The 144,179-nt window shown below is 40.1% G+C and overlaps 1 long non-coding RNA gene across 2 annotated transcripts; it reads right to left on the bottom strand.

Moving 5' to 3' along the window:
• Positions 1 to 133,273: 133,273 nt before the first annotated feature.
• LOC138849201 (uncharacterized) lies at positions 133,274 to 135,988 on the bottom strand. 2 transcript variants are annotated; one of them, XR_011387639.1, is made up of 3 exons: positions 135,815 to 135,988; positions 133,648 to 133,944; positions 133,274 to 133,503 (listed from the first exon to the last, which is right to left on the bottom strand). It is a non-coding gene; the product is annotated as an uncharacterized lncRNA (long non-coding RNA). The 2 variants fall into 2 exon arrangements; XR_011387638.1 differs by having other exon boundaries at positions 133,274 to 133,551.
• Positions 135,989 to 144,179: the final 8,191 nt, after the last annotated feature.

Below are 144,179 nucleotides of genomic sequence, written 5' to 3' on the forward strand. Positions count from 1 at the left end.
TGCCAAGGTTAAGATTAACCTCTGTGTTGCCAGACCCAGAGATTGCTTCTCTGCATAGTTCTTAATCACGTAACAGTGTGCGTATATATCTTTTTTTAAATGCATGGTGTTTTCCTTGCTTCTGCAATACTACATAGTCTATTTTTACTTCCCACGTCATTGGCTGCTCTTTCCTAGTTGCCGGTGTTAGCTCCTTTATTAATGCAGCCTTTAAATTTCTTAGCGTCACATAGTTGACCCTTGTCTATTTGCTCTTTATCTCCTACTAATCTCACTTAGACCTTTATTTTCGATGACATTTATATGCACTAATTCTAAAATCTCTATTTTTTTGAAATTCATAGCATATGTGAAACTACCTTTTGGACTTTTGCATTTAGATGTACAACAGCCTTCTCAGGTTTACTATTTAGCAAGTGGGAATAAGCTTGCCTTTCCTCGGTTTCACTCTGTTTATGGCTGTCTCCCAGCTGGCTAAGTAAAAGTCCTCTCATTCCTTATTTCTCTTCCTCACAAGCTCTATAAGACAGATCGCAAACCAAACAGCGTCCCTTCATCTCAGCTGATCAAAATCACCCCTCTGTTGGCGACTCTAACAATCCATTGACTTGTCTAAATTCTCTTCTCTGATTGCAACCTGTTCTCTCAGGCACAGTCAAGGGCTATGTTTAAAAGGTAATGAGATCATGTCTCTCCTCTGCAGAGAAACTTTAGCCACTTCTGGGCACACTCAAACAAAACCCGAAGTTCTTACATTTGTTGCGTGCCCACCCCGCCAACTCTCCGATCTCATCTCAATCCTTTCGTTCCCTTGCTGCCTTTTTTCCAGCCACGTGGCTTGTGCTTATTGTAGGGCTTATTACACCAGCTGTTTCTTCTGTCTCAAGTGTCCTTCCGTGCAAAATCTTTCCAAGATCACTTCCATTTCTGAGGCTCAGGGCTCCCCTTATCAACTATTTATTGTTTCACCCACCGGGAATTACATGGTACTATGTGTCACATCTCATCATTTTCCTTATAGCTGTTTCCACAAGTGTAAGTGTGTGTTTAAGTGTTGTGTGTTTCCCACAAGAAGAAAAGATCCGATAGGAGAGGATTTGTGTGCCAGGCCACCTTTCATATCACTTAGCAGAGCATTGGCTCAGTAAATATGAGGAGTCTTCAAAAACTTCATGGAAATGTGTACCATAAGAAAACTGCATAGAATTCTGACTTTCTTGGGACCCAAATAAGCCTGGTTTTAAATTCTGTTTTCTACAACTTTTTTAAGTCCCCTGGTACTTGTTGAAAATGAATGGGTCCTCTACCACTGGAGGCCTTCTTTACTTGCCTAAATATCTGTACCAAAAACGTTGCTCACCATCTACCCAGCCTTGTTTCCTTCACAGCCAGTTGCATCTCTCACAGGCAGCCACAGACCCGGCTTTCCAAGGCGGAGGGTCGCCTTTCTGGACCTTGGGGTAATGCAGGTCTATCTTGGCACAGAGTGTAGGCTACCTCTTCTACCCCAGAGGGTACCTCTTGACTGTCTCTTGTTTTAGTTAAAATTGGCAAGCATGTGGAGAAAGGGATGCTGGTCTGAATACAAATTAGTACAGCCACTGTTGGAAAGAGTATGGAGGTTTCTTAAAATGCTAGAAATAGACTTTCCATATGATCCAGCGATCTCACGACTGGGTATATACCCAGAAGACATGAAGACATTGTATCAGAGCACCATGTTTATAGCAGCACTGTTCACGGTAGCCAAGATACAGAATCAACCAAGGTATCCATCATCAGATGAATGGATAAAGAAAATGTCCTTGGTGTGTGTGTGTGTGTGTGTGTGTGTGTGTGTGTGTTTAGTACCAGAATGGATGCAATTGGAGGACATCATGTTGAGTGAAATAAGCTGGACCCAGAAAGACAAATAGTGCATGCTCTCCCTTACATGTGGGAGCTAAAATGTAAAAAATAAATCAAAAAACAAAACAAAAGAAATGCCTGTGTGTATCGGTATTGCTGCAAATATATTTTTGTTAAACCAGTGGTTAAGAATGTTACACTACTATACTTTTAATCATCTGTGATTGTATTAATATTTACTATTTATTAGAGAATTGATCATCTTTCTACCTGCTTATAGAGCCTTTGCCTATATTACCACTGAACTAGGATCTGTTTACCTTTTCATCTCTTGAGTTAGTAGAACACTTAAGCCCTCAACTGTAAAAACTCAAAAACTAAAAAAAAAAAAAAGAAAGAAAATAAAAGGAAAGATGAAAGGAAGGGAAAATTGAATGGAAGAGTGGAATATTATTAATGAACAACATTTTTTACACACTTATACATCTTTTTCCTCTTACATATTTTTTCTGACAGTATAGTTGGAAATGAAAAATTGATGTTTATTAGAGAAATTATTTTAAAAAACCCCAGTGTCATCATTTTTAACAGTTCAAAGTCTGCATGGATATGCTCAGAGTCTAGTATTCAGTGTTTTATTCTATTCTAAGTGAAGTCAGTTTGCAGAATATATTTAATATATTGGATTTTTTGTACATATGTATGGAATCTCAGCTTTATTCCTAATTTTCAACTCTGATGAGTAGAAGATTAAATGTGTTGACATATAAATATAAATTACTGTTCCTATAGGCAGATCACTATGGAAATAAAACCCAGAAGTACATACAAATAAATAATTTTTTTCTTATTTATTTGAGAGGCAGAGGGAGAGAGAGATCTTCCATTGATGGTTCACTGTTCAAATGCCAGCAACAGCCGGGACTGGATTAGGGAGAAACCAGGAGTCTGGAACTGCATCTGGGTCTCCTACGGGGTGGCAGGGACCCAGTGCTTGAATCATGGCCTGCTGCCTCCCAGGCTGCACACGAGCAGGAAGAGCAGGAAGCTGGGATTAGAGAGGAGCAGGAAGCTGGGATTAGAGACAGAGCAGTGGCTGGAACCCAGGACTCCGACACAGGATGTGGGCATCCCAAGCAATCTTAACTGCCTGCCCCTGGATTTTTTTTTTTTTTTGATGTCTTTCTAAATCACAGTTTTCTACCAGTTTCCTCCCAACCCCCTTGTACTTTCCTCAGAGATTTTGCTTTGGGATTCTCTTTGATTTTAATGTGGATTTATTATGGTAAAGGGTGGACTCTTGACTCCCGTTCTGGGGCGGTTCAGTTGACCCCCGTGGTCTCAGCATAATCAGTACTGGACAATGTATTTTAAGGTCGCCCTCTCTGATAAGCCTGTGTGCAGTCACTCCTGCTCTGCTCTCACCGAGCCTCTGTTCCCTCACCTTTCCTGTCTCATGGTGAGCAGTCTCAGGTGGCGTTGTACCCTCCTGCTCCCCCAGGGAGCCTCCCTGTGAACTGTCACATCTGGCCATTGAACTCTGATTTGAATTCTCTCACCAGAGCAGACAGACCCATTTATCTAGGTGAGATGAATGAGCAATTAACAGTTCGCCTCCCCCTAGAGCTGCTGAGTTGGCTTTGTGCAGGGAATTGCCTGCTTCATAAAGCTGAGTCATCGGCAAGGAAAACACAGCCTTCAGTATTTGAAAGCCTCTCATCTCTCGCTGCCTCTTCCTCGTTTGCCAAATGAATTGCTCTCTGTTAAGAGGATCTACAAGTCAAGACAGAAGTTTTCTTTTATTCTTCCTGGTTTTTTCTTTTAAATTAAAAAAATTATTTATTTGAAATGCAGAGAGAGGAAGGGAGGGAGGGAGGCAGGGAGTAAGAAGGAAGGAAGATCTTCCATCTACTGGTGAAATTCGCAGGTATCTACAAACAGCGGACACAGGCCAGGTCAGCGCCAGGACTGGGAGTCAGTAGTTCAAAGCCAGCCTCCTACGTGGCTGGTAAGGACTCTGCTATTTGAGTCATCAGCCTCTGCTTCCATGGTGTGCATTAGCAGGAAGCTAGAGTCAGGCATGGCGCCAGGACTCCAGTCCAGGCACTCTGGTATTGGATGCGGGCATCCCAAATGGGATCTTTACTGCTACACCAAGTGCCATGTCTCGGTTTCTGATTTCTTTAGCACACTTGTGTTTCAGTAGCAATCCCTTCGTGAATCAATGGCAAATCCTTTTACTTATTGATTATATCTGGTTTAGCACAATTCTTCCATGGCCATATATGTTAGCCATTGATTTCTGTTAAAATACTATTGCACATTCATTTAAAGATCTATAATTCATATTTCTCCCACTGAAATATATTAGTCTTCATCCAAATTATTGTTATTTAAATATTTACTTATTTATTTATTTTGAAAGTCAGAGTTCCAGAGAGAGAGGGAGAGAACTTCTATCTGCTGGTTCACTCCCCAGATGGCCACAATGGCTATTGCTGGGCCAGGCTGAAGCCAGGAGACAGGCGCTTCCTTTGGGTCTCCCATGTGGGTGCAGGTGCCCAAGCACTTGGGCCATCTTTTGTTGCTTTTCCCAGGCCATTAACAGGGAGCTGGATCAGGAGTGGAGCAGCTGGGATGTAGCATTGCAGACAGCAGCTTTACCTCCTATGCCACAATGCTGGCCATATTCATCCAAATTGTTTTTAACTTATCTTACAAGGTGGTACAATGTTCCACTGTAACAAGTGAAATCTTTTGTAATGCTCTTTTTTTTTTCTGACATCATTTGGTCAACATCAACGACAGCACACATATTTTTACCATCTGGTAGCCTATTTAATATGGTGTCAATTGACTTTTGGAAACTTTTTCTTCCCTCTGAATATTTTTATGAACTGTATTGTTGGTACTTTAAACTGTAAATATTCTATTTATTTGTGTTTCAGTAAGTCAGCCCTAAGTTTCTTAAATCTGAAATTTCATTGAGTTGTTCAGCCTTTTTTTGTAACAAACTGTCTCCAGTCTTAGTTACCTAAAACTACAACCATTGATTTAGCACACGATTCACTGAGTTGGCAGTTTGGGCTGAGTCTGGCTGGGTGGTCTTGTGCTGATCTTGGCTGGGCTCAGCGTATGTGGAGTCACATTGGACGGCTCTGCTTCTGAGGCTCGGCTGGCACTCGGCCGGGATGAGGGAGCAGCTGGCCCCGTGGTTTCCATCATCCAGCATCCTGGGATTATTCATATGGCTGAAGTGGTTCCAAGGACATCAGAAGGACATGTTCCACTGCCCACGTGATTTTTCAAGCCTACGCTTATGTCACACTCATTAATGTCTAACTGGCCAAAGTCAGTCACATGACTAACACCAGAGTCAGTCTGTGAGGGCTCTCCAGAATGCATGGATTCTTGGGCAGAATCATTGGGTCTTTTTGGCTAATTTATCACAGGATCCTACACTGAAGTAGATAAAGTAGGAGCGGATAAAAAGCTTTTTATGCTTTTTTTTTTGTAGAATTCAGTGAAATCCAACACAGAAAACTGAAGGAGACTTAGCTATGAGAGCATGAGAAGAACCCCATTCAGAGTTTCGCCTAGTTACAGCCAATGGCACAGTTCTAGAGAACGATTTTCAGTGTGTCTCTCACACACTCCAGTCAGTGTTATGGGCCACATGGTCCCCTGCCCCTACAAAATTCACATGTTGAAGTCTTACTCTCCTGTCCCTCAAATTATGACAGATCTGCAGATGAGATCTTCAAATAGGTAATTAAGGTAAATCAAGGTCATGTATCTCATAGCGCGAGGTTAGGACACAAGCAGCTGCACACATCGGGGAACGGTCATGAGAAGACTCAGCGAGAAAGTGGCCACCTACAACCCAGCAAGGTAGATCCCTGGGGAAACCAACCTGCCCACACCTTGATCTTGGACTTTGAGACTTCAGGACAACAAGAAAGCACACTTTCATTGTTGAATCTATTTGGCCCGTGATATTTTGTTACGGTAGCCCTAGCAAACTAATACAGAAGATTCATTTAAATTATGATCCAGTTAAGTTATGGTATGCATAATACCTCTCTCCCTGGTATTGTATTAAGAATGATGTAGAAGAAAAAATGCATTTTATACATTCCTTCAAATATTATTATGGAATTCTGACTTTATTCAGAAAAACTTCTAGTATTTTTGTGATTCCTGAGAGAAAATAGATTATAACATAGTTAGAAGGTAGGATCAAAGTGTTAGGGGGAAAATATATGCTAATACAACAGTGTATATGAACACCTTATAATATAGTAGTTCCGTTGATGCACAGGGAATACCTCCTACGATACCATTGCAGATAGTATCAAAATCTACACACACACACACACAAAAAAATACATACTGTGCTTTCTTCTATACATATATGAAAGTAGTTAAAAATTTTTTTGGAAAAGTGCAACTAAAAATAAATTTATTGGTGACAGCATTGTGGCACAGCAGGTAAAACCGCTGCCTGAGTAGCTGGCATCCCATACAGGTGCCAGTTTTAGTTCCTACTGGTCCATTTCCAATCCAGCTCCCTGCTAATGTCCTGGGAAGAACAGCAGAAGATGGCCCAAGTTCTTGGGTCCCTGCACCCACATGGGAGACCTTAATGAATTTCTTGGTTCCTCACTTTGGCCTGGCCCAGCCCCAGCAGTTGTGGCCACGTGTGGCGTGAACCAGTGGATGGGAGATCACAAGATCTCTTTCTCCCTCTGTGTCTCCCCCTTTCTCTGTAACTGTAACTCTACCTTTCAAATACAGAAATCTTTTTCAAAAAATAAATTTGGTGCAAAAATTGGAAATCCATGTGCAGTTTTTTTCCGCACAATATGCATTTTCCATGAACTTTGTGAAGAGCCCTTGTGTATGTAAAAGGAAGTTTAATTTATACATCAGTCACAATAAGAGATCAACAATAACTAAGAATAAATGAAGCAGAATAATTATAACAATTTACTGTAGTAATAGTTATTTAAAACTAGTGAATTTTTATTCCTGAAATTTTTCATTTAATATTCCAGAAATGCAATTGACCATGAGTAGCTAAAACTGAAGAACATAAAATCATAGATAAGGGGCTGGGACTGAAACTATTTCTTTAAATTGCAATTACTTATTTATTAGTTTTACTGTTTCAACCAATTTTTATTTACAGAATATAAATCTCTTCAGAAAGATGCATTTCTTCATTTAGTCAGTGTAAAAAGCCTATTAAACAAAAACAGTCTAAGCATTATCATTATATTTGAACAGAGGTACAGATCATTAAAAGTGTATGAACATGGAACACGTAGTGTAGTTTTTACTTAAGCAGTTATGTGAGTGCGGCTGTTTTTAAGTTTCTTCACTGACAACCCCATTTTAACCATTGCACAAGTTGTATTTAAGTTAACAGTAGTAAAATTGTAAAAATTCATATTTAAACATGAAAATATGGAACAACACAACAAAAAGAACAGGAAATACCTTCATTATCAAAGAGATTAGCAAATTCTTAGGCGCTCAGCTACCTTCTGGGGCATATCAAAACACCTACATCAAAGGCTGCATTCATTTGAGAGATAGCAAAAGACTTTCAGTGCTGACATTATGTGCAGCACTTACGGTACATACAGAGCAGCTTTAGGCGACAGTGGTTCACATTTGAGAAACACAGATTTAAGCTTTATGCTGCAACTTGCCAATTTAACACTATAGCTAACTCAGTGACAGTTACTCATTTCATATTTTTGCTTTTGAGACTCAATAAGCAGTCTATCACTTAAGCACATGGAGTAATGCCACGTCTTCTTATTTATTAGTTTTAATTCTCAAAAGTTTGTGTAGTCTTTCAGGATAAGCCCCATTTCCTTTATCTCTACGTTGTCATATATACCAATAAATATTTTCTTTTAAAAAACTACTTATTCATTTACTTATTTGAATGGCAGAGCAACAGAGAAAGAAGTGGGGAGAGAGAGGAAGTGATCTTCCATCCCCTGGTTCACTTCCCAAATGGCTGCATCAGTTAGGTCTGGGCCAGGCTGAGGCCAGGAGCCAGGGTCTCCATCTGGGTCTCCGATATGGGTGGCAGGAGTCCCAGCGCTTCAGCCATCATCTGATGCCTTCCCAGGCGCATTAGCAGGAGGTTGGATCTGAAGTGGGGAAGCTGGGACTTGAACCAGCACAGCAGGGCACCCACCCTAGGCTCCAACGCAGTTCCTGGAGCCCAGCGGCACTGCAGCTTTCCGTTCTGACTGGGAAATGTCCCTGCGTAGGGGATTGCTGCGGGCTTCTGTGTGGGTTCAGCAGATCACAAACTGCGATCTGAACCCAAGACGTATCTTCATCAACTAACTGAAGCAAACCCAGTTCTTCCTCTGGTGGTGTTTGCAAAGAAACAAAACCTTGAGGCAGCCTGTTATATTACTGTCATGGTTCTGTGTCTAGTTAAGCCATTCTATTTTTTTTTTAAGATTTATTTACTTGAAAGTCAGAGTTACACAGAGAGGCAGAGAGGGAGAGAGAGGGGGAGGGGGAGGGGGAGGGAGGGTTTTCCATCTGCTGGTTCACTCCCCAGTTGGCAGCAACAGCTGGAGTTGCACTGATCTGAAGCCCCTAGCCAGGAGCAACCTTTGGGTCCCCCACTCAGGTGCAGGGGCCCAGAGACTTGGGCCATCTTAAACTGCTTTCTCAGGCCACATCAGAGAGCTGGATCGGAAGTGGAGCAGCCGGGACTTGGGACTTGAACCGGTACCCATATGGGATGTCGGCACTGCAGGTGGAGGCTTAACCGGCTACACCAGAACGCTGGCCCCAAGTAATTCTATTTGTAGAAGTAAGGGAGGGCTGACTGGCGCCACAGCTCACTAGGCTAATCCTCCACCTGTGGCGCCAGCACTCTGGGTTCTAGTCCTGGTTGGGGCACCGGTTCTGTCCCAGTTGCTCCTCTTCCAGTCCAGCTCTCTGCTGTGGCCTGGGAAGGCAGTGAAGGATGGCCCAGGTCCTTGGGTGCCTGCACCCGTGTGGGAGACCAGGAGGAAGCTCCTGGATCCTGCCTTTGGATCGGTGCAGTGCTGGCCATAGCGGCCATTTGGGGAGTGAACCAACGGAAGGAAGACCTTTCTCTCTGTCTCTCTCTCACTGTCTAACTCTGCCTGTCAATTTATTTATTTATTTTTTTTGCAAAGCAGAGGTCATAGAATTACTGAAGAGTAAGAAGCTTTAGGTATGGAGAAATATTACATTTCAGTAGGAGTGAGAAGGAATAGAAAACATTGTGTTGTCTAGAAGGGTTGGATTCATCTAAGAACTCTTAAAGTCTGAAAATCTTTCAATTTTTTATAATTTTTTGTTTAATAATTCATTGTTGAGCCCCTCTCTAATCAGTTTGTGTTATTTATAACCATTGATTCATTTTAGTGGTATGGATGTAATAACAAAGTCAGTCTGTGACATTTTAAAAAAAAATATAATTGAAAAACATAGGATTTTTTGCCAGATTCCAAAATATTTGAGTTTATATTTTTCTTATTTTTATGCTAGGTGGTGAGAATAATATCAGGATGCTTTGTATTATAGTGAATGCTCAATAAATAGGTATAAAATTGAATTGAAAGCCTTAACAATTATTTTGAACGCTAGAAAAATCCTTCATCAGAATTAGATCCAGATTGATGATTTATTTATGCTTTGTCTATCATTTGAGAGATATTATACCCAAGAAAAGTGAAGAATTTATCATAGGAGTTCTCTCAATGAAGAGGTACTTTTAACAAAGGCTTGGCGGATAATCACAGCCTCTCAGTTCTACCGCAGAAAGAACTAGTATTTTGGTGAATTGTACAAAGCCATTCACAGTCTTTTTCTTCTATCTCTACTGGCATCCCAGAATATTACTTTTCATTCTTTCTCTTTTTATTTCCTCCTACCCCTGCCACAGCTGCCATATCTAATGTGAGGTTTCTCACTGAGGAGGAGTGCACTGTGGGGCAGGAAGAATGGGAAGTGTTTTGTTTAGTTTTTTTTTTTTTTTTCCTGGGGGGTGGTATGGCCTTACATGTCCCCTGAAATCTTATCAGCTGTGTGTGTGGTTACCTAAACTGATTACAGAGAAGAATAGCCTTGGACCTTCGGTTGAATACAAACATATTGTAGGGTTTAAGTTCTTCCTGGGCTCAGGAGAAAACTCACTGAAAACCCTATCACTAACATTTCACGGCAACACCAACACTACCCTTGATTCTGCCTGTGAATTAACTGCACCAAGATAATTCATGAGATAAATTACTCATAAATTTTATTGGATGATTTAAATGTAATTTGTCTCCGCAGTAATATATTTCTTGTGGGTAGCTATCTATTTTTAATTTTGGAGGGAGGGACAGAGTGAAAGAAGAAGAGAGTAATACATAATACAGTAGTATAATGAGACTGGTTGAAGTAGAGCTTGTCCTGTTAGCTTAACAGAATCACCACATAGTTGTGAAGACTATAGGCCTCTCAATAATGCAGGAAATGCACCATCTACTGCAGTTTCCTTAGGCTTTCTGACTATAACTTGAAATTGAAAGAAGTCATATGGTTCCATGAAAACTCTCCTGATTTCAAATCACTGAAGAGGGAGACAAGAGATTGGGCTCTATTCCAATGTCAGGATTAAGGACTTCAATATTTTTTTTGTTTTTGTTATATAAAGTGAACAAATTTTATGTATTACATATATACAGATTTAGGAGCATAGTGATACTTCCCACCTGGCCCTCCTTCTTGCCCCCACTCCCAACCCCCTTCCATCTTCCTTTCTTACTCATTTTTAAAAATTCGTACCATGACATACTTTGTTTATTTTGTAATCATAAGATTAACCCTCTACTAAGTAAATAATTCAACAAAAAGTAAGAAAAAAAAAACACGATTCCTCAAAAGAAGAGACAAGAATTATACACAATCATCAAATCTCAATGTCCATTTTACTCATATACATGACTTTTTTGGTGCTCTATTGCTTACCACAGATCAGGAAAAACATATGGTATATTTCCTTTTGGGACTGACTTGTTTCACTAAGTATAATGGTTTCCAGTTGCATCCATTTTGTTCCAAAAGACAGGATTTCATTCCTTTTTTTTAATGGCTAAGTATATTCCATACCATATATGTCTGTCTGTATGTCTGCCTGTCTGTCACAATTCATTTATCCAGTCATCAGTTGATGGCATCTGGATTGATTCCACATCTTAGCTGTTGTGAATTCAATTTCAATAAACACTGGGTACAGGTAACTGTTTCATATGCTGATTTCCTTGCCATTGACTCAATTACTGGAGTGGGATGGCTGTGTCATATGGTAGCTCAACTTTAAGTTTTCTGAGGAATCTCCATACTGTCTTCCAAAATGGCTATAGTAGCTTGAATTCCCACCAATGGTGGATTAAGGAAACTTTTTTATCACATCCTCTCCATAATCTATTTCTCTCAGGATTTATTTTATTTATTTGAAAGGCCGAGTGACAGAGAGAGAGAGAGAGAGAGAGAGAGAGAGAGGTCTTTTATCCCCTAGTTCACTCCCAATGGTCACAAAGCTGAAGCTGGGCTAGGTCAAAGCCAGGAGTTAGGAGCTTTTTCTGGGTCTCCCACATGGGAGAAGGGGCCCAAGTACTTATGCCATTTTCTGCTGCTTTCCCAGACACATTAGCAGGGAGATGGATCAGAAGAGGAACAGCTGGGACTTGAACCAGCACTAATATGGTATGCTGACACTGAAAAAATCTGGTAGGCCACAGCACCAGACCACATTTATTGTTTTTTGATTTCTGTACGAGAGCTGTTGTGACTGGGGAAAGGTGAAACCTCATAGTGGTCTTTGTCTGTATTTCCCTGATGGCTAGTGATCCTGATCACTGTTTTATGTGTCTATTGGCCGTTTGACTTTGCTCTTTTGAAAAATGTCTGTTCAAGTCCTTTGCCCATGGCTTAATTGGATTATCTGCTTCATTGTTGTTGAGTTTCTTTCTTTCTTTTTTTTTTTTTTTTTTTTTGACAGGCAGAGTTAGACAGTGAGAGAGAGAGAGAGAGAGAGACAGAGAGAAAGGTCTTCCTTCCTTTGGTTCACCCTCCATTGGCAGCTATGGTCGGCGTGCTGCGCCAATTCGAAGCCAGGAGCCAGCTGCTTCTCCTGGTCTCCCATGTGGGTGCAGGGCCCAGTGACCTGGGCCATCCTCCACTGCCTTCCTGGGCCACAGCAGAGAGCTGGACTGGAAGAGGAGCAACCAGGACAGAACCCGGAGTGCCGGTGCCGCAGGCAGAGGATTAGCCTAGTGAGCTGCGGTGCCGGCCTGTTGTTGAGTTTCTTGAGCTCTTTGTAGTTTACACTTGATCTTAGCCAAAAGGCCGAGAAGGGATTGAGCTCTTTGTAGTTTCTGGATGTTAACCCTTTATCAGTTGCATATTTTGTGAATATTTTCTCCCATTCTGTTAGGTGCTACTTCACTTTGTTAAATGTTTCCTTTATAGTTCAGATTCTTCTTAGCTTGATGTAATTCCATTTGTCTATTTTTGCTTTGATTGTCTGCATTTTTGGTGTTTTTTCCAAAAAGTCTTTGCCTATGCCAGTGTCTTGCAGAGATTCCCCAGTGTTCTCTAATAATTTGATCATATCAGGTCACAGATTTAGATCTTTGATCCACTTTGAGTTGATTTTTGTGTAAGATGTAAGGTAGGGGTTTTGCTTCATACTTCTGCATATGGAGATCCAGTTTTCCAAGCACCATTTGTTGAAGAGACTATCCCTTCTCCAGGGATTGATTTTAGCTTCTTCTCAAAGATAAGTTGGTTGTAAATGCATGAATTGAATTATGGGATTCTATTCTGTTCCAATTGTGTACATGTCTATTTTTGTGCTAGTACCAGGCTGTTTTGTATATAGCTGCCCTGTAGTGTGTGTTGAAATTTGTTATTGTAAATCCTGAGTATTTTTGTTGTATAAAATTGCATTAGCTATTTGGGGTCTCTTGTGATTCCATATGAATTTTAGCATCATTTTTTCCAGATCTGAGAAGAATGTCATTGGTAATTTGATTGAGACTGCATTAGATCTGTAAATTGCTTTGGGTAGTATGAACATTTTGATGACATTATTCTTCTAATCCACAAACGTGAAATATTTTCCCTTTTTTGTGTTTTCAACTATACCTTTCTTTAATGTTTTGTAATTTTCATTATAGAAGTCTTTCAACTCCTTTGTTAAATTTATTCAAATGTATTTAAATTTTTTGTGGGTGTTGTGAAGTTCTATCTCAGCTGTTGCATTGCCTGTGTTTACAAAGGCTATTGAGTTTTTTGTGTTAGTTTTATATCCTGCTACTTTACCAAACTGTCTTAAGAATTCCAGTAGTTTCTTAGTGGAGTCTTTTGGTTCCCCTATATTTAGAATCATGCATCTTCTAACAGGGATAATTTGACTTATTCCTTTCCAAATTGTATCCATCTAATTACTTTTTCTTGCCTAATGGCTCGGGCTCAAACTTTTAGGACTATACTGAATAACAGTGGTCAAAGTGGGCATCCTATTCTGGTTCCGGATTTGAGTGGAAAGTCTTCCAAGTTTTCCCCATTCAATATGATGCTGGTTGTTGGTTTGTCATAAATTGCCTTGATTATGTTGAGGAATCATCCTTCTATACCCAGTTTGCTTAAAGTTTTCATCATGAAGGGGTGTCGTATTATATCAGATGCTTTCTCTGCATCTGTTGAGATAACCATATGATTTTTGTTTTTCAGTTTTGTTAATGTGATGTATCACATTTAAAGTTTTGCATATACTGAACCATCACTGCATACCAGGGATAAATCCCACTTGGTCCCATTGAATGATCTTCCTGATGTGTTGTTGGATACAATTAGCTAGTATTTTGTTGAGGATTTTCACATATGTGTTCATCACAGATATTGCTATATAGTTCCCTTTCTCTGTTGTATATTTTTCTCGTTTTGGAATTAAGGTAATGCTGCCTCATAGAAGGAGTTTGTTAGGATTCCCTCCCATTCATTTTTGTTTCATTAGTTTGAGAAGAATTGGAATTAGTTCTTAATTAAAAGTTGGGTAGAATTCAGCAGCGAAGCCATCTCGTCTTGGACTTTTCTATGTTAGGAGGGTTTTTATTACTGGTTCAATCTCTGCTTTGGTTATTGGTTTATTTATATTTTCAATGTCTTTATGACTCAATTTTTGTCAATTTTATGTGTTCAGGAAGCAATTTCTTCTAGATTTTCCAATTTGTCGATACATTGCTCTTTGTATTAATTCCTGATGATTCTTTTTAGTTTTTAATTTCTGTGGTATCTCTTGTTATGTTCCCTTTTTCATCTCTGATTTTATTGATTTGGATCTTTTGCCTCTTTTTTAGTATCAATTTTTTTTTCAGTAAACCAGCTCTTCATTTCACTGATCTTTTGTATTTTTTGGGGGGGCAGGGGAGAGTTTCGATTTTGTTTATTTCTACTCTAATTTTAATTATTTTCTCCTACTAATTTTGAGTTTAGTTTGTTGTTGTTTTTCTGGGTCCTTGAGATGCATTGACAACTCATTTATTTGACGCCTTTCCAACTTCTTGATGTAGGCACTAATTGCTATAAACTTTCCTTTTAGCACTGCTTTTGCTGTATCTCATTTATTTTGATATGTTGCATTGTCAACTTAATTCATTTCCAGGAATTGTTTTGTTTCCCTCTTGATTTATTCTATGACACAGTTTATTCAGGAGCTATTGTTTATCTCCATGTGTTTGATTTCTTCTAGAGATTCCTAAGTTGTTAATTTCTAGCTTCATTCCATTGTGATCAGAAGAGATATGAGGTATGATTTCAATTTTTTTGAATTTGCTGAAACTTGCTTTATGGCTTAGCATATGGTCTGTCCAAAGGACAGGTCCATGCACTGATGAAAAAATACGTATTCTTCAACTGTGGAATGAAATGTCTTGTATATGTCAGTTATGTTCATTTGTTCCATAGTGTTGATTAACTCTGTCATTTCTTTGTTGATCTGTTTACTGATGAAATTAAAGTGTTGAATTCCTCCATTACTATTGTATTGGTGTGTATGTCTCCCATTAGATCCACTAACATTTATTTTATATAGTGAAGCACACTGGCATTTGGTGTATAATCATTTATTATAGTCACATCTTCTTGCTGAATTGTTCACTTAATCATTACACAATACCCTTAGTTGTCTCTTTTAATGGTTTTTATGTTAAAGTCTATTTTTCTATAATAGGATGGCTGCTCTACCTGCTTGTTTTTGCTTTCTGTTAGTTAGCATGGGGTATCCTTTTTCATCTTTTTAGTTTCAATTTATGTGATCTTTGTTGGTGAAGTGTGCTTCTTTTAAGTAGCAAATAAATGGGTCTTATTTTTTAATCTACTCAGCCATTCTGTATCTTTAGGCCATTGTCATTCAAGGTTACTCTTGATAAATAAAGACCCTGCCATTTTTCCATAAATGTTCTTATTGTTTGCTTTGGATTTCCTTTGTACTTTTACTATGAGATTTTTTGTCTTCAGATTATTTCATGATGATGACTATCTTTCTGTGTTTCCAGGTGTAGCACATCCTTAAGCATCATTTGTAAAGGTGGATGAGTGGTGACAAATTCTTTCAATTTCTGTTTGTTATGGAAGGTCTTTATTTCACCTTCACTCATAAGAGTACAGTGTCCTGGGTTGCAAAGAGAAAATTTTTTTTTTTTTCTTTAACACTTGGACTATGTTTTCTCCTACCTGTCGAGTTTCTGATGAGAAGTCAGCTGTGAGTCTAATTGGAGATCCTCTGAAGGTAATCTGGCTTTTCTTGTGTGCATGTGTTAGAATCTGTTCTTTATGTTCTCAGTAGAGAGTTTGACTACAGTGTGTAGCAGTGAAGGTCTTTTCTGGTCATGTCTATCAGCAGTTCTGTGTGCTCCCTGTGCTTGTACATCCCTTTCTTCCTCCAAAATAGGATATTTTCTGTTACTGTTTCACTGAATAGTACTTCCAATCTAATCTCTTTTTCCACACCTTTAGGAACTCCTAATCCTGTAGTTGAGTCGTTTGATAGTATCCTGTAAACCGCCAACACTGTTTAATTTTTCTAATTTCTTCTTTTATTTTGATCTGAGACATTTCCAATTTTTTTCTTTTTTCTCATTTTATTTACTTATTTATTTATTTGAGAGGTAGAGTTCTAGACAGATAGAGAAAGAGAGACAGAGAGAAAAGTCTTCCATCCCCTGCATCACTCCCAGAATGGCTACAATGGCTGGAGCTGAGCTGATTTGAAGCCATGAGACAGGAGCTGATTTGAAGCCATGCAGGTACAGGGGCCCAAACTCTTGGGCCATCCTCTGCTGCTTCCCCAGGCTATAGCAGAGAGCTGGATTGGAAGAGGAGTAGCTGGGACATGAACTGGCACCCATATAGCATGCCGACACCTTAGGGGAGGTGTTGCCTACTATGTCACAATGCTGTCCCCCAAAGGTTTGTTTTCTAGCTCAGATATTCTCCCTTCCCCAAGTCTGTTGTCAAGGCATTGTATTGTATTTTTTATTAGACATATTAAATTCTGCATTTCTAATATTTCAGTTTGTTTTCTCTTCAAAATCTCAATCTCGTGGGAAATTTTTCATCCATGTCATGTATAAATTTCTTTAACTCATGAATTTGCCTTTCATTGGTTTTCAGTAATCCTATGATTAGTCCTTTGAATTCGGGAATTTCAGGCATTTCATCAATCTCATCTTCACATTTTAAAATTGAACTGTTGTGTTCCTTTGGGAAAGTCATGTTGTCTTCCCTGTTCTTGTTTCTTGTATTTCTGCTTTTATTTTTAAGTATGTATGGAAGCACTTGTTGGTTTTCTCCACTGATGGGAATTATCTTTGAACTGTACCTCTGTGGCTTAGTGGAGTGCCCGCTCCTTCAGTAAGTATCTAAGGTGTGTGCTAGGAGAGGCCAGGGAGCTCTGGTCAGTGCTCTTAAGGGTGAGATGAGAATCCAGGTTGATACCCAAGTTGTTCTTTGTAGATCTCTGCTGTCAGCAGGAAGGAGGCTATGATCATTCCTCATGATGCAATAACACCCTCACTTCCTCTCTTCCGAGGTGATCAATGCCAAGGGTGAGCCCACATTGGATACAATCTTCACCCACGCTAGTGCAAGAACTGTGCAAAGAATCTCTGTGTTCCTGGGTGTGAGCAAAGAACCCTCTGCAATGACTCATCCCAGGCAGACAGGGAGCTCTGAGCCTCTGTTACCAGACACGGGATTGCTCAGAGACGCAGCTTCACCCCATGGCCTATCATGTGGTCACAGAATTCCCACAATCCCAGCACACAAGGCTCCCATAGTCTTGGTGTGCAATGGATCCCTTCTCTGCCCTGTGAGTCTGTCCCATCCATGGGGAGAGCAGAGTTGTTTCAAGAGCTAGCTGCCTGTGGGTGCACCGCCTTGGCAGTTTAAGCCCCAGAGCCTGTTATAGGTTGAGAGGAAATCCCAAGTTGGTGCCCAGCTCCCTGTCAACCCTCTCAGCTAGACTCAAAGTCAGTGGGAACCATGCATTCTTCCCTCTGGTGAAAATCCCCTGTTCATGTGCACACGAGCTGCCACAGCCTCTACTGGGGTCAAGATGGCACCTTCTACCCACTGTTTGCCAGCCACCCTTGTTGGGAGATCAAGAAAGAAATGTGCTTTTCTTTCACTGGATTAGGTAGACACCCTGCCCCCCATTAGTCAGCGTGGTCTGCAGGATTCGCCCTCGTGCTGCCTCTCCAGGGGCGTGGGCTGTTGCTGTCTGCTCTCCGACGCTGGTGTCTCTCAGGCTGCAGCAGTCCAATGTGGGTCCCCATTCACTGCTGTGTGTCTGCTGCTTCCACACTGTGCCAGGTGTCCTTCTTTTTCTGTAGAATTTCCACAGCAAACATCTCTCCAACTCTCCCCTGGGAAAATACTTCGCTGCTTTTTTTCTGTTATTTTTCCCTGGTCAAAATCAGCGTGTCTTTTCCCTATTCAGCCATCTTAGAATCTCCCTGTGCTTTCCACTGGGCAGAAGCCCATCTCTCAATCCATTCTTGAATGGGCCTCAGGTTTCCTTTCTGATTCATAGCATTCCAATTTTCTAGACTTAAAGAAACTCTGAGTTAGAATCACAGGACTCATTCTCCTTCCCCTCATTAGAATCATTTCTTTTTTGAAAAAAAAAAGATTTATTTATATATTTGAAAGAGTTATGCAGAGAGAAAGAGAGAAAGACGGAGAGAGGCAGAGAGAGAGGTCTTCCATCCGCTGGTTCACTCCCCAGTTGGCCACACAGGCTGGAGCTCTGCCGATCCAAAGCCAGGAGCTAGGCACTTCTTCTGGGTCTCCCATGTGGGTGCAGGGGCCCAAGGACTTGGGCCATCTTCTACTGCTTTCCCAGGCCACAGCAGATAGCTGGATTGGAAGTGGAGCAGCCGGGACTAGAACTGGTACCCATATGGGATACAGGCACTTCAGGTTGGGGCTTTAACCCACTGCACCACCTTCATTACTTCATTCACTATGCCACAGCGCTAGCCCCTAGAATCATTTCTATACAATGTACTTGACATTGTCCAAATCTACATATAATAATGCAAGTACAAGTGACTCCCAGAAGTGTACATTGCCCTGGTCACCAAGAGAGTATCCTATAAAAAGGAAGTTATAGCAAAAATGGAGACTAATTTCATCCTATTATTATTGTTTTTCTGGTTCAAGCAATGCAGGAATTAAGTGAATTAGAAGCACATGAAATAAGCTTCCATAGGATCCTCAGTGATTACAGAGCTCTGCCAAGAGGCAACCAGACACCGCTCTGCTAAGTTCTATCTCAGTTCTGCTTCTTTGTTTCAGAATTGGAATTTGTGAGGGAGGCAGGAAAATTGAGGCTAAAATTTGCTGAGGGTTTATTTTGTAAGTACTTCTTTACTGTTTTATAAATTTGGTGGTCACAAGTCATAAAACTATTCTGGTTACCATATAAAAATCTGAACCTAAGTATGAGACTTTTAGCCTGCATGTTACAAAAAGTAATGCATTATTTGAATGTATGGGTCGAATCTTCCATTTTTTTGTTTATTATTAAATTTGATTGACTATTATTATTTCATGAACATGTTTTAAAAAAACGATGTGAAGACTTTAAAATGAAGGCTTTCCTGCAGTGTTATTTCCTTTCTTGTTTGTTTTTGATTTTTCCATTTACATTTTTTCGTAACTACTTTCTCTTTAAAAATATTTATTTTTATTTAATTCAAAGATACAATTATGGAGAGAGGTGGAGACAGAGATAGAGGTCTTCCATCTGCTGGTTCACTCCCCAGATGGCCGCAACTGCTGGAGCTGCGCCGATCCAAAGTCAGGAGCCAGGAGCTTCTTCCAGGTCTCTCATGCAGGTGCAGGGGCCCAAGGACTTGGGACATCTGCTGCTGCTTTCCCAGGCCATTTCAGAGCTGGATTGGAAGTGGAGCAGGTGGGACTAGAACCAGCTCCCATAGGGGATACTGGCACTTCAGGTTGGGGCTTTAACCCACTGCACCACCTTCATTACTTTCATAAATCTTAAAATATCTTATATACATAATTGCTCAAACTCAGAGATAAAAAGCGGACTTCTATAAAATAGCACCTGGAAATCATCCAGCATACCGTCTCAAAACTGGAAGGGATTAGCCATTTTTAAAGGTAGGTAATTCCATATTTAGGGATTTCTGTGAATGAAATTGTGCAAAGCCAAAACTCATAAGTTGGGAGAGAGAGAGAAATTTCTGTTTGCAAAGAAACAAAAAAATAAAATTCCTTTGGCAAAAGCATTGTATATAAAATTAGAAGAAAAAAGATAAATGGGAGAAATTATATACACACATATTCTTGATGATAAAGAGCCACACAAAACAAATAAGTACATTTTTAATTTATCAAATTGACAACAAGAAAAATAAGGATAATATTAATATCTGTTATTTGTAATGGTGTGAGAAATCAGCACATTCATGGTGGAAGCGTAGGAGGTCTCGTATTTCTGTTTGGCAATTTAGCAGTGTGACAAACTTTAATAATATGCATGCTGCATGATCAAGCAGAAATGACACTTAGAAATTCATCCTAATGACAGAAACTGTTAGAAACACAAAAATGCAAGTATATTTTAAAAATTGTATACTTGTTTTTAATAACATAACAATGGAAAAATAAACTGATGTCCAAAAATTGATAGATACACACAGAGAAGCAATTGTATTAGATACACACAGAGAAGCAATTGAGGAAGGTGTAATATGCAAATACATTTATTTACAAATACAAATACTGTGGTTTTCAGGAAACCTCCTGATTTCAAAGTATGTTCAAGGTGACCCCTGAAAGGAGATGGGTGCTTGTTAATAATGCTTATCTTTGAGTAGGAGGAAGGACTATTGGTGATTTGAAGAGTTTAGGTTAATTCAATGCTTCTTTAAATAAAAAGGCATACTTTTAAATATTTGTCTTCTTTGTAGCTATCAATAATCATTCTCATTTGTTCCTAGTTTTTTTTGGGGGGGATTAGTTTAATCCCTTTTTATTCCCCAGACAATTACAATCTTTCATTCAGGTGTCAGTCCTTTATTACTTTTTTTGTATGTGCTATTAGCTTCATTTTTCTTATTTTTAAATTTATTTTTAAGGAGTACAAATTTCATAAGTATAACTTTAGTTATATATAGTTATTCTTCCCACCATGCCAGCTCTCCCACCCACACTCTCACCACTCCTCCACACCTCTCCCCTCTTCCCAGTCTCATTCTCCATTAAGATTCCTTTTCAATTAATTTTGTATACTGAAGACCAACTCTGTATTAAGCAAAGATTTCAACAATTTGCACACACACATACAAGAACGTTGAAATATTCATGTACTTAGAAACACTATGTTTCTCTCTTATCATGCTAACAGTATCTAGTTTTGTTTAGGTGTCTCGTTTTTATTATTTTTTTTCATTTTATTTGAAAGGCAAGCTGTTGGAGGGGAGAGAAGAGAAAGAGAGATTGTCTGCTGGTTGACTCCCCAAAGTGCCACAACAGCTGGGTTGGGCCAGGTTGAAGCAAGGAGCCAGGAGTTTCTTCTGGGTCTTCCATGTGGGTGCAAAGGCCAAAGCACTGGGCCATTCTCCATTAACAGAGAGCTGGATTGGAAGTGAGGATGAGGGACTTGCACTGGTGCTTATTTGGGATGCTGGTACCTCAGGTGGCGGTTTAACCTGCTATGCCACAACACCAGCTCCATAGGTATCTACTTTTTAGGGGAGCTTTTTAGATTTTCCTTGTTGCTGATGAAGCTGTTTTCCTCATTTTTTTTCTATCTGAAATAACATTTTCTTCATTTTTCAGTTTGTTTATGTACTTTTTAGGGAACTGGTAGGGAGGATTCAGAATCCAAATATAATTTACTTCAATGAAAAGATCGTTTTCCTACTGGCATATTTTCACTTTAATGATTAGATAGATTTAGACCATTTAAGATTTAAGCCACAGGGTTATTTGTCTTTTTTGTTATTTGTCTTTTTTTGTCCCAGGAATGTCTTGAGATTGAGTTGAGATTGAAGGTACAATTGATTTAAAAAGTCAGATAGATATGGGAGTATCAGAGGCTTTCCATTTTCATTCTTAAATTCCAGACTGATTGAAACTTATAAGAAAGGATCTATATACTATAAAGAAGTATGTTTTTAATATATTCTTTTAGGCTTTCTTCATTTTTTCTATTCTGTTTTTCACCTTAGAAGTACAAACGGTTTTTCCATCATCTCTTTGATATACACACCATTCAAATGATGCAGAATGCTTCAGTCTTACATTTAATGTTCTCCCAAAGAGAAACCTTTCATTAAGTAACAGAGAATGAGCACTGGTCAAATAATCAAAATCACAGACTTGTCAGAAATAAAAATAATTTACTGAATTGAGGTTTTCTTAATTGTTTGTACTGTTTCTTTCTTTCAGTTAGTAATAGATATTACTCTTGACTTTCATAGCTGAGCACTGAAGGCATCAGGCACGATGCATTTCAAAGAATGAGTATTCTTTCAAATGAACCTTGGGGAGTTAGTTATCTTCATGTAGTGCTGGCTTTGACAACGAAGAAGGTTCTTTGATTTGGTGATTGATATTCATTGCTTCTAACCATGTCATAAGTCTAGTATTTTTATGTCTCCAATCAGACCTATTTTTAGAATAAGCCAATGTTGGCTGTGTATGTCAGTTTGCTACACACCCAGCATATAGGAAGGAGACAGCAGTATTCAAAAGCTAAATTGTTCACATTTATATATATATATACTATATATAACATATATATTATATAATAATATATATACTATATACTATATAATATATATATAAAATATTTCCAGGCAAAACTCATTCTCCATGTATATGAAAGGGGATCTGTGTGTTTCACATTGGAAAAAAATGATGCATTCTGTCTCTTTTTTATCTTAAAATATAAATTATACTAGAGAACTTAAAAAAGAATTTGTAACAAGAAAAAGGGCAGTTCAAAGTATGATCAAATAAAGGAATCTATCTCCATGTCTATAATTAGTGCACAAGATAAAATATGGATCACCTTCTAGGATACACATCTGTATTCTTAGGTACAGAAATACATGATGGTTATGCACTTACATGGACCAGAGGCTTGATCACTTGAGAGTGGACAGGTAGCTGTTTTGGAAGGTGTTTGAGACTCAGTGAATGATGAGAGAAGATGGGAGAGAAGAATGAGGGAGGGAGAAAAGCGTAGGCACCATGGTTTTGTAGCCCTGTTGGGTGTGTTCTAGAGTTGGAAGGTGAGGACAACAAATTGCAAGTGATTTGCAAGGGTCTATACCCAGCCCATGGGAAGTGCAATGGAAGCATTTGTATTACTGGGAAAAGGGGCACTCCTTTTAGCACTCTGAACATTCTCTTCAGGGGACAAAAGCAGCAGAACACCAAAATAAAGTAGACGCCATTTCTCCCTTCCTCTTGGTGTCTGTAAGTGCAACTCTGCTGTTTACTTGAAGTAGCTAGTGTCTTCATCTCAATGAATAATTCACAGTCCAGTTTAAAGCAGAGGCAGTTCTTAAAATGGGGAGAAAATCAAAGGGAAAAAAGGTATAGTAAATAACTAGATCTGTATGCTTGCTCATAATTTAGCAAAGCATTTAAATGCACCACCAATTATTTATGAGATTCACTGTTTGCAGTGATGGTAACTGTAGAGGTTTCTAACAGTATTCTCTATTGATTCTAGACTTAGCTCAAAATCCCAAGTAAAGACTTAACCTGCAACACTGGGCCACAATGCTCACCCTGGGAGCAGGTGTCAAAATCAAGTGTCAGATGCTTTTGTTCTTTCTAATAATCAGAACTATTCATGACCTCAGTTTATTACTTTGAAAATTATAAAAGTCTTCATTTTTTGGTCTTTTAATTAAATTTGGGAATAAGGAAGTATGTAATCCACCTCTTCACTCCATCTCAATTATATTTCCATGTCTCCATTTTCACTGACCATCTTCGTATCTCTAGTCTCTCCGGTGGTTTTCACTGGTTTCTTAATTGTTTTCCCTTCTTTTGGTTTATCCATTTTCCAGGAGACAAATGAAAACTATTAAAGTGTTTTTTATTTTCATCTCAATTTCTTTTTATGAAATTTATCAGAGAGAGAGAGAGAGAATGAGAGAATGAGAAAAGAGAAGAGAATGAGAAGAGAGAGATTTCCATCTGCTGCTTCAGTCTTCAAATACTGGCCAGGACTGGGCCAGGCTGAAGCCAGGAGTCCGGAATTCAGTCTAGGTCTCCCCAGAGGGTGACAGGGACTCAAGTGCTTGAGCCATAATCTGCTGCTTCCCAATATGTGCGTTTGTAGGGATCTGGATGGGAAGAAGAGTAGGTGCGACAAGAACTAGGGACTCCTGAATGAGGCCCTGTCTCTCAAGTGGCCGTCACTCCATTTCCTTTACAGCATAACTTTCTCACTCAATACTGATGCAAATCTGACACACCAGGGAGTTTTGGAAAGTTCACTGAAGATGCACATTATCTTTGAATTCCATTTTCCACAAACTGCTTAAAGCCCTCTCTTAATACCATGTACTTTTTCCCAAGAAACACTGTTCAAGTATTTATCCATGGATAGCTATTAACTGCCTCTTATTTTCCACCCACTGCATGGGTTGGCACATAATTAAGGAATGGAATAAAAATTAAATTAAGCCCCAGTTTCAAAGAACTCAGAATGGAAGGGAGAGAATAAAAAAAACAGCAATAATTAGGATGAAATGTTTCCCACGCTCTGTAAGAATACACAGGTTTTAGCAGTCCCTGGGGTAAGGGTATCAGTACTGATAGGAGTCACTGGTAGAAGTCAGAATGGCACCCTATGGGATGAGGGATGCCATCTAAGATACTATGATGGGGCCTGGTGGTGCGGGACAGCAGGTGAGGCTGCCACTTGCTCTGCTTCTAATCCAGCTCCATGCTAACTCTCCTGGGGTAGCAATGAAAGATGCTCCAAAAACTAGGGTGCCTGCCGCCATGTAAGAAACCTGGGTGGAGTTTCTGTGTCCTGGCTTTGGCCTGGCCCAGCCCTGGTCCTTGCGGCCGTTTGGGCAGTGAGTCAGTGGGTGGAGGATCTCTTTCTCACTGCTTCTCAATCAAATAAATAAAAATTTTTAAAAAAGAAGAGGTATGTTCTCCCTGATCAGTGACAACTGACTCAACACCAAAAAGGAAACCTCCTGAAGTGAAATGGACACTATGAGAAATGGTGACTTGATCAGCATAGCTCTGACTGCTAATGGACAACTTAATACATTATCCCTCATAGTATTTTTTTTTGTCTGTTCTACTTAATATGACTGGTTTAATTCTGTAATTATCACACAGTTATTCTTAAGTGTTGAAAATTAACTGAAATGTGATCCCTGTTAAACATAAGAGTGGGAATAAGAGAGGGAAGAGATGTATAATTTGGGGCATGCTCGGGCTGACTTGCCCCAATTGGTAGAGTTGGAAACATACCAGGGGATTCCAATTCAATCCCATCAAGGTGGCATGTGCCAATGCCATCTCACTACTCCAAGTGATCAATTTCAGTTCACAATTGATCATAATGAAAGGACTAAGAGTCAAAGGGAGCACATAAACAAGTCTAGTATCTGCTAACACCAACCGATAGAATAAATAAAGGGGAGAGTGATCCAACATGGGAAGTGAGATACTCAGCAGACTCATAGAATGGCGGATGTCCTAAATAGCACTCTGGCCTCAGAATCAGCCCTAAAGGCACTCGGATCTGGCTGAAAAGCCCATGAGAGTATTTCAGGCATGGAAAGCCAAGACACTCTGGCAAAAAGATCTCTGTGAGTGAGATCCCAGTGGAAAGAACAGGTCTTCAAAGAGGGAGGTGCCTTTCTCTGAAGGGAGGAGAGAACCTCCACTTTGACTATGACCGTGTCTAAACAAGATAAGAGTCGGAGAACTCAAGGGGCTTCCATAGCCTTGGAAACTCATAACTGGTGCATAGGGAGATTACTGATGCCATAAACAGGAGTGTCAATTGGTAAAGTCAACAACAGGAGTCACTGTGCACTTACTCCTCATGTAGGATCTCGGTCCTTAACGTGCTGTACATTGAGATTTAATGCTATAATGAGTACTCAAACAATATATTTCACTTTGTGTTTCTATGGGGGTGCAAACGACTGAAATCTTTACTTAATGTACACTAAACTGATCTTCTGTAAAAAAAAAAAAAAAAAAAAAAGAAAGAAATTTTCAATTCCCAACTTGACTCTCACTGGGATTAAACATGACAATAGGTCTGATCTGATTTCATCATCATTTAAAAAAAATCATCTATTATTTTTCACTTTATGTTTCTGTGTGGGAGCAAACTTTTGAAATACTTACTTAAGGTATACTAAGCTGATCTTCTGTATATTAAGATAATCGAAAATGAATCTTGATGTGAATGGAAGGGGAGAGGGAGTGGGAAAGGGGAGGGTTGTTGGTGGGAGGGACGGTATGGGGGGGGAAGCCATTGTAACCCATGAGTCGTACTTTGGAAATTTATATTCATTAAATAAAAGATAAAAAAAAAAAGGCTAAAAAAAAAAAAAAAAAAAAAAAAAAAAAACAAAGAAGAGGTGATGAAGTGACCTGAATAGGAGCAGAGGTATAGTTAAACCAACGAATGCATTGATCCAAGGGTTATAGGTTGGAAGTTATATGGAAATATGATTGAGTGAGAGGCCTTAATAGAAACTGTTTTAGGAAGAAGAGTGTCAGTCTTCCAGACTCGTGTATATGTCCAGAAAGAGGTAGAGGAAAGGAGTAAATTCTCATATTCCCTCCTCCCATGAAGGTACAGTGATGAGAAGCCATGGTCTAGTGGAGCTGGAGTTAGGGTTGGTGCCCCTCTGTATCTGTGATCAGAGTATTGGAGGTTATTCCCTTGAGTTGGGGCTTCTAGTTCTACTCTATCCTAACCCCGTCTCCCCCAGACCTTAGAGCTCCAAAACTCATGGAAGCCTCCCTCCACTTCTTTATTTTTACTTATTTCCATTTAAAAACTTAGTTCTTATCTTGCTAAGCCAAGAATAAAGAGGTGTTTTTATTTTTGGCAGGATTAGCAGAGTCTCATTAGGTCTTCTATTGGAAATCATTGGCTGCTTTTTTTTGTACCTAAGGTTACTGAATTGTACAGAGTTAAAAGGGTGACGATTTCTTGTTAAGAACAAGGTTATTAAAGTTTCAAAAGTCAAATTCAAAGAGTGCATGATTCTTTGCCTGTGGGGGAAGCTGAAATTCAAAGGGTGACTATGAGAGGGAAGACAGGATGGGAAGTTACTTAATTCCCTGCCCCCATGCTGGATATGTGTATATTGGAAATGTGTCCTCTTAGGTTTGAGTTGTCCTTGAAAATGAAGCTGAATTGCTGCTGTTCATTTTGCATAAAACTTCTGTGATATAAAGGGGTTTTGACAAATAGTGTGGGTGGGCATTTGGTGTAGCAGTTGGAGTATCACTTGGGATGTCCACATCCCATATAGGAGTGCCTGGATTTCGGTCCTGGCTCTGATTCCACTTCCAGCTTCCTGCTAATGTATACCCTGGGGGATAACAGGTGGTGGTCCAAATTCTTGAGATCTTGCTACTGATGTGGGAGATCTGTATTGAGTTCCAGGCTTCTGATTTCTGTCTGGCCCTATCCTGGCTGTTGCAGGCATTTGGGAGAGCTAACTAGAAATGGAAACTCTCTTTCTATGTTTCTGTCTTTATTTTCTCTGCCTCTCTGTCTCTGTCTAGCTGTCTCTCTGTCTCTCTGCTTGACACTCTGACATTCAATTAAAAAAATTAAAAAATAATTAAGAAACACCTAGCGTGTCAGGCCAGCTGTTATGATGTAGCAAGCAGACTCAGCCACAGTTTGGAACACCAACATCTGATATTGGAGCCTATAATGGACTCCCAGCCCTTCTGTTTCCAATGCAGCTTCCTACTATTTTGCCTAGGGGGCAGCAGATATTAGGATCCTAGTACACATGTGGGAGACCCAGATGGAGTTCCTCCTGACTTTGGCAGGCTCAGCCCCTGCTATTGTGGGCACTTGCAGAGTGAGCCAGCGGATTTTCTCTCCTATCTGTCTTTCAAATCAACCAACCAATCAATAAATCTTAAAATAAATAAGTAAAGTATAAAAAACAGTATCTGGAGATGATTCTTTGTTGCCATGCCAGTTGCTCATGACTTATAGGGACCCCAAGAAAACTTTTGTCACATTTGCAGAGCTTACACAATTCATGAGTTATTATTTTTCAAATGGACATTTCTTTTAGAAAAGGCTTCATGACTGAAATATATCCTTACAATGCAAAGTACAGTAATGAATTTTAATGAAATAGTATAAACATTTTATTGATGTAGTTTGTACATTCCAATTATGCTTTAAAAAAATAACACCTGAAGGTTTTATATTCAAGAATAATATCCACAATTATCTGAAAAATCCATTGACATACTTTGTCATTTTCTAACTACAGATTTGTGTAAAGCTGGGTTTTCTTCATATACTCCTAACAAAATCACATACATGTTGATTGCAGGTGTGAGATTCCAAATACCTTTTATTAAGGTGAAACTAAAAAAAAAAAACTTGTCAAAAATGTAGAACAATGACATTTCTCTCAATATTTTTTGGTTTGGAAAATGGTTTCATACAATACATTATTTATATCCATGTGTAATATAGAATTAGTTAATACATGCTTTCTGATATTCCCCCCAGCTTTAGTTTCAAATGCAGTAAATATCAAGTTATATTGTAACCTCATAATGCAAGCTCTGTGGGGCCCTCCTTGAATTTTCAGAGTGTCAGTGGCTCTGAGAACAGGAAGTTTGAGAACTGCTGAGCTAGCAAGATGGTTGGAGGCCAAAGCAGGAATGGCTGGATGTAGAAAGTCAAAGAGTTTTGCTTTCATCTTTGAAATTATGAGAAGATGTTAGTGACTTTAAAGAGAGAAGTGACAAGTCACATTTGCTTACCTTTTTGTTTTGAATAATCAATGTACCTGCACAGCTCAGGTTGGTGGACGCCTTAGAGGAGGCCTTGAGATGAGCTGGAAGCTATTCCAGGAGAGCAAGCTAGAAGTCTTGTGACTTTGATTTAGGGCAAGGCAATGATCAGTGTCCATTGGATGTCTCTAGAGCATGCAATGAATAGCCCCGTTGGAGTCATCGATCCACACCGTGCACCAGATGCAGAAGGGTGGTAGCCCACAGGTATCTTATGGATTCCTGGGTCCAGTATTTCAGGTGATGCTGACATTGCTAACTGAAATCTGATCCTCTCAGATCTCTGCAGAGGGTCTCAGACTCAGAACTCCATCGGGGTCTCCCACATGTGTACTAGGATCCAAAGAAGCTTGCTTCTTTGGAAGACTACTTGGTTACTATAGCCACTCCTGCATTTGCTCAGAAAGCTGGAAGAGCCTGGGAGTTTACCTTTCTCTTGCCCAGCCCTGAGTTGCCTTCAGCCTGTGAGTAATCAGCCAGGGATGTGAAAGTGCTTAATCCTTGCTGTGGCAGGGCATACACTGTGAGATGCATGTACTGTCCAGAGCTTCCCCATGGGACCAAGCAGAGGCTCAAACTCTTGCCTGAAAATAGCACCGTTGCCTTGTTTCTTCCTGTTCTCATTCCTCTCTCCATCCTCCCTTCATGCTTCCTCATTGCACGTGACTGTCTACCTCAGGGTGTGCTTCTCAGGTCTCATGTCAAATGGACCTTGTGTTTCACTCATGTAGATTACAGTAGGTGTGGAACAGATTTGAGAGGGAGGATAGTAAGTTTAGTTTTGGACATGTTGATTTTAGGTATAGTGTGATTATCATGTGGAAATATCTAATAAGAAGTTAGAACTTTATCCATTCTACTATTGATGGGCATTTAGGTTGATTCCAGGTCTTAGCTATTTTGAATTGAACTGCAATAAACATTGAGGTGCAGACAGCTATTTATTTATCAATTTAATTTCCTTTGGGTAAATTCCAAGGAGAGGGATGGCTGGATTGTATGGTAGGGTTATATTCAGGTTTCTGTGCAATCTCCAAACTGATTTCCATAGTAGACTAGATAAAGAAATTATGGGATATGTACTCTACAAAATACTATACAGCAGTAAAAAACAATGAAATCTGGTCATTTGCAACAAAATGGAGGAATCTGGAAAACATTATGCTGAGTGAATTAAGCCAGTCCCAAAGGGACAAATATCATCTCTTCTCCCTGATTGGTGACAACTAACCGAGCACCTAAAAGGAAACCTGTTGAAGTGAAATGGACACTATGAGAAACAGTGACTAGATCAGCCCTTGTCCTGACTGTCGAGGAACAACTAACAACTTTATTCCTTTTAGTTTTTTGTTCTACTTAATACCATTGATTGAACTCTGTAATTAACACACAATTATTCTTAGGTGTTTAAATTTTAACTGAAAAGTGATCCCTGTTAAAAATAAGAGTGGGAATAAGAGAGGGAGGAGATGTACAATTTGGGACATGCTCAATCGGACTTGCCCCAAATGGTGGAGTTAGAAATGTGCCAGGGGATTCCAATATAATCAGATCAAGGTGGCATGTACCAATGCCATCTCACTAGTCCAAGTGATCAATTTCAGTTCACAATTGATCATACTGATAGGTCTAAGAGTCAAAGGGATCACACAAACAAGACTAGTGTATGCTAATACTAACTGATAGAATGAAAAAGGGAGAGAACGATCCATCATGGGAAGCGGGATACACAGCAGACTCATAGAATGGCAGATGTCCTAGATAGCACTCTGGCCTCAGAATCAGCCCTTAAGGCATTTGGATCTGGCTAAAATGCCCATGAGAGTATTTCAGGCATGGAAAGCCAAGACACTCTGGCAAACAAACAAACAAACAAAAAACCTAAATGAAAGATCTCTGTGATTGAGATCCCAGTGGGAAGAACGGGCCATCAAAGAAGAAGGTACCTTTCTCTGAAGGGAGGAGAGAACTTCCACTTTGACTATGACTTTGTCTAAATAAGATCAGAGTTGGTGAACTCAAGAGGCTTCCATAGCCTTGGCAGCTCATGACAAGAGCCTAGAGTGATTACTGACGCCATAAATAATAATGTCAATTGTTAAATCAACAACAGGAGTCACTGTGCACTTACTCTGCATGTAGGATCTCTGTCCTTAATGTGTTGTACTATGTGAATTAACGGTATAACTAGTACTCAAACAGTACTTTACACTTTGTGTTCCTGTGTGGGTGCAAACTGTTGAAATCTTTACTTAGTATATACTAAATTGATCTTCTGTATATAAAGATAATTGAAAATGAATCTTGATGTGAATGGGATGGGAAAGGGAGTGGGAGATGGGATGGTTGCAGGTGGGAGGGAGGTTATGTGGGGAAAAAAAAAAACTGCTATAATCCAAATGTTGTACTTTGGAAATTTATATTTATTAAATAAAAGAAAAAGAAAGAAGTTAGAGCTGAGTTAGAAATACCAGTTTGAGAGCCAACAGGACATAGATGGTGGTGGAGGTCATGGGTATGAATGCAGTTCAGGCAGGATAATTGTATGCAGAGCCTGAATCTGAGGTCTAGGCTGTGGTGCATTTTGACAGCTGCATAAAATCATAAACCCTTTACACACAAACAACACTTCATGCTTTTATATTTGGAAAGATTATATGAATTGACCTTTATAATAGAAAGGGAAGGTGGGTTGGGCTGGTGCTGTGGCACAACAGGTTAACACCCTGGCCTGAAGTGCCAGCATCCCATATGGACGCTGGTTCTAGTCCCAGCTCCTCCTCTTCTGATCCAGCTCTCTGCTATAGCCTGGGAAAGCAGTAGAAGATGGCCGAAGTCCTTGGCCCCTGCACCCAGTGGGAGACCTGGAAGCAGCTCCTGGTTTCTGGCTTCGGATTGGTGCAGCTCTGGCCATTGCAGCCAGTTGGGGAGTCAACCAGCAGATGGAAGACATCTCTCTCTCTCTCTCTCTCTCTGCCTCTCCTCTCTCTGTATAACTCAAATAAATAAATAAATAAATAAATCTTAAAAAAAAGAATGGGAAGGTGGGAGGCTATGTATAATTACTGCTGCCATTTTTTCAGATGAGGAAATCAAGACCGAATTTATATGAAATGCTCTCATAAAAATGACAACTCCAGGGCAAAATCCAGTTTATTTCATTTCTAGTACAAAATTTTCCTGCCACTCCACAACTCCTTTTTTTTTTTTTAAAAAAAAGGTCATTTTTTCTTACATACTCTTGAAAGATGTAGGAAATTAACCCCCTTTTTTGCAGACTCAGCCTTTTTATGAATTCATATCACATCTGCTTCAGCTTTTCTAGTATTCTCATCAATTTATCATGATCTGTTGCAGAATACCTTTGCTTTCAATAGCCCAGAAATCTACTTCCTTCAGGAAGCTACTCTGAACCAATTTTAGCCTTTTGGTTGTTTCTTAATACTTTTGATCCTATTTTATAGCATATTATTTTTCACATTTTGATAGGATACTTTTGAATTTTTATACTCACATAGTAAATTTTTGTTTTTTTTCCCCCAACTGCATTGTAAGATAATCTTTAACATACTCTCTTTTATGTAAAATTAATAAATTCACATTATAGAATTTTAATAAAGATTTATTTATTTGAAAGGCAGAATGACAAAGGAAAGGAAGAAGAGGGGGGAGAATATGCTGGAGAACTAGCTCTTCCATCTCCTGGTTCACTCCCCAAATGTCAGCAACAGCCAGATCTAGCCAGGTTGAAGCCAGGAGCTAGGAACTCGAGTCTCCTGTATGGTGGCAGGAACCCAAATACATGGGCCATCATTTACTACTTTCCCAAGTACATTAGCAGGAAACTGGATCAGAAGCGGAAATGGCATCCTGTATAATTGGTGGCTTAACCTGCTACACCACACTAGCCTCCCACCTCCAGCTTTTTTAAAGATTTATTTTTTTCCTAAACAAAGAAAAAGAGATCAATAGCTCTATACTATAGCAACATTCTTGTGAAATGTATACAAAAAATTAAGACAGTAAATTTGTTGAATTAAATGATAGGTACTTGCAGCCTACTACTTTTTCTTCATCCATACCCATATCATTTTACATGTGGTTTGTCTGGTGCTTTATTCATCCAGGGTGTTATTTGATGTATAAATGTATCTTGTTACCAATTTAGATTCCTCCTTAGGGTACACTGCATTGCGTTGCATGTAATAGGACTCAGTAGCTGCTTGGAGATAGACTTGCAAAAGATGACTCAAATATTTCACCAGGCAGTGGAAGCGAAGATCACTGGGGAAGGGCTGTGTGAGAGGGGCTGACTTTGTGCTTACAGGGAGAGTTTGAGTTAGTAGGATAAAATGCTTAACAGATTTAATTGGGTCAATTGCTATCATTTTATTAGGGTGGCCCTGTTTGGTGAACTTGCATTTTTACTTTCCTGTCCCTGTTGAGACTGTTTAGAGAGCCGGGGGTGTATTTAAATTAGTAAACAATGTGATTTTATCCAGTTCTTCTTCAGATGTCAAAACACGATTGTGACCTCCTTTCAGAGTATTATACAAAATACTTTTCTGGACTTTGATTAATTTTTTAAAGTTAAGAGAGTCCTAATATGTTATATGTTCTGTTGCCAGCCAAGCAACTTCCACTCAAGTTTTCCATGTGGTTCTGTAAGTTCATCTGGCTAGCATCCTTTCCTGGCAGAGCAGAATTGTATATACTGCAGCCCACCATTAATCTGAGTGTATTAGACTTTCAAACATTCATTCTGCCAAACTATACACTGGATTTGCACTTTGCTGGATGACATTTAAGCAGTTTGCTTGGACATAACATATTCTCAGCACAGCATGAAAATGTATTTACTGAGGGCTTTGTATCTGTGGTTTAGATGAAAACAGAGTAAATCTTCCTCTCTCTTGAGATGCTTAGTTTACATTTAATTGGTTTTTGAAATACATTAGCAAGATCACAACATTTTAAAACAAATGAACTTTGTTTTTTAATTAATTATGCAGGTTCTGCTGGGGGTTGACTGTAAAAGGTTTGAGATAGAGAATTACCAAGGGGCTTTTTTTTTTTTTAACTTAGAGAAAGAACAGCACCCTTGGAAAATATTTATAATTTATGCTCATGCTTTCAAAGTTTGAGTAGACATAAACCTGCTTCTGAAAAGAGGGCTTTTTATTTTGAGAGACCCGAAGTCCTAAGCCTTTTCACAGGATGGTGTTGGAAACATCTGTCCTTGTTGTCAGACTAATGCGACTTTATTGACTTAAAGCTTGGAAGGAACTCAGAGCAGAGGTGACGGGGGATCTTACATTTCTGAATATGTTGGATGCTCCCTGTCCAGGCTCTGTCTTTCAAGACCTTGTGCCACCTGCGTAAGCTTTACCTGTCACCAATGTAGAGTTGAATATATATGGCCACTTCAAAAAGTTCATAGAAAACAGAAATATAAGAAAAGCTTATTTTGATAAAAATTTTTTTAAATCCATGCATAGTTTTTTTCATAATATACATTTTTCATGATCTTTTAAAGGATCCCTCATGTGGCTTTTCTGTATCCAATAATGTAGTTCCTTTAGGTTTTATTGGAGGCTTTGGCCTCAAAGCATATCTACCCACCAACTGCTTCTTGGAACCATGCCAGAGCAGTGCCTTGCAAGTGAGATAGTCTAAGAAGCAAGATGCTGCTGACTTCTCCGGGCAGTCCTCTCCTCTGTCCTGCCCTCAGGCAGATCACTAGACTGTAACGTTTCCCCTGAACCTTCACTGAATTAAATTTAAATCATTTATCTTTGGTTTTGTTTGTGCCATATTTGGTATTTTGGTCAAAGAGACATTATCATTCTGTGTATAGTCTCATTTGAAAAATTCATTCAGAATTTATAACTAGGGAATAAATTTGTGTACCCATTTTCTCTGTATCTCTTACTGTCTCTGTCTTAAAATTGGATTGCTTTCTGCAAACAAATGACTTGCAGTACTCGATATACTGGTTTTCTTGCTTCTGAAGAAATGCAGAGCAAAGTTGAATAGGCAATCACAATAATTATATCAAACCTCATGCTTAGCACTTTTGCTTTCTCCTGCTCCTCTGTGTATCTTTGGTGTGTTATTTTTTCCAGAACTTTTTTTGTAGACATGACTGTTATTTTAAGGTGCCTTAAATCCCCTTGAGAAAACAGAAAATGTAAGCAAACTCTTAAGGGAAGAAGAGGGAAGGTCTGTTCAGAAGGCCAGAGGATAATAACTCTATAAACTGTAGAATCATAAAAGGAAAATGGTATTTTTTGACTGTTATTTTGCTACCCATTTGACTTGTGTTTCTGACCTTGGTCCCACATTATAATGTACCTGCAGGCACTATTAATTGAAAAAATAGTGGGTGTGGATAATTTTATATGAATTTAAGAGACTTCATATGGAATTACTTATAAAAGTTTAAGAAAGAAATAAATAGTGCTAAATATTTGTACCAAAATAGAAGCACATTAAGGATCTATCATGTTAGCTTCTGTGCTTGATCTTCAGTGTTGATTTCTATATTAACCAAAATGTGTTGAAAGCATAGAAAAATTGGACTCTTTAGTCATCTGAAAAATATCTGAAGTGAAGCTACCCTGAGTTTAATGGAACCTGAAGAAGAAATTGTGAGCCAGTTAAGATACATTTAGGAGCAGACATTTGACCTGGCATTTGGGATGCCCATGTTCCATATTAGGGTATCTGGGTAGACTCACCATTTGGGCTCGTGACTCTGACTTACTGCCAGTGTACATCTTGGGAGGTAGCAGTGATGAGTGAGGTGATTGGATTCCTGCCATCTATGTGGGAGAGTTGGATTCAGTTCCCAGCTCCTGGTTCTGGGTTCCGGCCCCAGCCATTGCAGGCATTTGGGAGACTTAACCAGCAGATGGGAACTATGTGTGTTTCTGCCACTCAAATAAATAAAGTGACTACATACAGCCTTTCAAAATTACAGTTGCTTCATATATACACCGTACTTACAATATTGTTGTTACAAATATCACAGATTTAAACATGAGAAACCCAGAACTGTGGGGCTGAAATTAGCCCACAATTACTGCTGTAAATAAGCGTTTGGTGCAGTGGTCAAGATTTCACCTGAGATGCTCAAAGCCCATCTCAGAGTGTCAGGTCTGAGTCCTGGCTCCACTTCTGATTCAGCTTCTTGCTAATGCACACCCTGGGAGGCAGCAGATGATGACTCTAGTACTTGGGTACTTGTCATCCACATGGGAGATCTGGATTAGGTTCCCAGGTCCAGGCTTTGGCTTGGTCTAGCCTTGGCTGTTGTGGACACTGAGCGAGTAAACCAGTAGATGGAATGGAAGTCCTCTCTCTCTCTCTCTCTCTCTGTCTCTACATCTCCCTCTCCCTCTCCCTCTCTCTCTCTCTCTCTCCCGTTTTCTGTAGTGTGTACTCATGTCCCAACAAACTGAATGCTGACCGGTTGCATTACAATCAACTCTCATTTGTTCCTCCAGCAAACCACTCAGACAATCACATCCCTTCCTCATTATAATTTCTAGATTGGAGCCCCCCTACCAAACCACTAGATGTCTGTACGTCTTGGGGACACACGAGCTCCTATTAAGCTCCTATTGGGGCCACTTTTCTTGGTGATAAAGGACTATGTTATTGAATGAAAACTTTAGATAAAATATTCCACTTTTATTTTTATTTGAGGAAGAAGAAAAACTATTGAAATTCACATGGCTGCTCAGTCTTCTAGAATTACACTGTAAGTTAGTGAAAGCTTACAAAGCTGTAGTTGCAGAGCAAGAGTGTGAATGTTATCAGACTAGGCAATATAACACAAATGCATGGATGAAGGAAAGTAAGACATAGAGGGAAGGGAGGTACGTAAAGAAACAAAAACATTAAACCCTTTTCTGTGTAAAGCAGGAAATCCAGAGAAAATCTCTAGTTGTTTGAACAAGAAATACAAATTAAAATACGTGATTAAAAGTTACAAAGTAACAGGGAAATGAATTGTTAATATAAGTAACTATAAAAGGAACAGGGGATGAATTTGCAGTGCTGTGTACTTGAGTTCTGTCTTGTTTAGTTGGAGTATATAACACTGCACACGGGTAAATTACAACAGCAGCCTAAGCATGTTATTTAGAGCTTGACAGTGATTATCAGGTGAATTACAACAATAAGCTGTAAGAAGAGTTGAACTTTGTTTTTTGTGAGGATTGAGAATAGAGGGTGGAAACACAAACAGGAGGATGATTGCATTGCATAAGGGGCATGCTATATTCCTTGTTCTCAGCATATTTTAAAAAATACGTGCATGCATATCTCTCATTAAATTTAAAACATTTATTAACATGATTTTTAAGTCATGTGGGAAATTATATAGTTATGAAATATTATTTAATATGAAGAAGATAATTAGTGAAGTATATTGGTGTTTTAAGACATTAAAATAGTATAAAGCTATGTAGTATTTGATGTAATCTTAAGCACCTTCAGGAAAAATCAGAAAAAAGAAAACAATTCCAAAAATGCATTTTAGTACATACAGAGTACTTTCAAAATTGATGTGCAAATATTTTGATGTTCATATCTAGTTTTTTGCAGTATGTATTTTTCATGAACTTTTTAAAGACATTGATATGAATTACATATGTGAAAACATTCTATAAAAATTTGTTGGGTGGGGAGAGATTATTTATTTAAATGTTATCATTAATCCATATACCATATTAAAATAAATTTCAGATCATTATTAAATAGTAACTATTAAGCCAGGAAATGCCTAGAAGGAAACTGAGTCTTTGCCTGTCTGAGCTCTATGATAGGTAGGATCTTCTGGATTTCAATGAAATGGAAGAAAATGCAAACGGGAAGAAAGAGATTCAGTTACTTCCAAGAGCTTAAATTGAACATTAGAAAAAAGAAAAGCACAGAGAAATCATTATGACAAATATGGAAATGTTGAACAGTATTGATTTATAAAAAAGTAATTCAATTAATTTTATTTTGTCCCATGCAGTGCTGGGCTTCTAGTACTAAGCATGATAGACATGGTCTTAAAAATCAATGAGAGAAAAATAAACAGGACAACTGCTGTCATAAATCAATGAGAAAATCTTTGAAATGCCAAAAAAAATGACAAAGATCATAAATGCTTACTTCCCCGAGGAGAACATGCAAGTAAATAGTCACCAATGAAAAAGCATTTGGCTTATTGCATGACCAAAATTTGCCAGTAGAAATGAGACATAAATTATGTTAATTAAACATAGGAAACCATTTTTAAAGAGAATACCCATTGTTGGCAAGTGTCATGAGGTGGGCACTCCCAACTGCTAAAAATATAGTGTTAAGCTTTCAAGAAGGTAAGACAGAAATAGTAGTAAAGAGTTTTAAAGATGCTTATATTTTTGGGGTCAGAAATTCAACTTTTGAGGGTTGATTAAGGTAATTTATATGAGTAAAAATATTAAGACTTTCTAAATTCTCAGCCATAAAGAACTGCCTTAGGTAAATATAACATTTGCAGACATTAAATATGATTTGCATATATAATTTTTAAGGATATGGTAAATTCTTATGATAAAATTTCCAAGCAAAGCAGAAAATAGTATCACGTGTGCAAAGCAATATGTAGAAAAATCAGAATCTTATTATAACAATTTCTTTAGGAGCTGGGATTGTGGTTTTAAGGTAGTTTGTATTTTTCTTGCCTTATACTTTCTCCAAAAATTAATATGCATTATTTTCTTATCAAGAACAAAACAGACAATTAGATATCCAGCACCTAGTCCAAATTCTACATCTTGCTATTTGTGGGAACTTGGGCAAGGGGCCCCTTTCATAGGGGTGGTGCTGCAGTACACACTGTTTTGCTGGCACTTCCAACCATGGTAATGAGCCTGGCAAATATAGATAGATATTAAAATGCTGATTCTGGTTTGGTTAATATCTGGTTACTCCATCTACCACATCCCCTTTCTCTTGTCTTCATCTCAGCCTTTCTCAATCTTCATCTCTTCCACTATATTTTCTTTTTAATTTATCTCCCATTGTGAAAATCATGCCCAAGACAAGTGAAAAGTTGATTATGTCTGTCTCAATTTGTGCTACCATCTCTAGACCTGAAGTTATGATATGTGTTCATCATTTGAGAACTTTTTTCTTATGGCTTTTAACCTTGGGTTTGTCCACAATCTTCATTCTTTTTCAAATGTGGCCTTTTGACTTCCGCCATGCTCCAGTATACCTAAGTTGTACAGAACAGGGCACAACACCCTTTCAGCAAGGCCCCTGATCTTCCTGTATAAGGACGTGGACAAACTGAGTCTTCCCTCCACCTGATTGCCTCTTTGGGTGATTTTTGGCCTGCCTGTCTTAAAGGAATGAGTGTTATACAAGGCAAGCTTTGTACCAGTTGTCATTCTTAGACACAGCACTTCTCGGCAAACGCAGGGCCGAAGTGAGAAAATAGAGGGATAAGGCTGAGGATTAGGATTGCAGAACGTGTCAGCAAAAATGACATTGATTTCTGAGTTTGTAGAGATTTGTTCTTGAGAAAGATGTTTGTCTGTCTCCTGGACTTTGGATGCCCAGTTCTTGCCTCTCTCCAGTTAGGAACATAATGCAGTAATGTGCTGGTCCATCAAGCTGTGCTCCATCGAATGTGCTACCCATACTTCACACGTCAGAGAGGCTCACAACTGAGCTCTCACAAATAGTAGCTGTTTACTTTCTTCCCACTAAAATAATCATCGCAAATACCCCTCTGAGAATGTATATTTTCAGATGCCAGGTAATCAAAGCTTAGTTGTACTCAAAGGTTTTTTTCAGAACCAAATGGAAAATAATTACTTTAAAGTACCCACTTGTGAGGATTTCTGCTCATCAGTGCAATTGCCAGCAGCCACTGTCATTCTACCACAATGAATTCACAATGATTCATTAGCTTCTATTGGGGGGGATAAAATAGATCATTTGTTAACATTAACTTTGATTTTTAAATGCTTTTACGTGATTTCATATTGGAATTACGGTTTGTACGTAAACTACAATAATAAAGGTCCCCTGCCTCACTTTAAAGAGTAGTGTAAGTAAGAGAAGAGGATAAAATTAGAACTCAGCAGCCTTGCAGGATTTAGATATGAATTCTCCATGTGAATATTTACTCTAAAAGCATTTTTATATCTTCTCTTTTGTCAAAGGAATTTAATTTCTTGACTATAAGACTTTGCACACAGAACCCAGCAGTTGGCAAATAATCCTTGGGCTGTGGTACCAGGTACCTTCGTCATGCCCTCTCTGCGGTGTTAAATGAACAGGATGATTGCTGCAAGAAACTGCTCGGTAGGAGGCCTTGTCAGGGACTTCCTAGTCTTATCTACGTATTCCCTAGGCTGGTGGGATCATAACTAAGGCACCTCAAGACTGCATTGTTAGCATACCTTTGCTAATTTAGTAGTTTCTAAAGTAGCTTAGGAGATATATCTTGTCCTTGTCTTTGTCCTAATAATGGCTTGCGATTACTATTTGCATCAATTATCGGTTGAGATACCATATAAAGCTACTGAGGAGTCAACCTTAGTTTTCCAGGGTTGAAAAATGTTGGCATCTAAGTCTGCTCCTCAGGCAGGTGCATGGTCTGGTTCACCAAGGGTATAGCTGTGACTGTCTGTCTGTGGTTCCATTTACATTCCTACTGCAGTCTCACCTTTCTCAGTCACTCAGAGCTCATCCTCAGGTTTCCATGTCTAGGATAGTTGAATATAAAAACCAAAAAGTCTGCTCCCAGGGTACTTTAAAATTCCCAATGGAAAGTTCTGAGCTTTTAAAAATTGCCTGAAAAACAAGTAAGCAAATTGAGAGCCCAATTAACTGTTTTAAGTTGCTTCAGTACAACAAAACAAAACCGAGGGGACTTCAAGGAAAATATAATTTTGTGAGAAAGCTACATGGAGATGACTTCAAAGAGACAACAAGGGGGCTGAGAAGGGCCTATATGTCAACCATCAGTGAGCCTAGCAGGCAGCAGACAGGAAAGCCTGGCCAGGACCAGAAACAATGAAATGACATGAACACAGGCCTTAACAAGTAACATCAAGTGCCAGAGTACAGGAAAACAGAGCAGACAAATCGCAGGTTCTTAACTGGCACAGTGAGCGGGGTTCACTTCACAGCAAACCCAGCACACCCTATGCTGAGTCTAATCATTTGTTCAGCAGGCTATAGACATGGCCTATATCCAGCACAGCACCAGTGATTTGTAAAACTACTCTGAAGGGAAGAAGCATTTCTTTAGAACAAACCAAAAAAAATATCTCTGGGTATTTCTGACTTGGAGTCTGGGAAACAGTAACCTAGTTTCCGAGCTGGCTGAGGAAAACTAACACAGTGCCTACTTCTTCAGTGCTGGGTCATTTCTAGAAGAAACAACTAAATAAAAGCACAGCCATCACCAAAGTCTTTCAGACTTAAACCAGGGCAATTTTCAGTGTTTGGATGAGTAACCTTAATTACCATTAATATAAGCTACATTTGTCTTGTAGTGTAGGATCTGAAATGCGTTGTGATGCAAATTTAATTTGGTGGAAAGCTTGGGATGCCTCTAAAATTCTGAAAACTTTAAAGAATTTCCAAGCCAGAATTGAATAAACAAAGGCATACTATGCGTTGTTGTGGCATAATGATTTTCCCCAAGATATGTTTGTTTATGTAGGTAAGGAATGAGGGGAAATATCTGAGCACATACTATTTAGATTTTACACTCTTAAATTACCGAAGAGCAAGTTGTGGAAGAAAGAATAGATGCAGAGTTACCGGGCAGCCATTGTGTGTGTGATGCAGGATGAGTGCGGGTGAACATTGGAAGAAGCAAGGATGCTTGCATGTTCCATTTATTAGACTCCATAGCGTTTGCTCTCTGGTTCGTTGAACCAAGGAAGCACACTGGGTTGCGTGCCATCCAGCTTCCCCCAGGTCTCCTTCTTCTGTGTCTACGGTTGCATTTCTTGTCCAGCTCACCTCTGAACTCTCACAGATGGGTCACTGAGAAGTCATCATGCAAACTCACCCAGGCCATCCACTTGCACTATCAACTTATCCCCCCTGTCACATCTTACAAAGCTATGGGTAGCTGTCTATTAAATGGTTTCCTTTGAAGCTATAGACTAGTCACAAGTTGCTTAAGATATACCAAAAAGAGTGAATAGTCTAATTTCAGATGACAAATTTGGAGGTGGAAGCTTCCTGAGAAAAGCCCAGAAATAACTCAGGATGGCTGCCAAGAAGCCAGTGTAGACAGGTCTTGAGTTTCAATTCTCAGTTAAGGTGAGAACTGAAAACAGAGTCTTTTTGATCCAGGAAACAACTTTTCTAGCTCAGATGGTTCAGGAACCACGTAGTACATTTGGTTGGTTCTAAGGTGCAAATGTTACTATCTCAGTGTTGAGTTGTACTTTATCATCCATAGCAAGGAACGAGTGCTAATGGATGAGCCAGCAGGACACACTTGTTGCCTGAGCTGTGAACAGAACAAAGGCACCAGGAGGAAAGCTGGGCAGAGTAACTGACAGCTGCTTGGGGACAAATCCCGGAGAAATCAGTGGTGAGCCCTCTTAACCACTAGGAACCCGGTGGTTGCAGGGAAGAGGGTGTTCCAGCTCTTTGTGATTGCTTGAAGCTCAGCACCAAAGGATTTTAGTTCTTTCTGTAGTTTTTTTTTTTTTTATTATTTTTAGGAAGTATTGCCTGCACCAAGGTTTTGATGTGTTTCCTCCATGTTTGCGTCAACAGTTTCATAGTTTCAGGTCTAATATTTAAGCCTTTCATCAACCTCGAGTTGATTTTTTTTTGTATGGCAAGAGGTAGGACCTAATAGAAGAAAGAAGCTCCAAGTTTCTAATCATAAAGCAATGTCAAAGGAGATGAAATTGTGATTATTCTATTTGGATCAAAATCCATCATATGGCCTGTGCCGCGGCTCACTAGGCTAATCCTCCGCCTGTGGAGCCAGCACTCCGGGTTCTAGTCCCAGTTGGGGCACCAGTTCTGTCCCGGATGCTCCTCTTCTAGTCCAGCTGTCTGCTGTGGCCTGGGAAGGCAGTGGAGGATGGCCCAGGTACTTGGGCCCTGCACCCGCATGGGAGACCAGGAGAAGCACCTGGCTCTTGGCTTCGGATCAGTGCAGCACGCTGGCCATAGTGGCCATTTCGGGGGTGAACCAATGGAAGGAAGACCTTTCTCTCTGTCTCTCTCTCACTGTCTAACTCTGCCTGTAAAAAAAAAAAATCCATTGTATACATGTATTGAAGTATCAAGTTGCAGAACACACACACATATATATATGTATATATATATGTATATATATGTATAAGTATGTGTAATTGTTGATAAAACAATTTTGTAAAACTGAAATTTTGCATTAGCAACACTGTATCCTGGAGCAGCATGGATATAGCAACTGACTTCAAAAGCAATCAGAGGGGGTTGGCATTGTGACATACTGGGTAATGCCACTGCCTGCATGAGCTCTGGTTCGAGACCCAGCTGTTCCACTTATGATCCAGCTCTATGCTAATATGCCTGGGAAAGCAGAAGAAGATGGCAGGCACTTGGGCCCTTGTACCAACAAGGGAGATCTGGAAGAAGCTCCTGGCTCCTGACTTTGGCCTGGCCCGGTCCCACCCATTGCAGCCATTTGGGGAGAACTTTGGCAGATGGAAGAGCTCTGTCTCTTCTTTCTGTGTAACTCTTGACTTTTAAATAAATAAATAAATCTTTAAAAAGGAAAGCAGTCAGAAAAGAAATATTAACATAATTGAATCAGTATTCATTAAATACACATTAAAATATCATACTGCATACCATAAATATGTACACTTCTTGGGTATTGATAAAGAATCTTAAGGATGCGGTGGTAATTGTGGTACAGCGGGTTAAGCTACCAATTGCGATGCCCGCATCTCTTATCGGACTGCTGGTTAGCGTCCCAGCCTCTCTGCTACCATTCCAACTCCCTGCTAGTGCATCTGGAGGACAGCAGATAACGGCTCAAGTACCTGGGTCCCTGCCATCCATGTTGGGGATCCAGTTGCGGTCCTGCGCTCCTGGCTCTGCTCTGCCCAACCCCAGCCATTTCCAGCATTTAGGGAGTGAACCAGTTGATGGAAGAATTGTGTGTGGGGTGTGTGTGTGTGTGTGTGTGTATGTGTATGTCTATGTGTCTGTAGGTCTGCCTTTAAAATAAATAAATACTTTAAAAATTAAGGACATAGTAACCTGATTTGACCATCATGCCTTGAATACATATATCAGATTATCATACTGTATCGTCTAAATGTGTGTAGTTAGAATAGTAATTAGAAAGATGTAATCATAAAAAATTGGACTCTTAAAGAAGTTTTAACCAATGTATCTCATGTATATTTTTATTTAACATGTATACAACAGTAATAAATGTTTAAAGTATGTGTCTAGGTATATCTAAAAGAACTTTCTCAATTTGCATTTAATACAATTCCAAGTGATAAGAACACATGGTGTAATAGCTTAATCATCAATATTTTTCTTTTTGGCTGGTGCATGAAATAATGGGGCCTCTTAAAACATATAGGATCGATCAGATTCAAGGGCATCTGATATATTCTTTAGAAAGTTTTGTGAGAAATAATCTTTATCTTAGGTTTTGCAAATTATTCAAAGTAAAAAAATCAATGACATCAACACAGCAAACCTAAAATCTAACCCAGTGATAAAGAAAAAAAATCTCATTAAAGCAAAGTATAATGCAAAGTTAGTAGCTATGCAAGGAAGATGTGACAAATATGTGGGTATCTGACTGGATGAGAATTCTAACTAATAGGCCCTCACTGCATTCAAACTCCATGAAGCCACTACCCTGGGTTCTTTTGTTTTTCCTGAAACTGATTTGAGATCTCCTCAGTTTTCACAACTTGATGAGACAAATGCATTGTTTCTCTATTCACTAACCTTAAGTATCTTTTTTTTTTTTGAAAGACAAAGTTATTTATAGGCCATATTAATTGAGCTTAAATGATTCTAGCCACTGGCTTTGTGTAATCAGCTTTTCCCTCTTTTCCTCTTCAAGTTGGTTGGGGACACTTTGGATGAAAATTTAAGAAAAAGTGTCTTCTGAGAGAATCTGTAACTCCTTCCACTGTCACAATGCAAGTTTGTTTACCGGGCCACATAGAAAATAGGCATACTCAGCTCTCTGGGGTTGGAGGTCTCCTTGTTAGCCAGTGCTTCCAGGTGACTGGCCAGAGAGGCTCTTCACTGGACAAGTGCCCCTAACTTCACACTGAATGGAAGGTCAGTTCCCTCTTCTGCATATTCAGTCACACACAGCTAATTCCCAATAGGACACTTTTTTCTTTTTAAAGAGATTTGAGGAAGATTCCTACTGGGAGGTTAGGGTAGAGATTATCTGTTGGGGCCCACTATGGGATTGTGTTTTTTCCTGGGTCAGTGGCCTTCTGGGTAATGGAATGCTCACTACTGAGTTTAATGGCCAGCCTGGGTTTTAGTAGCAGTGGGAATTTGTTGCTGATGTGGTCCTAGGGAGAGAGCAAGCAAGAAGAGGTTCTGGGCACTGTGTGGAGTAGCCAATTTCCAATCTGCTGGTGGGAGCAGCTCTGGGCCCTGTGCCAGCAAGCAGGTCAGCCTGCTGTGGTGAAATGCTAGGGCATGCACACCCTGGCTGAACCTTGTGGAAAACAATACCTTGCCCACCTGCACGGGGGCACTCTATGCCATGGAGAGGAGGTGAGAGAGAATCTTTATGTTTTTTTAAAAAATAATTTTATATTTTGAAAAAAAGCTGCCAAAATACTACAAATATTTCTGTTACATTAGGGTCAATGTTGTCATTTTCCCACATTTAATTTTTTCCCTTTAAGGCTCTGTGATTATATTGTCTTTCTATAATAATCTATGTTGTCTATCTATAATGTAATTACTTTTTTTTCTGAACCATTTGAAGCTTCCGATTTGGGGTCCAAGACTAACCTCAGCTCTTTCAGTTCGAAGTTGAGATCAGCCTGGTCATGGCCCCAGACTCTGGCTTCTCTTCTTCCCTGCCTTACAAGAGGCCCTGTGAATTCAGTCCTACTCTTGGTTCCCGTTGCCTGGCATCCCCTGAATTCAGTTGACCCCAGCGCCATTCCTTCCAGTTAGTGTCCCTCACTGGGGACATTGGTACCCAGCTTCAACCCCTGCCCATTCCACTTGTCACACCTTCCTTGGCTGCCCCACTCAGTGAGCTGTCTGCCTGCCTTCTGCCAGTTCAGGATCCTGCATTATTGGGCAAGCCTCTCCTGATTCCAAGTCACAGACTAGAGAAGATCTCCCAGTTCTAGATACTCTACAGTCCTCTACTTCAGACTGACACTACCCACACATTGCTTGTCAGGTTTCCATTCTGTGCTACGACACTTAGCCACAAGCATGTGCTTATTCATCCTGGAATTCCATCTACTTACTGAATGACTATGTACTTTTCTTCGATCTGTTCCATCTGATTTACCTGCTTGGAGCATCTGTTGTCAGCCCCAGTATTTAGCTGATACCCTGATCCCTGCTCACCTTTGTGCATGGATTTTTCACTTTCTCTGATGCAGAAGTGCAAAACCTGGTTACTCCCCACTAAACACTTATTACCTCTGTACGTGTTGGGGGGGTACTTACCCCGGCTGGTTTGACCTTTATCTTGGATCCTTGTTCTGCTGCTTTCTATACGTGTGATCTTGTGTCTACTCTTCACCTCCTCTAAACTTTATTTTCCTCCTTTGTGAGATGGAGATATTATTAGCTACCTCCTAGTATCTTATACCAGGACTAAGTTAGATTGTCTAAAGCCTTTACCAAAATGGTTTGCAAATAGTACATGCTTAATTCATGGTAGCTATTTTTTTTAACTTTTATTTAATGAATATAAATTTCCAAAGTACGATTTATGGATTGCAATGGCTTCCCCCCATACCGTCCCTCCCACCCACTACCCTCCCCTTTCCCACTCCCTCTCCCCTTCCATTCACATCAAGATTCATTTTCGATTATCTTAATATACAGAAGATCAGCTTAGTATACATTAAATAAGGATTTCAACAGTTTGCTCCCACACAGAAACATAAAGTGAAAAATGATAGATGATTTTTTTTTAAATGATGATGAAATCAGATCAGACCTATTGTCATGTTTAAACCCAGTGAGAGTCAAGTTGGGAGTTGATAATTTCTTTTCTTTTTTTTTTTTTTTTTTTTTTACAGAGGATCAGTTTAGTATACATTAAGTAAAGATTTCAACAGTTTGCACCCCCATAGAAACACAAAGTGAAATATATTGTTTGGGTACTCGTTATAGCATTAAATCTCAATACACAGCACATTAAGGACAGAGATCCTACATGAGGAATAAGTGCACAGTGACTCCTGTTGTTGACTTTACCAATTGACACTCCTGTCTATGGCATCAGTAATCTCCCTATGCTCCAGTCATGAGTTTCCAAGGCTATGGAAGCCCTCTGAGTTCTCCAATTCTTATCTTGTTTAGACAAGGTCATAGTCAAAGTGGAGGTTCTCTCCTCCCTTCAGAGAAAGGTACCTCCTTCTTTGAAGACCTGTTCTTTCCACTGGGATCTCACTCGCAGAGATCTTTTGCCAGAGTGTCTTGGCTTTCCATGCCTGAAATACTCTCATGGGCTTTTCAGCCAGATCCGAATGCCTTTAGGGCTGATTCTGAGGCCAGAGTGCTATTTAGGACATCTGCCATTCTATGAGTCTGCTGAGTATCCCACTTCCCATGTTGGATCACTCTCCCCTTTATTTATTCCATCGGTTAGTGTTAGCAGGTACTAGACTTGTTTATGTGCTCCCTTTGACTCTTAGTCCTTTCATTATGATCAATTGTGAACTGAAATTGATCACTTGGAATAGTGAGATGGCATTGGTACATGCCACCTTGATGGGATTGAATTGGAATCCCCTGGTATGTTTTTAACTCTACCATTTGGGGCAAGTCAGCTTGAGCATGTCCCAAATTGTACATCTCTTCCCTCTCTTATTCCCACTCTTATGTTTAACAGGGATCACATATCAGTTAATTTTTAACACTTAAGAATAACTGTGTATTAATTACATAATTAAACCAGTCATATTAAGTAGAACAGACAAAAAAACTACTAAGAGGGATAATGTATTAAGTTGTTCATTAACAGTCAGGGCTATGCTGATCAAGTCACCGTTTCCCATAGTGTCCATTTCACTTCAGGAGGTTTCCTTTTTGGTGTTCAGTCAGTTGTCACCGATCATGGAGAACATATGGTAATTGTCCCTTTGGGATTGGCTTATTTCGCTCAGCATGATGTGTTCCAGATTCCTCCATTTTGTTGCAAATGACTGGATTTCGTTGTTTCTTACTGCGGTATAGTATTCTAAAGAGTACATGTCCCATAATTTCTTTATCCAGTCTACCGTTGATGGGCATTTAGGTTGGTTCCAGGTCTTAGCTATTGTGAATTGAGCTGCAATAAACATTAGGCTGCAGACCGCTTTTTTGTTTGCCAATTTAAATTCCTTTGGGTAAATTCCAAGGAGTGGGATGGCTGGGTCTAACGGTAGGGTTATCTTCAGGTTTCTGAGGAATCTCCAGACTGACTTCCATAGTGGCTTGACCAGTTTGCATTCCCACCAACAGTGGGTTAGTGTCCCTTTTTCGCCACATCCTCTCCAGCATCTGTTGTTGGTAGATTTCTGTATGTGAGCCATTCTAACCGGGGTGAGGTGAAACCTCATTGTGGTTTTGATTTGCATTTCCCTGATTGCTAGTGACCTTGAACATTTTTTCATGTGCATGTTGGCCATTTGGATTTCCTCTTTTGAAAAATGTCTATTGAGGTCCTTGGCCCATCTCTTAAGTGGGTTGTTTGTTTTGATGTTGTGGAGTTTCTTGATCTCTTTGTAGATTCTGGTTATTAACCCTTTATCTGTTGCATAGTTTGCAAATATTTTTTCCCATTCTGTCGGTTGTCTCTTCACTCTCCTGACTGTTTCTTTTGCAGTACAGAAACTTCTCAATTTGAGGCAATCCCAATAGTTGATTTTGGCTTTCACTGCCTGTGCCTCCCGGGTCTTTTCCAGAAACTCTTTGCCTGTGCCAATATCTTGAAGGGTTTCTCCAATGTTCTCTAGTAACTTGATGGTGTCAGGTCGTAGATGTAGGTCTTTAATCCATGTTGAGTGGATTTTTGTGTAAGGTGAAAGGTAGGGGTCTTGCTTCATGCTTCTGCACATGGAAATCCAATTTTCCCAGCACCATTTATTGAATAGACGGTCCTTACTCCAGGGATTGGTTTTGGATCCTTGATCAAATATAAGTTGGCTGTAGATGTTTGGGCTGATATCTGGTGTTTCAATTTTGTTCCATTGGTCTATCCATCTGTTTCTGTACCAGTACCATGCTGTTTTGATAACAACTGCCCTGTAGTATGTCCTGAAATCTGGTATTGTGATGCCTCCGGCTTTGTTTTTGTTGTACAAGATTGCTTTAGTTATTCGAGGTCTCTTGGGCCTCTATATAAATTTCAGCACCAATTTTTCCAGATCTGAGAAGAAGGTCTTCGGTATCTTGATTGGTATCGCATTGAATCTATAAATTGCTTTTGGGAGAATGGACATTTTGATGATATTGATTCTTCCAATCCATGAGCATGGAAGATTTTTCCATTTTTTGGTATCCTCTTCAATTTCTTTCTTTAAGGTTTTGTAGTTTTCATCGTAGAGATCTTTAACGTCCTTGGTTAAGTTTATTCCAAGGTATTTGATTGTTTTTGTAGCTATTGTGAATGGGATTGATCTTAGAAGTTCTTCCTCAGCCATGGCATTGCTGTGTATATGAAGGCTGTTGATTTTTGTGTTTTGACATTATATCCTGCTACTTAACTAAACTCTTTCATGAGTTCCAGTAGTCTTTTGGTGGAGTATTTTGGATCCCTATATATAGAATCATGTCATCTGCAAATAGGGATAGTTTGACTTCCTCCTTCCCAATTTGTATCCCTTTAATTTCTTTTTCTTGCCTAATAGCTCTGGCTAGAACCTCCAGAACTATATTGAATAGCAGTGGTAAGAGTGGGCATCCCTGTCTGGTACCAGATCTCAGTGGAACTGCTTCCAACTTTTCCCCATTCAATAGGATGTTGGCTGTGGGTTTTTCATAGATTGCTTTGATTATATTGAGGAATATTCCTTCTATACCCAATTTGCTTAGAGTTTTCATCATGAACGGGTGTTGTATTTTATCAAATGCTTTCTCGGCATCTATTGAGATATCATGTGGTTTTTCTTCTGCAGTCTGTTAATGCGGTGTATCACATTGATTGTCTTGCGCACATTAAACCATCCCTGCATACCAGGGATAAATCCCACTTGGTCTGGGTGGATGATCTTTCTGATGTGTTGTTGCATTCTATTGGCGAGAATTTTATTGAGGATTTTTGCATCTATGTTCATCAGGGATATTGGGCTGTAATTCTCTTTCAGTGCTGCATCTTTTTCTGGCTTAGGAATTAAGGTGATGCTGGCTTCATAGAAAGAATTTGGGAGGATTCCCTCTCTTTCGATTGTTCTGAATAGTTTGAGAAGAATTGGAGTTAGTTCTTCTTTAAATGTCTGGTAGAATTCAGCAGTGAATCCATCTGGTCCTGGGCTTTTCTTTGTTGGGAGGGCCTTTATTACTGTTTCAATTTCTGTCTCAGTTATGGGTCTGTTTAGGTTTTCGATGTCTTCCTGGTTCAATTTAGGTAGGTTGCATGTGTCCAGGAATGTATCCATTTCTGATAGGTTTCCCTGTTTGCTGGCATACAAGTCCTTGTAGTAATTTCTGATGATTCTTTTTATTTCTGTGGTGTCTGTTGTTACGTTTCCTTTTTCATCTCTGATTTTATTGATTTGGGTCTTTTCTCTTCTTTTTTTAGTTAGTTGGGCCAATGGGGTGTCAATTTTGTTTATTTTTTCAAAAAACCAGCTCCTCGTTTGGCTGATTTTTTGGAATGTTTTTCTTGATTCAATCCTGTTGATTTCTTCTCTGATTTTAATTATTTCTCTTCTCCTACTAGATTTGGGTCTGGTTTGCTGTAGGTTTTCTAGATCCTTGAGGTGAATTGAAAGCTCATCTATTTGGTGCCTTTCCAATTTCTTGATGTAGGCACCTATTGATATAAACTTTACTCTTAACACTGCTTTTGCTGCGTCCCATAAGTTTTGGTATGTTGTGCTGTTATCCTCATTTACTTCCAGAAAGTTTTTGATTTCTCTTTTGATTTCTTCTATGACCCATTGTTCATTCAGGAGCATGTTGTTCAATCTCCATGTGTTTGCGTATGTTCTAGGGATTCCTGAGTTGCTAATTTCCAACTTCATTCCTTTATGGTCTGAGAAGCTGCATGGTATGATTCTAATTCTTTTGAATTTGCTGAGACTTGCTTTATGGCCTAGTATGTGGTCAATCCTAGAGAAGGTTCCATGTACTGCTGAGAAGAATGTAAAATCTTTAGCTGTAGGATTGAAAGTTCTGTATATATCTGTTAGATCCATTTGGGCTACAGTGTCGTTTAAATCCACTGTATCCTTGTTGATCTTCTGTCCTATTGATCTGTCTGTTTCTGAGAGTGGAGTATTGAAGTCCCCCAGTACTACTGTATTGGGGTCTAAGTCTCCCTTTAAGTCCGTTAACAAATCTTTTAGATAAACCGGTGCCCTGTAGTTAGGTGCATATACATTGATAATTGTTATATCTTCCTGTTGAATTGATCCCTTAATCATTATGTAGTGTCCCTCTTTGTCTCCCTTAACGATTTTTGTGGTAAAGTTTATGTTGTCTGAAATTAAGATGGCTACGCCCACTCTTTTTTCATTTCTGTTGGCATGGTATATCTTTTTCCAGCCTTTCACTTTCAGTCTGTATGGATCTTTGTTGGAAAGATGTGTTTCTTGTAAGCAGCAAATAGATGGGTTTTGTTCCTTAACCCAATCAACCAATCGGTGTCTTTTAACTGGACAGTTCAGGCCATTCACGTTCAATGTGACTAATGATAAGTGGTAACTTTGCCCTGCCATTTGCCAAAGATAAGTTCTAATATATGCTTTGAATTCCCTGTGATCTTTTGCTGTTAGCTTTCCTTCCTTGGTTTCCTTCCTTTACCTTCTTTCATATTGATGACCGTGTTTCTTTGTTTCTGTGTGTAACACATCTTTAAGCATCTTTTGCAGGGCTGGATGAGTGGCGACAAATTCTTTCAATTTCTGTTTGCTATGAAAAGTCTTTATTTCACCTTCATTCACAAATGATAGCTTTGCAGGATATAATATTCTGGGCTGGCAGTTTTTCTCTCTTAGTACCTGGGCTATATCTCGCCATTCCCTCCTAGCTTGTAGAGTTTCTGATGAGAAGTCAGCTGTGAGTCTGATTGGAGATCCTCTGAGAGTAATCTGACGTTTCTCTCTTGCACATTTTAGGATCTTTTCTTTATGTTTCATTGTGGAGAGTTTAATTACAACGTGTCGTGGTGAGGATCTCTTTTGGTCGTGTTTATTAGGGGTTCTGTGGGCTTCCTGTACTAGGATTTCTCTGTCCTTCTCCAAACCTGAGAAATTTTCTGCTAATATGTCACTAAAAAGGCCTTCTAATCCTTTCTCCCTCTCCATGCCTTCAGGAACTCTTAGAACCCGAATGTTGGGTTTTTTAATAGTATCCTGAAGATTCCCAACAATATGTTTTAGATTCCTAATTTCCTCTTCTTTTCTTTGGTCTGATTGTATCCTTTCCTGTTCTCTGTCTTCTAAGTCCGATATTCTCTCTTCTGCTTCACCCATTCTGTTTGTAAGGCTCTCTATTGTGTTTTTCATTTGATCTATTGAATTCTTCACTTCAGTCACTATCACAGTTTCCTGTTGTACTAGTTGTTTCATTTCATTTTGATTCCTCCTTAATATTTCATTTTCACGAGAGAGATTTTCTATCTTGTCCATTAAGGATTTCTGTAGTTCAAGAATTTGTTTTTGAGAACTTCTTAATGTTCTTATCAATTTTTTGAGATCTGCTTCTTGCATTTCTTCTATGTCATCATCCTCATAATCTTGAATTGGGGTGTCTTTTTCATTTGAGGGCTTCATGGTGACTTCCTTGTTTTTATTACCTTGGTTTTTGCATTTGTTATTTGGCATATTGGAGATATTTGGTTTCTTCACTGTGGTGCTTTTTCTTGTTATACTATGACTCTAGATTAAGTGGACTATCAGTTTTTGATGGAGCCTTAGGGCTTGAGATGGGTGTGGCCTGAGAGCTCTGTTTGGTGTGCCAAAGGTGACACTCCCAGGTTAGGCGTGGTAAACCTCTCTCTCTCTCTCTCTCTCTTTCTTTTTTTTTTTTTTTTGATTCAAAAGGGAAGTTATTCTGCACAGCTGAACGAAGTTGGAGGTAGTTAGCAGGCAAATGATATACCCACAGGAGCCAGAGATCAGAAGCTCTTTCCCAAGGACCACACAGGGAGTCTGTTTGGCCCTCAGAGTGGGCTCAAATTCTCCTTCAGCCTCCCACTGGGTTGCCAAAGTTACGGAATTGTAGCGTCTCTGGAGAGTGCTCACGTGAATTCCGTGAGTTCTCTCCCCCACCGTCTCTTTTTTCACAGTCTCAGTTCAGTAGCACCACAAATTTACAAGGTCCTAATCTCCTGTTAATTCGCCCCGCCCAGAGTCGGGTTTTTCTGCTAGGCTCAGGGCCGGTGCAGACCTGAGGTCGCTCTGTTTATGACGTATGTCCAAGATGGTGCCTGCTCTTTGTCTTGCTCGCCCTTGAGAGGTGAGCGGAGAGAGAGAAACCTGTGTCCGTACCAGTCACCTTTTTTTTTTTATTTTTTTTTCCTCTCTCACTCCCAGTTAGCCTGGTGAAGTTTCCCCCGCCCGGGGGTCATTCCCTCTAGTCTCCTCTCTCCGCTTGCCTGCCTGTGTCTTGGGCTATTGAGGTTCGGCTCACCTCGCATTCCAGCGCTGGTGTGTTGAGTCTGCCGCTGGTGTCCCAAACTGTGGGCTCCCACGCTCTCCACGCAGGTCCGCTCCCCTTCCAGCGCTGATGTGTGGACTCAGAGCCCTGGACATCCCAAGTCTCCCCACTGTTGTCTGTGTGGCACGCACTCCCCTTCGAGCACTGGCGAGCAGACCCTGTGGCTTGGGCGGCTCGGTCCCGCGGTTCGGTCCCGCGGCTCGGTCCCGCGGCTCGGCTTCCGCGCGGTGGGCAACCTTGTTCTCCCAGTAGGTCCTCTGATTCACAGCTACTTGATCCAGAAGAGTTTCCTCTGCAATATTTTCCTGGTTCTTTTTTCTGAGGCTACCGTAACTCCCCTTTTATTAAACTAAATTTTCCCGGACTATCGGTGCGCGCCCTCACTATTCCGCCATCTTGGCTCCGCCCCCAATAGTAGAGCAGTAGCTATTTTTATTATTCAGTTCAGCTGAAGTGGCAACTAGCAACAATTACAGATAGCAATGATGTGATAAGTACCATGCTATAAATAAGTAAGATGTGTTTTGGAAACACAAGCCTTATGTAAAGAGTCACTTAATTTTCTTAGGAGAAGCACAGGAGGGTTAAGCTCTGGAGAGGAGGTGGCAATTGAGCTGGACTTTGAATGATGGGTAAGAGTTTTCCAGAAAGTCAGAGTATAGAAAAACATCACATGAGCAGAGAGGTCCATTCAGTCATGCGAAGATTCCCAGCTCTGGCACTCTTGGCGTTTTGAGCTTGGTAATTATTTCCTATAAAGACCTGTCCTGTGCACTGTCCAGTTTTCAGCAGTATCTCTGGCCTGTACTTGCCAGAGCAAGGGAGGATCCTGGGTGCCAGTAGCATTGAGCCATGGTGCCACCAGGGGTAAAACTGCCAAACGTCCCCCAAAACCTTATGCCCAGGTGAGAATTCTGAGTTGGGCCAAAAGGAGGTATAAGAACCCTATGATTGCTCTCAAAATTGTTTCCATTTTCACTGCTGGTCTTGTCAGCTTCCACATTAAAAAAAATGTCAACTTGGTCTCATTTCTATTAAGTGATAATTTCTCATCAGTCATACAAATGGTCATGTGTTGGTTTTGCTAGTATATATTTCAACTAAGGATTGTTGGGTATTTGGTGTGCATCAGATGCTATGTAAAGCACTGAAGATGCAAATTCCTTCCTTAATCATGGTTTATGTTTTAAGCACAGAGTTTGAAATGTATTCACTCTTTTCATTCATATATATATATACACACACAGACACGTGTGTATGTGTGTGTTTTCTTTAAGAATTTGTTAAATTTTTGTGTTTTATTAATTTTCATAAATCATAGTTAAAAATATTTTTAAAAAGATCTTCCATCTGCTGGTTCACTCCCCAGATGACTGCTCCCAAGCCTGGTAGGGTACATCACTGGCAGTTGCAGGATTATGCACATCTTGATTAAAATCAGATAATTTCTGTTGTATAAAATAATAGCTTCCACATTTATTAGCATTATCTTGCTTTAAATATCATTCTACCCAGACCAAGTGGGATTTATCCCTGGTATGCAGGGATGGCTCAATGTTCACAAAACAATCAACATGATACACCACATTGACAGACTGCAGAAGAAAAACCATATGATTATCTCAATAGGCGCCGAGAAAGCATTTGATAAAATACAACACCTTTTCATGATGAAAACTCTAAGCAAACTGGGTATGGAAGGAAAATTCCTCAATACATCAAAGCAATTTAAAAAACCCACTGCCAACCTCCTATTGAATGGGGAAAAGTTGGAAGCATTTCTACTGAGATCTGGTACCAGACAGGGTTGCCCACTCTCACCACTGCTATTTAATATAGCTCTGGAAGTTCTAGCCAGAGCTATTAGGCAAGAAAAATAAATTAAAGTGATACAAATTGGGAAGGAAGAACTCAAACTATCCCTCTTTGCAGACGATATGATTCTTTATTTAGGAGATCCAAAGAACTCTACTAAGAGACTATTAGAACTCATAGAAGAGTTTGGCAAAGTAGCAAGATATAAAATCAATGCACAAAAATCAACAGCCTTTGTATACACAGGCAATGCCATGGCTGAGGAAGAACTTCTAAGATCAATCCCATTCACAATAGCTACAAAAACAATCAAATACCTTGGAATAAACTTAACCAAGGACGTTAAAGATCTCTACGATGAAAACTACAAAACCTTAAAGAAAGAAATAGAAGAGGATACCAAAAAATGGAAAAATCTTCCATGCTCATGGATTGGAAGAATCAATATCATCAAAATGTCCATTCTCCCAAAAGCAATTTATAAATTCAATGCAATACCAATCAAGATACCGAAGACCTTCTTCTCAGATCTGGAAAAATTGGTGCTGAAATTCATATGGAGACACAGGAGACCTCGAATAGCTAAAGCAATCTTGTACAACAAAAACAAAGCCGGAGACATCACAATACCAGATTTCAGGACATACTACAGGGCAGTTGTTATCAAAACAGCATGGTACTGGTACAGAAACAGATGGATAGACCAATGGAACAGAATAGAAACACCAGAAACCAACCCAAACATCTACAGCCAACTTATATTTGATCAAGGATCCAAAACCAATCCCTGGAGTAAGGACCGTCTGTTCAATAAATGGTGCTGGGAAAATTGGATTTCCATGTGCAGAAGCATGAAGCAAGACCCCTACCTTTCACCTTACACAAAAATCCACTCAACATGGATTAAAGACTTAAATCTACGACCCGATACCATCAAATTATTGGAGAGCATTGGAGAAACCCAACAAGATATGGGTACTGGCAAAGACTTCTTGGAAAAGACCACAGAAGCACAGGCAGTGAAAGCCAAAATTAACATTTGGGATTACATCAAATTGAGAAGTTTCTGTACTTCAAAAGATACAGTCAGGAAAGTCAAGAGGCAACTGACAGAATGGGAAAAAATATTTGCAAACTATGCAACAGATAAAGGGTTGACAACCAGAATCTACAAAGAAATCAAGAAACTCCACAACATCAAAACAAACAACCCACTTAAGAGATGGGCCAAGGACCTCAATAGACATTTTTCAAAAGAGGAAATCCAAATGGCCAACAGACACATGAAAAAATGTTCAAGATCACTGGCAATCAGGGAAATGCAAATCAAAACCACAATGAGGTTTCACCTCACCCCAGTTAAAATGGCTCACATTCAGAAATCTACCAACAACAGATGCTGGCGAGGATGTGGGGAAAAAGGGACACTAACCCACTGTTGGTGGGAATGCAAACTGGTTAAGCCACTATGGAAGTCAGTCTGGAGATTCCTCAGAAACCTGAATATAACCCTACCATACAACCCAACCATCCCACTCCTTGGAATTTACCCAAAGAAAATTAAATTGGCAAACAAGCAAGCTGTCTGCACCTTAATGTTTATTGCAGCTCAATTCACAATAGCTAAGACCCTGGAACCAACCCAAATGCCCATCAATAGTAGACTGGATAAAGAAATTATGGGACATGTACTCTATAGAATACTATACAGCAGTCAAAAACAATGAAACCTGGTCATTTGCAACAAGATAGAGGAATCTGGAAAACATCATGCTGAGTGAAGTAAGCCAGTCCCAAAGGGACAAATATCATATGTTCTCCCTGATCGGCGACAACTAACTGAGCACTAAAGGGGAAACCTGTTGAAGTAAAATGGACACTGTGAGAAACAGTGACTTGATCAGCTCTTGTGCTGACTGTTGATGTACAATGTAATACTTTATCCCTTTTAGTATTTTTTTTGTTCTAGTACTGTTGGTTGAACTCTGTAATTAACACACAATTATTCTTAGGTGTTTAAATTTTAACTGAAAAGTGATCCCTGTTAAAAATAAGAGTGGGAATAAGAGAGGGAGGAGATGTACAATTTGGGACATGCTCAATCGGACTTGCCCCAAATGGTGGAGTTAGAAACGTGCCAGGGGATTCCAATACAATCCCATCAAGGTGGCATGTACCAATGACATGTCATTAGTCCAAGCGATCAACTTCAGTTCACAATTGATCATACTGATAGGTCTAAGAGTCAAAGGGATCACACAAACAAGACTAGTGTCTGCTAATACTAACTGATAGAATCAAAAAGGGAGAGAACAATCCAACATGGGAAGCGGGATACACAGCAGACTCATAGAATGGCAGATGTCCTAAACAGCACTCTGGCCTCAGAATCAGCCCTAAAGGCATTCGGATCTGGCTGAAGAGCCCATGAGAGTATTTTAGGCATGGAATGCCACGACACTCTGGGAAAAAAAGAAGACCTAAATGATAGATCTCTGCAAGTGAAATCCCAGTGGAAAGAACAGGTCTTCAAAGAAGGAGGTACTTTTCTCTGAATGGAGGAGAGAACTTCCAATTGACTATGACCCTGTAGGAATAAGATTGAAGTCAGTGAACTCAAAAGGCTTCCATAGCCTTGCAACTCATGACTAGAGCCTAGGGAGATTATTGACGCCATAAACAAGAGTGTCAAATTGTTAAGTCAACAATAGGAGTCACTGTGTACTTACTTCTCATGTGGGATCTGTCCTTAATGTGTTGTCCAATGTGAAGTAATGCTATAACTAGTACTGAAACAGTATTTTTACACTTTGTGTTTCTGTGTGGGTGCAAACTGATGAAATCTTTACTTAATATATAGTGAATCGATCTTCTGTATATAAAGATAATTGAAAATGAATCTTGATGTGAATGGAATGGGAGAGGGAGCGGGAGATGGGAGGGGTGCGTGTGGGAGGGAAATTATGGGGGGGGGAGAGCCAATGTAATCCATAAAGTGTACTTTGGAAATTTATATTTACTAAAGAAAAAGAAAAAGAAAAAAATAAATTCCATTCTGTCATTTAGTAATTTGTTACTTATCTAGATGGCAAAGTTTAATTGCATTACAGTAGTTCTGTTTACTTTGAGCCACGTTGAAGCCAGGAGCCCAGAACTCAATCCAGGTCTCCCATGAGTGTAAAATGAACTCAGAACTTAAGCCATCATCTGCTGCCACCCAGGGAGTGCATGTGCAGGAAACTGAATCAGAAGGAGAAGAGCTGGAACTTGAGCCAGGTACTCTGTGATACGGGATGCAGGCCTCCTAAGTAGTGTCTTAACCACTGCACCAAATGCCCATTGCTATAAATCATTGATTAAGTTGTTCCTGCTAATAATTAACTCATAAAGATGTTTGCTGGTATAATTAATAACCATACAATATTAATCATGCATACCTCCATGGATTTAATAATAATCATTAACTTTATGCCAGTCCACATTGACTGCTGTAGGCTGTCTGCCTTCCTCTTCAGATTCTAGGTCAGAGTGTATAAATGGTGGTCCCAGGACCATGCATCTAACCTGATGAACTGAATCATTTCTCATTTCTTTTGCTCAAAGCTCACATTTACTTGCACCCTCTTGATTGATCTGTTTTTCTCTAGTTAATACTTTGCTCTTTACAGCATTATTATTCAAAATTCCTCATTCAGTAAGCATGTGTGAAATTATTATTTGGAGGAACAACAGTAAAATGCAAAGGTGCACACATACTCAGACATTGAAGCCATGCCAGTGGTGGCAGACAAGGTGATGTCTGCTATGTGGGCTCAGGTACAGTTCGTACGTAAATATTCAACCGTAATGATTGTAGATGGCTAAAGAGCAATTGCATTCTCTAAGTATCAGTTGAGGACTATTGAATGCCACCCACTCTGAACATTTAGATACTTTATAAAACAGAACACTCAGTCTTCTACAATTGCAAGTTAGTGAAGCCTGGCAAAGGGTATGTGTGTGTGCACAGGGGTGAGCATATTTTGATCAAGTTGTGATTCATCAGATGTCTGTAGAGAGCTATGTATGTAAATCTCACTGGCACTTAGTAAAGAGACCCGTGGTGCTGATAATAATGACATTATGTGAAAGGACATCTCTGATAAGGTATTTTTAGGGAAGATCTACTGCAGCTAAACCAGCTCTCCAATTTGGAAACCATCCAGTACTGGTGTAAAACAATACTTGCTACATTTATTAGTATACATTTTGCTTTCAATCTTTTTCTATAATTTAATCGTTTGCTGCATGTCTAGATGGCAAAATTTAATTTATTTACAATTGTTCCTTTTACCTTCAGTGTACTCTTGCCATGTTTTCATGCTGGAAATTGATACAGAACATAAAAATGTTTAGAGTTGTCTGACAACTCCCCAGGAAACTTTTAAAAGCTATTAATTTAGAAACAATTTTGCTTCTGTATTTCATTTCTCAATTGGTTGTGATGGAAGTAATTGTCATATCCAAAGGGAGAATCATGACTTCAGGCAATACATAAGCATCTAAACTCTTTGGAAACAGTCTTGTTTTCCTCTAAATGCCCTCAGTAATAAAGAAAAATGGAATTGAATCAGAGAAGCATAATAGCATGACAGAACTCTTTATCAATAACAATCAAAATTATGAGGCTGTGCATCGAGTACTTTAATTAGAGAAAGGTACTGATTTTATCCTTGAAGTCTTTACTGCCCCAAATGTTTTTTGGGTGAGGCTATACCTATGTAATATCTATATGTACATTAAACATTCAACAAAAATATTATTTCAGGGGTGGATATTATGCACAGTGAGTTATGCTGATACGTGGGATGTCCACATTCCATTTCAGGGTACCTTAGTTCAAGTCCTGATTCTCTGCATTTCCTACCCAGCTTATGGCTAATGTGCCTGGGAAGCAGAGGTTAAGGGCGCATCGATTTGGCTTCTTCCCATCCAAATGACCTGGATATAGTTCCTGGCCCCTGGCTTTGGCCTGGCCTAACCCTGGCTGCTGTGGGGATTACGAGTGAGTCAAACAGTGGAAAACTTTCTTTCTGTCTCCTTTTTCCCTCTACCTTTCAAATAAATAAATAAATCTTAAATATTATCTTGGTGTGAAAAATTAAGTTTATTTATTTCTCTGAATTTTAATGTATTAGTTTTAAAATAAGGACAACGTTAACTTTCCCCTCTCCCCCCATAGAATTGTTGGGAGATGTAGAAAAAAACACATATTAATCAAATTGAATTTACTTAATGGATGATTAACCAATGAAAGCGTTCTGCATATTTGTAGGTACTATTTGTATATGTTTCTGGCTCTTCTATTTTTGAATACTTTCTAACGTTATTGAATTACAAAGACAGCTATGTAATTATATCCCAGGATCTTTATTTTATTTTGTAGTAGATCATAAAAGACTGTTCACAAATAATGCTCACTAACAACCTGATCATGTTCCATAAATTTAAATAACTCACAAGTTTGTTTTTTTTATGTAACGCTCAAGAAATATTATGATGATTTGGTGTATTAAGGCAATTGGAGATTCAGAGAATTTAGAGAAATTTCAGGAGTGAGTCTGCTCTGGTCTATTCTGTTGTTTGTGTGACAGTTACCTTTCTATTTAGCAAACAGTTCAGCAAACATAATTTGAATATCTACAATAAATGAAGTGCTGTGGGAGCTATAAAGATGAATGTTACATATTTCTATTTGTAGTGTAGAAGTTAATTACAATTATATTTCCTTTACGAATGTAAGTCTTTGGTAAGTTACTTTTTTTTTTTTGACAGGCAGAGTGGACAGTGAGAGAGAGAGACAGAGAGAAAGGTCTTCCTTTGCCGTTGGTTCACCCTCCAATGGCCGCCGCAGCCAGCGCGCTGCGGCTGGCACACTGCACTGATCCGATGGCAGGAGCCAGGAGCCAGGTGCTTTTCCTGGTCTCCCATGGGGTGCAGGGCCCAAGCACTTGGGCCATCCTCCACTGCACTCCCGGGCCACAGCAGAGAGCTGGCCTGGAAGAGGGGTAACCGGGACAGAATCCAGCGCCCCGACCGGGACTAGAACCCGGTGTGCCGGTGCCGCAAGGCGGAGGATTAGCCTAGTGAGCTGCGGCGCTGGCGGTAAGCTACTTAGCATATCGCCCCACTACCTAGATTGTGTATCCTCCAGGATTCTTTGTTTAACTGAATTTGGAACAATGATATGAGAAAAACAACACACACAACTTGTTAAATATCCTTTTCACTCTTTATACGCGAGTCACGGATCCTAGCCTTTGAGCTCAAGGCTCCACAGAAGGAATCTTTGTGGTTCAAATTTTTGGGGGGAAACTGAGAATGTTCTGTATGTGTAGGGACATCTCTAGATAATTGGGTGGCCAAAACGTATCTTCTCTGGTGGTTATTTACATTTGTACCTTATCATATATTTGTATTTATTTATTTATTGTTGATCTTGCTTTCTTTGTCATATCCAAAGCATGACGGCCCAACACAATGCCATGAAACCTTTTCTTCCAGGGTGTTTTACAGTCACAGGTGTTTTTTTTTAAATATATACTTTACTTTTTCTGTTAATATGATATCAATACAAAAAACATATTCAATGTAGTTCATAGATACAACATGAAGAATCAATAATAGATCCTTGAATTTTAGCCTAAGACGTGGTTGCCCAAACCGAGCCTGTGTTTCCAAGCTCCACATGCAGCCTACTGTGGTTATGTATCAGAGTATGTCCCAACAGATACTGGGGGATGTATTTAACTTCTGGATATCCCTTTCATGCTTAATTTCCATTTCCTCTTCTGGTGGGCCTAGAAATAATGGCTTTTATGGATCATGGCCATTTTCTAATTCCATTTTGTGTTGCTGTGACAGAATACCAGAGGCTGAGTAATTTATTGAAAAACAGAGCCTTAATTAGTTCACAGTTCTGGAGGTCTAAGAGTCTGGTACTGGTGGGGGCTTCTGGTCACATAAAGCATCCCATTGTGGGGAGATGTGTAAGACAGAGAAGTCCTGTGGCTGGAGAGGAAGCAAGTAGAGGGCAGGGCAGACTGGGTCTTTCACAACAGCTCCACTCCTGGGAACTGATCCATTTGTATGACACCCACCGCATCCCACGAGAGCAGCAGGAATCCTTTCACAAAAGCAGTCATGCCCCTAACATCTCCCACTGGGCTGCACCTCTGGAAGTTACCACCACCTTGCAGTAGCATTGGATTGGGAGCCAAGCTTTCAGCACATGGACCTTTGGTAGAGAGACCGTATCCACCATAGCAGTCACGAGCTCGTTTCAATCACATAGGTGAGTGCCACATTTCAGAAGATGGTGCAGCAACAGCTGGGAAGAGCCATGTATTCTTGAATGAGCTCAGGGAGCAGTTATTCTGCAAACCTTAGATGACTCATTCTATTTTGGGATATCTTTGTTACATAACTTAATCTACTTCATGACTAATATAAGTCCCTCGTGTGCCTATACCATTTCACTGACACAAAACACTTTTAATATTCACTTCATTTCACCGGTGGTCTTTTCCTTAATTGAGTGCCTAACGTGGAGTCAGCACTTATGTTGGGTCTTGCTGTTACAGTGCTGAGCCCCACATTTATCAAAGATAGGGCTAACTTGGGGCCAGCGCCATGGCTCACTTGGTTAATCCTCTGCCTGTGGCATCGGCATCCTTTTTGAGTGCCAGGTTCTAGTCCCAGTTGCTCCTCTTCCAGTCCAGCTCCCTGCTGTGGCCCGGGAAGTCAGCGGAGGATGGCCCAGGTGCTTGGGCCCCTGCATCCACATGGGAGACCAGGAGGAAGCACCTGGCTCCTGGCTTCGGATAGGCATAGCTCCAGCCGTAGCGGCCATTTTGGGGGGTGAACCAACGGAAGGAAGACCTTTCTCTGTCTCTCTGTCTCTCTCTCTCACTGTCTAACTCTGTCAAATAAAAAAAAAAGAGATAGGGGTAATTGAGACGGAGACTAGAAGCTGTTCAGGATAATAGAAGTTAGGGAAGACACAGCAAGAGGAGTTTGAAGCAAAGATGCAAGGATTCACCTTAAACAGAGGGCAGTCCTTCTCTTTTCCCCCAAGGCTGGGAGTCCCAGGCTGTTGTGTTCAGACTAAGCAGCATCAGCATCTTCTGAGAACCCAGTAGAAATGCAAGCTCTCTGCCTCCCCAGCTCAGCCCTCCTGAGAACCCCTGAGGCCCGGGAATCTGTGTCTTAACAAGCCCTCCAGGGGACGCGGATGCACTCCTTAGTACTCAGGGCAGCTCTGGAAGCTGATGGATCAAGTCCACAATGTACCCATTTTGTGTCTGAAAGAACTGAAGCATAGAGTGGGCAGGCAGTTTGCCTGTGGTAACACAGGTGGTCATAGACTCCAGGTTAGAATCCACTTTCTGGTTTATATCCTAATTCCCCTCCCCAACTCCCTGTGCCGAGAGTTTGGATTGGCTTCAACTATGGCATCTATGCAGGGGAAGCAGGGAAGTGGATCTTAGCCTCCAGATGGAAGAAATAGTGGTGGTTGGCTTCTGAATATAAGGAAAAATGACAGAATTTTTCTGCTGTTATTTTGGAATCCACTGCTCTTTTCTCAATTGATTAGGTGTGATCATGTTGATCCACACTGGGTGAAAGTGGGTGTGGGGGCCCTTCTATCCAATTCTGTTTTACCATGGTGAGAGAGCCTCCACCTTGTAAAACGCCCAGGAGGGCCTTGCTGCACAGGTTTTGTTTGGCCACAGTGATTTGTCTATGTCCCTTTGTATTCTCGTTGGTAGCTGTCCACTTGGCATCAGCTCATACCTGTCCACTGAGACTGGTGGAGGTACCCTGAGCCAAGATTGAAAACATAATTCCTTGTTGTCTTCTTGCTGACACAGGTGTGACACAGGTACACTTGATGACAAGCAACTAGTTTTCATATTTTTAAGCTGGATGACAATTTCAAGGTTGTCCAATTATCCATTGTAAAACTTATAGCGGATTAACATTAAATTCACCATTTCTGAATTTCAAATATTCTTTTTTTCTCTTTAAAAAGCAGATAGGCTAAGATATGTTTTGTGTTTCCTTATGATGCCATTTGTTTGTTTGTGGAGATGAAACAGTGGTGCTCAGTTGGCAGAGGTGGAGCGGATCTAAGCTGTTGTAGGGAAAGTAGCGTGGAAATACACTTTTCTATATAAAGTGAGAGATGACAGGACCCTAGGGGTGTTTACAAACCTTATTTTGCAGTTACCACTGCTGTGGTGAGATTTCTGAGGGAAAAAAAAATGCATGCAGGGAAAGGCCAGGACAAGGAACACCAGGTTAGTAGCCGGGGCTTTGGACCAAACTGCAGTCTGAATACGTATCTTTGCTCAGTTGCACAGTGGGTGCTTTCACCCAGGCTAGAGACAGACCTATGTTCCTTTTTAAAAACTTATTAACATAAAGAGAACAGATTTCATGCATTTCAGAGGTGCAGTTCTAAGAAGATCATCAGGCTTCCCTCCTTCTTCCCCTCCTCCCTCTTTCAATCCCCCTCCTTCCTTCCTTTTTTGTATCTCTCATTTTTGCAAAAACATAATTTTAGTTCACTTTATAATCACAGGCTTAATGCTCCACTAGCCATAATATTCAGTAAAAAGTATAAAGACCACAGTTCCGCGGGAGTGTAGACAAGGCATGAAAACAACAATCGACATACAAGGTGTTCATTTTGTTCCTATACAATTTTTTTGTATTCTGTATTAACTACCACATATCAGGGAAAACATGATTTTTTTGGAGGGACTTCTTATTTCACTAAACATAATGTTTCCGATTGCATCCATTTTGTTGCACAAGACGGGATTTCATTCTTTTTAAATGTCTGAATAGTATTCCACAGTGTAGTGTATTCAGTCATCAGTTGATCTGGATTTATTACCTATCTTAGCTATTGTGCCTTGAGCTGCTATAAACATGGGGCATACAAATGACTCGTATAGTGATTTAATTTCATTTCAGTAAATTGCCAGGAGTGGGATGGCTGGCCACATGGTAGATCTGTGAACATGGCCCCTGATCCTAAGTGTGCCAGGGAATCCCATTGCTCCATGGGAGACTAACCCAACAATAAAGGGTAAGAACAGGAAGCATTGAGTTCCAAGTATAGGGTTCCATAGATTTGAGAAGGCTGCCCTTAAGGGGAACCATCTAAGAAGTATGACTTCCAAGAAAGATTGACCAACCATAAAGAGCATATTCATCTAGGCTCATTACAGTGTGCTACTTTCTGACACAATAAAATATTCTTTCCCTTGATCCTGAACCATTCTTGGTAGTGAGTTGAGAATAGAGAGTGGAGGGAAAGCTCTATCCATGCCTTCTCAGTAACAAAATAGCTGCAAAACGAAATAGTCTGCAAAACTTAGTGGGGAAAGTAGTAAACCAGTGATTGGTGTCTTGCCTACAAGTGACCCATCAGATGGACTTTTTTTCCATTTATACTTGTGTTAGGACCCAGAAATATTCATTTGTTTATTCAACAAATCTTTGTGTTCAAGTCCTACATATCAAATAGGATTTGTGGTTGCAACGATCACTAGGTAGTCCCTTTCCTTTTGAGAGAGACTATCAAGGCAAAAATCAAGCCATGTGACTGTTGGTTAGAATCAAATGAGAAAGAGAGGATGCCATATTTGCCTCAAGTGAAGAATATGTGTTCTAATTTCCTTAGGAAACCTACACTTCAGAATTTCAAACCTCATGCCCTGAAAAGTTGCACTGAATGGCTCAGTTGACTATAGGATTTTCAAGATGCCTTATGCATTTTGCCTTTGTACTTTGTTTTCTAGGGCTGACCTTTTCTAATGATGTTTTATTGTAACCCAGGTTCATGTCACATCAAATAGTGTGTTTAAAAAAATGACCCAGGACTTTACTGGTAAATTTTTGGTTGTGTATTAGCATTTTAAATACTTCAGAAAATGGAATTTAAAACCCACTTGAAAGAATTTGATAAAGAAAATAATATTGACCTTTATAATAAATTGATACAGTTATAAAAATATACCATAGAGAATACTGGAAATGATCCATTTAAAGTTGGACACCAGAAAATAAGCTCTTTATTGTAGCTCATAAATATATTTTAGATGTCTTTCAAGTGGTGAAAGTATTAGCAAGACATTTTTTCATCCACAATTATTTTCTTTTTATTATCACAGTTATCCTTCCAGTATAACTTGTACTTGACATTCAAGGAGAAGTGGGGACATTTCCACTTCCTATTTCTAAACACTGGAACATTAATAATATCACCCAGATTCTATTTATTGTAGTAATATTGATTATAGTAGAGCTTACATATTGATAAGAATTGTACTATGCTCTCTCTGAGGTTTTATCTCTGGAAAAGTGGTCAAATAATGGTTGAAAAATACTTGGTCACTGTAGTTGAAGTTTTAACACAGAAATGATGTGTCTTTTTGAATCTAAAATAAAGGTCATGATTTGGGATTAGAAGGAGTTCATTATGGGTATGTTTAGGCCTGGCCAAGTTCCCTGAAGGTGTCTTCTGCTACTGCGTACATTATCTAGAACTTCTTGTCCACCTCTTTTTTTTTTTTTAAAGATGTATTTATTTGTTTGAAAGAGTTACAGAGAGGCAGAAACAGAGGCAGGGAGAGAGTTGGGGTGAAGAGGGAGAGGGAGATTTCTTCTATCTGCTGGTTCACTCCCAAAATGGCCACAAAGGCTGGAACTGGGCTGATCTGAAGCCAGGAGCCAGGAGCTACTTTCTGGTCTTCCATGTGGGTACAAGCACTTGGGCCATCTTCTACTGCTTTCCCAGGTGCATTAGCAGGGAGCTGGATCAGAAGTGGAGCAGTCAGGACTTTAACCGGTACCCTATGGGATGCTGGAACTGTAAGTGGCAGCTTAACCGGCTATGCCACAGCAATGGCCCCTCCCCCTTTTTCTTTTTCTCCCATAAGTCACTTGGTTTTGGCTTAACGAGTGGATATTGACCAAAGGGAGTCAAATTCATATTCTGAATTTATATAGCCAAAGAATTAAGGGAAGATACAAAAATCACCTGGCAAGTAGGAATGAGATCATAAATAAAGGACAAAGAAGCCTGGGAAATATATGGATTTGCTTCATAGAGGCTGACAAGATCTCCTGCATTAGATGGAAGTGTGTTGGACAAGATCTGAGGTCATGACAGGTGGGTCCCTGAATGGTGATCCCTGACTCAACCCAATGAAGCCTGTATGTTTTACTGTCTTCACCAAGAGTGGCTGGCTGGGGAGGACTGGGTCCTCCATGGTCACTCTTCTACCCAGCAACACAAGAAGCAGAAACATCTGCAGTTGCCAGGGCAGAGTTCCAGAGAGCCGTAAGGCTGCTCGTTAGCTCCTCAGATGACACGTGAGTCATTGATGTCACTGTCCATTGGCCAGGGTTAGTTCAATGAACCATTTTACAAAGGGGAGGGAAATGCGCACGAATATTCAGGGAACGGCACGAGTCTCTGCCAGACATGTGTAGGAAAATTCCCTGTTACTGGGTCTCTGGCTGACATGGTAAGCTCTGGGAGCTGCTGGTGGCCTGGAGCTGGTTATCACACTGGTTGGATATAAGACTGTTGCTTTGGACTTGAGTTAGTCTATGCTTACATGCTTAGAATTGTTGCTTTGGACTGTCTCCTTGGCTCCCACTTGACCATCACTTGGGAAACTGCTACCTTGCCTCAACTTAGCCAACATGGGTCAGATGGGTAGGACGAGACCCCACACCAAGATACTGTATGTTCCTGATTGATTTGGCCAATTATACAGACAGGAGCAGATTTGTGTGTCGCATTTTCTTTGCCTGTGGTTTCCAATGAGGTACACAGTGGCTTGTGATACTGTCAGAGCCAGATGAGTACAGCAGAGCTCAGAAGGAAGCCAGAATCTCCTGCACCTGCCCTTTTGTATTTAGGGCCACATTTCCATTCGGAAACAAGTTTATGCTAACTATGTGCAGGCATTCTTCTAAGGGAGAGCTTGCCACAAGCTAGCCAGGCTGGTCTGCACCTGCTGGCCACCCCATCACAGGGGCGGGAGGCAGTTCAATGCCAGGGATTCCTGAATGATATCTCTGCCTCCAGCCCTGGCGTCCTGGGGAGCCAGCCAGTCCCATTCTCAAGCTGGAGTTGGTCTTGAGCCTCTGCTTATGCTGGTTGGACAAACCTCCACCTATAGGCAAATAAAAGTGCACAGTTGGTTTCAGTGGTTGTATAGAGCAACTCTGGAAATCATGGCTTCTACAACTTTGGCATCTTCCAGCCAGGTCTCTGGACTCACATCACAGATTACAGGGAGAGGGTAGCAATGGAAGATCAAGTCCATTCTGACAGAGTTGGGCCACTGAGACTCCAGTCAGCAGCATCCAAGCCAGAACATTTCACAGCAACAGAAGATGGTGCCAGCAGCTTTTGTTAAGACAGGAGAGAGGGAATTCAGCACAGATAACAGGATGTGTGACATCAGGCACAGTTGCCCTCTGCACAAAAGTCAGTCTCCTTGACACGGGACGCTGGCAGTCTAGTGGGGACCTTGGCAAGCACTGGCAGTCTTGGCAGAGCTTGCCAGATACACAGAGAGCTGTACTTTTAAAGGGCACCAGAGGCCGAGTTCTTGCTCTTGGCACACATAGGCAATTGGATCCATAGGCAGCAGAGACAGGGGAGGAGGAACATGGGCCACACCATGTGGCCAGCAAGAGGGCTGATTCACGGGGTACACCAGGGACCTTGCTGACAATTTCCAGATTCATTTTGGGGAAATCTGAGGAGGATTAGAATTTCTGCAGAGAGACTGAGTATGCAAAAATGCTTTCTGGTCCATGCATATAACCAAGGACTCCACAGAGACATTTAGGTACCCACACATGCATTTCTTTTTTTAAAAAAAATTTTTGACAGAGTGGACAGTGAGAGAGAGAGACAGAGAGAAAGGTCTTCCTTTGCCGTTGGTTCACCCTCCAATGGCTGCTGCGGCCGGCACACCGCACTGATCTGATGGCAGGAGCCAGGTACTTATCCTGGTCTCCCATGGTGTGCAGGGCCCAAGCACTTGGGCCATCCTCCACTGCACTCCCGGCCACAGCGGAGAGCTGGCCTGGAAGAGGGGCAACTGGGATAGAATCCGGCGCCCCGACTGGGACTAGAACCCTGTGTGCCAGCGCCGCAAGGCGGAGGATTAGCCTAGTGAGCCATGGCGCCGGCTCACCACATGTGTATTTCTTCTTCAAGGGTTTGTCCCTTAAAAAGTCGTTCAATACTTAAACTGAATTCAATCAAATTTAATTTTCTTTTGTAAGCTGAAGCTAAATATCCATTTATAAAAGTTATAAACCTTTTTTTATGTCGAAACAGGGAACTATTTAGTTATAACTTGTTACTATCATTTCATCTATGATAAGCATTGGTTACATGCAGTTGTTTTGATTCTGTCAACTTCCATGGAGGCATTTGGTGTCGCATCATGTTATAGGACAAAGGTAATTGTTTTTTCCTGTAGGCAGCCCTGCATTGTGCCCTACCTCAGAATCCCAGCTGAGCCTCCAAGTGATTTTCTTGACCCACTGGCCTGGCAAATTGTTGAAATACTCAAGAGCCAGAGTAGCCTTGGTGGCATGGCTGATAGGTGTGTTCTCTTTTTACTCTTAATTAGGCTCTTAACTTGGAAATGAGTGGAACAATTAACATTTTCCTGCAATTATTAGCAGTTGCACATGCAATCTGAAGGCTTTGTCCTGTATTTCTGCTGCAGATATTTTATCTCCCGTTGAGAACTGGTAGCTCCAGCAGCCACCGGATGGGCTTACCTCTTCCTTGGTTTCTCAGGCGATTTTGTAGCCCTCTATAGACTGTGCAAAGCAAGCTATCTATGAAGGCAATGTCATTGAACCACCATCAATAGATTGAGTCCTTTGGGTAGATTTTCAACTGGAACTGCTGTCCCCCCCCCCCCCCCCCCGATTGATTTATTTGCAAGTGGGAAGAGGGAGAGAGGAGAGAGCAAGAGAGCGAGTATGAGCTTTTCTTTCTGCTGGCTCACTCTCCACAATCAAGTAGTAGGCATTACTCAACTTAGATGTCGCAACACTGAGGCTATTTCTGGATTGGAAAATACTTCATGCTCTCAGCATTCTTCCTTAGCTCATTTCAATAACACTTTATAGATGGAAACAAACGAATGAAATATGAGTCACCTTTAAAACTTCAGGGTGCTTGTCAAATTAATTGCACAACCTAAACACCAGATTCATTCCTTTAATTGAAACTCTTATAGGTGCTACCCTTCAGCGTGTGCTATAATTAATGACCAATTGTTACCATCAATGATTGAACATTTGTATACAAATGAGATGACATACCATAATTCAAGGAAATGCCAATGCTGTGAAGTTACTACAAACAGTGACAAATGTCTTGTCGATTTTTGCATAATTACTCCAGATCTATCATCCTGCTCTGATGTGCTGAAATGCCTTGGTGTGTAACAAATATGCATCATGCCAGTGATCAATATTTTGTTTAAACAAGTGTGTTGCTGTATAATTATCATGTTTTCTTTCTGACGAGTTTCTGTTCAGTTATGCTCTATTTCATTTTTAAAAGTAAAACTATAGGATGAATGCCCTCTTGGATTAGAATGACCCTACTGGTCACAATTCGTGCATGGTTTATATTTGTAATTTGAATTTCAACATTCATTATGGCTTGTGACTCCACTTACATCTTAGATAATTTAATTTGTTGCCTTGAAATTGTCTTTTTGGTTGGCTCTATTGTGCCTGTGCCTCTGAGCATTTGCTATAAAGACTTTTGTTCTTTGATATGTTTCTTTGGTCTTTCCAGTAGCTTTGTGTTCTCTTTCCTGGTCCTGCTTATGTTATCTTGCCGAGATAATGTTGTCTAGGTTGAAGTCTGAGGGCAATTAGGCAGGATGAGCAATGGTGCAAAATAAAACTACTGCTTTGATAGGTGAAACAGACTATTTTTATACAGTTAGCTGCTTCTAGAATTTTCTGAAAGTTTCTTACAAAGAATGGAGGAAGCAAACCTTTCAGTGTTGCAGGTGTTCTAGCCTAACTATGCCTTTGCAAAGGGACAGCAGCCTCGCCCAGCACAGCCAGCGATCCCCGAGGGGAGTGGCCAGTCACTGAGCTGCAGCCGGCACCTGCCATGTGCTGCTTCCAGACCTGATGTCCCTCTGTCCCCTCACGTCAGCAGCCACCTCTCAGGTTGCTCTGTTTCCTTGCTGTTGCACAAGCAGTCGTTTTTAGAAGTTACGTAATCTTATTTTCTTTTTGGCAACAATGACCATTCTCTGACAGGCAATACTCTAGTAAAGGTTGGAAAAATAAATTAACTTGCAGTCTGAACATCTAAGGAAGGAGGCAAAGTGTGACGCTAAGGAAATGCAGTTCAAGAGGAAATGAGAAAGCCGTGACAAACCCCGGACATGGTAACGTGTGTATGTGGGGCTTCTGGAAGGCCTGGACGTCGTGCGTGTGCTCCTTCAGGATCTGCCCCGTGCAGCCGCAGTGGCCGTGGAGCTCCTCTGTGGCTAATCAGTTGTCCTGGGTCAAGGGAATCCTGTACTCAATTAACGACACAAACTCGGGCTAAAAGCCCAAAGGCACAGCCCCCGCCCCGTCCCCAGGCAGGGGTCACTCATCTCCAGCGATGGTTCTGAAGATGTCCTGACCACCATCCTGCCCTTCCCTCTTCCACCCCTGCGCGCTCCACTGCCCATCTCGACCTTGTGGCTTCCCTGGAACTGAGCCCGAGTTCCCCTCCAACTTCAGTATTTTCCAGACTTCTCGTGCTCGACGGACTTCATTATCTTAATTCTTTATGCCCTTTCCTGTCACTTCTAAATACTCATTTTACTTTCTAATTTCTATGTATTTATTTTATTTATTCACAAGGTAGAGAGACAGAGGGACGTGGGGGGCAGAGGGAGACCTTCCATAGACTACTGGCTCACTCTCCGAATGCCTGCAATGGGCAGAGAGGGCCAGGATGCAGTCAGGAGCCTGGGGTCAATCCTGGTCTCCCCACAAGTAGTAGAGACACAACTACGGAGTCGCCAGCACTGCTTCCCAGGGTTTGCATTAGCAGGAATCTGGAACTGGGAACAAAGCTCCGGCTGGATTGTAGGTACTCTGATGTGAGACATGAGCATTCTAAGCAGTGTCTTAACCACTGCACCAAACACCCACCCCGGAATGTAAATTTGGAAATGGGCCCCGATGGTCTCTTCACTCGTTCTCACTCCTTCATCCGAGCTTTCTTTGTCTCAAACACACTGGCCATGAGCCACAGGTTTTTGCCCAAGACCAAATGACTTCTCTCTTGCTTTTCTCTTGGTGATTACTATTCATCCATCATGTAAATCTTGGTTCAAGTGTCATTTCCCAAGAGAAAGCCTTCTTACTCTCCTTGGCCAGGGGAAATCCTCTTAGCGTGTCATCAAATTGATATTTAATTATGTCGTTAACATCTTTCTTCTCCACTGGATAATAAGTTCAACAGGGGCAGGGATAATGTCTGATTTTATTCATAACTCCTGTTAATTCATTTCCTGCCTCTCCCATATGTGTACATGTGTATGTAGGGGGTGTGGGTGGCACATATGTATACATACACATATTTCAATGAATGGCTGTGTAGGTGAAAACAAATTGCAGATACGTTCAATTCTACTGTGAAATTATCTAATTTGTATGTCCAGAGAGGACAACAAATGGCAAATATGGGTATTAGTAACATGGTTAATAACATTACAAGATAATTTAAAATGTTCTCTAAAATAAAATATGACCCTTAAAGCTGTAACACATTAAAAGAAAAACCAGATAGCATAAAGCGCTTTTCCGTACATTCTCTCATTTTGTTCTCAGAACAGGGCTATCTCCATTTCAGAGATAAGGAGGCTGAGATCAGATAACATAAGGAACTTTTTCAAGGGTAGAACGTCTGCCTCCTAGGACAGAGTTTTTCACATAACACGAAATCGCTGCCATTTCTAGTTTAGAACAATATTATGCTTTCAGTGTTTTTCATTTAATGTTCATTCCCCACATAAGATTTTATTTGAAATGCATTTTTTTCATTCCTGCAAAATGTGTTGTTTTGATTTCAATATTGCTTCTGTTGTGGAAAGATGCTGATAGAAGCTGATGAAAAGATGGGTATGTTTATCTGTAATATCAATTTATATAAAATTATTCTATGACACTGTTCCAAACTAATAAACTATAGCTATTTCTCCATGACATAAAATTGAAACAGTCTGCTTTTTATTCAGAATTTTTTTAAAAAAATCCTTATTTTGATGATTATAGCCTTGGCAAATAGATAATGCTGTTCTTGAAGACAAAATGTCTAAAACAGAGCCAGACATTTCAAAGATGAATTTCATAAACGGAACACAAAACTCTAGATAATATTTGACTTCATTCCCCTTTTATGGTCAAAGGAAATTCACAAATCTGAAAGAGAGAAGAACATTATTTAATACAACAAAAACCACCCAGGAGAACCTTTGAAAATCATTTAATTGAACTCAAGTCAGCCATGTTATTCTTTCTGTCTTTTTGGTGTGTGTGTGTTGATTTTTTTTTTTTTTTTTGACAGAGTAGACAGTGAGAGAGAGACAAAGGTCTTCCTTTGTCGTTGGTTCACCCTCCAATGGCCACTGTGGCCGGCACGCTGATCAGATGGCAGGAGCCAGGTACTTATCCTGGTCTCCCATGCAGGTGCAGGGCCCAAGCACTTGGGCCATCCTCCACTGCACTCCCTGGCCACAGCAGAGAGCTGGCCTGGAAGAGGGGCAACCGGGACAGAATCCGGCGCCCCGACCGGGACTAGAACCCGGTGTGCCGGCGCCGCAAAGCGGAGGATTAGCCTAGTGAGCCACGGCGCCGGCCTCCTTCTGTCTTTTTGGAAATGGAAAGAATCAGGAAGACAAGTCCCTGGTTTGGTGTTGCTGCTATTGCTGGCCCATCCTCTGCCTATGGGTGTTTGGTGAAGGCTTTCATAACAGTGTCCAGAGACTGGCAAGAAATTTTAACCTCTAGCGAGGCCTCTTCATTTGCACAGTAGCTTCCTAGTAGTGAGCAAAAGCAAGGACCAAATACTTTATCATTAAGAAGGATAAAAGTAACCTACCTGATTTTGTGCCTTTCAAAGAGTTTGTATTCATACCTTGTGGCTTCTTACCATTCATTCTTTTCCAAAAAAAGAATCAGATTGGGCTAAACTGAGAACTCTTGCCCATGATACCTAAAGATAATTATTTACTTTAAAATATTCTGGGGCCAGTGCCGTGGCTCACTTGATTAATCCTCCACCTGCAGCGCTGGTGGAGGATTATCCCATATCGGCATATTTCCCATATCGGCATATTATCCCATATCGGCATATCCCTTATGGCATATTTCCCATATTGACACCAGGTTCTAGTCCCCGTGGCAGTGGAGGATGGCCCAAGTGCTTGGGCCCCTGCACCCGCATGGGAGACCAGGAAGAAGCACCTGGCTCCTGGCTTCGGATCAGTGCAGCGCCAGCCGTAGTGGCCATTTGAGGAGTGAACCAACAGAAGGAAGACCTTTTTCTCTGTCTTTCTCACTGTCCATAACTCTGTCATATTAAAAAAAAAAAACAAAAAAATATTTTATTAGATCTTTTTCAAAGTGATAAAAGACAAAAGTTAGTACAAAATTAAATTATTTAAAAGCACTTTTTATTAAATTTAATATAGAGAATCACAGAATTATTAAGGCTTGAAATAGTTTATAGGGATCATCGTCAATTTTTTGAAGTAGTAATTTAGAGTAAATTTGGATTGAGAAAAGAGGTCATAATAATATAAAAATATTAAGTTGTGCTTGAACTGAGTAAGCATTGAACATTGAATACTCACTCTAAAAGGGAGTAACAGTATATACAAATGTCTTTGGAAATATATGTTTACATGTATATAAAAATAAACCAAATTTTACAGGATTATAGGGGAAATTTGCTGTTAAAATACTAAACTACTAAAACACTTAAAGAATTCTTATTCCGTTTAAGGCAAGACAATGACAGTCATAATATTTGAGATTTTTGTTTGAAATAAAGGAAATTGAGATTAAAATATAAGCATGACAATGGATGAGACCTGTTACAGGAAAATAGTAGTCTAATTTTTATGGGAAATTGGAGAAAGTCTACTGAAAAATTACTTCAAATAAAATGTAAGAATTTTATAAATCAGGTGGCAAGTTAATTAATATTAAAAATTAGCAATTAGCAACCTATTGAACAAAAAAGTGAAAATAAAGTGGAAATAAAGATTTTACATACAAAATTATCAAATTTATACAAAAACTTGAATAAATGGAAAACATTCTCTCAGGAGAAATTTTAATTACTTTATAGTAGCACATAATTAAATACAACCTAAATATAAAAAAAAAATAAACCCAATATTTTCTAGCACAAATGTAATCCAAAATAAAAGTACAACTAAATACTGTAATTTACTAATAATGTATGCCATATGTGAGTATACTTAAAAATGTTAGTGGAAATGGAATTAAAAGATTAGCTAATTATGGTTCAAATAATTTTTTATCCATGCATACAAGGACTCTTAAAAAGATACTCGTATACCTCAATATTAAGTCAATTGTAGTTATGGTGTTATAGGGAGAAACTCCAAGAACTTAATAATTTTTAAAAAATATTTATTTCTGTGAGAGACAAAGTTACATAGTTACAGGAGAGACATAGAGAGGTCTTCCGTCTGCTGGTTCACTCTCCAAAAGGCTACAATGGCTGGAGCTGGGCCGATCTGAGACCTGGATCCAGGAGCTGCTTCTGGGTTTTCCATGTGGGTGCAGGGGCCCAAGCACTCACGCCATCCTCCGCTGCTTTCCTAGGCCATCATGAGGGAGCTGCATGGGAAGTGGAGCAGCTGGGACTTGAATTGGTGCCTAAATGGGATGCCAGCGCCACAGGCAGAGGCTTAACCTACCACACCACAGAGCCAACAAAGAACTTGATAGTTGACAGATGATCAATGGCACCTATTTAAACTATTTGATCAATGTCGACTTACATATTCATCTGTAGAAGCATGATGATCACCTAAACAATCCCCTCTCAGCCATCACCCCCAGATAGTCTCCTGTCCCTCTGCAGTTCTGCCTTCTCATCCTTCGGCCACCATGAACTGACTTTATGTCACTATGGATTATATATTTTTGAATTTTATATACAAGGAAACACCCATGGAGTTCTTTTTCTGCCTATTTCTTTTGCTTAACATAATTATTTTGAGATTAATTCATGATTTTATATACATATATATCAATTCTTTGTATTTTTATTTGCTAAGTAGTATTTCATTGTGTGGATATGCCATAGTTTGTACAGCCTTTCACGTAGTGTTGGAGCCAGGCGCTTCATCCAGGTCTCCCATGTGGGTGACAGGAGCCCAGGTACTTGGACCATCATCCACTGTTTTCTCTGACATGTTGGCAGGGAGCTGGATCGGAAGTGGAGCAACTAGGACTTATACTGGTGCTCATATGGAATGCTGGTATTTCAGGCTGTGTCTTAACTCTGTGCCACAATGTTGGCCCCATATCTAAATTTCGAAAGTGCAAATGACGATACGAGTATTTCCTCAAATACTGCTTCTGGGAATGTAAATCAATTAATCATTTGGAAATCAGTTTTCCAACATATACCATGCATCCAAAAAATATTACTACTTTTAAGGAATAGTCATTGAGCCTAGCAATTAAGACACCTGTATCCTACTTTGGAATACTCGGGTTCAGTACTTGTCTCTGGGTCCTGAATCCAACTTCCAGCTAGTGCAGATCCTGAAAGGCTGAGGTATTGGTTCAAGTCTTTGGGTTCCTGTTAGCCTTGGGGGAGACCTGGGTTGCACTCTCAGTCTCAGCTTTTGTGGGCCTTTGGTCAGTGAACCAGTAGATGAGCTCTCGCTCTCTCTCTCTCTCTCAAATAAGGAATTACAAAATTTAAAAATTGCTACGTTTCCATCCACTGTTGGAAATTTATTTAAGAAAATAAAGTGAGGCCGGCGCCATGGCACAGTAGGTTAATCCTCTGCCTGCGGCACCGGCATCCCGTATGGGCGCCAGTTCTAGTCCCAGCTGCTTCTCTTCCAATCCAGCTCTCTGCTGTGGCCTGGGAAAGCAGTAGAAGGTGGCCCAATTGAGCCCCTGAACCCACATGGGAGACTGGGAAGAAGCACCTAGCTCCTGGCTTCGGATCAGCACAGCTCCAGCCATTGCAGCCATTTGGGGAGTGAACCAATGGATGGAAGACCTTTCTCTCATCTCTCCCTCTCACTGCCTGTAACTCTACCTCTCAAATAAATAAATAAAATCTTAAAAAAAAAAAAAGAATGAAATGCTAGAGAGCCTCATGCAGATGTTTCTGGAAACACACATACATGCATTTGGAAATAAGGAAATAGATGAATTGAGATGAATGATTATGGAGAAATTTAAAATGATGTCTACAATTTAGATGCAAAGGCGGGCCCCCAGTGCTGTGGCATAATATGTTAAGCCTCCACATGCATCATCGGCATCCCTATGGGCACTGGTTCGTGTCCTGGCTGCTCCTCTTCCAATCTGGCTCTCTGCTTATGGCTTAGGAAAGCAGTAGAGATGGCCTAAGTGCCTGGGCTCCTGCACCTGCATGGGAGACCTGGAAGAAGCTGCTGGCTCCGCTTTGGGTTGGCACAGCTCCAGTTATTGTGGCCATTTGGGGAGTGAACCAGTGGTTGGAAGACCTTTCTTTCTCCCTCCCTTTCTCTCTGTAACTTTACCTCTCACATAAATAAATAAATAAATAAATAAACAAACCTTTAAAAATGCAAAGGAAAGGTATACAATACATATGTTTAGTTTCATTTTAGCTATGAAAGCATAATACATATACAAGATAACTTAGAAGGATGAATATGAGAATGTTAATGGCAGACCAGTCAGTATCACTGCTTTAGCTTAGATAGAATATGAGCATTACATTGTTATTAAAATTTATATATTTTTTTCATGGTAGCAGGTGTTACTGCCTACTTCTTTTGCTAAGACTAACAAAGCCTTTTCTGCTTTTTGTTCACTGACTTTGTAAAATAGCCAATTAACCTCTTCTACCCTCAGGTTTGTTAGCTCTTGTGTGTTATTAGGAACAGTAATACTTCACTGTTATGGTGACAAATGGCATATAAATGCTATATATTTTCATTAAATAGTTGGTCATTATCAGGTATCCTAAAGTGCTTCCTGTGTGCTTGGGTGAATTTTACTGACATACACCCAATCCTACCAGTATTTTCATGGCTATCTTTGAGTTATACTGTCATACAGAAGTACTTTTGGAAACCCATCAATGTACAGATTTGTCTACCAACATCAAATCAACGTAGTATTCATGTCAGCAAGATGCCACACACAGAAAGAACTGTCAGATTGTTAATATAAAAAGCACTAATTTATAAAAGTATTCAGCTGAAAAAGAATGGAAAGACAAGTTTCCAATATTCAGGGCAATGTGAGAATGAAGTTCGGAGCATGAGACTAAGAAGTTTGTATCACAGAAGATTCTGGTGTACAGGACAAGAATGACAGACACAAGCTGAGATCTGATAGACCATGAAGCTAGCTATTTTGGTTAACTGTTTTTAGCCATCTTTAAATGGAATGATTTCATTGTATAGGTGCTGTTGTTATAAAGTAAAGAAAACTCAGAAAACAGAATGGGCTCCAATGCAAGGTGAGCAGAAGAGGGGCTTTGTCAGGGACTCTGGGTGGGGGTGGCTGCAGCATCATTAGCTGGTTCTTGAGACAAGGGTTTCCTAACTCATCATTCCCCGTATCATGATAAATTGCCTGACGGAGAAAAGGGGCCAGAAATACTACATTTATATTTGACAATTCTAAAGTGAATGGAGTAGGAGAGGAAGAAGTAGAATTAGAAGAATCTTGATTCATTTGCGGAAGAGCAGTTTAACTTGACATTGCTGTTCCCTACACATTCAAATGGAGGCAACCAGTCCCTCCCTGTTACTGCTGCTCTGGTTTCTGGAGAAGAAGAATCACCTCCCGCATGGTGCATGATGGTGTCCTCCCTCTGAGCATGGAGAAGTCCACCACGTCTGGTTAGGCGAATTCCGTTGCTGTGCTTACTCAACTAGCTAAAAAACAAACAAGAAACAAACAAAACAAAAATTCCAAACTACCACTAATTAGCTGACTGACTGTCTGAATATACCACTTGCCAAACAATCAGTTGTGCTTTTGCTTGAACCTTAAATTGACTGTGTCTTGAGGATTTTGGAGTGGCATCTATACTTGGCCCGGTTGTTGATCCTAAGTTGTTTGCTCTGATGAAACCTGTTTGTTTTCTATGGTAGCATCCTAGTTACTGAAGTTAAGGAAATCAGCACATTTGCATTCCCTCTTACCTTTTCTCTTCCTTGCCCTGACATTTTTTGCAATATCTACAATTATCTGGGTTTGTAGCATTTATTTTGTTTTTATAACTAACACTTAACGGTTGGTTGTTGTCCTGTAACCAGCTCTTTGCACACTTTTATTTTGTCTTAATCACATGTAAATAGAGTCAGTTATCTCCACCTGACAGCTTACTTATTTTTATTCATCTCTCTGTAGGCTCAAGTTGGTCATTCCCCCAGTGGTTTCATTTGTTCTTTCTTTCAAATGAAGGTCATGGAAAGCCCATTTTTGTGTGTTTGAATCTTCAAAATTCACTCTTACACATTTATGAGTTAATTCCTTTCTTTGAGTGCCTGTAGGCATTGCTCTTCAATCTTTCAGCTTGGAGTTTTGCCATGGATAATTCTGATGCCAGCCTGATTTTCTTCTTTACAATTAAGGGAAAAATCATTGTATCTCTTTGATAATATGTTTTTCTTTTTCCTCCTTACCTTGAAGTTTACTGCAATATTAAACTGTATGTGTTTTCTATTACTGGCCAATGGGTTTTCCTCCAGGCTAGCATGCCATACCAAAATATAGATTCAAGCATTTTATTTCTGGATACAATTTCTTCCTGAACTATATTATTAAATATTTCTTGTGCTTTAGTTTTTCAGTTTTATTGTCAGGGATTTTTCATTATTACAGTACATTCCCATTTCCCATCCATTTTATCTGTCATTTTCTCTAAATTTCCCAATTCATAATGAATTCTTCCATCAATATTATTGGGTATCCATTGTATGTTACATCATCTGAGGACTGAGTGTGCATAAGAGTTATCTGTTATTTGGTAGACCTTGGAATTAAGTGAGGGTCACCAGTCAGACCTACAATCCAGACCCCAGATGACCTCTGGGTCATTTTACAGGCTCCGGTAGAGCTCTTCTCCCATTCATCCCCTCTGTTGTCCAGTGCCCAGGCTTTTCTGACTTTGCTCCACTGTTGTCTCATCCTCCCTTTGATGTATCTTTTTCTATAAGAACTCGAATTTACCTGCTGGAGATGATAACTAATGGTCCTTTTGGGAGTAAATTGCTTTCACTGGAGAATTTTGTCCTACTCTGAAATACATCTCCTAAAACCAATACTCACTGGCACTAGTCTTTAGCTGGCTAAATCCTTAGGCTATGGTGTTTTGGATCCAGCTACTTTTGCCTTAGGTAACTTATGAAACTATCATCTTTCATTAAAAGTTTTTGGACTTCTACCCAGTAAAGGACTTTCTAAGTTTGCTTTTTTGTCCTTCCAAAGTTACATTGCATACTTGATTTTTGGCATGCTTCCTCCCAACCTTCTCCCAAGATTATATTCGGGCAATATTTTGCCTTTTATGTATACTCCATAAAACCAACTTTCATACATACCACACCATATATATACATACACACACACACACACACACACACACTCCTCTGCTCATTGCCATACCAGGAACAGTGAGCAAGGTCCATGGAGGAACAGATGATGAAAGTGGAATTGAGGAGAGTTTAAGAAGAGGTTATTTACAGAGATAGGTTAATCAACAAGGGCTGAGAAAGCACCTAGGGACTAGTGAAATTCAGAAACTCCCTTACTTACTTTAGTTCTGAGGAGGCAAATGAAAGAAATGGTTATCCGAACATAGTGAATGCTACAGCCAAGAGGGTGGGAGCTGCTTAACAGGAGCTGTGGGTAGAGGAACACAGCTGTGGCTGGGTCAGAGCAGGTGGGAAAGAATACCTGACTTCTCCTGCTGCTCTGATCTGAGCTAATCCCTTTTGACCAGTAGACAGAGAGTAAGAGATAACGAGAAAGTCTCATGAGCACAGGATAGGGTGCAAACAGGCAGAGGGCTGGACTGGAAAGGAGAAACAGAAAAAGTGACAAAGAAACCACACACACTTGATTCAAAACCAGTAGAAACAGATGGAAGATTTGTATACATATATACACAAGAAATACACAGAGCCAACAGTTGTGCAGTGTCTGGGGTATGAATTCAGGGAGATCTTCATGCTTATGCTGGTTCCAGGGCTGACTCCTGGCCACGGGAATGTTCACGGTCCTCTATCTTTATCATCACTCAAATGAAAAACTAATGCACACCTCATCGTGTGGTTACCGTTAATAAACACAAGCGGTATACAAACAGCTTAGTAACCGTTCAGTGACAAGTACTACTGGGCAGTTAGATGTACAGATGATAGCTAAGGCAAAGTGTGTCCACGTAGGTCCACACAGTGAGGAAAGAGAAAGAAAGGAGTGTCAATGAAAGCAGTGGAGGATGGTGTCATTTTTGTTTTTTTAAACCAAGATGTCTGACTTGATTCTAGAATGCATTTCCATGCCTTATGCTGAGTTAATCAACTGGAATCAACATTTCCTTCTATAGTTGTTCAACTCTATTGCCTTATTCCTTCCTTACCACAAATGGATCTTATTGCAAGTCTATGAGTGTGTGCTTCTGTGCACGTCAGTGAGTTATTTTTATAATTTACATAGAAATGTGCAAGGTACAGTTCCACTTGCATAACCTTACAGTGATGTTTCATTCCCAGGAAAAGAAAATGTAGAAATCAGTATGGGAAATATGATTCAGTATGGAAAATATTATTGCATGTGTCACTTTTAGGTTGACATGCTTAAATATACTTGAGGATTCAAACAGCAGTCAATGCACTGGAACATTGCATAGCATGCCTCTGTGTGAAGACTAGAAAGGTAAATAACTTTTATAGGTAAAGAATTTTATACTCAGGTACTAAGCTATGACAGTACGGATAGAGTGATTGCAATTCAAAAATGTAAGACTATAGAAAGAATTCAAATGGTCTGGAAAAATTAGAATTGATTGAATGAGTACAGAGTAGAGCAATTATGGAGATGCAGATGGTGACATTATAATGTAGACCAAATTCTGAAGTCAGACTTTTAACAGAAGCAGCAAATGATGGGGGGTGGGGAGAGGAGACAATAACATGAAGATTAAGCAAAGTGAAAGAGAAAGAGTCCTAGAGAAGAATGAAGGAGAGAATATGTGGGTATTGAGAAACACAGGAAAGAGGAAAAATGAGATAAAGAGAGTGGTGCAGGGCCCAAAGTGGGATTTTAAAAAATATGAAGCTGGTTCCTTGAAAACCAGATTACAGCCTGACACTGATTTTATCACACGTCTGAGCCTGATGTGGACTCCATGCCCACTGAGCTATTGCTTCCTAAATTTGGTATTCAGACTTCTGAACTTAGGGCCTGTGGGCCCCGGGGGCTTGTGAAGGCACAGAAGTCATATCCCACATTTTGTGTGTATATGTGCATAACTGCAGCGTCAGCGCCTTCCATTACATTCTCAAAGTATCCCTGATCTTAAAGGGCTTCAGCTATGAGGCGCCGAATCCCACACAGCATAAATCCTTTTACTCAGAGAACCGTTGCCAATTTTTTAGATCATTTATCCTTTTCTTTTTCTCTGCATCACCTGATATTTGGCAATCGCCCTGCTCCCTTAAATGAGAGGAAGTGGAAAAGATACCTACACCTTTTCATCCTTGCTTCTTTTCAGCAGTTCTGAGAAAACCAGAGAGAGAGAGAGAGAGAGAGAGAGAGAGAGAGTTGAAGCTGCTGCTTATAGTGAGGTTCCTGGATGGATAATGCGTAGATAAAATCCTACTGGTGATACAATGAAACAAACTCAAATCTTGTTCAGTGTCCCATTCTATGTGTATTTTGTAGCTAAAAAAATCTTTCTTTATATTAATGCCCTTTTCCAGGCAAGCATGTGACGTAATTAAAGGAAAACAAGTGATATAGAGGCACTTAGAAGCTACATTCTCTTTCAAGAGGTTTCTTTAAAAAATATGGCAAAAGCATGAAAACCTGCAGTGAGGAATTTGAAAATGGATAAGGTAAAATAGGCGAGGCAACACCAAAACCTTTAAGTTGATGGACTTAGATTTTATTTTTGCTTATGAAATATACAGAGAATTTAAAGATACAGATGTTAAAAAGAATAATATTAAATTACATATATTCCTATCACTCAGATAAAATACATTTATATATATAAAACTTAGTTTGTGAATATTTTAAGGACACATTCATTTCCTCTGTGACTGTGACTTTTTCAACTTTGATCTTGAGGGAGTTTTATAAAAATACATCAAGGATGGGGGATGAAGAATAAGCCTAGGAATCATATGGATATTTCTTAACAAACCAGAGAAAAAGGACCAATGGGGGACAAAAATTTGAAATGTAGGACATACCTGTGGTGGGGTTTTAGGAAGTCAACTGAGGCATGATTTATATGACTTTGTAAGATCCCTGGGTTCAGGTACAGAACAGTCAAAAAATGAAAGAATTAGTAGTGAAGATAAACATTTATATTATTTTAATTTCATATTTATTTTGAGAGAAAGAGATGGAAAAAAAAGAGAGAACCACCTGCCAGTTCACAGACCAAATGCCCACAGCTTCTGGAGCTGGGAGCTGGGACTGCAGTTAGGTCTCCCAAGTGAGTGGCAAGAACCCAGTCACTTGAGCCGTCATTGCTACCTCCCAAGGTCTACACTGGTGGGAAACTGGGTCAAGACCTTGAGACAAGAATCAAAGCCTGGCACTCCACTGCTTGAGGCTGGTGTTTAACCACTAGGCTAAATACTTGCCCCTGATATTCACATGATTTCCAATTTTATTTTAAGTGTAAATTGCTATAGGTGTTGGGAACATACTGTGTATGGTTGCATTCCTTCTTTAGCTACACATTTAAAGCCGACTGGTGAAGATGAGGGTATCCTGGCAGGGAGGGCTAACTCTGACAATGATCTGGGCTCTTACTTCAGTGGAGTAGTCACATCTGACTAGGGTGAGCCCAGGAATCACTACAATTCCCAGCATGCTTTGTATCTAGGTGTATCCATGTGACTGGTTTCCCACCAATGAAATGTGAGCAGAAAAGATACACAATGTGACACCTTTGTTTTCTTTCTTGCTTTCTTTTCTTCAGGCTGGTTCGACTACAGATGCCACTGGTCATTCTAGGAAACCACCTCTTTAGTCCCTAAATGAATGGAAAAGGCTGCCAGCCTGCCCAGAGGCCTAGCATCGTATTGTGAACAAGAGGAGACTCCCACTGTGTCAGAACCTTCATATCTTTGGGACCTTTTGTTAACAGTAGTTTAGTACTTTGACCATAGTAACTAATAAAAATAACACAGCATAATTTCATTTTAAGGAAGAATACTGGTTTTTAAACATGTAATATTGATGAATAATTTTTTACTTAACAGTTGATTTATTGACTGTCTAATAAATGCTAAATACTGTTCCAGGTGCTGGGGACAGAGGAATCGGTTTAATCTGTGGAGCCAGCAGTGTGGCCTAGCAGGTTAAGCTACCACTTGTAATGCAATGCTGACATCCCTCATCTGTAACTCTGCATTTCAGATAAATAAATAAATCTTTAAGATAAAATTTTGTCCCTGAAGGAACTTGAAATCCAATGGGATTAGCACAAAATAAATATTCAAGCAAATAAGTGCATAATATCATTCTAAGTGTTGAGATATTTTGGGAAGAAATATGAAAGGACAATAGGTTGAGATGTGATGAGGTCAGAGCAAGCTTGTTTGTGATGATGATATTTGAGTTGGGACGTAAAGGTTGAGTGAGAAACAGCCACATGACCCTGAGTAAAACAGACATTCTGTGTAGAGGATATGGTAGAGGCAGACGCCCTGATAGAGGACTGAGCTCAGTGTGCTTGAGTGACTGGGGATGAAGTCAGAGAACGGGGACTTCATCCAGGACCTTGCAGGCCATGATGAGGAGTCACGAAAGCTGTGGGGGTTTAAGGAGGACCTTGACATGATACGGTTTCCTCCTTGGAAGGATTTCTGGCTGCTGTGCAGAGAATGAGTTGCAACAGGGCAGTAAACCTGAAGCATTTGGCAATAATTCAAGCAAGCAATGGAGGAAGCAGTGGAGATGATGAAAGGAGACTGGAATTAGGATATAGGAATAGAGAGCATTAGATCTCTTTAGTAATCTCTGTTACTTTAAGGCTAAAGAATATGCAAATTTAGAAAACATGACACAGAATAGGTCTCTGTGTATTATCATCTGACTGCACTAAGAGCCTTATATTAGTATCTGATTATGCTAAAGAACCAACATCAGCAAACTTGCCTACGGGCCAAGTGCCACCTGCTGCCTGTTTCACAAATGAAGATTTTTAGAGCAGCCACCTCTGCCTATTTACATACTTCTCATGCCTGTTTTTTCATAGCAACAGCATAGTTGAGAAGTTGCGAAGAGAGATCATACAGACAACAAAGCCTAAACTGTTTTCTCTCCGGCCCTTTACAACAAGTTTGTAGACCCCTGCTAAAGACAGATATTCTTTCTGTTACAAGAGGGGTGAACCTGAAATAACAGATTCACCTGGCTTTCAGCAGCTTTTTGGGTCTCAGGATTCTGACTTGGTAACACTTTTTTTAATCCTTTAGTAACATATGTTTGCTTTAGGGCAGTCACTAAAATCAAAATCAATGCAAATCAGCCATCACAAAGATTCTGTCTTAGTTCTGGAGGAAACGTTACCGGCCATCTGGCCTAAGTCTTTTATTTTGTAGAGGAAGAACCGGAACTTTTCAGTCCTTATGTCACTAGCTCAGGGCTACAGTCAGTCAGTGGCAGAGAGGAGCCGGACAGGCCTGACCGTGGTCTCACAGTCCAATGCTCTTTCCACTACACACCCTGACCTGCTTAAAAACGGACGAGAAAGGCTTGGTGATCACAAATAGAAACTATTAGAAATTTTCCATAAAAGTCACTTTTTTTTAACATACAGTTGAAGAGCTCAGTGGTTGTTTCTTGTGCAGGAAGTGGGTTGTTTTTCATTCTACAAAAGCAAACAGTGTACTATTTTTGAAAATTTCTCAACTGTGCATCAAAGCAAAAGCAATCGTAAAATGAACCTGCCACCCAGCTTCAGCAACCAGCATCTCTTATCTGTTCCCTCACCCAGCTGCCCCCCATACCACCTGAATTATTTTGAAACGAATGCCAGCTATTCCACCATGTAACTTGAAAATATTTTCCCTACAAGTTAAGAAATTTAAAAGGATATTTATTATCCTAAAAAACAATTCTTCAGCTATCCAAATTTTCTCAAAAAATTTGAAGTGAATGTGTAAATTCCTCATTTGTTGTTACTGTTAAAACAAACTTGGAATTTATCCTTGGAATTTCCTGTAATCTAGATTTTATAATTTTATCCTTCTATTAAAAACATTTAACTTGAATATCACTCCTATAATTATTGTAAAATTTTGATTTAGAAAGATGTAACAATTTTTTGAATATTGCACTTACTGTTTAAAATGTGCTCTGTAGCACAGGTACACACACACACACACACACACACTCTTCAAAACCCATGTGAGGTCATGCTAATTCACTACTGAGAACCTTAGGTGATTTCCCATGCCTTTCAGAGTCAAAGCTCCTCCTGCCTCTGGTCCAGGAGATCTGCATGATTTACTCTGAATTCCCTTCCTAGCCTTCTATGATGTTGCCCTTCACTTACTGGGCTTCAGATAACTGACTCACAGCTCTGTTCCTCTGAAGCTGCCGTCACGTGCTTCCCAGGTGACACTGGTGGTTCCGTTTCCCTGGAAAGTTCATCTCTCTGATGGCTCATGACTCATTCCCTGATTTCCTAGACAGCCCGTGACTCCCTCCCTCCTGTCCTCCTAGTCTTAGCCAAATCTTACCTTCTCAGTGAGGCTTTCCACAACCAACCAAGGAAGGTTTTTCTTCATTGCTTTTTATTTATTTGAGAGGCAAAGAGACAAGGAAAGATGGAAACACACACACCCACCCACCCACAATAATCTGAACCTGGCCAGGCAGGGCTGAAACCAGAAGCTGGGGACACAATCCAGGTTTTCCACGCTGAGAGCAGGAACGGATTTCCTTCAGCTGTCGTCTCTGCAGCCCAGGATCAGCGCTGGTAGGAAGCTGGAATCAGGAGCCAGAGCTGAGAACCAAATCCAGACACTGTCGTGTAGGACGTGGGTATCTTTGCTGAAAGGCTAAATGCTGAATCCCCCAAGCAATGTTAAATGACTGTCTCTGCTCTGCACGCCTCAGCCCCTTGTTCTGTATTATTTTGTTATACAACATTTATCTCAGCTGGCATTTTATTAGTTTTTCTTAGCAATTGCTGAGCTCTTTGAATTAGGATGTAAGTCTAGTCAAGATGGGAGTTGTATGTGTTTTTCCCATTTCTTCATCCCAAGTGTGTTGGACAGTACCTATGTTATGTAGGCACCCAGTAAATATTTAAGTCATGAGTGAATATATCTGTATCTGTGATAGATATATTGAATAGAATTTTTAAAAATCAATATTATTACTCAAGAATGCTTCCCCTGAGTTCTTTCTTTAAAAAATGTATTTATTTATTTTCATTTTAGTTGAAAGGCAAAGATTGAAACAGAAAAATACAGATCTCCCAACTACTAGTTCACTCTCTAAATTCCACAATGGCTGGGACTTGGCCAAGTAGAAGCCTAGAGCTAGGAACTCAGACCAAGTCTCCTACATGGGTGGGAGTACTTGAGCCCTCACATACTGCTTCTCAGGATAGGCATTACCCGGAAGTTGGAAGTGAAGTTGAGATTGAACTCAGACACTCCTAAATGGTATGCAGGGGTCCCAAGCAGTGTCTTTATTGCTGTGCCTAACGTGGGCCCCAGACCCCTGAATTCTTGGCTGTTTTCCTCTCTAAATCAACTAGGCAGGCTAACCTAGAAGAATATCTACCAGCACCCCTAATCTTATTTTTTAAACTTTTATTTAATAAATATAAATTTCCAAAGTACAACTTTTGAATTACAGTGGCTCCCCCCCATAACCTCCCTCCCATCTGCAACCATCCCATCTCCCACTCCCTTTCCCATCCCATTCTTCATCAAGATTCATTTTCAATTATCTTTATATATAGAAGATCAGTTTAGTATATACTAAGTAAAGATTTCAACAGTTTGCACCCACACAGAAACACAAAGTAGAAAGTACTGTTTGAGTGCTAGTTATACTGTTAATTCACATAGTGCAACACATTAAGGACAGAGCTCCTACATGGGGAGTAAGTGCACAGTGACTCCTGTTGTTAATTTAACAATTGACACTCTTATTTATGATGTCAGTGATCACCCGAGGCTGTTGTCATGAGCTGCCAAGGCTCTGGAAGCCTCTTGAGTTCACCAACTCCGATCTTATTTAGACAAGGTCATAGTCGAAGTGGAAGTTCTCTCCTCTCTTCAGAGAAAGGTACCTCCTCTTTGATGGCCCGTTCTTCCCACTGGAATCTCACTCTTATTTTTTGCACCTGGAACCTAGAGGCATGTAGGCTAAGCCTTAATGCATGGTTATTTCTTTTTTGTTTTTGTTTTAAATAAAGGATATACATTTGTTTTCTCACAGTTCTGGAGTGTGGGACATCCAAGGTCAAGGAATCTGCAAATCTGCTGTCTGGTGAGGACTAATCTCTGCTGATGAGAGCACCTTTCCATGGAGCCCTCTCCTGGTCTTCTTCTTACAGATACACATTCTTCCTAAGTCACAGGTGCCCTCTGAGAAAGAGGGGAGAGAGTGAGCATTTCAGAGCAGTGCATTCGAAATCCCCCTCTCCCACGAGTCTTCTTGAGATAGCTTCACCTCACAGCATGAGAGAAGGGAGAGAATGTACATCAGTCAACCACCTATTTTATGCTGGAGAGAGACTTAAATGCATCTTCTTCTAGCTACTTGCCCTGTTGATGTTTACCCTTGCTGATATTCTGACTTCCAACTTTCTTTGCTTTTTCCTGTGACTGCCTGACGTTCCTTTCCTGTGAGGTATTCATGGAGACAGGAGCATGGGCACCCAACAGCAGGCCAAGGAATCATCTTTTCTTTTTTTTTTTTTTTATTTTTGACAGGCAGAGTGGACAGTGAGAGAGAGACAGAGAGAAAGGTCTTCCTTTGCCATTGGTTCACCCTCCAATGGCCGCCGCTGCAGCTGGCGCACCGCGCTGATCCGATGGCAGGAGCCAGGATCCAGGTGCTTTTCCTGGTCTCCCATGGGGTGCAGGGCCCAAGCACCTGGGCCATCCTCCACTGCACTCCCTGGCCACAGCAGAGGGCTGGCCTGGAAGAGGGGCAACCGGGACAGAATCCGGCGCCCCGACCGGGACTAGAACCCGGTGTGCCGGCGCCGCAAGGTGGAGGATTAGCCTATTGAGCCACGGCGCCGGCCTAAGGAATCATCTTTTCAATGTGCAGTTAAGAGAATCTGAAGTGCAGAGAGCAAGAATTTAGGCTTTTTATTCTTTCACTCAATATTCTAACTTTGCTATTTACCGGTCAATTTTTGTAATGTTATTTGTTGAAATTAGATCTTTATGAATATTTCACTTAACTGTGATATCTCTGATCCTTTTTTTTTATTTTTGGACAGGCTGAGTGGACAGTGAGAGAGAGAGACAGAGAGAAAGGTCTTCCTTTGCCGTTGGTTCACCCCACAATGGCCACTGCGGCCGGTGCACTGCGCTGATCCGAAGCCAGGAGCCAGGTGCCTCTCCCGGTCTCCCATGTGGGTGCAGGGCCCAAGCATTTGGGCCATCCTCCACTGCACTCCCATGCCACAGCAGAGAGCTGGACAGGAAGAGGAGCAACCGGGACAGAATCCGTTGCCCCGACCGGGACTAGAACCCGGTGTGCCGGCGCCACAGGCGGAGGATTAGCCTAGTGAGCCACGGCTCTGGCCTGATCCTTTTAATATGAATAAAATCCCTGTAAACTTAAGAATGTGACTGATAGTCACAGAGTGTATCAATCCAATTGATAAGAACATTTTTTATTGATTAGTTCTTCATAATAGGAAAACCCAAAAGACCCCAGTTCATGCTCCATGTGGCACTGAATAAATATTGATTAGACTGATGAAAAGAAATATTTTATAATCATGAAATATTAACAAAGAAACTAGTAGCTTCAGTTTAGACAGAGCACAGGGTATCCACTTATGATTAAATTTTAAAAGAAGCTTTAGGCGGAGAGAAAGGTGGGGGGAGGTCTCCTAGACCAATTCTATTGAAATGTTTTGAAGTGCTTTGAGCATTCGCTAACATATTAACTCATTCACTCAGTAACCACTTGTTCAGAGATGGCTATTTCCAAAGCATTATTTTTGGTGTTAAATATGCAAAATGGTCTAAGCATATTCCCTGTTCTCAAGGGATTTTGCCTGGTTTGGGGAATTAGATAACTCAATGGACAATCACAGCATAGAATGGTATATAAAGTATAATAGAGATAACCACAGGATGTTAATGTAGTTAGAAGAGGAATACCAACTTAGTAGAACGTAGGATAGTCATGTAGATCATTCTTCAGTTTGCATTAGAAGTTGAATGGAACACTACATGGGAGCACAGGAGAAGTGGGAGATTGTTCTTCAGGCATAGGAAGCTGTAGGTACAAATCAAAGAAGTGACTTCTGTTTACAGCAAAGATTTTATTGGAGAATAGTTATTAAGCTATGTTTTGATAAGGTTGGACAATGAGAGAAGAGGATTTGCATGTTACTGTTAGGACTTTTACTGTATCTTCAAGCTATGATCCATCTTTAATTTTAACAGTGGGGCCTCCTGAAGGCAAAGTTGGTAGAGATTGGAACGCACAAGAGTAGAAGCTGAGAGTAAGGCCTGAATGAAGGTGGAAGTGAATATGGGAGAGATTTTTAGAGGTAGACTTAGTAGTATTGATGATTAATTAAATATAGTGGCAAATAAGCAAAGAAAAAAGGAGAAGGAGAAATGGCAAATGATGTCTAAAAAGATCCAGGGGAGGATGGAAGTTAACCAGAAAGGACAATTTTAAAGAGAATATGGTTAACTGTGATGAGTGACAAGGGATTAAGGTAGAGTAAGAATCACCTATGGATTTATTCACTTGAAATTAAATTGTGAGCTTTGTCAGAGTAGTTTCAGAGGAGTGGTTAGAATAGAAGCCAGCAATAGATCAAAATTAATGGGAGTCTGGAGCTGTATAATTTGGAGGGTCCTTTATAAGGCCAAAAATATAGAGTTATCAATTCAAAACCATGTATAAGGTCTTGGATTAAGTTCATACAATGAAGTAGCCCCATATACAGCTTCATTTCCATTTTAATATATCCATCTTTGGGTCAAAGTATGAATGAGTAGTGATGAAATAGCAGATGTTGAAAATCTTGTTAAGAACTTCGGTTTGGAAAGGAAAAGGAAACATTGAAAAATCACTGTCATGAGACAGAACCCAGAGGGCATGGAAGGAATATATTATGTTTGTGTGCACATACATCTGTGTGCGTGTATTTATGTCAGGATGTCCCATGAGCATTCTTGTGACATGACTTAAGGTGATGGAGAGGGAGACATGGAAGGACAATTAGAGAGCACATCAGGCAGAGTGAAGTTCCTGAGAGCATTGGGGAGGTAGAATCAAGAGGACCAGAGGACAAGAGAAGGCACGCTGGCATAGTGATGCGTAAGAGGATTCATGGAGTGACTGATATTCTGAATGTGTAGTCACAGAAGTTGGGAGAATGTTTAGAGGATGGTGTTACAGAATCTCAGGGGTGAAATTCATACGACTGGGAATAGTTACCAAGAGGGGTGCTAAACTGTGCTAAATGGTTAGGGAGGTCCCTGATGAAGACGCAATAAGTTGGCTGGCACTGTGGCTCACTAGGCTAATCCTCCGCCTGCGGTGCTGGCACCCCAGGTTCTAGTCCCAGTTGGGGTGCCAGATTCTGTCCCGGTTGCTCCTCTTCCAGTCCAGCTCTCTGCTCTGGCCCGGGAGTGCAGTGGAGGATGGCTCAGGTCCTTGGGCCCTGCACCCCATGGGAGACCAGGAGAAGCACCTGATCCTGGCTTCGGATCAGCACAGCGCACCGGCCGTAGCAGCCATTCGAGGGGTGAACCAATGGAAGGAAGACCTTTCTCTCTCTCACTAACTCTGCCTTTCAAAAAAAAAAAAAAAAGACTCAGTAAGTCCATACTCTGGCAGGTAGAAGTCATTGCTAACTTTCATCAGGAATTTTCAATTGAGTGATGGGTAAACACCTTATTACAATGGGTTGAAAGCTGAAGAGGAGGTATAAAGTACAACACTGAGTGTGACCTAATAAGCAGATGTGTCTTTTGAAAGCAAGTTGGGCAATAGGGCAGAAGCTAAGGGAACGTGCAAGGCTGTGTGAGTATTTTATTCCTTACACAGTTATAGTTTGTGAGATTGTAGAGCAAGCTTATGTGGTGAGGGACTCAAATAAGAAGAGAGCAAATGAAACAGGATGGGCATGTGGGCTACTGGTTAAGTGGCTGGCTTAAGACAACATTCTCTACATCATAGTTCCTGGGTTTGATTCCTGGCTCTGGCGCCTGACTTCAGCTTCCTGCTAATACAGATCCTGGGAGGCAGTAGTGACGGCTCAAATAATTAGTTTCTTGCTCAGTTCTTGGCTTTGGCAGGGATCATTTTGGGCATTTAGGGAATGAACCAGAAGGTGAGTGCTCTTTTTCTGCCTGTTCTACTTTCCATGTCTCAAATTAATTAATTAAAAGGAAGAGAGGGAGGAAGGCAATGAGATACATGTATGAAGGAAAAGAAAATTTTGATTAAAAGAAATTATTGTCTGCTTTCTAATTTGGAAAGCAGTATGCACAGGTGAAGTACTCAAATAATGTAAAAGAGTAAATTATAGAAAGTCTCCCATAGGTTTAGGAGTTACATGTGAAACATGTGTGAATGAGATAATGCAACAACTGGGACTTACATCATAGCAATTTGAACTTGATAATAGTTGAAACTGGGCAATGCACATATAAGGGTTATTATGTCATTTTAATCAGCATCTGTATGTCAAATTATTTATAATAGAAGATTATGCTTTCTGGATGTGGGTAAATGAATACTATAATTACTTTTTAACATATGCTGGGATGAATCTTCTCATTCTTACCTCAACTCTATTCCCTTCCAGAAGCCTCACTTTAATACAAGGGTTTCTAAAATGACCTTTAAGGTAGGACGGTAAAACATATGTTTATGAACATATATTTATTTTTATTAGAAAGGCAGAGTTACAGAGAGGCAGAGAGGGAGAGAGAGAGAGAGAGGGAGAGAGAGAGAGAGAGAGAGAGACTAACAGGTCTTCCATCTGCTGGTTCACTCCCCAGATGGCCACAAAGGCCAGAGCTGTGCTGATTCAAAGCCAGGAGCCTGGAGCTTCTTCCAGTTCTCCTATGTAGGTGCAGGGGTCCAAGGACTTGGGCCATCTTCTACTGCTTTCCCAGGCCATAGCAGAGAGTGGATTAGAAGTAGAATAACTGAGACTTGAACCTGTGCCCATGTGAGATGCCAGCACTGCAGGCAGCAGCTTTACCTGCTATGCCACAGCATCAACCCCAAAGATACACATTTATTTTATTTATTTATTTATTTTTTTGACAGGCAGAGTGGACAGTGAGAGAGGGAGAGAGAAAGGTCTTCCTTTTCCGTTGGTTCACCCTCCAATGGCCACTGTGGCCATCACGCTGCAGCTGGTGCACCGCGCTGATCCGAAGCCAGGAGCCAGGTGCTTCTCCTGGTCTCCATGTGGGTGCAGGGTCCAAGCACTTGGGCCATCCTCCACTGCACTCCCGGGCCACAGCAGAGAGCTGGCCTGGAAGAGGTGCAACTGGGACAGAATCGGGCACCCTGACTGGGACTAAAACCCTGTGTGCCGGTGCTGCAGGTGGAGGATTAGCCTATTGAGCCACAGCACCAGCCAAAAGATACACATTTAATATAAGACATAGGAGATATGTTGATAGCACATTCATCTTTGCTGATCATACATTCTGATTGGCTTTTGCAAATTCAGTGTGAAGCTCCGACAACTTTGAAGAAGTGATTTGTTCTTCCATTCCTACTGTAATTTCAGTATCTAAAACTTGTCCTCTCCCTGTTGAAGCATGGAATCAAGTGGAATGTGGTCTTGAAAGAACTGGGATTATGGCATGGGAGAAAGATGAGCAAGGGATCCATAGGTGTAGAGAGAAAAAGCGTTGGATGTTTTTGGAGGATGGCTGCTTCCCTTGGATCCTTCCTTATGAATGCTGATCTCTTTGAAGGCTTCCAAGACCTTTGCATACAAGCGTGACCTGACTGCTGGACAGTGTCAGGCATTTCAGACTATAAGCTCACCTCTAGGAGGGACCATTGTGAACACTGCTATATTTCCTTATGCCAGATTTTCCTGTCTGTCTTATACATTCCCCTGAGTACGAGATTCTTCTGTGACTTCAGGGACTCATTGATTAGAGTTCGCTCTGCTACTTCATTATGCATCAATAAAAAGACCCAGTTAAAAACAAGTGGAAGAGTAGGTCTTCAGGGAATACTTCTCAAATACCAAGTATATTTATGGGACATGTGGTTTCCTTGGTAACACATGGAGTAAGTAGCAGGAAGGGCTTTGGGCCTATTTTCACAGAGTTGGAAGACGGTGCTCATCGGAGTTTATGGTCTCTTCTCACGGCTGAAGTTCACAGAAGGGTTACTACCAGCCTACTTTGTACCTGTGTGGTAGAAACAGAACTATTGGGACATAGATCTCTTTTTTTCTGCAGACATTTCAAAGGTTCTTTAACAGAAGAAAAATATTCAGTTTAGAAAATAATATTCTTGTATGAAAAATCTATTGAGATGTGATTATTAAACCTACAAAAATATGAATATAGATATTTTTTCGTTCCATAAAAAATATACAGATGTTTTTGGTTGCATGACAGAACTGAAATGTTGTATCCTTTAAAGTGTTCATGGCAGTTAGGATCAGAGGATATACATATGTTTACATGTATGTGCATGCCCACACACATACAGAGGCTGGGAAAAGAGTATTGATAATAAAGACAAAAAGCTGAAGATTCTGAAGCTTGAAGAACAATAACAAATCAATTAACCACAAATGATAAGGATGTCAAAAATGGTACTACGAGAAGGATTTTCTTTTGAGCCTTAGTTTCCTTTATGTCCTAAGTAGAGGACATTTAGCCTATCCCTTACCTGCTGGAATGAATATCAGAATTTTGGTTTGTGCTGATCCTGCGGATTCGGGGTTATGTAGCAATCCCTCAGTTAGGTCAGGCTTCACGTGGGAAGAAAGACTGAGCTGGATATCTTGTTCAGGAAATTGACTGGAACCAGCTCCGGGGCCAGCTCTTGCTTGTCAATCATATTCTTGTCTTTTCAAGATAATGCATCTATTTTTCCCTTCTTAGCCCCTGGCTAATAAGTGATGCCAAAGTTGAAAAAAACATTATGATCAACACACAAGCTTCATGATATCAGGCGTAAATTGAGACATTTTCCCACTCTGAAGGATGAATTATTAGGCAATTTGTGTGGCAGTTGCATGATTTAGGTTCTTCTCAAGGAACTGAGGTCAACTAGGAAAAAAAAGAAATCAATGGCCAGAAAAGTATTTCCAGTGATTGAGTAAAAAGTGCATTCCATCTTTGTAAGGAGAGGGCCAATATTATTTTCAATAATTTGGGAAACAGAGCAAAAAGAAAACTCTGAACTGGAGAATTCCATGAGATTGTAGCTCCATGAAGTTATTTGGTGCCCAAACTTACTTTATAAAACACTTTTCTTCCCTCCCGGGCCTGCCTCTGTGGACAGGGTGGCTACAATACTCTCAAAAATGAATTGGTAATTTTCATGAAATGCCATCTCTGTAGCTGCATGCTGCAGAGGCTCGCCAGGTGGTGTAGCTCCAGGCCATGTTTGCCCACTTCTGAGCCTTTGTACACTTTGTACGTCTTCTTTCTTTCCTGCCCTTCTACCCTTTCCAACTGGCTTGAGCTCCTTCTTTCTTTAGCCAGGAAGAAGGAAGAATACTCAACTCTCGAGAAAAATATTTCATGAGAACAGTGCCAGATTTAATTGTCATCTGTAAATGAAAATGTTTCCCACCATGGAGGATCGTAACCTAATACGTGATGGGTTTGAAGACATGTGAAGCAACTTGTTGGAAAGTATGGAACCAGGGACCTTTGCAAGGTGTATAGAAATGCTGCTTACTTGAGTGCACTACTCTCCTAAGCTCAACAGAAATCTTTATTCCAATACCACTTCTTTATTGCAAATGGGTCCACATAGTGATTGAATGACAGCTTGTCTCAGAGGCTGTAAAGCCAGGGGGTGGGGATAGAGGGGGAGTGAGACTAGAGTCTAACATAAGAGGTGCAAAGAATATTAAATATTTCTTTTTCAAAATGAAAATCTCTTAAGATCTTGAAATACGTCATTTCATTTGAATAGAAAGAACATAAAACCATTAAAAATACAGGATAGTTTTTTTTCCCCACTTTGCTATGGTTTGAATATTTGTATCCTCCCAAATTCATATGTTAAATTTGAAACTCCCAAGGCGAGGGTATTGAGAAATGGGGCCATTAGGAGGTAATCAGATCACTGAGGCGAGGCCCAAGTGTTTGGGATTACTGCCTTATGGAAACAATCCTGGAGCGCGTGTTCAATCCTTCAGTCACGTGAGGTTGCACTGAAACCACAACCTTCTTGGAGAACAAGGAACCTGACAGTGGCTTGATCTTGGACTTCAAGCCTTTAGAACATGAGAAATAATTTCTGTAGTTTATATGCTGTTCAATTGTGGTAGTTTCTATAGTAGCCTCAATGGCCTGAAATACTACTCTTATTGTTTGGCATCTTTTCAGTGGAAATGACAAAGGTTTTACTTAGGGTACTTTCAATTCAGGATTTAACAAAATGTTTGTATAAATATTTACTCATTTATTTTTATTTACTTGAAAGTCAGCAAGAGACAGGGAGAAAGAGGGAGAGGGAGAAGGGGGGAGGGGAAGAAAGGAGGGGGGAAAGGGGAAGAGGGGCAAGGGGAAAGGGGGGAGAGAGAGAGAGACAGAGAGAGACAGAGACAGAAAATATCTTTTAGCTTTTTATCTACTGGTTCACTCCCCAGATGCCTGCATCAGCCAGGACTGGCCAGGCCGAAGCTAGAAGCCAGAGGCTCCATTTGGTTCTCCTGTGTGGGAGACAGGGGCCCAATCACTTGGACCATCAACTGCTACCTTTCAGGATGCATTAGCAGGAAGCTGGATTGGAACTCCAGTATCTGGAACTCAAATTGTGAATTCTGTATGGTATGCAGGCATCCCAAACAGAGGCTTAACCTGCTGCACAACCACTCCCACCTTGATCAATGCAAGAGTTTTAAATCAGTGCTATTACGTACAAATGACAGCAGATAAATGGCAGATGGTAACATTTTCACCCCAAGTCTCTAGAATAGAATAATAACAGGTATGTGGTTGCTTTGTTTGAGAATCGAGAAGAAGCATGAATAAAGAAAGAGAAGAGTATGCTTTAAATTCTGTAGAAGTTTAGCACTACTGAAATAACTATTCTATTTAGGAGAGTGAGGCAAAGGTGGCAGCTGCTTTGGGCTGGGTGAGAAACGGTGGAAAGGTTTTATCTCATAAGTTGAGAGGAGGACAGACTAAAAACTTGCCAGTGAACAAAAGAAGTGAGTAGAAGAGACTGCCACTTTCTACAAGGAGGCAAGCGCTTGTGAACTGAAAGAAGTAGAGAAAGATAACCAAAGTTAAGGGAGTTTAATAATTGCTGCAGTAAACTGGACATTAAATACTCCTAGATCTTCTGCTTATTGCATGCTGTGGTTAAGAAATATTATTAACCACACAAGTGGCAACAGAATTCCCCTTTAGACGGAACTATGCTTGGTCAGAATTTCACCTAAATAAGTGTCCTCAGTAAATATGCTGGTGCAAACATGGGTATGAAAGAGTTTTTATCGTCTTTTTAAAGGGACAAGAGAATGCACGGGCAGAGAAGAGAGAAAGATGGAGAATAAAGATGTCAGGAGGTAGGGTGTGGTTGGATGTTTTGGGGAAGGGTACAGAAGAAACCGTTGCTGCCAGCAAGTTCATTTGTGGAAAACCATTTTCTTTTAACTCAAATGTCGTCCTGATCCTTCAAAGAAAAACCCAATTTAAGCAAAAATAGTGAACTTGTGTGCAAAAGCGTCTTCACAACTTGTCCCTTATTCCTCCTTCCCACTTGATTACGACGCATCATCTCTGCCTGTGTAGAAATTCAGAGCTGCCACAGACTCCAAATTTTCAAAAAAAATATTTTCTGTACATACAGATGCTTTGGGTGGGTTGGGTCCTTGAGTAGAAACTGATGTAGGGTTTAAGTTCTATATTCAATTTGTCGCTGTGCAGAAAAAGGTAGCTTTTAAGTCATAACTCCAGCCAACCCCTTTTCTTCTTGAAGTGGCATTAACATGTCTTTAATGAACAGCACCAGAAATATTTTATCAGGCCAAATCTACTACTGGCTACATGCTTCCTACATGGCCTATAGCCTAATTGTTATAGTTTGAAATAAAGTATCGGCTGGCACTGTGGCTCACTTGGCTAATCCTCCGCCTGCAGCGCTGGCACCCCAGGTTCTAGTCCCTGTTGGGGTGCTGGGTGTTAGTCCTGGTTGCTCCTCTTCCAGTCCAGCTCTCTGCTGTAGCCCGGGAGGGCAGTGGAGGATGACCCAAGTGCTTGGGTCCCTGCACCTGCATGGAAGACTGGGAGGAAGCACCCAGCTCCTGGCTTCGGATTGGCATAGCATTAGGCCATTAGGGGAGTGAACCAACGGAAGGAAGACCTTTCTCTGTCTCTCTCTCACTGTCTGTAACTCTCTCTCTGTCTCTCTCTCACTGTCTAACTCTGCCTGTCAAAAAATTTAAAAAAATGAAAAAAAGTATCAAATGAAAAGCTTAGTGAATGTGTTCTAAAATATTCCTTCTACCCCAGTGGATTCCTATCTTTTGTCAGAGAAAATTGTGTATATTCTAAAGTACTCAGAGATATCTATCTGAACATATTTCGGAATTCTTTTTTTACTATCTTCCTTTTAAAAAAAGATTTATATTTATTGAAAGGCAGAGGCAGAGGCAGATGCAGAGGCAGGGAGAGAGAGGTCTTCATCGGCTGATTCACTCCTCAGATGGTCGCAATGGCCAGAGCTGCACCAGTCTGAAGCCGGGAGCCAGGAGCATCTTCTGGGTCTCCCACGCAAGTGCAGGGGCCCAAAGACTTGGGCCATCTGCCACTAATTTCCCAGGCCATAGCAGAGAGCTGAACTGGAAGTGGAGCAACCACGACTTGAGCTGGTGTCCACATGGGATGCCGGCACTGCAGGCAGCAGCTTTACCTGCTATGCTATGGGGCTGGCCCTGGAATTATTCTTCATGACACCCATTTCCTATATGGGAAAAAATGTATGGTGGCAAAATGGTTTTCATCAGTAGAAAAAGATCCAGGGTGCCAGTGTTCTTGTTTATATATTATTTATTTGAAAGGCAAGGTGACAGAGAGGTGGAGCCAGAAATCTTCTATCTGCTGATTGACGCCCCAAATGATGACAAGAGCCAGGTCTGGGCCAGGGTGAAGTCAGGTCAAACCCAGGCGCCAGGAACCCCTGGATCTCCCCCATGTAAGTAACTGTGATCAAACTGGGACTCTGAAATGGGGTGCCCGAGCAGCAGTTTAACCTGCTGCACTGCAACGCTGGCCCCTGGAATTCCTGTGCTCTAATCCTAGAGCTATGAAATAACTTTCCTTGATATTGATAAATCAGCTTTCTTTTTTGGATCTTGGTTGCCAGATTGGCAAAATAAGAAGGCTAAATTTGACTCTCTCTAAGGATCTTTCTTCTCCAAATATCTGTAAGTGTTCAAAACGGCGACTCAATCAAATGACTATTTTGAAGTTTTGTAAAAATACCCTAAGGTTGTTTTTATGCCCCAAAAAGAGCTGATGCCATTATTCAGCTGCTTAAAATAATTCTCTTTATTTAATCTAATCCCTAGAAAATTAAAGCAAACAAGTTAGAAATGATACATGAGTTTGAGTAGTAAGACAATAAGGATTGGATCTAATTAGCTTGAAAATAACCTTCCTAGAGTTCATCCACAAGGATTATATGAAAACAAGCAGTTAATTGATATGGCAGCTACAGTCTGGTCTATGTTTGAAAGATATGGCACATTTTGGAAGGCCATTGAGTTTAGAGTAATTCAGTTAGCTATCTAAAAACACAAGTAAAACATTCAGCATTGCTAGCTATCAGTGAAACAAGACATTGTTCTGCCTGTCTCATTGGAACAGATGAAATAGAATAATAGACAATACTTGGGCTGGTATTGTGGTGCAAAAAACTAAGCTGCTGCACGTGTCTCAGGACTCCCAGATCAGAGTGCCAGTTAGAGTCCTGGCGGCTCTGCTTTCGCTCCAGCTTCCTGCTGATGCATTAGGGAAGACCTTGGAAGATGGCCCAAGTACTTGGGCCACCCGTGTGGGAGACAAGGTTATCTATATCTGTTTCTCTGGTTTCTTTAGAATAGTGCATAAGAAAAAAGATAAGTTTATGATGTTGCTGCAAGAATTGTTTGAAATTCATGCATAGTTTTTTTCATGAACTTTTTTTTTAACTTTTATTTAGGAAATATAAATTTCCAAAGTACAGTTTATGGATTACAAGGGCTCCCCCCCATAACTTCCCTCCCACTCGCACCCCTCCCATCTCCCGCTCCCTCTCCCATTCCATTCACATCAGGATTCATATTCAATTATCTTTATATGCAGAAGATCAATTTAGTATATATTAAGTAAAGATTTCATCAGTTTGTACCCACATAGAAACACAAAGTGTAAAATACTGTTTCAGTACTAGTTATAGCATTACTTCACATTGGACAGATAGATCATTGATATCATTTAGTTTTTTTTTTTTTTTTACATTTACTTATTGATTTGAAAATCAGAGTAAGAGGGAAAGAGAGAGGGAGAGAGAGAGAGGGAGAATCTTTCATCCACTGGTTCACTCCTCAGATGACCACAATGTCTAGGACTGTACCAGGTGGTAGTCAGGGGCCAGGAGCTTCTTCCGGGTTTCCCACATGGGTGGCAGTGGCCCAAGAACTTGGGCCATCATCTGATGCTTTCCCAGTACATTAGCAGGGAGCTGGATCAGAAGTGGAACATCTAGGGCTTGAACTGGTACCCATACAGGACACCAGTGTTGCATGTATTGGCTTTACCTTCTGAGCCACAGTGTAGGCCACAGATGTCATTTAGTTTTCTAAGCAACAAAAAGATGTATTTTTCTACCAGGGATGTGTCTTTGTCCTTTTAGGTGGGGATCTATGCACAGTGACCCTGAGATTCAGAATCTTGAAAGATACAGAAAGAATCTGTGATCAATCAAGATAAATCCTATAGAATTTAAGAAAAAAGAACCTAATTCTTTGTATACCTGGTCATAGAGTGATTCTAAGAAAAACTATGAAGCTGAGGAATTTAATAGATGATAGCAATGTTGGTTCAGGGCTCACCTTGAAGCCTTTGCTGTGAGGGCTGGGGAAGCAGAGGGAGAAAGGAGATGGTGCCCTGAATGAGGATCCAGACACTATGCGTCGTGAATCACTGTGATGCTCATATGCGTTCTGTGTCACCAGACAAGGTTGTTTCTGTCCCTTTCAAAATAGGTGGCAGTGGTGATTAATACCTAAGGACTAGTTTTCTAGGTTAAAATTTTCCATTTTGCAGTTAGGAAATAATTATTCAGGGCTGGATGTATAAGATAAAAGTCTCATTGGGGAGATGATTTCTCAAGGGGTGGGACTCCCCCTTCCAACATTTTTTTAATTTGAGACATACACACTGACACACACATGAGAAAGATGAGGGAGGAGAGAGAGGGAGGAGAAGAGAGAGAGGGAGGAGAAGAGAGAGAGGGAGGAGAAGAGAGAGAGAGAGAGAGAGAGAGATCTTCCATCCTCTGATTCGCTCCCCAAATGTCCATGATGGCATGTTGGTCAGAGCTGGGGCAGGCTGAAGCCAGGCGCTGGGAACTCCTCCAGGTCTCCCACATGAGTGGCAGGGACTCAAGCTCTTGAATCATCAGCTGCCTTTCTTCAGGGTGTGTGTTAGTGGGAAGTTAAAGTCAGGAGCTGGATGGCAGCAGATGGTCTCATACAACACAAGGACACCTTAACCAGCATCTTAAGCACCAGGCAAAATGCTCACCTCAAAATGCTTCTTTTTTTTTTTTTTTTTTTTTTTTTTTTTTTAATCTTTTATTTAATGAATATAAATTTCCAAAGTACGTCTCATGGGTTACAATGGCTTTCCCCCCCATACCGTCCCTCCCACCCACCACCCTCCCCTTTCCCACTCCCTCTCCCCTTCCATTCACATCAAGATTCATTTTCGATTATCTTAGTATACAGAAGATCAGCTTAGTATACCTTAAGTAAGGATTTCAACAGTTTGTTCCCACACAGAAACATAAAGTGAAAAATAATAGATGATTTTTTTTTAAATGATGATGAAATCAGATCAGACCTATTGTCATGTTTAATCCCAGTGAGAGTCAAGTTGGGAATTGATAGTTTCTTTTCTTTTTTTTTTTTTTTTAACAGAAGATCAGTTTAGTGTACATTAAGTAAAGATTTCAACAGTTTGCACCCCCATAGAAACACAAAGTGAAATATACTGTTTGAGTACTCGTTATAGCATTAAGCCTCAGTGTACAGCACATTAAGGACAGAGATCCTACATGAGGAGTAAGTGCACAGTGACTCCTGTTGTTGACTTTACCAATTGACACTCCTGTTTATGGTATCAGTAATCTCCCTATGCACCAGTCATGAGTTTCCAAGGCTATGGAAGCCCCTTGAGTTCTCCGACTCTTATCTTGTTTAGACAAGGTCATAGTCAAAGTGGAGGTTCTCTCCTCCCTTCAGAGAAAGGCACCTCCCTCTTTGAAGACCTGTTCTTTCCACTGGGATCTCACTCACAGAGATCTTTTTGCCAGAGTGTCTTGGCTTTCCATGCCTGAAATACTCTCATGGGCTTTTCAGCCAGATCCGAGTGCCTTTAGGGCTGATTCTGAGGCCAGAGTGCTATTTAGGACATCTGCCATTCTATGAGTCTGCTGAGTATCTCACTTCCCATGTTGGATCACTCTCCCCTTTATTTATTCTATTGGTTAGTGTTAGCAGATACTAGACTTGTTTATGTGCTCCCTTTGACTCTTAGTCCTTTCATTATGATCAATTGTGAACTGAAATTGATCACTTGGAATAGTGCACCAAAAAGGAAACCTCCTGAAGTGAAATGGACACTATGAGAAATGGTGACTTGATCAGCATAGCCCTGACTGCTAATGGACAACTTAATACATTATCCCTCATAGTATTTTTTTTTTGTCTGTTCTACTTAATATGACTGGTTTAATTCTGTAATTATCACACAGTTATTCTTAAGTGTTGAAAATTAACTGAAATGTGATCCCTGTTAAACATAAAAGTGGGAATAAGAGAGGGAAGAGATGTATAATTTGGGGCATGCTCGGGCTGACTTGCCCCAATTGGTAGAGTTGGAAACATACTAGGGGATTCCAATTCAATCCCATCAAGGTGGCATGTGCCAATGCCATCTCAAAATGCTTCTTGAACATAAATCTGAATTTCAGAATTATAAATAATTTCTCATAACCTAGTTTAAGTAAAAGTTGAAAAATCCTAGCCAAGGCTTCTATTTCCAGCAGGTTAATGGTCCCTATAGTCTGTTGGTGTCCTTTTGCTAATATAAAATGAAATCCTTACAAATTACCACAAATAAAATAATTAATGCATTATTGGTCTGGCTACCAAATAAGAAAAATATACAAAAGAGACAAAATATAACTCAACAAAGTGTAAGTTGTAAAAAACAAAGCAAACCAAAGGGGATATAAAATATGAGTATAAGAAGGAATACACCTGTAGAGCCATGGTATCAAGGAATTCTGGCCCCTACTAGGATGAGGAAGCTAAGTCTGAGAATGTTGCATTAGGATCTACTGAAGGTGTCTTAACATTTTTTTCATTATGGAAGCCTGATGAAGTATATTGCTTCCCCCACCTCACATATAGTGATTGTGACTCATAAAATAAAATTATGAAAGTTCAAAGAAAATCAATCATAAACAAATTGTCATCAAATTATTTTTAAATTTGTGATTTAGTAATACACATTTATATACTCATGTGTTCTCTCTATTATAGTATCTGTTGATGGTTCTACAATTTATTTTAAAGCAGATATAAGTATAAATTTTAATTTTAGAGTTCCACAACTATGGATACATGACTTGGAAATATGTGCCATTATTATTAGTCATAAATTATTATTTGGCTTCTTTTACTACTGTGAAAGAAGATATTAAAATTATGTGAGTTCAATATTCATCTTAAAGGAGTTAAAGAACAGAGAGTAGATATTCAAGAAAATGCATAAGAAAGATCATGATTACATTGAGAACAGAAATTAATAAAGAAGAAATCAAAGATAGAGTAGTATGAAAAATAAAACCACAAGTTGTTCTTTGAAAAACTTAATAAAAGGAACATGCATTGAGATTGATCAAAATAGAGGACACAAGTATTGAATATAAGGAATAGAAAAGGGTTATAACTGCAGACACAGATGAGACTCAGAATGATATAAGAAAAAACTGTGGATATGTTTATGTTCATGACAGTTTCAGCGATGTTCAAATACTTAGGAAAAACAAGTAATACAATATGACTACATGAGAAATAGAAAGCTTGAATAGTTCTGTAACCATTCAGGTAACTGAGTAATATAATTTTTCCCACCAAGAAAATAACTAGTTGCAAATTATTTCTCAAAAGAATTCTACCAAACTTGCATGGGATAATTGTAACAGTATGGATATTCCAAAGAAAAAAAAGTGAAAGAATATGGTTTCAAAACATTCTGGAACTCTTGAGTAACCTTCCTGCCAAAACCACTCAAGGGAGCAATGACAAAAGAAAGCCACAGGCCATTTTGTTCAAGAATACGGATATGAAAATATCAAGAAAGATACTAGCTAGCTAATTAGTTATGCTGATAATGATCATACATTCCTTATAAATTGTGTGTTTTCTCCCAGAAGTTCAAGAGTATTTGATTTTCTAAAGTATTTGATAAATTAAATTGGCTACATCAGTGAATTAAACAAATGCTTTCCTCAAGACAGAAATTTGATGAACTTCAACATTCTCCCACTTATTATAAAGTGTTTTTTTCAAACTATGAATAGAAAGAAGCTTCATAACAATAAAGAGGGTGTCTAAAAATGTTCTTAAAATCTGTTATTAGTGAAACATAGCTAGAATTATTATCTGTAAAATTAAGAAGAATGGCCAACATGCTAGCCTGTATTGAACATTATTTTCTATGCTTTAGCTTATTAAGTGCAGCCAAGATAGTAAAAAGAAAAGCAATATGAGTATTAAAAAGAGAAATATACTTATCTGCATTTACGTAAAATGATGACTGAAATAGAAAAACCCAAAACATCTTCACACTTAGAGTTAATAAGAAATTTTAGCAATATATCAAGCTTTAAGACATAAATAATTTGATCAAATCCTTACATACCATGAATAAACAGAAATATAATTTAAAAATGATACTTGTAATAGCACAAAGTATGAGGGTAACTGGGAATATGTATAACAAAAATGAGTAAAACAAACCTCTTAATAAAATTTATTTCGTTTATTTGAAAGTCAGAGTTGCTGAGAGAAAGAGGGAGATCTTCCATCTGCTGATTCACTCCCCAAATGGCAGCAATAGCTGGGGCTGGGCCAGGCTGAAACCAGGAGCTGGGAGCTTCTTTTGGGTCTCCCACACGGGTGCATGGGCCCAAGCACTTGGGCTGTCCTCTGCTACTTTCCCAGGTCTTTAGTAGGGAGCTGGATTGGAATTACAAAAACCGGACAGGATCCAGCACCCTTGTGGGATGGGGGAGTTGCAGGTGGCAGCTTAACCTGCTATGCTACAATGTCAGCCCAACATTTTAGATTTTTGAAAAGATGTCAAGGAAGAGTTAAATAAATGGAGAAGTATTACATGGTAGTATATTGCAAGACTCAGCATCAAAAGATGTGTGCTGTCCACAAATCAAGCTAAGAGTTTTGAGAAACTTGACAAGTTGATTTCTAAAAATTTGAGGGAAAGCAGGGTGACCAAGACTTCACTGAAAAAGTATTGGATTTGAAACTTGTTTTACAAATATTAAGGTCTAGTTGACAAAGTATTTAATGCAGTGATACTTATGTCTGGAAGACAAATTGATCCATGAGTAAAAGTCAAGACCCCAAAACCAGAATCTCTTTTGTGACATCTCGGTATCCAGCAGAAGTAACATTGTACATCAGTGGGATAAAAAAAAGACAATTGACCATGCCAGGAAAAAGTAACATTAGATTCTTACCTCACACCATACACATACATTAGATGTTGGCTAGATTGAAGGTGTCTTTCTGAAGGGTAGACACAGGAAAAAGTATAGGAAGATATTTTAATATTATAATGGCAAATATTTCTTAAAATGCCGAAGGAACAAGATGCACATGAAAAAAAAAATGAATGCAACCAAGTGCATTAAATGATGCACTTCTTTTCCTTGAAAATTCACTGAAACAAAAATCAGAAAGACATTGTGGGGAGGGGGACGTTGTGGGTCTGCTTTAAGCATGTACTAGGGATGCCTGCATTCCTTATCAGAGTGCCGATTCAAGTCCCCACTTCTGGTACAGGCCACTGTGGGGAGCAACCCGGACTAGACTGTTACTGGAATTAAGACTTATTCTATGCATCTGCTCTCCCACAATATGGCGCTGGGAGAGGAGAAAACAGCTTCTACACAGCTGCCTCCAGTTCAACCAATAAACTGTAGGATTTGCTCCTGATTGGAGGAGAGCAGCGTACTCGGCGTGTGGGCAGCCGAGTTGGGATTGGCAGAGGAGGACTATAAAGGAGGAGAGAGACGGCATGCACCAGGAACATCTAAGGGGAACATCTAAGGGGAACACCTGTGCAGCCCCCGAGAGAGCCGGCCGGCGGTGTGCCGCTCCCCCGCGGAAGTGGGGAATGTGGCAGGGGGAACCGCCCTTCCACGGAGGTGGAAGGGTCGGTAGCCAACCCGGGAAGAACCAGCAGCAAACCCGGGGAGGGCCGAGCAGACGAAAGAACAGCGCAGGGTTCTGTGTCATTCCTCCACGAAGAGGGGGAGCGACAGGCCACTGCTAATGTGTCTGGGAAAGCAGCAGGTGATGGCCCAAGGAGTTGGGTCACTGCCACTCAGTGAGAAACTTCTGTGGAATCCCTGGCTCTTGGCTTAGGCGTCGCCCTGCCCCAACTATTGTGACCATTTGGTGAGTGAACCCGTGGATGGACGATCTCTCTGACAAATAAATCATTTATAAAGGGAAGAGATTAATTGGAATACATTTTCAAAATATGTAACTGAGTAGGATTTAGTAGATGCATTAGAGGCACAAACAAGGAAAACAAGGACATACCACATCTGGGACATTGTTCTGTAAGCTCCAGAAATCCTGGGCACCTATGCAGCATTAGAGATTCTACACCACATTAAAATAGGTATTTTAGGATGTATTCACAGTCGATAGCAAATCTATTTTTCTGTATAGAATTGAAGTAATTCATTACTTTGATTTTGTGACTATTAATTCATTTGATTTCTCTTGGAAGTGTGTTGTTATCAGAAACGCAAGCCATTGGGACCAATTCTGTAAAGTTTGTGATTTGTCCTTCCCTCCGAGGACACACAGGCCAGCAAGCTGGGTGTGTTATTCCCTTGTGTTGGCTGTGTTGGCCCCACAGATTCTGGGATTTTGGATAGCCATGTGCCTTTGACTGTTGACGTGGGCATGGACTATTTTTGACTTTGCCTGCCAGTGGGCAGGACCCACCAACTGCTCACACACTAGCTAAGTGCAGCAGCTGCCTCTCAGGGGAGGTGCCAAGTGTGAAATCTCACTGCTTTAAATAATCAGATACTTGTGAGTCATGATGATGGTGGGGACACCAGTCTGTTGGATGTTTGTTGATGCTAAGGATTTCCAGCAAGTACAGAACATGATGGGTGAGAGTAGATAGAAGGAGCTTTCATTTTACGTGTAGACTTGATATTAGGGATAGGGAAGAATCACAAAGGATATTTTTTTCCTATTCTCCACAGTAGCCCAAATATGTGACCAGATGAAATTCATTAGTTTCATAAAGCAGAGGCCAAATGACTGTTTGTTGGGGATTCCATAGCATGAAGTCCCAGTTGAGTGAGAGATTGGATCAGGATCATATCCAGTTATTTTCTGACTATCAATTTCCTCCTTCTGACAAATTGTCTTGGTGAGAATTGGAGTATTGAGAGACAATGTGATGGAGCACGGGTTTCTCATACGGAATAGAGTTCTTTCTGGTTAAAGTAACTATTTCCTTTGAAAAAGAAATAGACATAAATTTAATAATATGCTAGGAGCTAAAGCCATCAACTCCAGTTTGTGCTCTTGAATTCATCATGCTCACCTTGTAAGACGTATTTTGTGTCTATGTCGCACCAAAATATCTGGTCATCTTGATGGGGAGACTAATCAGCTGATTCTGGGGAAGGATGAATCTTCCATTTTATTTTCAGAGCACTGCATCAGCATCTTTGATTGCATGAAGTGCTGAAGGCATGAAATGCCCAGCTAGTTTGCCATTTTTGTTAGTAAGACAAAAAAAGCTTGGTTTTCACCACTGTGAACCAGTTTGAAATTTGGCGAGTTGTTGTCCTGTGTTAGTCTTACAGTTTTTTATAAAATAAAAGATACTTAAAATATAATTCAAAGTAGCATTGTTAGCTTAGAACATGCTAAAGCTTGTGCAATTCAAGGTCATTAAGAATTTTATATTGTCCTTAAAAAGAAAGACTGCTGTTTCTGCATAAGTTCATTGTACTTTAGCATCTGTCATTCCTCTTGGGTAAGCGAGTGGCAATCTCTAATAGGAGTAACAGCTTCTTAAAGCATGCTAATATGAGGGCAATCACCCAGATGACAAACCAGAGCTCTGCAGGCGTGTTTGATTGCTCTACATAGAATTGAACATTAGCCAACAATGTTAGCATTAACCATCTGATTTTTTTTTCCACATAAATTTTTTCTGGATTTTCTTGAAAAAAATCAAACATTATGGCAATATAGGTTGAACATTTATAATCTGAAAACTCCAGATCTGAAACACGTTTGGTCCCAAGCATTTTGGATAAGGGATATCAATGGGAGCTCTGCCCAAACCCTGAAGTTACAGCCATTAACTGGGTGTGAGTAGCTGCTCTGTCTCCACCATTCAGTGCCTCATCTTTACCTGTGCATGCCGTTGTCTGGTTGGCTTCAATAACTGACATTGCAAAAGCTTGAATTTACCAGTTACGGCCTGGGGTCTTTTTTTCTGCAATCTGTACCCTATCAGAACTAATTTTTTATCCATCTAGAGGAGCTGTACTCACAGACTATCTTCTTACAGGCCCAGCTCCTGCCACCCCTTGTCTTTTTAATCTTTTTGCAGTAAAATTCAGATGAAGTCTGCAGAACTGTTGATTCCTTACCCTGATATTCTTTTTTTTTTTTTTTTTTTTTTTTTTTTTTGACAGGCAGAGTGGACAGTGAGAGAGAGAGACAGAGAGAGAAAGGTCTTCCTTTGCCGCTGGTTCACCCTCCAATGGCCGCCGCTGCAGCCGGCGCACCGCGCTGATCCTGGCAGGAGCCAGGAGCCAGGTGCTTTTCCTGGTCTCCCATGGGGTGCAGGGCCCAAGCACCTGGGCCATCCTCCACTGCACTCCCTGGCCATAGCAGAGAGCTGGCCTGGAAGAGGGGCAACCGGGACAGAATCCGGCGCCCCAACCGGGACTAGAACCCGGTGTGCCGGCGCCGCAAGGTGGAGGATTAGCCTATTGAGCCACGGCGCCGGCCCTTACCCTGATATTCTATATGATGGTTCTTGATTTAATTTTCTGGAATCCCAAGTACTAGTGGCTTCTGCTGGCTAAGGATTTCTGTACTGTTGAATCTGTCTTTGGTAAATGGCAGCAATTGTATTTTTATACAGGCTGTCTACTGGCATTGGTTGATATATGCACAGTCCCTTACTGAGTATGTAAGTTCCCTAGGTGTGTACCAGGTTCATTGTTTGCTTCTCTGGTCAGAATGAAAGCAGTGGCTAATAATATCCTCCAGGGCTTCCTGCAAGAGCAGTTTTCTAAGGGAATGTCCAGAGTTAAATCCACAATGTTATATGTTTTTCAGGAGAAATTACCCAAGGTCTTTATGATTGCCTAGAGGAAAGAAGACCATCCCAACTCTCTTTCTTCTTGAGTTTCTTCCCTTGACTCAGGGTCAGCTGACTTTCTTTCTGTCAAAGGATGTTCAATGAGAACAGCACAGAACAATGCATGTTTTTTTTTTTTTCAGCAATATCAAATTGCAGGGTTTTTTTTACCAAAGATTTATTTATTTATTTGAAAGTCAGAGCTACACACAGAGAGAAGGAAAGGCAGAGAGAGAGAGAGAGAGAGAGAGAGAGAGGTCCTCCATCTGCTGGTTCACTCCCCAATTGGCTGCAACAACCAGAGCTGTGCTGATCAAAAGCCAGGAGCTTATTCTGGGTCTCCCATGCGGGTACAGGGACCCGAGGACTTGGAAAATCTTCTACTGCTTTAGCAGACCATAACAGAGGACTGGATCTGAAGTGGAGCAGCTGGGACTCAAACCGGCACCCATATGGGATGCCAGCACTGCAGGAGGTGACTTTACCTACTATGCCACAGTGCTGGCCCCAAATTGCAGAGTTTCTAAGAAACATGAAACAGTTTAAAAATTTTCTGCATTTGGAAAATGTGATAAAGGGCATTTATGAAAATAAAGCAAATGGAAAAGACTTGCCCATAAAGCCTGAAGTAAATATTCAAATAATATTCCAATGACTACTTAGAGCATGTATGTGAATGAAATTTGTTGATATGTCACCTTCAATCAAAACTTTCATTTATTCAATCTATTTGTTCTTTTTAACAGTTTATTTCATTTTATTGAGGTATACAAATTCCATGTGTTTCCTATATACAGATTCAGGGTCATAGTAATACTTTCCACCCTACCCTCCCTCCCACTCACACTCCTACCTTCTTCCTCCTGCTTCTCCTATTCCCATTCTTATTTTTTGAAAGATATTTCAGATAACATTATACAAAGCAGACTAACTCTACAATATGTAAAGAGCTCAACAAATAATTAAAAAAACACACTGTTCCTGAGCAAGTTGAGACAAGGGCTGTTAAAAATCATTGAATCTCAAAATGTCAATTTCAATATTATAGATTACCTTTTAGGTACTCTGTTAGATACCACAGATCAGGGAAAATAGGTGGTATTTGTCTTTTTGGTACTGGCTTATTTCACTGAATATAATGGTTTCCAGTTGCATCCATTTTGTTGCAAATGACAGGATTTCATTTTTTTTATTTTTTACTTCTGAGTAGTAGTCCATAGGTTATATATGGCACAATTTCTTTATCCAGTCTTCACTTGATGGACATCAAGGTTGATTCCATATCTTAGCTATTGTGAATTGAGCTGCAATAAACATGGGGGAATAGATCACTCTTTCATATGCTGATTTCATTTTGCTTAGGTAAATTCCCAGAAGTGGGATGGCTGGGTCATATGACAGTTCTATATTCTGTTTCCTGAGATATCTCCATACTGTTTTCTGCAATGGCTGCACCAGTTTACACTCTCACAAAATGGGGTTTAGGGTACCTTTTCCCCTACATACTCACCATTGTTTGTTGTTTGTTGAATTCTGTATGAGAGCCACTCTAACTGGAGTGAAGTGAAACCTCATTGTGATTTTTATTTACATCTCCCTGATGGCTAGTGATCCTGAGCATTTTTTTCCAGTGTTTGTTGGCCATTTGAATTTCCTCTTTTGAAAAATGCCTATTCAAGTACTTTGTCCATTTCTTGCCTGGATTGTTTGTTTTGTTGTTGTTGAATTTCTTGAACTCTTTATAGATTGTGGATATTAACCCTTTATCGGTTGCATAGTTTGCAAATATTTTCTCCCATTCTGTTGGCCATTGCCTCACTTTGCTGAGACTTTCTTTTGCAGTATAGAATCTCCTCAGCTTGATGTAATCTCATTAGTCAATTTTAGCCTTGATTTCCTGTGCTTCTGTGGTCTTTTCCAAGAAGTCTTTGACTATGCCAAGGTCTTGCAGGGTTTCCCCAGTGTTCTCTAGTAATTTGATGGTATCAGGTCATAGATTTAGGTCTTTGATCCATTTTGAGTGGATTTTGTGTAAAGTGTAAGATAGGGGTCTTTTATCTTACTTCTCCATGTAGAGATCCAGGGTTCCCAGCACCATTTGTTGAAGAGACTGTGCTTGCTCCAAGGATTGCTTTTAGCTCCTTTGTCAAAGGTAAGTTGGTTGTAGATGTGTAGATTGATTTCTGGAGTTTCTATTCTGTCCCATTGGTCTACACATCTATTTTTGTGTGCCAGTACTGGGCTGTTTTGATTATAACTGTCATGTAGTTTTGTTGTATAAGATTGCTTTAGCTATTTGGGGTCTCTTGTGTTTAAATATGAATTTTAGAATTGTTTATCTACATCTGACAAGAATGTCATTGGTGTTTTGATTGGGATCACATTGAATCCGTAAATTGTTTTTAGTATAGACATGTTGTTGATATTGATTCTTCCAATCCATGAGCATGGAATATTTTTCCATTCTTTCTGTCTTCTTCTGTTTCTTTCTTTAAAGTTTTGTAATTTTCATTGTAAAGGTCTTTTTTTTTTTTCTGATAGGCAGAGTTAGACAGAGAGAGAGAGAGAGACAGAGAGAAAGGTCTTCCTTCGGTTGGTTCACCCCCTAAATGGCCTCTGGCCGGTGCACTGTGCTGATCCGAAACCAGGAGCCAGGTGCTTCCTCCTGGTCTCCCATGCGGGTGCAGGGCCCAAGCACTTGGGCCATCCTCCACTGTCTTCCCAGGCCACAGCAGAGAGCTGGACTGGAGGAGGGAGCAACCAGGACAGAATCAGGCCCCCCAAACGGGATAGAACCTGGGGTACTGGTGCCGCAGGTAGAGGATTAGCCTACTGAGCTGCGGTGCCAGCCTATTGTAAAGGTCTTTGACATCCTTGGTTAAATTTATTCCGAGGGATTAAATAGTTTGTAGCTATTGTGAATGAGATTGATCTTAGAAGTTCTTTCTCAGCCATGGCATTGTCTGTGTATACAAAGGCTATTGATTTTTGTGTGTTGATTTTATATCCTGCCATGTTAGCAATAGTCCAGTGAGTTCCAATAGTCTCTTGGTGGAGTCTTTTGGATCCCCTATATGTAGAATCATGTCATCTGCAAAATGCTATAGTTTGACTTACTCCTTCCCATTTTTTATCTCTTTGATTTCTTTTTTCTTGCCTAATGGCTCTGGCTAAAACTTCTAGGACTGTATTGAAAAGCACTGTTGAAAGTGGGTATACAGCTGGTGCCGTGGCTCACTAGGCTAATCCTCCACCTTGCGGTGCTGGCACACCGGGTTCTAGCCCTGGTCGGGGCACCAGATTCTGTCCCGGTTGCCCCTCTTCCAGGCCAGCTCTCTGCTGTGGCCTGGGAGTGCAGTGGTGGATGGCCCAAGTACTTGGGCCCTGCACCTCATGGGAGACCAGGAGAAGTACCTGGCTCCTCCCATCGGATCAGCACGGAACGCTGGCCACAGTGCGCCGGCCGTGGCGGCCATTGGAGGGTGAACCAATGGCAAAGGAAGACCTTTCTCTCTGTCTCTCTCTCTCTCACTGTGCACTCTGCCTGTCAAAAAAAAAAAAAAAAAGTGGGTATATTTGTCTGGTTCTAGATCTCCGTCAGAATGCTCCCAACATTTCCACATTCAATAAGATGCTGGCTATTGGTTTGTCTTGATTTTGTTGGGGAATGTTCCTTCTATACCAAATTTGCCTAATGTTTTCATCATGAAATTATTAAAATAATCAAATTATTTCTCTGCATCTGTTGATAATCATATGGTTTTCATTCTTCAGTTAGTTAATATGATGTATTGCATGTAATGATTTGCATATATTGAACTACCACTGCATATCAGGGCTAAATCCTACTTAGTCTGGCTGAATGATTTTCCTGATGTGTTGTTGGATTTGATTAGTGAGTATTTTTTTTTTTTTTTGCAGATATTACTTACAGCTCTTTTTCTCAGTTATATCTTTCTCTGATGTAGGAATTAAGGTGCTGTTGGCTTCCTAGAAGGAGTTTGGGAGAATTCCTTCCTTTTAAGTTGTTATGAATAGCTTGAGAAAACTAGAATTAATTCTTCTTTAAATGCCTGGTAGAATTCAGCAGTGAGACCATCCAGTCCTGGGATTTTCTTTGCTGAGAGGGTTTTTATTATTGATTCAATTTTTATCTTGTGTTTTGGTCTGTTTAGGTATTCTGTGTCTTCATGACTCAATTTTGGTAGATTATATATGTCCATATATGTTCATTTCTATTAGCTTTCCCAATTTGTTGGCATACAGTTCTTTGTAGTAATACCTGATGATTCTTTTTTATTTTTTGGTATCTATGGTTATGTTTCCTTTTTCAAATCTATTTTTATGGATTTGGGTCTTCTCCCTCTTTTTTTTTATTTTGGTTAGCTGGGCCAATAATGTCTCTAAATTTTCAAAATATCAGCTCTTCATTTCACTGATATTTGGTATTATATTTTGGTTCCATTTTTTAAATTTTTCTCTAATTTATTTATTTATTTCCTTCTGATTTTGGGTTTGGTTTGTTGTTGTTTTCCTGGCTCCTTGAGATGCATTGATAGATCATTCACTTGGTACTGTTCCAATTTCTTGATATAGGTACCAACTGCTATAAATTTCCTAACATTGCTTTTGCTATATCCCATAAGTTGTAATGTATTGTATTGTGATTTTCATTCATTTTTAGAATTTTTTTATTACTCTTTTGCCTTTTTCTATTACCTGCTGTTCATTAAGGAGCATGTTGTTCAGTCTCTGTATTTCCATGGGTTCTAGGTTATTGAGTTGTTGATTTTAGGTTTATTCCGTTGTGGTCAGGGAAGACGCATGATATGATTTCAATTTGTTGAATTTTCTGAGACTTGCTTTATGTCTTAGCATATGGTATATCCTCGAGAAAGTTCTGTGAACTGATGAGAAGAGTGTGTGTTCTGTAACTGTGGGATGAAAAGTTCAGTAGATAACAATTATGTCGTTTTCATCCATAGTGTCAATTAGCTCTCTTGTTTCTGTCTAGTTGATCTGACTATTGATGAAAGTGGGGTGTCCAAGTCCCCCATTACTATTTTATTGGAGTCTGTTTCTCCCTTCAGAGCCATTAACATTTGTTTTAATTAGCCATCTGCCCTGGCATTGGGTGCATATACATTTATTATAATCAAATCTCCCTGTCAAATTAATCCCTGAATCATTATGTAGTACCCTTCTTTGTCTCTTAATAGTTTTTGTATTAAAATCTATTTTGTCTGATATTAGGATTGTTATACCTGCTCTTTTTTGCTTTACAGTAGTGTGGAATATCTTTTTCCATCCTTTCACTTTCAGTATGCATGTATCTTTGTTGGTGAGATATGTTTTTTGTAGGCAGCAAATAGATAGGTTTTGTTTTTTAATCCATTCAGCCAGTTTGTGTCTTTTAACTGGAGAATTTAGTACATTTACATTCAAGGTTACAATTGATAAGTAATGACTTGGCCCTGCCATTTTTCCATAAATATTCCTATTGTTTACTCTGGATTTCCTTTGTACTTTTTTAAAAAAAGATTTATTTTTATTTATTTGAAAGATAGCATTACAGAAAGAGAGGTAGAGACAAAGAGCAAGGTCTTCCATCTGCTATTGCACTCCTCAAATGGTCACAATTGAGTGCTCAACTACCTTTCAGCCCTCCTAGCTAGACTCAGAATTCATGGGGCAATGAGTTTTTCCCTCTGGTAAAATTCTTGGATCATGCATCTGCACAATACCCACTGGCCACAGCCCTGTTCATTTCACAACAGTGCCTTCTCCCTGCCGGTTGTTGGGTGCGTATGAGTCTACAACTCATACTAATGTCCTATACAGTCAATTAGACCAAATTTACCATCATTCCATAGCTATAAGAAGTTAATGTTATTTTCTGTTGTGGGACCATATTTGTATATTGAAATAGTTTGTATAGCTATATTTAATCCATCTTTTTTATTTAAGTTTTGGGTTTGAAAAGATCCTATTTTTAGAAAGAAAGAATAATGTTACTGAGTGGTGAAATCAATTATTATCAGGATTGTGTCATGTAATAAACTGTCTGAAAAGAACTCAGATGAATGGGGCTAAACAATGAATAAATGCAGGATTTTCACACAGAAATTCAACTTCTAGGGATTTTTTCCTATCAAATAAATAGAATAATTTAGATTTTGCTAAAGGATTCTCACTAGAGTACTTTTAATTGCAGTAATAGACTACTGGATATGAATTATTGAAAGTATGGGATTGGGTAAATTGTAATATCACATCCATAAAGTATACCCATTAAAATCATATTACTGCATAATGCCCATTAATGGATTCTGATTGTGTCTGTTTACACAATGGGATGCTATTGTAGCTACAAAAAGGGATAAGGAAACTCTCTGTCATAGCTTATCTGGAGTGACCTCCAGAATATATTGTCAAGTGAAAAATGCAAGTGTCAGAAAAGTACACTTAATATGCAACCATTTATGTGTATATTTATACAATGAAATATATTTAAAAAAACAGATACAGAAGCAATATTTCTCTGGAAATTTCTTGTTTAGTAATGTTGATATTTGAAACGTACAATTTATTATTTTAAAAATTAAGTGTAATCAGAAATTTAGAATATAATTTATAGCAAAGTAAAAAATGAAACATGGATTTGTCATAAAGTTGAAGACATTAGTCACAGAGGGGATAAATTATTCCAAGTGGCCTTAATTTTTTAAAACATTTTATTAAAATTTTATTCCTTTATCTTTGCTTTATTGGAAAAGGAGGAAAGGTGAGAAATCTTCCATTCCACTGATTCACTCAGATGCAGCAGTCATGGCAAGGCCAGGTCAAAACTGGAAGCCAGGGGTTTAGTTCAGGTCTCTCACATGGGTGGTAGGGACACAAACACTTGAGCCATCATTTGCTGCCTTCCAGGGTGCACATTAGCAAGAAGCTGGATTGGAAGGGGAGTAGTTGAGACTCACACTGGGCACTTTGATTATGATATGATTTTATAACACTTTGATATTTATTTTAGGACAATTTAAGTATTTAATTTTTTATGTTATCAGTCACCACAATTTTCAGTGTCATAGAAAAGAGATACAAGTAGAAAATCAAAGAAGATAAGTAATGATTTAATAATATGCTATTTTAATTGGCATTATTGGTATGATGCGTTAATTTTATTTTTCAATTCAAAAATTATGTATTTTCTGGCTCTGTATACTTAAAAAAGGCTGACAAAGTTATTGGCATTCATTAAGAAGCATATACCTAGTACCCAGATTGTGACTTTATTTTATTTATTTATTATTGTTTTGACAGGCAGAGTGGACAGTGAGAGAGAGAGACAGAGAGAAAGGTCTTTGCCGTTGGTTGCCAATGGCCACCACGACCAGCGCACCGTGCTGATCCGATGGTAGGAGCCAGGTGCTTCTCCTGGTCTCCCATGGGGTGCAGGGCCCAAGCACTTGCACCATCCTCCACTGTACTCCCTGGCCACAGCAGAGAGCTGGCCTGGAAGAGGGGCAACCAGGACAGAATCTGGCACCCCAACCAGGGCTAGAACCCGGCGTGCCAGCACCACAAAGCGGAGGATTAGCCTAGTGAGCCGTGGCGCCGGCCCAGGTTGTGACTTTACATGTTATTTTTAATTTACCTGAAAGAATGATTTATTTCAGATACAGAATATTTTCAACATGACAGTCTGGGGTATATTGTGACAGAAAGCAAGAAAGCTATGAATGACTACTACATTACCCCCAAGGAACAGGGGACCAACAAGAAAGAACTCCCTTGGCAAAACTGACATTTTTTGCTTCAAAAAATAACAATGGTGGGCATTTATTGAAGCATGTTTATTATGTAGAAACCTACTAATTATAATGACATTAAGAGGAAAAAAGACAAGGAGAGTGAAAACAAACAAGCTGAAGCTCATTGTGTCAAGGTCAGTCTCAAGTTCAATGATTCATTAGGAGGACTTAGAGAATTCAGCATCTGGGAACTCAGTTCCATGGTCCTCTGTGGCATCAAAATCTACAGAAGCTCAAGTCCATTGCATAAAACGGCATAGTACTTGCATAGAACCTAGGCAGTACATTCTACAGAGCTAGATTCTCCAATTAAAGTAAAAAGAAAAAAGAGTTGTCTCGTAAACATTTTGCATATCAATTCAAGTACTTCTAAGTTAACAAACATTTGGAGCAAAATTGATATAATTTGATTTATTAAATAGAAAATAAACTAAAAAATTTGTTTTAATTTGTAGAGTGTGAAAAAAGAATTGTGATTATTTAAGAAAATGTAGACTTCTAAAATTTTTTAAGATTTGTTTTACTTATTTGAAAGATGGAGTTACAGAGAGAGGTAGAACCAGAGAGAGAGAGAGGTCTTGTATCCACTGATTCACTCCCCAAATGACTGCAATGGACAGAGCTGTACTGATCCTAAGCCAGGAGCCAGGAGCTTCTCCCATGTGGGTGCAGGAGCTCAATGACTTGGGCCAACTTCTGCTTTCCCAGACCATAGCAGAGAGTTGGATCAGAAGAGGAGCAGCTGGCACTAGAACTGAGCTCATATGGGATGCTGGTGCTGCAGGGTGGGGCTTTAACCTGCTGGTCCCAAAAATGTGGACATTTTGAAAGAAGGTACATGTGGTATGTATCAAAGTGAAAAACAGTGAGTCTGGCATTAACTTTAAACCTGTCAGCAAAGAAGATAGAGATAAGACAGGGAATTTCTGCCTCTGGTTGTTGCAAAACAACACCCCAGACTAGTAGGAGGCATTGTTACAGGAAGCCTGAAAGTTGGGTTCAGGCGCCTGAATTCAGAAAGCCAATTGCTAGCACTGGATGTTGGGAGAAAGTAGATATTTATTGCCATGCACAGAACAAGGAGCTGAGTAGTTATCACTTAATTTTGAAGCTCCCTGGAGAGCTGGGGGTGAAGGTTATTATAGATTGAACCTGGAGCTGAGAGGAGTGTGCTTGGCTGGTGTCCAAGTCCCTGGTTGGTCTGTGGTCCTTGTGACTTTCCTTTGATCGGTCGGTGATGCTGTGTTCTTTAGGGAGTTTTTATGATAGTCAGGTGGGCTTCAATTGATCTGGGGTTGATTAGATGTGAGAATTACTTACCTTCTGCCCCAGACCTGAAATTTCCCATCGGACATGAAATTTCCCTAAACATCTCCCTCGAGACGACAGAGTTTTATCTATTGGAGAAGCAAATGACTTCTTGAGTCCAGTAATTAGAACCTTGTCAGGCTAGCTGTATCACTGCTTCAATTCAGTGAAATCCTTTTGGAAAAGGACATGCAAAGACACCTTGGGCTAAGGGAGACAGAGGAGAGGCTGAGTCCTGCCTTTATGATATAGAGGTCTGGTCTCGTGGCCAGGAGACCAGATTTTGTGACTTCAAACCTGAAAACCAGACAAAATAGACCCCCCCACCTCAAAAAACACACATGCACCCCACAGTTTTGTCATTGAGTAATATTAGCATAGATCTGGATTCTTCTGGAGAAGAAAAAGAAATTAGATGAGTCCAAATAATTCTTACTCTAGAGGCAATTTCTAAATTATGCAAAGAGAGGGAACGCGAGTCACCTTGAATCCTTGCTAAATCAGTAAATTGGATAATAGTATTTGAAAAAGCCACAATGTCTAGAATTTTTAGGCAGACTACCAGCTAAGAGAGTTGGAGACAGAGAGAGAGAGAGAGAGAGAGAGAGAGAGAGAGAGAGAGAGAGAGAGGAAGCTCTGACATCTCTATATGCATTCTCCATGTTCCCCTGTAGCTGAGTCCTCACAGGCATGCACAGTACAGCTGTGCAGCGTACCTACCAAAATCTGTGGGCCAACCAATTGCTGCAGCCAGGATCAGGTTAGGGATAATTTATGTCTCCAGTGGCCCAAGTGGAAAGACCTGATAATGAGACATCTGGAAGAATTCTGAGAAGGACTTTAGTATTTGGGCTAAATTAAAAAGCAGCTCTAAGCTTATCTCTTGAAAGGATCAAACTGATTCACAAGTAAGTCAATTGCAACAATTATTCAACATTTGCTCCATGATAGAGCATAACTGAGCATCATGAGAACAGTGTTTGAGGACATTGTAAGAAAAGACCAGGGAGGCCAGTGTCATGGCTAACTTGGTTAATCCTCCGCCTGTGGTGCCGGCAGCCCATATGGGCACCGGGTTCTAGTCCCAGTTGCTCCTTTTCCAGTGCAGCCCTCTGCTCTGGCTCTGGGAAGGCAGTAGAGGATGGTCCAAGTGCTTGGGCCCCTGCATCTGCATGGGAGACCAGAAAGAAGCACCTGGCTCTGGGCTTTGGATTGGTGTATCTCCGGCCGTAGCGGCCATTTTTGGGGTGAACCAATGGAAGGAAGACCTTTCTCTCTGTCTCTCTCTCTCACTGACTAACTGTATCTGTCAAATAAATTAAAAAATAGACCAGAACAGAACGTTTAGAAGTTAAAATAAAATATTTGAAATGAAAGACCTATTGGATAAGATTAATTAGCATATTAGATTCTAAAAAGCAACAATCAGTTAACTTGGTAGTATAGCAGAAGACGTAGTTAAAAAAGAGCACATAAAAGAAAAAGTGAAAAATGTGTGAAGTTTCAAAGAACTGTGGAAACTAATAAGCAAAAATTAAATTTATGTATAATCTAGTCACAGAAGGAGATGAGAGAGAAGTTGCAGAGGAAGGAAACAGAAAAATAAATTAAAATAACAATTTAAAAATATTTTAGGGCCAGCATTGTGACAAAGCAGGTAAAGTTGACCTTGCAATGCTGGCATCCCATATGGGAGCTGGTTCATGTCCCAGCTTTCCTCCTTCTGATCCAGCTCCCTGCTGATGGCCGGGAAGAGTAGTGTAGGATGGCTGCAGTGTCTGGGGCCCTGCCATCCATGTGGAAGACCTGGGAGGAGCTCCTGGCTCCTGACATTAGCCTGGCCCAGCCCTTCCCACTGAAACCATCTGAGAAGTGGACCAGTAGATGGAAGATTCTCTCTCTCTCTCTCTCTCTCTCTCTCTCTCTCTCTCTCTCCCCCTCCCTCTCTGTCTCCGTCTCTGTCTCTTTTTTTCTCTCTCTAACTCCGATTATCAAATAAATAAATACCTTTTTAAAAAATCCAAATTTGCTGAAAACAATAATCCCACAAATACAAGAAAGTCAACGACGGACTAGTAGAGGAAACATAAGGAGAGCCACATCAAAGGCACATTATGAAAAAATTGTTAATAATTAGTGCTAGGCCAGCGCCACGGCTCACTAGGCTAATCCGCCGCCTTGCAGCGCCGGCACACCGGGTTCTAGTCCCGGTCGGGGCGCCGGATTCTGTCCCGGTTGCCCCTCTTCCAGGCCAGCTCTCTGCTGTGGCCAGGAAGTGCAGTGGAGGATGGCCCAAGTACTTGGGCCCTGCACCCCATGGGAGACCAGGATAAGCACCTGGCTCCTGCCATCAGATCAGCGTGGTGCGCTGGCTGCAGCACGCCGGCCGCAGCGGCCATTGGAGGGTGAACCAACAGCAAAGGAAGACCTTTCTCTCTGTCTCTCTCTCTCACTGTCTACTCTGCCTGTCAAAAAATAAATAAAAAATAATAATTAATGATAAGGAGAAAATCTTCAAAGCAACTAGATAGTAAAAAGAACCATTATATAGAAGATCAAAGACATGAACAACATTAGAACTGTCTCTAAAAACTGTGTAAACTATAATAGGTGACCTTCTTAAAGTCATAAAATAAAAAAGTTATCAATTTAAAATTCTATACCAATTTATGATTTATTTTATAGTTTCTTTTTATTCTTAATTCAATACTAAATGTTTTAAGGCAAAAAACAATACACTGTTTTTCAGATAAAGAAAGTTGAGAGAATTTATCAGCAGTAGACAGGCACATTAAGAAAATATAAAGGAAGCTCTTCAGGCAAACAAGAAAAAGATACTGGAGGGAAGTACCCATCTACACAAAGGAACAGAGAGCAGTGGAGATGATAAATATGTGGGAAATATGGAAGAGATTTTATCTCATTTTTAAACCATTTAAAAGGCAGTTGGCTACTTAGAACAAAATAAAAATAGCTACCTATTGGGTCTTTTTGGATGTATAAATGTATGATAACTCTAGCACAAAGACTGTAGGCAAGAGATGGAAGTATGCTGTTGCGGGTCCTTGTATTGTACATGAAGTGCAATGAAATTAGAATGTGATAAAAAATGCTGTAAACCCTGGAGCAATCACATAACAGTAAAACAGGATTATAGCTAATATATTAATGACAGTAAAATGGAATTTCACAAGAACTCAATGCAATGGAAGGCAAGATAGGAAAAAAGGAACAAAGAACATGTGATGAAAACAAAATCATCTGAAGGTAGATTTAAGTTAAACTGCATCAATAATGACATTGAATGTCATGACAATTTCTACAATTCAATAATAACACAACTCAGTCTGAAAAGGTTAGGCAAAGATTTGAACAAATATTTCACCCAAGAAGATATGAAAAATAAGCCCATTAAAAGATGCTTGACATCAATAGTAATTATGGAATGCAAGTATAAGCCACAATGACATTACCATTTCATACCCACAAGAATGACTATAATTAAAGAGATACACAATATTGATGTAGATTTGAAGAAATATTGATGTAGATTTGAAGAAATGTAAAACTAAATGCACTCCTGGTGTTAATGTAAAATACAACAGGCACTTGGAAAAAGTTATTTTTTTAAAAAAAAAACAGGACTTCGCAGCGTTGCTCTTGCATATGTCCAAGCAAAATGGAGATTTGTGTTACAAAAGGACTTGAAATTGAAAGGTTATAGCCGCATTATTCATAGCTTCTATAAAATCTGAATGAACCAATAGACCTATCAACTGGTAGATGGTTAAAGAAAAAATTGATATACTATTCAGTAACAACGACAAAAGAAATATTAGTACATTCTCCATCATGGACGAACTTCAGAATCATCATGCCAAGTGAAAGAACACACATATAAAAGCATATTTGATTCTAGTTACACAAAATACCTAGAAAATGTAAATGAAGAGAGACAGTACATTAATGATTGTTTTGTGCCAAGCACAGGAATGAGGAATAATGGTAAATGGTCATGAAGTATCTTATGTGATAAAATATACCAAAAACTGGATCATAGTGAGGATTGTAGAACATGACATATGCACAAAAATATTAAATATTCACGTGAATTTGGTTAATTTATGGGACATAAAGTGTATCTTAATAAAGTTGTCAAATGTGAAGTAAACTAAATGAGATTTTTCTGCTAGCATTAAAAAAGCAGACTTAATTTTTTCTGTCTAAAAGAAATACTCTAAATATGCAAAGAATCAAACAAATTAAACATAAAATAATGGAAAAGATATCACACTAAAATATTCATGACAAAAGTCTAGAGTAACCATATTAATATCAGACTAGATTCTGAAAGAGGCCTAGGGTATTTTCATAATTATAAAAGTTAGAATTCATCAACAGATGTAAATAGTCTTGGTGTGCATGCATCTAATCAAAGAACTTCAGAAATCAAGAAGCCAGAAGTAATGGAATACAAAGGTGAAAAAAAAATCTACCATTAGAGCTACAGATCTTTACTCTTACCCTTTTAGTACTCAATAGAATCAGTAGACAGAAGCCAGCTTCACCTAATAGATTTCTGTGGAAAACTCATGTAAGAACAGCCAAATACACTAATACGGTGCCAAGAAAACACTCGATGCATTTCAGACCAGGTAAGTCAGAATGTTTTCTGAACACAAAAGAATTAAACTAGACAGCAGTAACAGAAAGATAAATAGAAAGAGCCCATGTAATCATAATCGTAGTTTAACCACACACTCTTAAAAATGCAAATGACATCAAAAAGAAAATTAACATATTTTAACTTAATGATTGGCAAATACAGTCCACAAAAATTCCTAAGGTGCACCTAGAGCTATGCTTAGAAATAAATTGAAAATTCTAAATGCTTATATGAAAACAAAAAAGTTTAAAATGTTTGACTTATGGGTCATTCTAAAGAAGTTAAACAAGTAGAGCAAATTAAACTGAAAATAAAGAGAAAGAAGGAAATAACAAGGAAACAAGTCCAAGGAATGAAAGATTGGTTGAATATTGACAATCACATCATATTATCAGACTAAAAAAGAAAAGTTGTCTGTGAAGAATCACAGCTAATATCAAACAATGTTGACGTACTGGGTACTTGGAAAAGGGTACCTGTTTTCACTACTTCTATTCAACAGTGTTGAAGAGATTCTAATGCGATATAAAGTAAGATTGGAAAAGAAGTAAAATTGTCTTTGTTCACAGAAATCATTTACACTTAAAATTCTAAGAAATATGCAGTAGCTTATATGACCAATAGCCTCCTTAGCATAATCACAAAACAAAAAGTTGTGTATACTACAGCTGAACAATTGGAATGTAATATTACAATATCAAGTATCAGTTACAATAACACATGTGAAATGGTTAAATACATTATAACATAATGCATTAAGAATCCTATATTTAAAAATTGTTGAGAGAAAATAAAGGCTTATATATTTGGTGAAATAAAATATATTTATGAGCCAGGATACTAAATACTATTTTTATTTTAGTTCTCTCAGTTATTGATATATTTTTCACAGTCTCAATATAAGCTCCAGCAGGGTTTTACATGGAAATTGATAATATGATTCTAAAATTGATATGAAAATGAAAGGACCCAGAATAACCAAAACAATATTAGGGAAGAAAAAGTGGAGGACTCACATCATCTGAATTCGAGACTTACTGTAATGCTACAAAAACTGACAACTTCAAAGAGTTCTTGGAAATGGAATTAAAAGATGAATCGGTTTTGTGGGTGAGCATTGTGGCTCAGCTGGTTAAGCTGCTACTTGAGCTGCCTGCATCCCATATTGAGTGCAGGTTCAAGTGCTGGCTACTCTGCTTCTGATCCAGCTTCCTGCTAATGCACCTGAGAGGCAGTGGATGACGGCCCAAGTACTTGGGTTCCTGCCACCCAGGCTTGGCCCAAGCCTGGCTGTTGCAGACGTTTGGGGAATAAACCAGCAGATAGGGGATTTCTCTCTCCCTCTCTCCCTCTCTCCCTCCATCTCTCCCTCTCCTTCTCTCCCTCCCTCCCTCCCTCTCTCCCTCTCTCCATCTCTCCCTCTCCTCTCCCTCCCTCTCTCCCTCTCTCCCTCTCCCTCTCTCCCTCTCCTTCTCTCCCTCTCCTTCTCTCCCTCTCTCCCTCCCTCTCTCTCTCTCTCCCCCTCCTTTCTGTCATTCTGCCTTTGAAACAAATTTTAAAAATTGTTAAAGTTAGGTTTATTTTGGTGAAAAAGGATTTTGAAATCCCTTCACATGAGGGAATCTTCAAAAAGTTGATGGAAAAAAAATACATGATGGAAAAAAAGATACATGGATTTAGTTTTTTGCACTAAAAATAAACTTACTTTTTAATTCCATTTTTGCATGAATTTTTTGAAGTATCCCCATATTCGTGTGGAAACTACCTTTTGTCTAAACCCATCCAGTAAAATTCAGCACAATGATAAAACAAATTAATCTATTTCCAAAGAAATATACATAGTATTTCAGAAATAAATAACTGGTCAATATGTTTAAATTTTAACATCTGACCAAATGCTTTTTAATGCTTCTATAGTAAGAGGTGAGGGGAATGGTCATACACAGAGTTAAATAACCAAGCTAGGGTATGTTGATGAGGATAGAATACAAAGAGCTGGTGGATTCACAAATACATTGCCAGACACGTATGTTAAAGATTCAGTGCTATGTGCTACTTTGAGGTTAACACCAAACATAAGTTATGCTTCTTGTTTCAGAAGAGTTTTATTTATTATTAACTTAGACGTTTCTCTCTCTCTCTCTCTCTCTCTCTCTATATATATATATATATAATGACTTTCATACAGAAATCAACAAACAGCAAATGCTGGTGAGGATGTGGTGAAAATGGTACTCTAATCCACTGTTGGTGGAAATGCAAAATAGTAACAGCCACTATGGAGATACTTCAGATAATCTGAATCTAGACCTACTATAAGACTCAGCCATCCCACCCCTGGGAATTTACCCAAGGGAAATGAAAATAGCATATGATAGAAATATCTGTACCCCCATGTTCATTGCAGCTCAATTCACAATAGCTAAGATACTAAGTCAACCTAAATGTCCGTCAACTGAATACTGGATAAGGAAATTATAGGATATGTACATATATATATATTTATGTACATATATATATTTAACTATACAGTAGTTAAAAATTGAAATCCTGTCATTTACGACAAAATGGATGAAACTAGAAAATATCATATTTAGTGAAATATGCCAGTGCCAAAAGGACAAATATTTCATATTATATAAATAAAACAATGTATTACATATAAGAAAACTTTATATGTATATGTATATATAAAACTTAAGAGTCTAGTACAGATGCTCACCCCCACCTGCACAAACACTGAGTCCTTGTGATGACACAGTAGAAATATCTAAAAGTGGTTAAGCTCTTGGAAGAGGCATTGGAAATGGGACAAACTGAGTCAATTTAATATCCTTTAGCAGTATTTGGAATTTTAATATTTGTATGCTTTGTTTTTATAATAATAAAAATATGACTAGTTAAAACTTTCATCAGGGTCTGTCCAGTGCCCAACATACAGCTAAGCTTATAGAAGGCACTTGAAAATTTGATATCTTGCTATAAAAGCAAAACAACTTCTAAAAGGTTAAATATGATCATTGTACATTTAAATTAAAAGTACAAATAAGGACAGAGTGGACAATGGGGGAGAGAAGCCGATTAACTGGAAAGAGTGGCTTTGGTTGTGTGATCATGCAGATTTTGGCTGTTTTGGTAAGCAGAGAATTACATATAAACAAATTTGTAAGCCCATTTTATAAATGCTTCCCTAGGGGCTTTGGTGTGCCTGTCAATAAGAGGTGGATCCTGCAGAGAGCTCAGGGGAAGAGAGCTAAACAGCAATTCACTTTATCTGTGCCTGGCATTCAGATGAATATGCAGATAGACTCAGTGAAGTGAACCTGGGTACAACATCACTCTGAGACTCCTGTTAAATTATTTTAAATAGGCAAAATACAGACTAGCTCATGACTTTCATTCTTCTGGAGTCATGTGGTTTTGGTATCATTTTAAAGTGGCCTTGATTAGTCTATTCTAAGGACACAGATGAGGAAAAAAAAATGTTTGCTTCCTTATGCTAATTTTCCATGAAATAGAATATGTATTTCTTACATTTTTATATAAATATAAGTAAAATATGTATGATATTACAAGTAACAAATATGACAATAATTTAAAAAATTGAGAAAAATAGAATTAAAAGATAAACTTACTTTGGTATAAAAATTTTCGAAATCAGTGCATACAAGAGGTCTTCAAAAAGTTCATAGAAAATGCATACTGTGAAAATTATTTCTGGATTTCAAATTTTTGTACAACAATAAACTCATCTTTTAATCTCACTTTCCCACAAACTTTTAGAAGTCATATGTATAATACACATTTTACATATAAATATATATAACATATATGTTTTCTATTACCTATTTTCTGTTCATCATCTATCCATGTATCTATCGATCAGCTATTTATCTTTTCCTGGTTTTCCTAGAGAAGAGTAACACCATTAAATTTCTGAGTCCAACATAGGGTTCTGAAACAAAGAAACAAACAAACAAAACAATCAAAAGATGCGGTATTAAAGGGTTGCTGGACCTGTAATTGTTTTGAAGTCAATCCTAGCTGGCTCCCACTGGATTATACATACTTAGTTCTAGTAAACACAGTAAATTGATTGGTGAATTGCAATTCATGCAGAAATCTAGGATTCTCCTAGGTGTTTTCTCGGAGTTAACTTGTAGGATCATATAGCGATTTATAATTTTGCAGGGACCCTGCCTCTTCATCTATGTTCTTATAATTCAAATCTGAGCTTGAGTCAGAGAGTGGAATCCCAGGGTTTAGACACAAGCTGTACAGAGTTGTCTGAGGTCCAGGGCCTGTACCTGGTGACTTTCTGAGAACCTGATTTCCGACTAGTGGATGCTGATTTAGACACACACTGACTCTTGCCGGCATTGTGCAAACCCTCTTCTCAGCCATCATGAGCTTCTGCGGGGCCTTTTCTGGCAGTCCTTGTCTCTCTTCACACATTATATGGGATATTGCATGTACATGATTATGTTGTGTATGTTACACTCTGTTATAAAGTGCCAGCCACATGGTAAAATCCAGTAAGCACTCATTATAACTTTCATATATGTTTGATAACATATATAAGGTCATATAAAGTCAGTGACTTACACTTTGTCTACACTCAACCAGAACACCCTGTTATAGGCCGAATCATGCCTCCTAATTCCTGTGTTGAAGCACTGACATCCAATGTGATTGTATAAGAAAGTAGGGTCAGTGAGAAAGTTAAATTAGGTCACAGGAGTGGATACCTAAACTGATAAGGCTGGTGCCCTTGTATGCAGAGGAAGGGACATCAAAGCTCTGTCACTTTGTGTTTACCAAAGAAAGGTGGTAGGGAAGACATAGGAAGAAGGGAGCTGTCTAGAAGCCAGGAAGAGAGCCCTCACCAGAGACTGACACTGCTGACCCAAATCTGTGGTGCCTTACCTTGACAGTCTGAGTAGACCAATCCACACCTAAATTTCCTCAACCTTAGAGGTTAGTTACCTCTCCCTTATCCTTATCCTACATTTGTAAGTTGGCTTTTCTCACATAATTATATTTTTTCTATTAAATCTTGTCTTTGCTGTCAATACAATTTAAATCAAAACCATCTGTTCTTTTATTTTATAATAAATTATCCCAAGATTTTCATTGCTGCAACTCATTGTGTTTAGTGACCACCATTACAACCCACCCCCAAGCATTCTGCTTTAGCATTCTTGCTTTTCATTTGGCTCTGTGATCATCGGTTGACCAGGCCATTATCATTTAAAGGGAAAAAATGGAGAGGGAGAGGGTCATTGGAAGATAGATAATGTTCCTCAAACTTCCCTGCACATTTGCTGATGTCTGCTTCACTCTAGAAATAATTCTGATTTCATTTGATATGGGTGCTGTCTTAGCATTGGAAATTTTAGAAGCTTTCCAGTAGATTCTACTGAGTTGTCCAAATATCGAACTACTAATGTATATGCCAGCTAAACCATAAATCATTGAGAATCAGTCATTCCCTAAAGGGGTTGAGATGGCTTCTAGTGCCTGAATTCTACCCCCCACCTCTATTTCTCTCTGGTTTCAGATTAAGAAGCTTTAAAATGAGGGCAAATGGGAAAAAAGGCATCACTTTTTTTGTTAAATAACTGAATGTCCAATATCTCAACTCAGTCTATCACTTCTCAATTAGATGGTGCTGAGATATCCTTTAGGTAGTATAGAAACCTAAGTAGGTGCTCTTAGTAGTAGTTCTAACCCTTACAAATGTAAAAATACTTATCTAAGTGTCAATCCACTTACTCAATCAGTAGTGGTCAAGATAAGCACAGCTTGCTTTGCCAACTTGAACAAGAACAGAAATGTAGGAGGAGACCATGTCTAGGCCTGGATGAGGCGAGTGTGAAGGCAGAGCGAGAGGTCAAGAGAGCCCAGTATTAGAGAGGTAGAGTGAGTTTGGACAGGCTGAAAACAGGAAGTTTTTCCACGTGGTATGGGGAGCAGTTGACCATTCCAATCCTCTAATGACACCAGAAATAGTGGTTTCTCACGACAGAAAGATTAAGTGTAAGTAATTTGTTTCCCCTGTGCCACTCTAGCAGGTATTCAGAAAAACATAAATTATCATAAGAATCATTATAATTTATTACAAAAATAAAGTGAAGTAGGCAGTGGAAAAAAGAAAGGATTTTGTGGTATCAAACAGATCCTAGGAAGACACGAAGCACTATGCTTCAAAACGGACAGAAATCAGGACCCTTTTGGGGTTCTAAACAGGAAAAGCTTGGGCCCTGCCTCGAGGAGTGGAGCCTATAAAATGATTCCACCTCTGTCATTGTGCTTTATGGTTGAGACCAACCAGACGCTTCTCAGAACCCAGTCTAAAGTTTTGAAATGAGCACTACACTAGTCAGCTTAATTCACATATCTATATCTGGCCACCCAGTTACAATCAAAGATATCAGCATTGTAAAAATGAAAAGGACACACAGTACTTTCAGGGAAGTGTTTCAAAGAAAGGGGAATGATCGTGTGTGGGCAACAGTGACATATCTATATAATACACAGATATGTAATATATGTTACATGTATATGTCATTTTTATGATATATGTGTGTGTACATATGTGTGTGCGTGTATACACATACCAAGAAACCAGTGGCAGTTTTCTTTGTGTTTTTCCCCACCCCACACAGATAGAAAGATTTTAGTTAAAAGGGCATTATCTTCATGAAGCAATTTTCACATTTCAAGGTATCAACATCATAACCCAACTGGTAATGTATATATCCTTTAGTACTCAATAGTGGGGATAAGACTGAAAGTGGAAAAAGAATAAAACACCTGTGTGGAGAACCTGCCACAGAACAGGTGCTTAGGCTTCCCCAGGAAGTAGGTAAACAGGAAGTTCTCTACAAGGCCACCCTCACTTCCTTTGGGGAAGTATCACAACATTTTCTCCACTGTAGATTGCCCTGTTGACAGAGAAAACCAGGAGAAAAAAATCAAGGCACCATGATAAGCACTCTGGGTAAGGAAACAGCTTTGGGATAAGCATTTTCTTCTTTCTTGGTTTCTTTTAAAATGAAACTGATAAACTCATGACTTAACGTTTCTTCCAGTAGTAAATAAACAATTCCCACTGGTTTTCTGGGCCCCAAAAATACTGCACAAGGAAAAATGTTCCTGGAAAACAGAAAAAAGCCCTGAAGTCAAACCAAACCAAAGGAGCTGCTGCCTCCAACTTCACGCAAATGTTGTTTGACATGAACACCATCAGAGTTCATTCTCTGGGTTGCAATAGCAAAGTCCAGAAATTCATTTTGATATCTTTAGAAGGAAATATCTGCACTCGTTATTTTTACTTGAACTCATGATTGGATTGCCTCAGAGACTTCTGTTCCCAGTCCAGCTGCTGTTTTGATTGCTGGAAGCTGAGCTCAGATGGACAATTAAGAGGGAAATTCAGATGTTTGGGGCAGAAGAAAAAAATTAAGAAAGGGCACAGAGTTTTACATAATTCCTGATGATTTGTGGTACTTGATTTGGGGTGGCTGAATAGATTAGTTGCTTAGTGCTGTGAGGCTAAGGTTAAAATGTAGGTTGGACTTTTTCGTTGCTACGTAATTAGCTCCAGGTCCACAGATTATGCTCTTAAATCTATGGTGCTTCTGAGAGTGGTGACTAAAGTGGTGTGTTTTGAGAGTATGAATCTGCTGCTATAGTATTTTTTGTTGTTGTTTATGGAGTTGCTTTAGATCCATAATCAAAGTAATCTAATACAACGAAATATAGATTTTTTTTCTCTTCTGCTCTATCTTGTCTCTTGAGGTTCACCAAACTTAGCACACTAATTAGAAACTCTGCTATTAAAATTAAGAGGTCAAATGAAATATTTTACAGTAATTCTGAACCTGAATGGTTGCTACTCAAACCTGCAAAATGTTCTGCATGCTTTTCCGGTTGGGATGGCCTTTATAGAGAGGTCAGTAAGTGCTAACCAAGCTAGCAGTTGTGGACATCTGTCCATAAGGTTCTTTTGAGTTTTGTGTGACGATGTGTAAACTGGAAACGTCTTAATTCCTCTTTGTGTTACCAAATCCAGCTTCTTTGGCTCACTTGAAAATAGAAATCGACAAGAGGTCAACGTGCAACTCAGGCTAAGTTTATTGGGGGCTTAAGTGCATATGTGAGGGAGACAGCCTTGGTGGAAGGGGTCTGGCTCAATGGGGGGGGGTGGGTACGGTTTTCATTGGGTGGTGTGGGGTGGTGGATCCCCTTGATGGGCAGCACTTTGATCTGTGCCCAGCCTGGAGTTCTTCTCTCCCCATCCACACAGGACACTCTGGTTTGCACCTGGCTCCGTGTTCTGGCATTGTTCTCTCTTTAGCACGTGAATGATCAAAATGGCAGTGTCGCTCACACTGCCATGCTAGGAAAGTCATGAGATTGTTGAATGGGGCTATTCTGGGTGTGCACGCAAGTCGAGGGTGTCCCTAACAAGATGGGACGGGTCTTTTGTAGTTACCTGCTGGATGCTCCTTGCTCCTGATTGCTTTGAGCCTAGAGATGGATACGTTGGTCAGAGATGGACACATTTACATCAGGGTGAGAGGATTGCTTTGAACCTAGAGATGGTGGTCAGGAGATGGACACATATGCATCAAGGTGAGAGGATTGGTTTGAGCCTAGAGATGGCTACGTTGGTCAGGAGACGGACACATACACATCAGCATGGGAGGAACGTAATTTAGTGAGCTTGTTTCTATCCTGTATCATCTTCAACAACTGCTTGAATGCTAGGTTCACAACTGAGAGAAAAAACCTGTTAGGACAGATGAAAAAGAGCAAAGTCATGCAGAAGGGCTCCCTTAGGAGTTCAGGGTTGCTATAGATTACAGATCATTCATGTGATTATTCAATAAACACTCACTGAACGTTTATTTAATATCAGGCACTGGTTATACAGAACAGATATTTCCTGAACATACCTACTGCCTAGCAGAGAACACAGAAAGTAAATAAATAATCACATAAATAAATGTATAACAGAATGTAGCAGGTGCTGTGAAGGAATGTTCAGAGTGCTATTAGAGAGAACGGGACTGGATGTGGCTAGTAGGTGTTTCAGGAAGACAATCCAATGTCTCTGGGAAGCTAAAACTCTCCTGTCGCTCAGGGAAGAAAAGTTTTATAGTCTGTTGGATTTTCTGGAACTTTAACCTGGCATCAGAACGTATTAATGAGGACTGAGGGATCCTCAAAGGAGGGGCTGGGTTGACCACTAATTTCTCCCCCCCCCACACACACAATGCACTTTGCTTCTGACTCTCAGATTGGCCCCATATCACACTCCGCATGCCCATTCTCACTGCCCTGATGTGCTCCTGGCATCTGCTCCCTATCCCTTTCCCTTGCTAACCTTATGTGTGATGTTTCTCTCTAACTGTGTGATGTTAACATAGATGATGACCCAGAAGAGTCACATAATTGGTTAAACTGGAGTGTTAATTCCCTATTTTCAAACAGAAAAATATTTTGTTACATACCTATTGAGTATATTTTCAATTTCAGAAATGCTCTCAAAACCTGTGCTATAGACAGGAAAAACAGGTTTGGGCATTGTGGAGACTGGATGAGCCATACATATTCCAGGAAAACGGGGTGGGGGGAGGGGGAGCTTTTCTGGCACAGTCAGAGGCTGTCTATGTGCAAACAAGGTTGTGTGTTTTTGTGAGAGAGTATTAGGAAGAGAGAGAAAGGGAGGATAGCTTTAAAATTTAAATAAGGTACTTAATCTATGTCAGTTCCACTCTGAAACATCCACACTGTTTGAGATACTGCTTTTATCTTAATAAAGGTAATTCTAGTGATATATTATTAACATAAAGAACAACAAAAAGAAGAAAATAAAATGATGGATAATCCCATATGCACATTTGCAAATTTTAGGTATTTGCCACAGAGAAGTTAAGGGACATGTAGAATAACTCTTTGGGAAGGAATCCAGCTGAAATTAAGCTGATGTTTAAAGGATCCTTTAAAGTGACTTTGTTATAGGTGGCAGTTTTTCTGTGTTATTTTATTCTGTTAGCTATTATAATTCTTGTTTTGAGGAAAGTCAAGGAACTTTACAGATCTCTTGTTAACCCTTAGTTGATTTCAGGTATATTTTAAGTGAATTTTTCTCATTTTGAGATTGTTTTACTTGATAGTACAGTTGTGAGTTTCAGAGATGACACTGATTTAGTGTAAGAAGTGATGGATAAAGGGAAAAATATGGAACAAGCTCTTTTTTATATTCAAATATATAAAAGTTACCTATGATTTGGAGAACTATTATTAGTAATTAAGCATTCAATAGGCTGAGACTTCTTTTAATTAATCATAGGCATTGGTGGGTGTGAAGCATTCTATGTTTTACAAAGCAAATGATGTATTACTTCACTTAACACAACAGCCCAGAGTGGGGTGACACTCACATAATTGATGGTAACACAGGGACTCTGAAGAATTAATTCCTAAACTCACAAAGCTCCGTGATGGGCATCCTAGGACTCAGAAAGACTTGAGACTCCAAGTCTTGAGTTCTTTAATCAAGAATCAGAGATAAGACTCAGCCCATCCAAGAAACAAATCATCTGAAATGGTGCAATTGGATCATTTCCCCACTAGAGGGCACAACTCAGAATTACCGTGTTTTCTGGAGAGGATCGAGAGGATGCAGTGTCATCAAGTTGTGTGCTCTCCTCCCTCAGCTTTGGAGCAGGAGTTGAAATTATAAGGCTGGGGGCATAGAGGGCAAAGAAAAACACTTAATTCCAAACGGAAACGTTTCCTGCTTGTTGTAAGCCATGGTGACCGTTAGAACACCGTTCACTACAAGGAACGGTTTTCCTCATGTCTGATGTTTGTTGGGTTGGAAAAGAAAAAAACACTATCAGTTCTATTTTTAAGCCACATTATTTCTGTTGATCTAACAGGCTCCGATTAAATTAATAATGACTTGGATGAGGCGGTGGTTCCCATTTGCCAGAGTTGATGAAAATTAAAGCACAAAACATGACTCTATAGAACTTCTCCAGGGCTCATAACATCGAGCCTGGAAAGGACATCAGAGTCCACGTTTGGCATTTTATAGATAATAAAACTAAGCATGAGTGTGGGGAATGACTTTTCCTTGATTACCTGAACTACCCTGAACAGGGGTCTCCTAAGCCTAGAAACTATTTCTCATACTTGTGTCATTTCAGGTTATCTACAGACCTGTGAAAAAGTGTTTTGGTGACTCTGGTCTGTAGAATCCATGGGTCGCCTGATTCTGTCCTGTTAAATCCCGACCAGAGAATCTTGATGAAGTAGACTATTTCACACATGTTTTGAATGCCACTAGAAAATAGAAATACCACACCTAACCAGTCACCCAGAAGCTAGATGTGACTAGGGAGATTTTGCATACTTGTGTCCAGTAGATTTCCTTGACAAACAAGAGCATTTAGATGCATGACTCCTTGTTCTGTTTGTAGATATCCAGAAATGGAGAACTCACAGTTATGAGATTATTTAATCCTGCTGATGGAGTAATGTTGATTAAGTAATCCCATCTTGCTTTAGTTGGTGGAAAGAGGGTAGCTTGATAAATGGGCTCAGGAGGAGCAGGATAATTTAAGATCGCTGTTTTTTCTTATCTTATGATAAAGAAGTCCAAAGGCCTGTGTGAGTCATCCAGTGTTTTGAAATTAGATACTGGAATAGCCATAATATAATGCAATAGAAGTCTCATTAGACTTGCAGTCAAATATTGTAAGCGATGACTCTATGATATAGTGGCTTCCCGATTTTGAGAGTCACTGAGACGCTTTCTTCAAATCTCTAATTTCGGGGCTGGTGCTGTAGTGTAGCAGGCTAAGCTGCTACCTAAGGGCACTGACTCATGTCTTGGCTGCTCCACTTCTAATCCAGTTTCCTGCTAATGCACCTGGGAAAACAGCAGAAGAGGCCCACATGTTTGGGCACCTGACCCCAGGTGGGAAACCTGGAAAAAGCTCCTGGCTCCTGGCTTCAGCCTGGCCCAACTCTGGCTGTCGTGGCCATCTGGCAAATGAGCCAGTGGTTGGAAGATCTCTCTTTCTGTTTCTACGTCTCTCTCTCTGTGACTCTGCCTCCAAAATGAATAGAATAATTTTAAAAACCACTAATTTCTCCCTAAGTATTATCTAAGTGGTTCCTCAGTTTACTTTCCTCAACTTCTTCCTCTAGATCTCTGTCCTATTTTTCTTCCAGATATTCCCAACACCCCTCCAGTTCACCCCCACTGTTGTAATCAACACCCCCGTCCCCCAAAAACAGACATGGTCACGCCTCTCTGCTGAACCAGGTTCCTTCTGTCCATACTGATAACTAGTTAATCGCATTTGGGAGGGGAGTTGTTTAATTTATGGTGCCAGAATGTGTGCTTCCCTTTCCCCTTCCCCTCCGTGGGAGACTCCTTCCCTCCCTTGTCCTTTCTTCCTCCCTGATGTTAAATTTCTCTGGGGTGGAAGAGACTGAAAGCTGAGGGAGGTTTTGGGGAAAAGGGTTTAGTTTTATCCACACACAACAAAAAGAGGTACGGCATTTTAAGTTATAAGCAGCAGATTGCCTGTACACCGTAGTGAATCAGATTCTAAAATATTCTACTTCCAAGAAAGAAAATAATATACACATGCATATACGTATACATAGATATTTGAGCTAAACAGTCACCAGGCTCCTGATGTGACTTGCCCTACATTCCTCACTCCCTGGGGAACCACAAAATGTTTTGCAACCTCCATTCTCACCTCTGCCTACCATGCTGAGTTTTGCCTCTGAATATATTCCACCTCCTTCTCTATTTGCAGTAATTTTATACATGACAGCCACTAACAAACTAGGGGGGGAATGATGCAGGGTCCCATTTAAATGACAAATGGGAGACTGTTAGTGCAAGCACATTTCCTGTAAACAAAGTAGTATTCTCAGCTACATATTTAAAGAAAGCGATACTCAATAATGCTGATTTTTAAAGCATTGAACACGGGAGCTCCATTTCAGCCCAGATTCCTCATGACTATACCTTGTACACCTTGGAGATTCATTCAGTTATATTTTCAAACTCATCTCCACAGTCTCCCACCCAAACATATGTTAAAGTTGGAGAGGAATCTTGTCTGATATTTCTCCAAGTACAGAAATCTGCAGCAAATTGTGGTGGTCATTCAGTGACATGAGAGTCTTTGAAAAGTTCAGGGAAAGATGCATCCTATGGAAAAACTATGTATGAATTTTAAGTTCTTTTTGCACTAAAACAAACTCAGATTTTCATGTCATTTTCCATGACTTTTCTGAAATCTCTCTGTTCCTTCTTCTAACATGTATTTATTCCAGGGCTCTAGAGATCAGGTGGCTTGCCTGGTCTGGTGGTTATTCACACACCGATGCTAGAGTCCTGTCTTCCATCCTCTTACATTGGGAGGAGGATCTTTTGTGGGGAAATGAGTTTGTAGACAAATATGCACAAGATGTGCTGTGATGGCAATGCATGTCCAGTGCTACGGGAGTGAGCGGGAGAAAGCCCAAGCCTTTGGATGGCAACAGAAGCAGACATCCTGGAGAGCGTGGTGCTAGCATTGGCAGAGACTCAAAGTTGAGGGGGGCAGTGGGATGTCAGGCAAGAAAGGGGCATGTGGGTAGAAGGACTGGGTTTCTTTAAGCCTGCCATATACAGTAGTGCGGGGCTAGAGTGGAGGGTTCTTCCTTTTCTTTTTAAATTATTTTTCAAGATTTTTTTATTTATTTCAAAGGTAGAGTTACAGAGAGGAAGAGAGGGAGGGAGAGGAGAAGGGGAGGGAGAGAGGGAGAGGGGGAGAGGGAGAAACTCTTCCATCTGTTGGTTGGAATGGTGGCCATTCCCCAGATTGCTGTAAGGGCCAGAGCCGGGTTGATCTGAAGCCAGGAACCAGGAGCTTCCTCTGAGTCTTCCATGTGGGTTCAGGGGCCCAAATACTTGGGCCATCTTCTACTGCTTTCCCAAGCCATAGCAGAGAGCTGGATCAGAAGTGGAGCAGCTGGGTCTTGAACCAGTGCCTGAGGGAAGCCAACACTGCAGTGATTTACCTACTACACTGGCCCCTTCCTTTTAAATTTTTAAGAAAAGCAAACTTATTTATCTTAGTTTTGGAGGTTGAGAAGTCCGTTATAAAGAGTTTGGTTTGTAGCAAGAGTTGACATTCTGGGTCATGGAGGACTCCTACCTGCAACCTCACATGGTTGGAGGGGCAAGGTGGCTCCCTGGGGTCTGTCTGTGGAATGAATCCTGTTCGTGAGGGAGGACTTCTGACCTAAGCACCTTCTAAAGGCCTCTCCTTCAACTACCACCGCACTGGGGATTAGGGTTAAACATGAATTTTTAGGTGGACAGAAAAATTCAGTACACAGCATTGGGCCATAGTTTCTCGAGGAAGGGTCTTGGATTCAGTCTAGGCCAGCCCTGATTGTTGTAACCATTTCAGGGGTAAATCTGTGGATGGAAGACCTCTCTTTTTCTTTTTTTTTTTTTTTTTGACAGGCAGAGTGGACAGTGAGAGAGAGAGACAGAGAGAAAGGTCTTCCTTTGCCGTTGGTTCACCCTCCAATGGCTGCCACGGCCAGCGCGCTGCGACCGGCGCACCGCGCTGATCCAATGGCAGGAGCCAGGAGCCAGGTGCTTCTCCTGGTCTCCCATGGGGTGCAGGGCCCAAACACCTGGGCCATCCTCCACTGCACTCCCTGGCCACAGCAGAGAGCTGGCCTGGAAGAGGGGCAACCAGGACAGAATCTGGCGCCCCGACCGGGACTAGAACCCGGTGTGCCGGCGCTGCTAGGCGGAGGATTAGCCTAGTGAGCTGCGGCGCCGGCCCAAGACCTCTCTTTTTCTCTGTCTGTCTCTTTCTCTCTCTCTGTATGTGTGTGTCTCCCTCTTTGACACTCTGTCTTTCAAATAAATAATAAATAAATCTTGAGAAGAGGAAAGATTAGTGTCTGCACATTGAATTATTTAATTGATTTTGCTTATCACAAAATACAAAATCATAGTTCATAATTTAAATCCCAATTTATGGACAAAAATGTGAAAAATTCACATAATACAATTTTGACCTACATAATTAACAACTAAAAACTTATCCTTTCCAACATTTTAATAAGTAGATTAATCATGTATCTAAATTGAAACATGAAAAATATATGTTATATCAAAGTATTTTTGTTTATATACATATTACAATCTCATCATCTAATAGCTAATGCCATATTAGCATTTAATAATGAATTCATTCATTTAAGTAGCATTTCACTTTATGAATGAACTATAACTTATTTAACACAGGTGCCTTTTAATAGACCTTTAAATCTCTGGCAGTATTGTAATAAACAATATTTGTTCAGACATTTTGTGATCACTTCTTTGTATGTTTTTACTTCATTTGTTTTGGAATATTTTCCTAAAATACGCATGATGTATTAGATTGTGACTCAGAAATTTGCAAACTTTATTCCCCTATAAAAAGCCTATTTCATCACCTTCCACTACCAATCTATATTATTTATCTTAATTTTTTTATCTTAATTTTATCTTAATTTTTATCATAAGATAAGCAACATATTAATATAATCCTTAAGTTAGATCTCATTAATTTAATTTGAATTCATTTGACTTCTCTTGAAATTTTACATATTTTCACACATGCGTGAGCCATTTAAATGTATAGATATTTGACTACAACTTCCATCTTTTCCTTTCTATAAAATGCATCAGAGGGGCTGCTGCTGTAGTGTAGTAGGTTAAGCCTCCGCCTGCGGTGATGGCATCCCATATGGGCAGCAGTTCGTGTCCCAGCTGGTCCTCTTCTGATAAAACTGTCTACTAATGGCCTGGGAAAGCAGTTGAAGATGGCCCAAGTGATTGGACTCCTGCACACATGTGGGACACTGGGAAGAAACTCTTGGCTCCTGGCTTCAGATCAGCCCAGCTCTGGCCATTACAGCTACTGGGGGAGTGAACCAACAGATGGAAGATCTCTCTTTTTTTCTGTCTCTCCCTCTCTCTGTCTGCAACTCAGCCTCTCAAATGAATAAATAAATAAATCTTTTTAAAAAACAAAACAGAAAGAGCCTATGTTTTTTGACCTCTTGTATTAAGCTTTAGGAATTTTTTGGGGGGGGCAGGCAGAGTTAGATAGTGAGAGAGAGACAGAGAGAGAAAGGTCTTCCTTCTGTTGGTTCACTCCCCCAATGGTCACCACGGCCGGTGCTGCAACGATCTGAAGTCAGGAGCTGGGTACTTCCTCCTGGTCTCCCATGTAGGTGCAGGGACCCAAGCACTTGGGCCATCCTCCACTGCCCTCCCAGGCCACAGCAGAGAGCTGGACTGGAAGAGGAGCAATCAGGACTAGTACCCAGCACCCCAACTGGGACTAGAACCTGGGGTGCCGGCGCCGCAGGCGGAGGAACAGCCAAGTGAGCCACGGTGCTGGCCTAAGCTTTAGGAATTTAATTTCCTTTGGTTTCAGCTTTTAGAATTTTAAATGCATAGGTGCTGGCATTGTGGCATAATGGGATAAGTCAACACCTGCAACATCTGCATGACATGTGGGCACTTGTTCATGTTCCAGCTGCACCACTTTTTTTTTTTTTTTTTTTTTTGACAGGCAGAGTGGACAGTGAGAGAGAGAGACAGAGAGAACGGTCTTCCTTTGCCATTGGTTCACCCTCTAATGGCCGCCGCGGCCGGCGCGCTGCGGCCGGTGCACCGCGCTGATCCGATGGCAGGAGCCAGGCACTTAACCTGGTCTCCCATGGGGTGCAGGGCCCAAGGACTTGTGCATCCTCCACTGCACTCCCTGGCCACAGCAGAGAGCTGGCCTGGAAAAGGGGCAACTGGGACAGAATCCGGTGCCCCGACCGGGACTAGAACCCGGTGTGCCGGTGCTGCAAGGCGGAGGATTAGCCTAGTGAGCCGTGGCACTGGCCTGCACCACTTCTGATCTAGCTCCCTGCTAATGCACCTGGGAAAGCCGTGAAAGATGGCCTAAAGATTTGTACCCCTGCCAGTCAATTGGCAGATGCAGATTCTCCTGGCTTCTGGTTTTGGCCTGGCCCAGCTCTGGCTGTTGTAGCCATTTGGGGAGTGAACCATTGGATGGAAGATCTCTCTTGCTCTGTCTCTTCTTTCTGTAACTCCATCTTTCAAATAAATAAATAAACCCATAAAATAATTTTAAATGATATAGTATAATCTGTAGGTTAAGGTGGAATGATCCTGTCTGTTAACTTTATAGCTCATAACCCTTTGAAAAATATTTAGAATATAAATTATGTGTGTGTGTATCTGTGTGACTGTGTGAATGTGCATCTCTCTGTGTGTATGTTATGAATCTACCTTCACACTTGATTCTCTTTCAATGCTGCATTTAGATTTATATTTTAATTAGACCGAGTCAACATTTAATCTTCACTTGCTCTTATTGTGTTCAATGAAGCAGAGAATCCATTCATCTTAAGAAAATAAGGAGAAACACAAATAGAGCGAATAAAAGAACCTCAGACATGATGTGTACTGACTGTCTCAGAATAAGCAACAGTTTGGAGTTTCACTTAGGGTGCTTAGGGTCTGTTCTAAGGGCTAGTTGGTCACACAGTCAACTCAAAACACAAGCCTTTCCTACTAAGATTATTTCTCTTTATCAGACAGTTGTGACTATGAGTATTGTTATTCTATTCATTACTCAGCTGTCACTTACCTCCTCCTCTTAGTTTTCCTTACATATCCAAAACCAAGTTAGTGGGTAGATGTTTGGCCTAGCAGTTAAGCCTCTTGTCAGACACTCCACACTGTGCTCCTGACTGCAGCTTCCTGTGGGTGTGGACCCTGGGAGACAGCATTATGGCTCAAGTCGTGAGAGACCTGCCATCCACATGAGAAATGGGAGCTGAGTTCCTGGGTAACAGTTGTGGCCTTATCAGCTCCAACTTGCTGTGGGCATTTGGAGGATAAGCTAGTGGATGGGAGCTCTCTCTCTCTCTCAGCCTCTCAAATAAATAAATAAATAAATAAAATCCAGGCCGGCGCCACGGCTCACTTGGCTAATCCTCCACCTGCGGCGCCGGCACCCCGGGTTCTAGTCCTGGTTGGGGCTCCGGATTCTGTCCTGGTTGCTCCTCTTCTAATCCAGCTCTCTGCTGTGGCCCGGGAAGGCAGTGGAGCATGGCCCAAGTGCTTGGGCCCTGCACCCCATGGGAGACCAGGATAAGCACCTGGCTCCTGGCTTCGGATTGGCGCAGTGTGCTGGCCGTAGCGGCCATTTTGGGGGTGAACCAATGGAAAAGGAAGACCTTTCTCTCCGTCTCTCTCTTTCTCTCACTGTCTAACTCTGCCTGTCAATAAAATAAAATAAAATAAAATAAAATAAAAATAAAAAAATAAATAAAATCCAAATAAACTCTTAAAATAAAAATATAAGTTGGGTTTTTGGTTTGAAAATAACTATTTTTATCGTTATTTATGTATTTTTATATGAGTATATTTTATTTAATGCAAAACTAAAAGAATACAGTACAATTATATGAATATATTTTATTTAATGAAGTATATCCAAAGGGTTATCATTTTACATTGTAGTTAATATTTAAATGCATAATGTGACATTTTATTTTTTCTATTTTAAATCTCATGTGAACTTCAAAATCTTAGCACATCTCAATTTAAACTAAGTATACTCAAATATTCAACTGTTTAGTAGCTTCTATATTGACCAATGTAGTATTAATCTTTTTAAAAATATTTATTTATTTATTTGAAAGCTAGAGTTACAAAGACACACACACAAACACACACACAGAGGGGTGGGGAGAGAGGGAGAGAGAGAGGGAGAGAGAGAGGGAGAGAGAGAGAGAGAGAGAGAGAGATCTTCCATTTGATGATTCACTCCCCAAATGGCTGCAATGGCTGGTGCTGGGCTGGTCTGAAGCCAGGAGCCAGGAACCCCATCCGAATCTCCCATG

This window comes from Oryctolagus cuniculus, chromosome 3 (genome assembly GCF_964237555.1).
Source record: "Oryctolagus cuniculus chromosome 3, mOryCun1.1, whole genome shotgun sequence".
Taxonomy (NCBI): Eukaryota; Metazoa; Chordata; class Mammalia; order Lagomorpha; family Leporidae; genus Oryctolagus; species Oryctolagus cuniculus.